This window comes from Equus quagga, chromosome 14, assembly GCF_021613505.1.
Source record: "Equus quagga isolate Etosha38 chromosome 14, UCLA_HA_Equagga_1.0, whole genome shotgun sequence".
In the NCBI taxonomy this organism is placed as follows: domain Eukaryota; kingdom Metazoa; phylum Chordata; class Mammalia; order Perissodactyla; family Equidae; genus Equus; species Equus quagga.
In genome coordinates, this window is record NC_060280.1 from 41,784,204 (window position 1) to 41,918,967 (window position 134,764).

Consider the following 134,764-nt stretch of genomic DNA (forward strand, 5'->3'; position numbering starts at 1 on the left):
ACTTACATTAGGCTGTGGGTTAGGCACTGTGACGCAGATAAAAAATAATCAAGACACCAAGATATGGTTCCCTCTCTGTCTCCCTAAATACGGTCCAACGAAAAGGTTGAATGGAGATAATGCGAGTATAACTCTAGTCAGTGCTCAATGTTTATAAGGAGTAAGTGTGAAACATGGAATTTATTATGCTAGTCTAAATAAAGGAAAAATTGCCTTTGTCTGGAGAATTCAGAGAAATCCCCATGGAGAAGGCAACATTTTTGATGGACTTAAATGAATTTGAAAGATGGAAAAGGAAACAGTGGAAATTCCAGGTGGAAAGAGTTTCCACACAAAGGGGGGTCCAAAAACTAGTGAATCATCTCTAAGGGCTGACAGTTATTTCAGTTTGGTTAGATCACAAGAATCTGAATACAAAGTGGAGAGGAGAATTTCTATGGAAATTGTGGATAAAAGTTAGTCGTGTGGTTGCAAAGACTAGCAAGGTAAATGTTAGTCTTTCATTTAGTTAGAAATTGATGGGGGACATGTTGAAGATATTGAGAGTTTCTGAGAAAGAAGGTATGCTTTAGAAAATGCATCTGTTCTGTGATAATAAAATTTCTTACTGCATTCTGCTTTTTCATGTTTATTTGCCCTCTAGACTGTGAGATCCTCAGGGGCAGATGTCGTATTTATTTGTATTCTTATTTCCAGCACTTGATACATAACAAGTACACAGTATAAGCTTTATAAATGCTGACTAAGGAATAATTGGAACTGTACTTTTCTTAAACAATTTTAAGAATCCTAGAAGTATTGGTTTTAGAATACTCAAATCTGAGCTAATGGGACTAACCCTTGATTTACCTCCGACTGGGCTCTTCCTCTAACCCCCTCTGTGGGACAGCAGGAATTGATAGGAAATGGCAACAGAAGGGATGAAAAGCTCATGGTCCAAAGACAGACTAACCCTCTAATAAATTAACTGCTGCTTTTCTTTAAATGCAGTGTCCTCCCGATATACTGGACCTGGCAACCATACACTTGGATTGTTCCTTGCGCCTGAAAAGTCTTTGTCATTTGTCTCAGAGCCCAGCTCCTCTGAGCCTGTGGGCTGACTTGCTCCTCCAGGGTCCCTCTTGGAAGTTAGAGTTCAACCTTGAAACTCAGACCAATACCTGGAATCCAGCAAGCTTCCTGCCGACAGATGTTCCTCAGGCGGTTCTCCTGGACATCAAAATATTGCAACTTAAAGATTTTGCTCCTGTGTTCTCCCCACCCCACTGTCAGGGCACTTTGCTGAATGCTACATTCTGTCCTCTAGGCTGCCCTTCCTCTCAGCACCTGTCACTCAGTTTCCGTACTCAGGGCCTGTGCCTCCTCTATAGGAAGATTTCATTCTAGGTCTGGTCCCAGACGCCTATAAATAACTGAGCCATACACAAGCAGGTCGCAGTATGCCAAGAATGCAACATTAAAATAATCTATATTTTTAAATGTAAAAATATACAAGGAATACAACACTCCTTTTTATTCTGCCTTCTCAAGCTAGCATAGCAATAGGATTTATCTTTTTAAATTAGAAGTTAATTGGCTTAAAAATGATCAGAAAATGTGTACTTAAGCTAATTTCTTTTTAAAATATGATAAAAGATCTTAGGGAGGTCAGAGATATTTCTCATACTACATATTCTGACGTCTGAGAAAAGTTATCCTCAGCATTGCACAAACTCAGGTGAAACTTAATATTGTTTATTTTTAACATTTCCAATGGTTACTAACTAACAGACTGTCCGTGTTGGAAGAGACTTCAGAGGTCAGCAGGAATTTCCTTTTTGACTGGGATAAGCGCAGTAACCTTTAACCTTTTAAAAAGAAAACTGATTAGCTAAACTAATTCCTTTTCCACACTAAGCTACCATCAATGTATTTGCAAATCTTTAGTGCCTCTATGCCTGTTGCAGCAAACAAAGTTTTTCTTGCCATCATTTTCTGGTAGCCTTTTTTACTACCGAAGCTTTCTCTTAAAAGGAACATCTAATATTTTCCAATAAATAATACTATTGTAATGAATTTCCTATAATAAATTGTCTCTTCCGCAGTGAAGACTGTCCTCTGAGTAATCCTGATGACTTTTATACCAACACTCTGTTCTGACAATACCCCAGGAATTGTTTTGGTCCCTATGTCATCTGTCTCTCCCCCTGAGCGAGCATTCTGACAGTTGTATTTTTGTTTACCCGGAATCTGCTACTCTGCTTTGCACACAACAGTATTTCAATAAGTACTAAAAAAAGAAAAAATATGATAAAGGAATGAATGACAAATAGATGAATAAACAACTACTTGTATCAATACACAACTGAACGTATATCTGAAATTGAGTATAAGTTCAAAATCAGCAAGGCCTTTGCAAAATACCCTGACTTTCCTAGTCTTCCTTTCCTTCTGGTATTTTTAGTAGAAGCAATGTCAGCCAAACACTGCCTCTCCTCTTGGATAGTAAATTCCTACTCATTCTCCTTAGGACAAAGAGGTGACATTTTTTGTGAGGCCTCTCTCTCATTCCTTCAGACAGCACTTTATTCCTCTTCCTATTATTACTTATCACATTGTATTGTCATTTTCTCCTCTGGCATTATCTAGGCCCTAGGTGAAAATTAAATATGAATCTTTATGCATTATTCCAAGGTTATTCACTATGTTTTTATAACTTTGGATTTAAATTTGCTGCCATTGACACATTCTTTAAGCCCATAGATATATTTGATGGCTATACATTTATTTTTCAGTATTATCAGTTTCACAGCATAGGTAATTAAACTTTTAAACTGACATGTTACTTTTTACTCCACCACATCAACAAATACTATTACAATGTAATAACAGAGGTCTGAAGCCTGTGGTAAATAAGTATATTTGGAAGTATATAGCACGGATAATAAATATACTGCTGATTTTTGATAATCGAGTTTACATGAGGTCCAATGGTTTGAATACCAGTTAACAACGGACAGTCTTAAGCCAACTGAGGCAACCATTTATAGGGAAGCAATGAGTATTTTATATTTGAAAGAGTGCATTTGTGTTTTCATTTGTTCTTCGTAGCAGTGCCAATAAACTCAGCAGTTTAAATGTCCAAAACAAAGGTCTTTACCTAAAAATACATGACTAAAGGTAGATACATAGAGACAAAGATAATGTATATAAATAGATATACAATTCTATCTACCTATCTATCTCTAGAATACTATACTGTGAAATGAAGTGGAATCTTATTTGTATCCAATGAGTTTTTTCACTTTTGGTTTGCGCTCTAGTAATCCTTGGGACGCTCATGACCTTGTGGCCTAATAGTTTTTAAGTTCTATTTGGTAGAAACACTTCTATTTATCTTCTCATGTCCCCAGGGTAGTGATCTCAACCAGACCTTCTGCATTATTGGTCAGCCAAATATTGCACTGTCAAGTTTCTGGCATCACCTGACGCTTCAGCCTACACTAGCAGTGATGGAAACTCACACCAACATTTCTTTTCAGAATCTCAAGGCCATAAAATCCCATTAGGCCTCTTTAGCCATGTTTAGAAATCCTGAGTCATTATCCCAAAGATAAGCCTCTCAGTTTGACCATCTTCCGGGGGACCTTCATGGCCATGTTGCTTAGTGTTTCTTCTCCATGACCCACCCAGTTTCTCTGCTTCCCATCTTCCTTCTCAAAATGGTTATGATGCCTTTTGAAACTTGCTATCTGAGGCAAGCATTCTCCACCCCTTACTCTCAACTACACACCAAACTGTTCTGCAATTCCTTGCATAAATTGAATCCCTGCCTACATTAGAAGATGCTACTTTGCCTGCCTCCTTCTAGAGTAAAGGATGGCAAACTTTCTCTGTAAAGGGCCACACAGTAAACATGTTAAGCTTTGTGGGCCATACAGTTTCTGTTACAATTACTCAACTCTGCTGTTGTAACACAAAAACAGCCATAAACAATATATAAATGAATGAGTATAGCTGTGTTTCAGTGAAGCCTTATTTACAAAAACAGGTGGCAGATCAGATTTGGGGGCTATAGTATATCAACTGCTACTCCAGTATAGATGGTTCTCCTCCCACACCCCTTGCTTCACAAAATCAAACAGCTGAGTCAGGAATTTTCTAACTTTCCACTTCATTGATCTCCCATCCTTGTGTCAATAATCTTTTACCCCATCCTTATCACTATCCTCTACCAATTTCTTGGTCATTCCTGAACATATTTGAAGAATCTGGCAATTAATTCACACTATTCCTTTTAACCAAAGGCCTATCTGATGTCTGAAATTTTCCTGGCAACAATTTAATATCCAAATTTCCAAAGGCAACAATTTAATATTGTAACACTTAATTCTTTATCTCAACTCTGATTATTTTTGCTTACAATCCAGTTCATCTACCCTTACTTGTGACCACATCTTGGATGTTTTCATCACATTGAAATGCTCTATGGCAGACTATTAAACTATGACATTCCACTCTCACTTCAACTTCCTTTTCTTCCAATTCCCTCCCTCTTTGATTGCTACCAAAACTTCCATTCAATCCCAAAGCATTACATTTCATTGGTCTTTCTTTCCTATTCATCTTAAATCCTATAATAGTAGTTAGGCACCATTTATTGAGTACTTATTAAGTGTCAGACACTGCACTGAATATTTTACATTCGTTATTTATTGTCAGTTGTCACAATTCTGATCATTATCTTCAGGTGAGGGAAATGTGATTGTGAGAAATTAAATAATTGACGTCACACAACTAAGTGTCAGAGGAGATTTGAACATAGCCCTTTCAAATTCCAAAGCACATTATGCAAGAGAATGCAATTAACTCATTTAAGATAAGTCTAGTCAGAGCTCTTTCACCAGGCTTGCACCGGGCATTATTTTTGGCCCTGGGAATACAAAGTTTAATAAAAAGTGGACTCTTTCCTCAAGAAACTAAAGTTTAGTGGTTGAGGACTGCATGCAATCAAATAAATACAGTGCAACATAGTGTAATAATAAAGGAACGTGCAAGGTAATATGGCAGCAAATGGGAGAGAATTATTAACTTTCTTAAAAGGAATCCTTATAGTTGGATATTAAAGAAAAATTTGAAATTGTCTAGGTGGAAAAAAATTTTAAAGGACGTTCCGGGAAGAAGATACACCATGTGGAAAGGTGTGGAGACACACCTCAGCCCGCAAGGAAGCTGGAAGATGACACTGTCAATTAGGGAGGGGGCAGATCTTCAAGAATCTTGAATGACTTCTATGTAATTTGGATATTTTTCTGTAGGAAATGGAGATACGTTATAGGGTTTAATGATTTGGTATGCATTTTAGAAAGAGAAAGCTCCTAGGATGCTGGAAATGGCAAAGTTTGGGAGCAAGGAGACAAAGGAGGCATCAGAATAGTTGAGGAAAGAGACTGAATGAATGCCTGAACTCATATGGAGTCAGAGAAGAAAGAATGAATTCAAGAAAAATATTCGAGGTTGAATTATGAGAATTTAGAAATATACGCAAGAGTGTGGAAAAGAAAGGAAGAGAAGCATCTTGATGACTCGGATTCCTGTCTGACAAGACTGTTACTGTGGTGATGCCTCCATAGAGGTAAAGGAATTAAGGAGAAGGAACCCATTTTTGTGAGAATTTTGTGCTCAATTTTGGAATGATTAGTTCCAGATAGTAAAGAGAGGGTTTCGAGAGATGGAAGATTCTGAGACTTGAGAGTTAAAATGAGTTTACTGGTGGGAATGAGTGGTCTGAAGACAGATGCCTGGAGCACAAATTGGGAAGAGAAAGCAACAGCAAAAGAGACTGTAAAGGATCCAGATAGAGGAGATCAAAGAGTTGGAAAACAAACGTCACAGAGGTGTCCTCTAAGTCTGGGGAGGAGAACATTTTAAGAGGGATGGAAAAGGAAAAGAAAAAGTTTCAAAAAGAGGAAGAACCAATCGAGCCATTGGATTTGTGGCTTAGGAACAACTTCACTGGAGTTTTGGAGACAGAAATCAATTAACGATTTAGTTGAACAGTTAAAACTATTTTTATTTGTACAACTTTGATAATCAAGTATTAAAATATGTTTATATTGATTTATATCAAAATATCTCTATATATGTAGATCAATGTAAATAATTCTCCTTTTGAGTTTTTTTTTTTTGGATGTGCACTATTTTTAGACTTTGAAGACACTCAAGAACAGATGGCTGCATGTTTAATATGTATTATGATGATTTTTGGTATCAAAATATAATCGAGTGGCTTTATTTTTCTCATTGCAACACTTGTCTTCCAATTTATGAAAAAACAAACAAATGCTTTCCTTATTATTTCTTGTATCTTCTCTCATGCTTCCTATTCCTCTCATATGATTCTACACGCTTATAATTAGTTATTTTCTCAGTAGTGATTAAATACTCATTTGCTCTTACTTTACTCTGCCAAACATATGTCACTAAATTTAGCAAAAAAATCCCATATTTAAAATCTTGTTAAAATTCAAAGAACTGAGTTTAAACTTTTATTGCTTGACTTTTTTGCTTCAAATATATTTATGTTCATAGCAAAAACTAAGAAATGTTAATTAAGGAGTAAATGCTACTTAATTGTCAATTATTAGGGAAAAGTAGTAATTTTACGCTAATAGTAGCCCAAAGTTTTTATTTTTTTAACTTGGCTTTCAGAAAATGGTATAAAAAACCAGAAGCATCTAGAAATACATTTCAGAAGTCATGCACTTTATACTAAAATTGTTTCCAATTCGAAAATGGTGGAAACATTGATGATTATGCCCATTTTAAGTCTCAACAGGTCATAAGGTTCCTTTGCAACCATGCAATAATAAATTACTAATTAATAATGAGAACTTGCTTCTTCAGCAAGTGCTTGCCTGTCTCTGAGATAGGTCAATGCGGAATGAAACTTTTCACCTGGTGTATGGAGCAGGTTTCTGCATTGAGAATACTAACTAAAAGGTTGTTACTTGAAATGACTAAACAGTGATCTCTGGGAAATAAAATGGTTGGCTGATTTCATGCTGTTTCCTTTTGCTTAGGAGGTCACCTAAGGGTGAGAGAGAGATCTCTCTTGAGCAGCATTTATTTTTACAAAAGTCTGAACAAGTTGAATCTGTGGGCAAGTCAACAGCATTTATTGAGAATGAAGAATAAACACAGTGCTGTGGAAAAAAGAGGGAGGATTCCTACCTACATAGAATAAAAATTATAGTACCAACGGCAAAATATATACCCATGAAATTAACTAAAAACATTTAGTTGCAGAAGGGTCCTGTATCAGTAATATTAGGAATATCATTACGTCTCAACCCTCTAGTGAAATCTGATCGACCAATAAATGGTTAAGGAACAAGTTTAATTAACGGACAATATGTTAAACTAATTTTGTAGCTGCAGCCTGAGAATGGAACCTATGAGAAACTCTCTGTAAATGTCCACCTATCTTATTCCCAGTCACTAGAGAATTTTCTTTTCCTATCTCCATCTGGAGTCTCAGTCTTGGAATCCAAGTACACACTTTCAGCATTCTAAGGTCTCTGGGGAGAGCTTTGCTTTTGATACTCACCTCTTCACCCTTCTCATCCTCCACCTCCATTTCACCACAGCAAGTAAGTGGCAGTTGATTAAAAATGGCCCAAATCCCTGCCAGTTCTTCTTTGAGAGGTGGAGTCTCTTCCTCTACCCCTTTAGTTTGGGCTGGTCCAAAACAGACCAATAGAATATGCAGTAGAAACCCTGTGTAAACATTGACTGAATCTTACAAGATCTGCAGCTTATATTTTTGAGCACTTGGACACTCCCTCTTAGAATCCAGCTACCATGCTGTGAGAAGCCCAACCCATGTGGAGAGGCTATGTGAAAGAGAAGCATGACACTCTGGTCAGCAGCCCCATCTCCAGCTGAGTTACAAGACGACAGCCAGCACCAACTGCAGCCATTTGAGTGAACTGTCTTGGAAATTCTAGTTCAGCAGAGCCTCCAGGTGACTGCAGAACCAGCTAACATCTGGTCTAGTGTGGCAGAAGAACCATCCAGCTGAGCCCATTTCAGAATAATGGAAAGCAATGAAAAGTCATTATTTTAAGCCACTAAGTATTGGGTGGTGTGTAACACAGCAATACGTAACTGAAACACTAATTGAATTATTATCTGAATATTTTGCTTATTAAATTTCCTAAGGATGCTTGTTCACTAAAATTTTGAATTGTTGTTTATTTATTTACAAGATTCATTTGATGAGAACGGATGGACTTAGAAATCAATGAGATCTACTTTAAATGAAGACTTTATTCCTTTGGAACTGTATGACTTTGGGCCAGGTATTAAACTTCCCTAAACCTCAGCTTCCCCTCTGCAAAAAAATGATAAATAATATCTCCTTCTTATAGTTGTTGTAAGGACTAAGTACAATGTGTACAAAAAAAAAAAAATCTTATCATAGTGCATGATCCACAGTAGGCACTTAAAAATATCAGTTTTCTTCTCATTTACCCCATCCACATTATAGCCATACATTTATTTATTTTTCTTACTCCTACTCCTAGCTGTACATATGCCCACCTTCTTACCTCTCAAAAGACTGCAAAAGGCAAACATCAAAAACAAACTAATAGCCAAACTAATAAACAAATGATTCTGCTTGATATTTGGAAGTTGCCAGGCCATTCTTCCAAGTTCTAGTTCAGACTGTGGCTCTTGCAACAATTAGTGCAGGTATGCATGAATTCCACTAGAATAAACCTGAACTGCCAATCTTTTCTTAGCACCAAGTGGCTCCCAGAAGGAAGGGATAGTGTGGCTGCCAACTACACTTTTCACCTTCCTCAACGCTAAGAGCTATTCGTTCCTTATTTTCCCCTGTGCTCCATGCCCAATTCATGACTTCACTAGCTATTGAAAATTTCCTTGGTCATTTGATAATCCAAATTATGGTTCTTGATAGTTTCTCCTTTCAAGACTGTATTGATCCTCTGTTCGCCACAATTCCTCTCCTCACAAAACATTCTGCCATACTGCATTTTTTGAAATCCAGTGTAATTATTCATCTCCTTTAGGAAGCTTTCTAAATAAAGTCCATTTCATCATCATCTCTTCCTTTTTTGAATTAAAAAAATTTAGATTTCACAAACTGGGTAGGGGCAGTTAATAAAGGACTGTCTTGTGACATGTCTTCTGTTCTCATGTTATTTATGTAACTATTTCATGAATACTGTTATTTATTTATTTATTTCTGGGGGAAGATTAGCCCTGAGCTAACATCCGCCACTAATCCTCCTCTTTTTGCTGAGGAAGCCTGGCCCTGAGCTAACATCCATGCCCATCTTCCTCTACTTTATATGTGGGACGCCTGCCACAGCATGGCTTGATAAATGGTGTGTAGGTCTGCATCGGTACTTGAACTGGCAAACCCCAGGCCGCTGAAGCAGAGCACATGAACTTAACTGTTATGCCAAGCCGGCCCCCAAATAGTGTTATTCATTCAGCCAGATTGAAAGCTTCCTGAGAGCAAAGTCTAACACTTACCGAATGTGTGATATTGAGCAAGTTACTTAATTTCTTAAACCCTGGAAACTGGGGATTATAAATCCTTTCTCTCCAGGTTATTGAAATGAGACAAACATCTAAAATATGTAATTTAGCACATAATTATGTTCATATAAGCCAGTTAATTTTTATGTGAGGTTTTTGAATATGATGTCTCACAAATGTCTGCCAGGGAATGCATTGAAAGACATGATGTTTGACCGAGTCTTCGATGTGCTCATAATGTGAATTAGAAAATACTGTTACACAGGGCTGACCTGATGCATAGGAAAAGTAAGCAACTGCTATATAGATGATACATGGAATAACAACATCCATCCTTGGTTCAGTGATTGTTTCTTTCAGGAATTTCCTGAAAAAATCACATGCCCCTTGGAGTTGTAAGCTTCAGGTATTAAAAACTTAATTCTGGGGGCTGACCCCATGGCCAAGTGTTTATGTTCGTGCACTCTGCTTCAGTTTCACTGGTTCGGATCCTGGGCACGGACGTGACACCATTCATCAGGCCATGTTGAGGCAGTGTCCCGCATAGCACAGCCAGAAGGACCCACAACTAGAATATGCAACTATGTACTGGGGTGCTTTGGGGAGAAGAAGGAAAAAAGATTGGCAACAGATGTTAGCTCAGGTGCCAATCTTTAAAAAAAAAAATTCTGATTGTTTCAGTGCTAGCACGGGAAATAAAATGACATGAATGAGAATGATGTTTAGTTCTTGGATACAGGCTTACAATAAGGAGCCCAGGAAAATGAGGACAACATGCATGCACTAAAAACATCAACGAGCAGTGGTAAAGAGTAGCAATATGGAACCAATGTGAGAAGAGCGGCAAAAAAGATGGGCTGACTAGTCATTAAAGTCAAAGTTTACCTACTTCACAATTTTTATGACCTCAAGTAGATTTGAGTTTGGAAAGGACCTGACAGTCATGTGGTCCAATCACCCAGTTCATGACGGAGGAGATGTTATTTATATGGAAAAGGATAGATATTCACAGCAAGAGTGTTTTATGTGCTGGTCAAAGCAACTTGTCAGCTGCTCGCATAGCTACTCAGAGCCCCCCTTTATGTAGCCTCTCCACATTTGTGCTCAGTTCCAACCTTGGGAGCACACTATAAGAAAAAGGAAACCAGAATCTAGTGCTTGCTTGTTGAGAGCACATGAGCACATAATTCTCTTTTATGACTCTGTTTTATAGTTTCTGTAGAACCAGGACCATTACTCAAAAATAAAGGAGTTGGCCACCACCTGGTTTTGATTGGACTCACTCAAAAATATGGAGTTCGAACAAGAATAAGTCCCTGGTCTTTACCTCTTTTCGGTTACCTTTCCCTTAACGAATAGGGTGGGACTAAATGTTATATCCCTAGTTACAAAGATTTAAATTCTAGGAGCAAAGAGCACAGTGTGGGTACCATGATGCCATGATGGTTGATGAGGAAAGCAATGCCACTGTGTGTGAGTGATCCAAGGCCCATGTAAAGATCACCAGGGATACCTGTGGATCACACAAGCTAAGTTTACTAAACTTGCTGAGCAAGGGACAGCACAACGTTGACAAGAATATTCACAGGTCTCAAAAGGGAAAATTTAGGGGAAGGTACTTGTAGGATTTTGGGCAGGAAGGATGTAGACACAGTGGTTTTAGATAGTAAGTTAGTTAGTAAGGATGGTCTGGGGCAGAATTTCTAAACAAGTGGGACAGTCAGTGGTCTTCCTTTTGAAACAGATGTAGCAAAAACACCACAATACCAGGGAATCTCCTAATTCTCTAACAAAGAACTAAGCAGGAAACACAGGGATTCAATTTGCAATCAAACCATTATAAATCTCTCTGAGGAAACTTGGCTGTGAAAATGTTCCCAGCTTTGTTATCACAATTGAGTTAAAGAAAAATAACGTCCCAGTCTATTCAAAAAAGATTGCTCAGGTAGAAGTGAATTTTTTTCCTAATTAAGTACATTTGGCCATAGGCACTTGAATAAACATAATACTTGCTGATTTCATAAACTAGTAAAAAAAAAGAACAGTGGTTAGAACTAAGCCCAACACAGACGTAACTGAAATCAGTTACAATTCCAATTCATAGCAGAGGCAAAAATCTATAGGTTATTTCATGAAGATCATAACTTCCCACCATTTGGAGAGAATAATTATTTTTTTTCTCCACGGCCAAATGAACTTGTGTTAAAAGTGCAATAATGACTCAGGTACTCTTTAGGGTTTACAATTCATTCTTGCATGTATTTTTAAAGAGTTGATTCTCACAATAGCCCTGTGGGAAGATGAGATGACCTCTGTGTTAATCAGGAATATTTTAATTTAAAAAAAGTGAACTCAAGCTACTTTAAGAAAAAGAAAAGATAGTTGGTTCACATAACTAGGAAGTTCAGGAGGGGTAGTTGCTTCAGGCATGGCTGAATCCAGGAACTTATAGGGATATAACTCTCTTTCCTTCCCTGCACAGTGCTTTTTTTGTGTGTTTTGCCTTCATGTTTACTCTCCACTGGGTAAGAGTGGCCACTGCAGCAGCCCTTAGCCTATATTGCTGTTTGCATCCAAAAGGTAGAGAACCATTTTTCTCCGACACACACATATCAAATTTCATAGTAAGTCTCTGAGTGGCCTTGCTTGGGTCAGGTTCTCAACTCTGAATCAGTCACTATGGCCAAAGACATGAGACAGTTTGCTTGTCACATGGTTATGCCTGTAGCTGGGGGGAGGGAGTGGTGGTAACTAACACTGCTGCTGCATAGGGAAGGACTGATTTTCCAAGGAAAGACGTACTGAGCAAACAAATAATGTGTGTCCAATACAACCTCCAATGTACAAATGAGGAAATTTAGCGCCAGGGAAATTAAGGAAACTAGCAACACACAACTAGACACCCACAGCCTAAAATTTAATCTCCTTTAGTTGAATTAGAAGGTTCTTCAGAATCTAGCTCCAGATGGTCCCTCCAAGTTACCTGCTTTACTCCATTAGACACACCCTTCAAACAATGAATGTCTTTCAGTTTCTTAAGACCCCACAACTTCCCTCATCTCCAGGCTTTCCACCTCTTTCCTCTTGGTGTACCCTTCTTCATCTCAATTTTAACTTCAACAGGAAGCCTTTATGCCTTTCCTCTAATGTCTTTCACTGTTAGCTGCTACTGCCACAGGTTCTTGGAGTTTCTTTTACTTCCAGAAACATAGCTTTTATGCTATATGTGTTAATTACGAGTCTATCTGGTTGTTAGCCTGCTACACCGTAAGCTCCATGAGGGTAGGTGTTTTCCGTCACTATACCCTATGATCAGCAGTTCCTGGCACACAGTAAGTGCCCCATAAATATCTATTTCACAAGACAGTCATGAGAAGCCAGGTTTTTATTCCTGTACCAGAACTCATTAAATCACACCACACAATTTTACTAAAGTGCAGCAGAGATGAAAAGAATTAAAAGACACAATTGTCAAGATAAATTCACAACCACAGACAGTGCAGGGGTAGCAAAATTCAGCAGTTTCACCCTTGCTATGGATCTCAGTTCCTGGCTGTGCAATGCCCCTACTAAACCTTTGATGATCTCAAGTGTTTCCTTCACATTCCCTAGTAACAAATGACATTCCCCAAGAATAGAGAGAAAAGAAGTGTTTGAGTTCATTGTTGGAATATTTGTAATGCTAAGAAATTCTCTGCTACTCTCTGAGTTTTAAGGAAGCCCAAACTTAAGCAAATGAGGTAGAACCCAATAGTAACCATTTTATGCTGACTGTTATGAAAATCGTGGGTACAGTCCGAGTTAGAAGGAAATAACTTTCCTTTCCTGTAAGAAACTATTTTGTAGCTTTGGAGTCTCCTCTGCTGTAACTCTGCCTCCCATTTTCTTGTCTTCTTTTATAGAAGGGAAAAGGATCCTTCATTCCTTATTGCCTGGGAATGCTCAGTCTTTCTTCCTCTTCGTGGGACAGAAATTCTCTCTCATTCAGGTCATTCTATCTTCTTCCCCTCTGTCTTTCTCAACATATTTCCACTCCTCCAATATGTCCTAAATACACATTTTTTTTTCTATTTCTTCTTTTTAACTAATTACATTCTTTAAAATATGTATTTTGCTGAACTTCACAAATATCTAGGAATCTTCATGGAAACAGCTTCTTTCTACCCTTGTTCTCAATGACAGATAAAGCAAACATTTGACACCTTCTCACTTATATGTAAATCAATACCCTCCCTCAATGCTCCCCGCCACCTCCCCTTACAGCTCTTTTCTTCGTCATTGGTGCACCCCTTACCAAACTGTATTTGTGGTGGACATTGTTGGTGTTTTCTGAGTAGCGTCTCTCTTGCAACTGCTTGTCACCCATCTACATGTTTTTATTGCTTTTTAAAAAGTCAGCTTTACAAGGATATAATTTATATACAATAAAATTTACTAATTTTAAGAGTATAATTCAAAGCGTTTTGAAAAATCTGTAAAATTGTGTAACCACCACCCAAATCACAATATTGAACATTTCCATCACTCCAAAAAGTTAATTCATGCTCCTTTGCATTCAATCTCCTCCTTCCATCTCTGGCAACCATTTATTTTCTTTTTCTCATTACAGTTTTGTCTTTTTAAAAATTTCATATAAAGGAAATGATATAATATATAGTTTCTTTGGTCTAGCTTCTTTCACTTACCATCATCTTTTTGAGATTCATGTGTGTCGGAATTCCTTCCTTTCACATGGTTTTAATAGCCTTGATTTTACATGACTTTGTGACCTAAAAACTGATTGATTGGTCCAGGTATGGGTGGGTCACTGGGGCAAGACCAACCAGAAAGAGTTTCAGTACAGTCTCTCTGATGCCTAAAGTCAGGAAACGTAGAACTCATAAACTGAAGACAGCAATATATCCTTCCGCAGAGAAAGCTTTCCTAAAATGAAAGAACAGATACAAGGGACAAGAAGACTCCTGGCAACATCTGAGTCTCTAGTTCTAGGTCTTTCCAAAGACTAGCTATATTCCTGTCCTTCTTGCAGCTTGGTTGTTTAACATTTGTTTGGATTCCATAAGTCAAGAAAGCAATTTCCCTTTTTTTCATAAGTCAGTTGGAGTTGGCCTTTTTGTCACATAGAATTCAATTATGGCTGATGGTTTTTCGATTATGATAGCCTCTAACATATGCACTCCTTGAAGATAAGGGCCATGACTTATTCATGTTTGCAATTCCCTCACCTGGCCACAGGCATCTAGTTCATTTGTTAAAAAGTTTAGCTAACCTGAGTCAAGCCATATATGGTCATCATTATTTGTTGAGCACATACAAAGTGTGTGACACTGAGTTTAGTGTTAGGGTAGAGATGCCATGTCTGTCTCTCATCTACCTCTCCAATCTCGTCTGAAAACAGTTATACTCTTCTCCAGTCACATTGGCTACTTCTATCAGTGGGTTGTTCAGAGGCTGGGCTATTCTTCCCAACCTTTCTGCCTCTTAACTCACTCTTTCAGAGAAGGCTTCCCTTGCCTTGGAATTGAGACTCAGTCAAATCTCCTATATATAGATCCTCAGAGGACCATGCACTGGTATCTTTAAATAGCATTGGTTACAACTATAGTCGGACATTTATGACTGTGATTGTTTAACTTCTCTCCCCTCCAGTAGTTTAAAAGCTTGAAGAGTGTAGCACTCCTGTTTATTTTCACACATCATTGTATCTCCAAAGCCTAATAAAGTGCCAGGGACAATAGAGACGCAATATATATCGCTGAATGTATGAGTGTTTGAATAAAGTTGGGACTTGCTTTAAGGAGCTTATAATCAAGTTAGGCTATAGACATTTTTTAAATGCATTAAGTCCTCTAATTTTATTTGCTAAATCTGGAAAGTATAGATGAGTCATGGAGACACTTAGCAAATGAGACAATAGAAGAACTGAATCTTATTTGAAAGGTATCAACAAGAATATTAATCTACTTTTGTTGTAGTAGCAAATGTTCTCATTATCTCAGTGGTTTAGAATAGCTAATATTTATTTCATACTCACATTACGTGAGGACTATGATACAACCGTAATTCTAATGAACTGCGTGCAGCTTGTCTTGGCTCAGCTCTGTTCAGCACCACCTGTTTTCTCATTCTGGAATGCAGGTAAAAGGAGTAACCACTATCTGGGATATACTATTTTAATGGTGGAGGGGTGAAGCTAGAGACACTGAACATATTGTGCATAGACATTCTACTCAATTCCATTTGCCAAGGCAAGTCACGTGGTCAAAACCAAAGTCCATGAGAAAGATAACAGATACGTACTCTCCTACCATAAGCATGGGAAGGGGAATTGTAAGAACTAGTAAGAAAAAAAGGATAAATGTGAGAATGCTCTTGTCAACAAATGTTTTGGGGGACTTCAACTTATTTTTTATTAAACTTTCCATTTTGGAATAGTTTTAGATTTATAAAAAAGTAATGAAAATGGTACAAAGAGTTCTTCTACTTCCACATCCAGGATCCCCTACTGTTAACATCTTACATTCACGTGGTACATGTGTCATAACTCATTAGTTATGACCAATATTACATCATTATTAGCTAAAGCCCATACTTTATTCAGATTTCTTTAGATTTTACCCATTATTCATTTTCTGTTCCAGCATCTCACCCAGGACGTCATGTAACATTTAGTCATTGTGTCTCCCTAGGCTCATTTAGGCTGTGACAGTTTCTCAGACTTTTCTTGTTTGTGATGACCTTGACAACTTTGAGGAATACCGGTCAGGTATTTTTTGTATAACATCAGTCGATATTTTACTGATGTTTTCATCGTGAGTAGAACAGAGTTATGGGTTTTGAAGAAGAAGATCACAGAAGTGAAGTGCCATTTTCATCACATCACATCAAGGATACATACTATAAATATAACTAATCACTGTTGATGTTGACCTTGATCACCTGTCTGAGGCAGTATTCGTCATATTTTCTCTTTGTAAAGTTCCTCTTTTTTTTCCCTTTTCCATACTGTACTTTTTGAAAAAATATCACTATGCATAGCCCATACCTAAGAAATAGGGAGTTTTGCTCTATCTCCTTGAGAGTGGAGTATCTACATAAATTATTTGGAATTCTTCATGAGAAATTTGTCTATTTTCCCCCACTTATTTATTTGTTTAATCATTTATCTGTATCACTATGAACTCATGGATATTTATTTTATAAACAGAGTTTTATGAAGAAGCTAGACTCTTAGCTTATTTAGACCAAATGATTCAATCAATATATCAATCAATAAATAAAATGATATTTCTGGATGTACTAATCTTTTGTTTGTTTTATTTTCCTCTTTGTTTGTAAGGAAGGCTGCCTAATAGCATATGAACTTTGAAAGGCCACTGAGTGCTATCCAGGTAGATAGAAAGAACTTAACTAACAATGATTTTTAAAATGCAGGTATATATTTTTCACCTGGTGATGCAGATTTAGCGGCTGGATGTAGGAACCAGTTGTGACTGACAGGAGCAGCAAGAAATAGGAAGATCCTTCTCTCCAACTCTTGCCTTCCAATCTTTCTCTGGTGCTGGAACATGAGTCTCTGAAATGTGGTTTGTGGAGTCTCTTCTCCACCCCAGCATCACAGAGTTGAGTAAAGAAGCAAGGATTTGGAGCTGAGAATCCACAGACAAACGACTGACACTTCTCTCTCCTGAGCCCCTCTGTCCTGCTCTCTGGGCCTGCTGCACAGATGCCATCTTGGAACTTCCCTTTGCACTTCCATGGTTGCACTCCTTGTTTCTTGGGTCAAAAATTTTCCCCCTTTGGAATTAGTCCCTCTTTTTTTGCCAGAACACATCATTCTATAGTTTAGGAGACTATTCCAAAATACCAGATGTTATTACTAGAACGCCAACCTCCAAAGTTCCCTTTCTTCTCTGAGCTCACATGACACCTTGCAGTCTTGGGTCTAGAGCTTCTCTCTTAGGCCTTTGCTACCTCTTCTTCCACATTCATATTACCTCCCATAATCTACCACAGAAAAAAGACCTTAGGAACAACAATTTAAAAAAAGAGGAAAAAAAAAAAAAGGAAGATAGTTATTTTCAAATGTTCAAAGAATTGTCATATGAAAAGGGCCTTAAAACCATGATATATTGCTTCAGAGACCAGTGGATAAAATTATGAGGTCAAATTGGCTCAACATAAAGAAAACCTTTAAACAATTTGCTCAATGCATTCATTCAATAAACAAATATTTATTGAACAACTATTATGTGGTAAGCATTCTTCCTGAATTAGAGATACAACACTGAACAATATGGAAAAGGTTCCTTTCCTTATAGATGTTACATTTCAGATGGAAAAACTAAACAATTAACTAAAGGAAGATAATTTCAGAGACTATTAAGTGCTCTGAAAAGAATAAACAGGTTTCTATGGTCAAGGAAATTGGTAGAGAAGGTGGAAAGGCCATTAGGGAAAGCAAAATTTCTAAAAAATAATAAAAACCACCTTATCAAGTAGTGAGCACTCTGCCATCATAAACAGTCACACTGTGTAATATCATTAACGTTAATTGAGAACTTTCTACCTGCCCAGCATTCTCCTAAGTATTTTACTCATTTAATCCTCAAACAGCAACAATAAAAACAATAAACACAACAATAAACAATAAAACAATAAACAATAAAAACAACAATGAAAAAATAGTATCTTGTGGATACAACTATTGTCCTGATTTCACAGATGAAGAATAAAAGAACAGAAAAGTTAATGAACTTGTCTAAGTTTGCAAGCTAAGAAGCAACAGAGCCAAACTTTGAACTTAGATGGTCAGACTCTAGAGCATGTCTTAATCATGACACTCAGTGGCCACTAAGTCTGTTGACCATAAGTCTGCATGCTGTTCATTCGTTCAACATTCAACATCCTTATCCAATGCCCACTTTGAACCAGCCACAGTGCAAGGCACTGGAAGTAGAGTCCCAAACAAAGCAGCCAAGAGTCCTAGCTCTCACAGAGCTTACAGTCTAAGCTTTAAGGGATGCTACTGGCTGAGTCTTCTGTGAAGCAGACATTGAGATAGAGTTATAAGTTAAAGTTTCATAGAGGTGTAGCACCTGTGCAAGGAAAAAGGAGAAAGCAGGGAGAGCCCAATGCAATGCCAAACTAACAAAACCTCTACCATCCCCACAGGGAATTGTGGAGCAACTATTCCCTATCAGAAGTGTTCTGTGTTCAACAGAAACTTCTAGGTTCTTGTATCACAGCCCATTCACTGACCAAGGGCCACCCTAAGAATGGCGTGACTTCCGCTCAAAGGCTGAGGCTACCCTGATAATGCTAGCAATAGAAGTTGTCAGTTAATCTCACTTTCTGCAAATTCATTCTGGAAGGGAAATTTAAGCTGCACATCTGCATGTCTGCACAGAGGCCTCTCCTGTATTAGGCAAACACCAACCAGATCAGTGTGTCCTAAATGGCAGGAAGTACACTCACTCTCTCCACCAGCTGACGCTTGAGTCTTCTTCCTAAGGGACATTGGTGGCAGCACAGCAGCTCCTCTCTTCCCTTGCGTCTTCCTCCTCTCCCTCACTCCTGGAGTGAGAGTACAGAATTTCAGATCGTGGTTACTTCTGTCTTATAATTTGAATTAAAAACATAAGCGATCTGCAAAGTCCTTTCCAATATTTCTCTGATTCTACGTTAGTAAAAGTTTCTTAATTGATCTTATCTCTATAAAATATCTTAAGATATAAACCCAGAGGAAGTTTCCCTGGACAAAATAAAAGAGTAAAAAGAGCTTCTTTTTTAAAATGAAGTCCAAACTGTGATCTCACTGTCTCAGCCTAGCTCCTGAAAAGATTGATTTATAACTGTTGATTTCTTAGGGTGTGCATGCATCCGGAGTCTACTGAAATAACAGAGATGCGGTCTTATACCTTTTGTGGACATCTGAATGACACACGTTCTAGAAAATCAATGACTGAGTTACTAAGGGACTAGATCTAAAGAGAAATGCTGAATATACATATCCTCTTCCACTCCTATATTAATGACATATACATGAAAAACTGCAGATAAAAATAAAGAAGTCTTGGAAGTATAAGAAAAAAACGCAAAAGATTAGCTTAGTGAGGGGCTGTCACATTTTACATGTCATGCTACAGAGTAAATATGAGGTACTGTAGCTGTCAGATTTTTGTCCAAGGAAGAGATCTTGGGTTTCCAACTGATTGTAGAGAAAGTAAATGGGCTTAGGATAAAATGTAAGGAGAAAAGTCTAAAGTAAACATACAGAGAAACTATAGTACTCTCATTTTCTAAACGAAAATTGGGATGGGGATTCTTATGTGGTTTGAAAACAGGACAGATTATTAGAAATTTGTCTGGTTTGTGAAGATGCAGATTGTTGATATAGCCAATATTTACTGAATAGACTAAGTGTTAGGTGTGGTTATAAATATTCATTTACTATCACAACAGCCTATACGATAGCTTTTATCATCTCCATTTCTCACATAAGGGAGAGAGACAAAAAAAATTAAGTAATTTGCACAGTAAGCAACAGAGCCAGGTCTCTAAATCTGGTGCGGGAGTCAATGCTATAATCCCTACTTTGTATTGCCTCTCCTATAGGACACTGTTAGCACGTGCATGATGGACACAGAGATGAACCATCCAGACCTCCTTCAAGGAAGGACGTGTGCCCTTCTTTCCGGAAGTGCTGTCTGCAGACAGTCTCCTACAAAGGGGCTGTCAGCACAGTCATATCCTTCTAACTCCCTAGCACAGTCATACAGTCATATCCTTTCTGGGGCAACCCACATCCAATGACTATCCGAGGTGGGGCTGTAACGGCACAACTGTTTTGGCCCAGTAGGGAGCAACTTTGATAGGTCATTTTAGCTCTTGGGCTGCCTGTGGGTTTTGTCAGGGCTGTTACCACGTCTGCATCGCAGTTGGACTCCCCGGTGCATTCCTGCTTCCTCTTCTTTCCTACCCCAGGACTTGATCATAAGGGCACTTCCTAATAAAATGCTATCCGCTAAACTCTGTCTCAAAGTCAGCTTCCTGGATACCAACCTATGACAATACGCCTACATGTGAAAGGCTATGGAAAATGAAGGAAATTTTCTCTATTTCCAGATGCCCCATCTACATTAATAGAAAGGAAATAATAATGATTAACATGTCAATAGCTATATGTGCCAGACATTATTCTAAACACTTCCTATATTTTAAATAAGGGTATTTTCCCAGAAAATATGTGAGAGTGGTACTAACAGTATCCCCATTTTACAAAGAGGAAACCAGGTCACACAGAAATTGAGTAACTTGGCTATGGTGGCAGGAACAGATGTAGTCTGGTGAATGGAGATAGGTCTGCTCTATTCTACACAGAACTATGATTTGCTCCCAAAGCTAATTAGAGACAGAGCTGAGGCCAGCCTGGCCCAGAGCTTTTTCCCTTTTCCCAGACTCTTTCAGATCCACAATGCAATGCCATGGGGGTTGTTGAGATGCCCTAGCTCACACATAAAAATGCACTTTGAAGAACAAATTTCAACATCATTTCCCCTTTCTTTTGCCTTCTTAGATTGAAAAATACAAATATTTCATATAAATATACATGTGAAATATACATATATATATATAAATGTTACCAACTTTTAAGTTAATAACCAACAGACCTACAACCAAAAGAGAGATAAACTCATCTTCTAACCTGCCAATTATCTACACCCTCAAATAAATTCTCAAATGAGAAGTCAGTAAGTTTAAAAGAAAAGAATAAAGACAGTCTTTCCCTATCTGCTCCTGAGTAATGCTCTCATACTGAGGCGTTTACTGAAGGTGGCAAATAAGGCCAGAAATTACCATTTGGGAGATGGTACTGACAGGGCAAAGAAAAATTTCACCAAAGTTCTAAGAAACAGTCTGAGAGCGACCTGAACATACTAATTATCACAGGGTTGGGATGTATGGTGATAAATGATATCAACCAAATGTTTTCATAACATTAAAATCATTTATTTAATCATGTAACAAGCATTTATTTAGTAACTACTATAAAGCCACCAAAGCCATCTTCTCCGGATTGTGCAGACATAGCCTCTTACTGGCTATGTCTCTAGCTCCCATTAGACTATAAGCCCTTTGATGCCAAAATCTGTGCTTTATTCACTGTGTATCCTCAGCGCCTTTTGCAAAGTGTCATGCAAAGTAGGCAACAAAATCAATATTCGTATAGTAAATGAATTAACGGATGAGCCTTCCTGAGGATATTGAAAACAAGCAAATATTTTCATTGAAGTACTCTACATTTCAGGCCAACAAGGACCAGAGTGATGACCATAATTAGGCTCAAGGGTACCACTTGCATTGTCCCACAGGCAGCCATATCTTTAAAAAAGAAAGAAAAAAAGAAAATCTTTCCCATAAAAAACAACTGGCAAGCCTTAGGTTAAGTTTTAAAATGCAGACTGCAACTCTCCAGAGAGAAACTATTGCCAAGAAATTAAATTTTAATAAAAACTTAGTTTGCCTTATATTGTATTTGATGTGCCATACACTTTGATTTCTTACACATTGACACTTTAATCAGCTAATCACAAAGATGCTGCACTTCCTTTTATAGTCATATTTTCCCTTTTTCAGTGAGGGTAAGTTTGAAAGAAGCACCACTTCAGATTCAAACAAGATTAAAGACAACACCTAAATTATCAGTTCAAATAGAACATGATGCACGTTGGTGAGAACAAATCTAATTCCTTCAAAGTCAAAACAGAAATATAATGCTCCTGGTGGGTTCAGGAAGAGTCAGAATTGGTAATTAATATTTGCGCAGTGGACTTCATTTTAATTACGGTCTTATTCTACCCAAATGCAGGTGCTGAGAGTGAAGTGGGAATTCCTTCTAGACTCCTACTGGGCAAGGACACTATCCTCTGTTTTCAGGGCCTAGCAATGTCCTGGAAAGCTAAGAGAGGAATAACCACAGCTACACACAGGTATACTCCGCACATCTCCTGGCACAGCTGATCAGCATTTCTGCTAGAAGGTTCTCACACATAGAACAGGTAGGTGACGGTGGGCTGCCCTGCCCAACAGTGCTGAGAACAGCTAACATGGAACCTCAGAGAGATGAAGTGCAGTATCTTTGCAAATGGCCACAAGCCTAGGGCTGCAGCCTTCCTCTGGCTCAACACAGCTTCCTAGCATTGGTAACACATATGTCCTTGGCAGTCTCTTGATAATTCTGCTTCTCTCCTCATACTTCTCCTCTGTAAGTCCTTCTTTGGCCCCTATGACCTTCTCCAAGGTCACTTTCCATCCGGATCTCCTCCCTGCTCTACCCTACCTTTCAGTTTGTGAATTTCATCTAGTCTCTCCCAAGAGTCGTGCTAGTCTGAGACTTAACGTAGAGACTTTAGCAAACAGGTTTTTCCCACTATCAATCAGAATTTGACTCCATGAAGAAACTTTTTGAGTGTTAGCTATCTACACTTGGATTAGTTTCACTCTCAGACTGGTCTCCTATTTGATGTCCTATGGACTCATATTTTTACTAGGAAGTGGTGAGGAAGTAGGAAGTGTAAGTAAAAAACTAAAAGAGCTGTTTCACTATAAACTTTGTAAATTATTGATGCAAACATAAATGTTTTATACTCATGTGGAGTAGAGCCATACTAAAATTGGGAGAGAGATCGTCTCTCCACTGTGCCATGAAGAAATGCAGCCCAGCTTCAAGTCATTGGCTTTGAAGATTCTAGTGAGTGCCAATTTTGTGTCTCCAGGATGCCAGCATATCGGCAGCACCTGTCCTCAATAGTGAGCGCCTGTTGCCTCCAATTTATCCATGGAAAGGGAGCTGGAGCATAAAGAGTTGGGGTAGAATTTGATGGAAGCAATAAGGCAGCTGACCAAATTGATCCATGGCATTTTGAAGTAAAGTATTTGGATGTTATCAGGAGATGGGCTGAGAGCAGGTAAGAATAACATATATTAGGCCACATAAAGGTGACTAGGAGAGATGAGCAAAAAACAATTTAAAGAATCTTAAGTTTGCAGATAACTGAGAGAATAGCAAACAAACAGAATGCAAGCAGGCGTTAAATCACAGTGCAAGTCTGGCCAAAGTGGCTGTGTCCAGGGGTGAAGTGGGATTAAGAATACAAGCCTGAGTCTGATTGCTTGCGCTTGGCTGTTGTTGAGATACGTCTTTTGTAGAATGGACTTGCCAAAGATAAGATGAAATGACAGATAAAATTTAGTCGCCTGGGATATGCTGCCAACAGGAAGAAACAGAGGTACCTTTAGGATGCTCTCCTGATGACTTATGGTCCCACCTGTGCTTGGACATTGGAAATACAGAGGCAACAACTCTGCCCGTGAAGATGGACCTTTTGTAGAAGTATAGGACAAGACATTAGAAGGTTAGCAGGCAACTTCAATTCTCCAGGAAATGTGCATTCACTGCAAAACAACTATTATGGGATGTATTCTGTTCAAAGGGCAAGACGTCTGCATGCATCATAGGAAGCTGAGTGTTGAGGATTTAAATGTGGACTTTGACTTGAGGTCTGAGGATTCTATCTCCTGATTGTACAAAGGGACAAGTGCTCATGGCTGCATCAAAGACATATTAAGTTCCTCTTCACCGACTCTAAGCCTATCACCTCCTCCAATGCTAGCTTGGAGTTCTTAGAGTTAAAAATATTACTATGCTTAGTGCTTCTAATTTTTGTGGCATAAAACCGTGGTAAAAGTAGATAAGACGAATACCAGCAGAAACTGAATGTAATAAAAACCTAATGCTGAACTGTAATACTCCTGGGGAAAACTTATATAAATATCTAATAAAGCTGTACTATAGGAAAGAGAGGCTCCTAAGAGTTAGTGAGAAGAAATGTTCCAAAGAAAATTGAAGGAGACTCCCTCGGTTAAAAATAAAAAGCAGTAGAGGGAAAAGGAAAGGAGATTACAACAACGAGCATAAAAGAAGCCATTTTCTCATTTTCTCTTGAGAGGGTTTTGTCTCTGGACCATAAATTTTGAGAGTGCATAAGGTTAGTGGAAAATAGCTGAAGGCTACCTAGTGGCCAGTGAATTCCCACAAGGCGGGAGGTACAGAGATGATAGAACAAGCCCACGAAGCCAGGAGGGGAGAGAGCTCAGTATGAGTACCAGGAAGATTTCAGTGAGTCCAACAAGATGGATGGGGGCATGGGGGGGAGGGGTTGGGGAAGAACCTCTGAAGGGCCTCCCTTTGTTCCAGCAGTCCTGACTAAGTTACTCCCTCACAGGCCAGGAACATGGCGGCAGGGCTGCAGAGGCAGGGAGAAAAACAGGCGGAGGGTATTTATCACCTTTCTATGTAATCCTCTCAGTTAATCATACAATTTGTGGGTTTTGTTTCAACGTGCTGATGTACCTCTACCCTGCAGGGCCTGATAAATGCATTGTATGAGGGTACTGCCTAGTTTATTCTATTATACCCTACTTTATTATATTACACACTCACTATTAAAACACTAACCAAAGGGAGATTATTTATAAAATTTGCCATCTGCATCCCTCAAATTCTTAAAATGAGGGATAGAAACTACAAGCACAATTCAAATAGTCTCTCTGTGCACTTTAGAAATTTGTGACAAGGAGCTAATATTTTACCCAAATTAATAGGTAAAAGAAACTTCATGCAGTACTGTATTCAGATACGATAACCAACCAAAGATATTGGCAGGATGTCACAGGTTGGGTTCTCTGGGAAGCAGATTCTGAGGAAAAGGTTAGTTTCCAAACACCTATTAGGAAGTGCCCTTGGGATCCACACCTGTGCATCTGTGGAAGGCAGGAGATGGAAATGGGGTGGGGTAGGGAGAAGTGGATCTGCAAAGTAAACTCAACAGCAGCCTCAGTTGACCCCATGGGGAGCTCTGTAGCTACAAGAACCCTTCAGCGTTGACCCAGCTTAGGTCAACATAGCCAGGCCTTTATAGCCTGATGAGGATTAATCATTTCACGTGGGCCATTCTGGGAAGAGCGTGTGTTTGGGCAAGGTGTGTATGTGGCTGGGACAATCTCCGAAGGGGCTGAGAGTTGAAGGTTGTGACTGACGGCACTCTCAGCTGTGGGGGCGTTGAGTCCTTCACTGATGGGGGATCTGCAAAGCACGTCAAATGTCCATGCCCTGGGATGTTTATGTTTATCCAACACTATGCCAGATAATACGGAGAAGACAGATAAAAAAATATTTAAGATATGGTTCTCTCCCTTCAGTAAAAGCGACTATGTAATGCGCACATTCAAATGGAAGTAGAGCATATTTGGGAGTCAGTTCTAACACCTGCAAGTTGTGTGAGCTCAACTCTTCTATGGCTCAAATTTTTATTTGGAAATTATAGATAACAACCGTATTAGTTTTCCATAGCTGCTGTAACAAATTGCTGCAAACTTAGCAACAGAAAAGAATACAAATTTACGATCCCACACTTTTGTAGGTCAAAAATCTGGGTGAGCTTGGCTGGTTTCTGGGCTTTGGATCCCACCAGCTGGAAATCAAAGTGTCAGCAGGGCTGCATTTCTTTCTGGATGTTCTAGGGAAGAATCCATTTCCTTGCTTATTCAGGCTATTGGCAGAATTCAGTTTCTTAAGTTGTAGGACTGGGGTCCCCATTTCTTTGCTGACTGTCAGCTGAGAACCACTCCCATCTTCTAGAAGCCTTCTATGTTCCTTGGCTTGTGGCCCCCTCTTTCTCCATCTTCAAAGCCAATAATGTTGGGTGAAGATGCTTTCAGGCTTTGGATCTCTCCTGTGTCTTCTTCTCTCACATCTCTGACTGACTTTCCTGTCTTCCTCTTCCACTTTTAAGGGCTCATGTGTTTAGATTGGACCCACCCAAATAATCCAGGATAATACCCCTATTTTAAGGTCCAGAACTTTAATTTGAAAAATTCCTTTTGCCATATAACTTCTTCACAGATTCCAGGGATCAGGGTGTAAACATCTTTGGGTGCCACTACTCTGTCTATCACAACAACTCCTAGTGTTGTGTGAGGAGATAATGTTAAATTCCTATTTATCAGACACAGAGTAAACTCTCAATAAACAAAGCCCACACCAGGAGTTTAGAAAAGGCACTGACTAATAAGCACTGGAGTCATCTGTAAAGGCTTCTTGGAGAAGAGGGACTGAGTCTTGAAGGATAGAACTAATTTGGATAAAGGAAAGGACAGAAGAAAAGGCTATCATGCCATGAGAATAATATGAGCAAAAGAATAAATGCATCAAGTTCTCATAGCCAGACGCAGGCTCTGAAATGAATAGACCTGAATACAAGGGCTTACTGTGCTTGTAATGAAGTCCGTTATCCTAAGTAATTGAATAAACCTCTCTGGACCTCAGTTTTCCTTTTTTCTTTTTGATTATCTATTGAATGTCTATTTTCTAGGAGAAAAGCAATGCAAGGCATTTTAGTATCCTTTCTTTGCACTTTCAGTTTCCCCAGTGTGGGGAAACCCACATTGTCTTTACCATATTTTCTAGCTATTCCAAGAGGCTAAGCAAATTCGTCTCTAATCTACTTGCGTCATTCCAAAATACTGGAGTGAGTAACTCCACAAGGTTCATAAGCATACGAAGAGAAGGTCTAGAGCAGTTGTCTCCAACCTTCATTGATGCTTCATTGATGCTTCATTGATGCTTCATTGATGCTTCAACGCATAAGCGAACATTTTGGAGTATGTACTCCCAATATATAAATAATAAGTATGTATATATGTATATGTTCATTATTCATATATAAATTCATTGTTCATATATTGGAAGTACATATTAAGATATTAATGTACAGGGGCCGGCCCCATGGCCGAGTGGTTAAGTTCGCGTGCTCCACTGCTGTGGCCCAGGGTTTGGATCCTGGGCGCAGACATGGCACTACTCGTTAGGTCACATTGAGGTGGCGACCCACATGCCACAACTAGAAGGACCCACAACTAAGATATACAACTATGTATGGCGGTGGGGAGGTTTGGGGAGATAAAGCAGAAAAAAAAAAAGATTGGCAACAGGTGCCAATCTTTAAAAAAAAAGTACATATATGTTAATATATTATATTAAATATTAGTAAACCTAAATTACATTTTAATTATTTTAATTTTAGATAAAAACAATCATTCACAGAAGTGTTAATATATTCCTTTTACATTCCAGTTGATTGTCTTGCATATACCCTAAGGTGCCTTTGGAGCAGAGATCTTAAGTTTAGTTAGGAATGCCAGAGTGTGTACATTCTAACAAATCTGTCCCTGTCACGCTTGCACTGTGTTCATAGCCTCAGATGTCATTCCTCTCTTCTGAATAGTTCAAAGAATTATTCCAACACGTACCTAAAAAGGATATATTTAGTCTCACGGTAAAAGATTGAACTGGGATGCCTTTTACTTGACGAGGCATTAAGAAGTGTGCAGATCAAGAGAACCTTTTCAAACAGCCCAAAGCTGCCGCTCATCAAGCATTCGGTAAAACTCTGGAGATTAAGAAGTCAGGGAAAGTCTGCATTCTACCTGCGGCAATCTCATCTGACTGGAGCAGCTGGGTCCCGGTCGCGAGGAACTGCCAGGTGGCCCAGGCACTTTAGGGAGAAGAGCCCTTGGCAGTCTCCACCTGTGCCTTTTTCCTCTCAAGGAATGTTCTGATAGCTCAAGCTTCTTATCTGAGGAAAAGACTGCATCCTGCCTCCATCGCTCCTGATTCCTCTTTGTCCTCATGGGTTATACCTCTGACTTCAACATTAGTATTGGATCCGCTATGTGAACCCCCCAAGAAGTTCTTACCCTCCCCAGCTTAAAATTTAAAAATTGCCTCATACATGTCTTTCCCCTCCATCACAATACTGGGGTTAGATTTTGTAGAATGTTGTTAGAGAAGTTTAGATTTAATATTTCTTTAAAAAACAAATCATTGAGGATTTTGTTCTGAGAGCTTACAAGACTTTAGGAAGATGGTTTTGTCCGCTGGATTTCAGGAGCACAGAATATGGTGGCCAGGAGGGACTGGAAGTGGGGAGAAGGGCTCAGAACCACACTAGCCAATAATCCAGCCATGGTATGGTGAGATGCTCACATGGTCTCCCCACCCATGTCCTTGTTTGCAATGAGAATAGAGAAAGTTGTATCAGTGGTTTATTTTTATTCTACTTATTTATTTATGGTAGTTACTGCAACGCACATTGGATGAACAAACCGTTAGATGCTATTTAAAAAAGGAAGACTGAGAACCTGATCATGAATACGTTATTTCAGAACTTCTGCTTTTTTGTCATATAATCTATCTGGGGGGTTACAAAGGAGAATTTAAGGTGAAATTAAATTATTAAGTAATACATTATTAAGGAAGTCAGATATTGGCGGGGATTCTGGCACACAGTTGAAAAATAGTATATGTTCTGGTTTTGGTGCTGCTACCAATTGCTGTGTGATTTTTGGCTAAACACTTAGATCAGTAGCTTCCGCAGTTATATATAAAAGAAAGATATTCAATGATATAAACTTCAAGAATCCTCTTAATCTAGAATTCTATATTGTAAAGAATAAATAATGCCTGAATTTTGGGAAAATTCCTTCTCTTTTTTCAAGCATCACCCATCATTCTTCAATTACTGTTGATTTCTTGTATGTACTTACATCTTATTAATGTGCTGCATGTGTGACCCCACCGCCAAGTCTTTTTAAGAGGAAGCAACATGTAATTAAATAATAGGATTTGGTGTTTTAACAGTAACTCAATACAAATAGAATCAACATTTAATAATAATGGTTATTTCTTCATAAAAACACAAAATGATTTCTTTTCCCCTGGAGTTGTAATGTTGCAGTATCATGAAGGAACTAAGAGCTTTCCAAAATAAGGAAGCAAAGTTAGGTGCCATGCCAATAATTAGAGGCAGTCCACGCACATGACACATAGAGGAGCCCTTGATCATCCGCTCTGCTGGAGAGAGGCGTTAATACAGAGAGTTTTGAACAATTATGTTATGTCTGACTCTGAACGAAGCTCACAAAATTAGGCATAAGCATGACTGTGTCTAATGTCCTAAGGATTAACAATGATTCAGATTACATAATGAAATTCCAATTCAGGAGACACAGCAAGGGGCCAGTTTCACCAAACAAACAGTGCTTTGAAGAGAATGAAAATGATCACCTCTGCTTCCAAGGAAAGAAATGGCTTAAAACTGACCAACCTATTTCTTTTCTTAAAGTTATTTTATCGAGGTCACATCGGCTTGTAACATTGCGTAAACATCAGCTGCACATTATTATATATCGGTGTCTGCATAGACTGCATCGTGTTCCCCACCAACAGTCTAGTTTGTACCGGCCACCATACGCATGTGTCCCTTCACTCCCTTCGCCCTCCCTGACTAACCTATCTCTTCAAGTTTATTTTCTCTAGGCAACTAATACTTTGACTTAAATAACGCTTTTGGTGGATTGGAGTAAGCTTGGACTTTAAATACTGGCACCTCCTTTTACTAGCTATGTGACTTTGAGCAAGGCCACAAACTCTTTGAAACTCAATGTGATCATTTGGGACGTTACACTAATAATAGAGTTATATTACCTTGTGTTCTTTTATTTTTTTTATTTTTTTTATTTTTTTTATTTTTGAGGAAGATTAGCTCTGAGCTAACTGCTGCCAGTCCTTCTCTTTTTGCTGAGGAAGCTGGCCCTGAGCTAACATCGTGCCCATCTTCCTCTACTTTAGATGTGGGATGCCTACCACAGCATGGTGTGCCAAGCGGTGCCACGTCCACACCGGGATCCGAACCGGCGAACCCCGGGCCACCGAGAAGCGGAACACGAGAACTTAACTGCTGCACCACCAGGTTGGACCCAAACCCTGTGTTCTTCAAATGAATATGGATATGATACAATAAAATGATTATTGTGGAGTTACTTTGAAAGTATTTAAGTTTATAATGATTTGATAAATTATTACAGATAAAATAAAACAAAATTTAACAATACAAATAAACAAGTAATATTTACAGCATTGACTTCATATTTTAAGTAAATGTGAAATAAACCAAACTTTTTAAAAAAATGACTCTACTTTCAAGGATAATATGATCTACCTGAGCAGACACATAAGGAAGAAGACTTAACATTCTTCCACTAACACCATAGGAGCTTGCGTAAATTTCTAAGACTCTCTGGAGTCCAGTTTCCTCAGCTGTAAGGAGTAGATATTGGCTTAGTGGCGTCCATGTTTTCTGGAAGCCCTAAAGTATGATTTGAGAAAATGATTCGGAAAGTTGACATTTGAAAGTGAGATTAGGTATTAATAAAAGAAAACGTTGCTAGCACATCTTGCAGATACAAGAAGCAAAGTGAACAGTATCTTTAAATCATATCAGTTTCTAAGAATAGTAGATAGAATGATTGGCTAAATAATCTACAGATAAATAACACTCATAGTGACTTGGAAGTTTATGACAATCATGACAACCAAACTCCATATCAGCAATCTAATATGATTTTCTTTTAAAATGTAAAGTACTGTGAGACACCACACAGGACTGCTAAGCTTTCAATTAGACTCTCAACTTTGGTATGTGCGCCTCCAGAAACCCATGAAATGGGCACTGTACTTTGCACGGTGCCACGTGATGCTGTTTTCAGCAACCAGAGCACTAAAATTCTGCAAGTAGATCAGTCCTAGGCTGTCAGGCAGAACAAGGCACAGGTGCTCAATCTCGGGAGCCCAGAATCCTGTGTTTTTCAAAGCAGAACTGTAATAAAAATGATTTCTTAGATGGTATATTGTTTTACAGACATTATCACATGTGATGCTGCCAAGTAGATACAGTAGGCAGAATTCTCCATTGTAGAGATGAGAAAAAGGATGTCAGCGAGGTCACATAGTAAGCGAATAATGAAGCTAGAACTAGACAGACCTCAGATTCTCTACCCTCCAGTCCAGTCTTGTTTTTTTTCACCGTTCTAGATTTGTCAATAATAATCATGGCTGTCGCTTACCAAGCACTTACTAGGCGTCAAGCACCGTGCTGAGCCCTTTAGATACTCCATTTCGTTTAATCAACCCAAAACCCCAGACAGAAGGAGCGGCTATTATCTGCATTTCCCAGGTAAGGAAACTGAAGCTTAGGGAGAAGTGGAAGACCTTGCTCAAGGTCACCTAGCTACGAAGCAGTGGAGCCAAGACCCACAGCTGTCTGCCTGGCTTCAGCCTCTTCTAACCTTCCCCCAAGGCAGCTTATGGATCTCTGGCAGTTACCACTGCAGACGCTTCCCCTTCAAGGAGTGTGCCTTGAACCAAGAAGCAGTTTGACAAAAATCTTAAGGCAGCACAATGAAAAAACCTGCATTATTGCCTTTTTAGGGGTCTCTCTTGGTATCGAATAGCAGAATGTGACAGTATTTTATATGATCCACACATGCTGAGTTTACATTTCATGCCCAGTATTTTGGAGCTGAGCTCCCTCTCAGGCTGTTTTTCCCAATTTCTACTTCACAAATACACTCAAGAAGCATGTATATGGTTATATATATCTGTCCTGGGGCTTCCTCTTGTTTCATATCCTTGAGAGAGTCCTGGACAATGACAAATATTATAAAACCTTCATGCAATTCAGATTGCTCAGCTATATTATCAAGATTTATAGATGTTTTTCAGAATCTAACATACTCTTGAAAAATATTAATTCCATCTTCTACTACCAACATTCATTCTGCTCCTCCTTGCTTTTATCCTCCTTCCTACCTTCTTTCCTTCCTCCTTCTGTTCTTTTCTTCTTTCCTTCCTTCTATCCTCCATATAATAATAATTTAGTGTGAGTGCTCAGTACAAACACGACCCGGGGAACTCACTGTCCAGCTGAAGCAAGAGCTCCTATATATGTTAAACAGTTAACATATAAGTAAAGAGCAACAATGTGTCACAGACTATACATAACATAGATTTTATGTAAATTAACAAAGATCATGATGAACAATTCCCTAAAAAACACCTGAACTGACCCATGAATAGTACCAAAATACATAAAGAGGAAGGGAGAGGCAAAAGAACATTTGTAAATTTCAAAGAGAAATCAATGGGTAATATTAATTCAGTCTCATTTCCCAGCAAATCACCCCTCTCACTTACTAACCAGTAAACACAGACCATGCACGTGCGGTTCTCCAGTTTCCTCTGCAATCTTGTACCCCTGTTTCTTTGCCTCTGCTGCCCCCTCTGCCTGGAATAGTCTCCCAACGTTCCATCCAAACCTCCTGACTTTCTCTAAAAGTCAGCTCAAGGGTAAGTCTGTAAATCCTTCATGAAGCCTTCCTTGTTTCCTCCAGACAGGTTAGGCTTGCCTTGCTCTGCCCCCTCACCACACGCTGGACATAACACCATTGTAGCCATCATCACTTTGCTGTGTCAGTGCCTACTCATGCTGTGTCCACTCCACACTGTGTGCTATTTGTTGTCTAAATCCCAGAACATGAACAGCGTGGAGCGCTGACTAAATCCTCAATATATATTCCAGGAATGAATAAGTTCTGTAAGAACATTTGTGAACTTGGTCTATATAATTCGAATACAAGAATAGTGGCTCTAAGTGTTAAGAACTCCATCTAATTCAGGTTGTTCTCAAAAATACTCTGTGGCTTAACACTGAGTAAAAGAATTACAAAGGAATGATTTGAGAATGCGAGAACCCTCGCCATGGAATGAATTATATGCAATGTAAATATCTAACCGATGGGTAAATATGCACAGAAAGAGATAAACGACGCGTCCATACAGCAACAGTGTCTGAGTCTTCTACAAGTGGTTTATGAATGCAGGCCTCCGAGGAACACCATGAATAAAAGATTAAGCTGTCTGTGTTATAGGTAGGTGGATGGGTGGGCAGTACAGAGAACTGGTAACAAAGACGGAGAATATTCCGATTAGGTATTCAGAAATACCTAAGATGAATAATTCATTTCCCAGTCAGAGTGAACCCCCAAAATGACTGTTGCTAAAGGTGTCATATTTACATGGCATCTTAAACAAATTTTGTGTAATGTTTTTATAACAAAAATGGAGAATTCTCTGGATGGAAAAGGGAGCTCACACAACCTGCCAACCAGCATCTGGAGATTGTGTGGAAGTGAGAAAGAACAAAAAGGTTTTCCAGTTTCACAGTAGGTCACAATCCAGGGGAGCCTGCATTTATAAAATTGAATGTGTAATGGGTGCCCAGAATTCTCACATGAGCTGATTTTCCCAGTCTCCCCTGGAGGTGAAAAGCCTCTTGCTACTCTCTAAGGAGTTAGCAAGAAGAGGGAAAAGGATCATCAGAAGTTAGAGTTGAAGGTTTACGGGGATCATCTTCTTTTGCTGCCCTTATTTTCAGATGAAGAAACCTCTCAGAGTCCAGAAAGGTGAAGAAACTCACCAGGTAGTCAAAGAACTAGAAAATGTCAGAGTTGGAGCTAAAACTCAAGATTTCTGATGCCCAGTCAGGTGCTCTTTCTTCTACACTAGGCTATGTCCAAATCAGGTCAGAAATAAAATACTAAAGCTACAAGGCTTAACACACAGAACAGTTTCTACAAGGGAATAGATTTTGCTCCATGTGTCAATGTCAAGTCTTTGTTTCCTTCTTGTTTACAGGAAGGTAGACACGGACCACAGTCTTCTAGTGACATCTGGTGTCAAAATCAGGGTAATACAAAAATGTAGAAATTATAAAAATAAAGCTCTTTTGCATTTTTGTTTATTAGCATTTTTCTAGGGTAATTAAATCCACAACTTGGAGAATATGTTATAAATTTCAGAGGTAGTCTTTCATAGTTCCCTTCCTCATTAATATGTCTACAAACAAGGCTGAGTATGATAGTAATTCTGTTTTTGTAATAACAGTGAATTATTGCCAATCTTGTGCCACCTGAGCCTAAATTACATAATCGATTCAACAAAGATTTATGAGAACCTACTATGGGACAGAAACAGTTCTAGAGACTGGGGATGCAAAGACAGATATCTACTTTCTCTTTCTTCAGGAACCTCACTGCCTACCCGGGGAAATAAACTCATTACAGGGAACTATAATACAATGGGATAAGGGCTAAAATTAAGATAGGCATAAAATACGCTGAGGGGGGAGTGACTGACTGGGAAGTCAGGAAGGTTTCAGAGAAAATGACACTTTTCTAACTTAATTTTGAAAGAGGTTTAAGAGTCCACCTGACTTAAAAAGCAAAAGATCTCAATTTGTTCTCTCAAACATAACAAAAAGCATCTAGCATCTAAATACATTTTTATTAAATTTCACTCCATGTATAGGGCTGTCACTGATATTTCTTCAGTGTTGATCAACTTGGTCCTTGTAGAGAAAAAGAGTATGCCACCGGTCCTGGTCAATAACACAGGGGTGTTCCTAACATTTTCAATATTTCTTATTTCTACATCTGGTAAGTAGGGGGGACAGACAGAGTTGTCTGACTTTGAAGTATTCAAGTGTTACTTTTTGAGTGCATACTATGTGTCAGATATTCTTCATGGTGCTAGAGACAAAACAGTGAACAAAGTCCACGCCCTCATTGAACTTACATTCTAGGGCACAGGACGGTCAACAAATAAATAGATAAAATGTATAGTAAGTTAGATGGCTATAGATATTATTAGGAAGAATTGATCAGGGATGGGGGATAGATAGTGCTGTGCTGCAGGAGATCATAGCAGCTTTCTTGCTAGGCTTTAAGCCCAGGGAAAAGTAAATTCCAAATGGGTGACTGAAGGGATACATGATCTGCTGATTCTCATAATCATTATATCAGCTTGCTCGTGCTTTAGACTCTCAGGCCTGAGGGGAATATGTTATCGGGCATGAAGGCAAGGGGCTTAGGAATGTGGGGCCCTTGCAGGAACAGAACGCCGCCTGCATACCTTGCTGATTGCCCTTAAGCTACTCCCCAAGGGAATGACCTGGGCTGGACTCACGTGCTTTGGGGGATGAAGAATAGAACCTTTGGACTCTGGCCTGCGTGTCCCTGCAGGCATGAGTTTCTGCTATTGTAATTGCTTGTGATTCTTTACCCGCGAATAAATATGTGGCAATCCGAGGGACCTCACCTCAGTCCTTGAGGCTGGTGGTCCCCTGTCCCATTGAATGATATAGATTGTGTTCTGTCTATTAATTCTGTCTGCCCCTACTGCTGGCTGCCTAGCTAGTCTCAGCAGCAGTGCTGGGAGAGGTATAGTTTTAAATATGATAGTCAAGGGGTGCCTCCCTGAGAAACTGACATTTTAGTGAAGGCCTGAAGGAAGTAATAGGGGGAGACATGGAGGTATTTGGGGAAGATTGCTCCAAGCAGAGGGAACAGTAAGAGTAAAGGCTCTGTGTTGGGAGCATGTGTGGAGTGCAAGAACAACGAGGAGGACAGTGCAACTAATGAATGAGGCCTGGGAAGCATAGAAGAAATTAGGTCTGAAAAAAGAACAAAAGGGGGCCAGGTCATGCAGGGCATATTGGCTATTGTAAGGAGGATGGTGAGCAACTGCTGTAGAGTGTAGGGTACAGGGGTGACGTTACCCAACCTGACCTAGCTGCCAAGTTCAGAACGGACCATAGGAGGGAGGGAAGTGCTGAATCAGAGAGACCAAAAGTAGAGTATCATATTTATCTGGGAAACACATGATGGCCACCTGGAGAAGAGTTAGAAGTGGGAGAGGAATAACCAGATTACTTATACATTTTGAAGGTATTATTAACAGGATTGATCAATGGATCAAATATGTATGAAAAAAAGAAAAATGTCACTTGGGGAGTGACTTTAAGTTGCTTAAGCAATTGGTAAAAGAAGGTGACATTAAATAAGGTAAGGAAATGTGCAGGAAGATTAACTTTGGAGGAGCTGAATATCGAGTCCAACTTAACAATATATTGAATTTGAGATGTCTATTAACTGCACAAGTGAGGATGTCCAGTAGCAATTGAATAGAATCCCAAGTTCAGGGGAAAGAACGCTTGAGCAGCATCCACAGACAGATAATATTTGAAGTCATGAGATTGGCTTTTTCCCCCTCTTTCTTATATTTAGACAAGTTCAAAGTGATATTCATAGCATCTTCTAAATTTTGGCCAAGAGTCAAAAAAACGAATTTAAACTTTGGAACCTGCCATAGACAGGAAGCTGACCCAAACAGCAATTTGGGCAAATACTCGAGAAGCAAAGGGCTGGGAAGGTCAGGAGGAGCTGAATGCATTCTTCAGCCAGTTTATGAACTTGGTACAGTGGGACCTCCAGGCTGACACATTTACAACAGAGATGCACCTGTCCCTCCCATTACTTCCTGAGACTGCTTCTGTACCATGCAGCAATATGCCACCAAGTGGAATAACTTTTCAATTTCTAGGGCACAATGAGTGAGTGTTGATAGGGAAGAGAAGAGATCGAAGGAGAACCCTAGTGAACTCTAGTGGAGAGATGAGAAGGATCAGTAAAGGGAGCTACAGGAAGCAATCAAGGGGAATAGGAGAACTGAGAGAGAAGCTTCCACAAGCCAAGTGAAGAAAGTATTTCAGAGAGTCATCTGCAGCCTTAAAGTTGCTGAGAGGTTAATGAAGACGAAGACTGAGAGTTTCCCTTTGAATTTAGCACTACAGAAGGCATGGGTAACCTTGAAAAGAGCTAGATTTTTTTTTTTAGTGTTGAGATCTTTCAGAGTAGATTCAAGTGAGAACAGAAAGAGAGAAAGGGGACAGAGTGGATACAAGAAATCTCTTTCAAGGAATTTTGATGTATAGGGAAGCAGAGACATCAGATGATAGGTGGAGAATACTTTAAAGAAGGGGGTTATTTTAAAAGAGCAGATATTACAGTATATTAGCAGGCTTATGGGAATGATCTGGTTGAGATGGAAAAATATTGTTTAAGGAAGAGAAAGTCTAATTGCTGAAGTGAAAGAGAGTAAGATCCAGTGCATAAATGTTACCAGATAGGATCATGGCCAGTTCATCCGTAGTAACACGAAGGAAGAGAGAATATACATGTACAGATTGGACAAGGCAGTGGATGTGGTGGTGGCGGGACAGAGCGGTTATCTACTAATTGCTCTGGGGTACAACCAAGGACTTGGGTAGCTGAAGTAGAATGGATGTTCTCTGAAAGAGAGGTCAAGGATTCTGGAATTTTAACCCATTGACATTTGCCTAGATTTACGACAGGAGTGTTGTAAAGACTGACATTAGTACACACATGATAAAATCTTGAAGCAATAAGGAAGAGTAATAAGCAGCATAACCTGATGATATGAACATCACGCTGGGGGAATTTTAAGGAGGACAGAGGGAAAATGATCTGGAAGTGTAACCTAGGAGAAAGAAGAACAACCTCTCTACATCTAGGTCCAGTGAGAGCAGAGGTCTGGGAAACAAACCAGCAACCCCTTGAGAGCACACATTCCCTAACTTTGTTATTGCTCTTTTTGTTCAACAGATATTTATTGGAATGTCAACTATATTCAGGTCGATAAATGAGGACTGCTTAAATAAGATCTCCAGCATTGTTTGATGCTGACGTTTATTTTAATAGGTTTCACCCCATTCACATCTAGGCATCCGGCATGTTCTGGAGACGACGGGCGTTTACATCTCTGTGTTCTAGCCAATTTCCAATTCAGAAAACCATATTGTGCTTCCCTATGTGTCCTTCTGCTATTTCAATGGAAAAAGTTATTCTCGGCTTCCTCTCTAAGGCATTCGGCAGAAAGAACAGTGTCTGCAGGTTTCCACAGTGGGAGGCTCTAATCAAGTGCTGCTTTATATTGTCTCCTAATGGTGACACAGTCTCTTCAAAGTGCTTTCAGAGTCTATAGAGGAAAAGTACCCAACAGATATAAGACCTGCTAGGAACTTAATCATGTACCCTAAGCAGCAGATCACTCAAATATAGTTGGCTGGAGACTTCATTTTAATCTTTTCTTTTATTGGTCACATGTCCCTACCCCTGTGCCCTATGTGTTCTCTCTCCCAGACTCACAAATTGTGTTTTCTTGAATTTGTTCTCGTTTTCAACGCACACAATCCTAGCGATTCTTCTTTGAAAAGAGTCTTTCACTCTGACAGTTGAATTCAATTCATCCTCATGCTTATTATGAGAAAGATCTTGGGTCCTTGGGGGAAACAGAATGAAAAGATGAATGAATTCTGGTCCCTGCAGGCCAAAATCTGGCTGTGAAGAAGGAAGTTTGGTTCACATTGCCTCCTTAATCCTTTGGCTGGGCGAGAACAGAATATTGTGTCAAGCTTCCTCGCATTAGCAATCCCCTGGGGTGGTGCCTGGAAATAGGAATTACTAACAGCCACCTCAGATGCTTCTCATGCACACCAAGCTATCCTCATAAGACACCTATATTTCTCCTCTGGATCTCCCCTTTACTAAGTGTTACTGCATATTTCTTCCTGCTTTAGTGTTTTAGCATGCATATACTAAAACATTTCAGGGCATGCTACTACTTTGCAGAAGTTCTATTTCTCTCTTTGTTTACTATAAAGTCCATTTTACAGTCTTTAACTAGGAATATAAAGTATTCTAAAACCTGCCTGCAACCTATCTTATGACTCTGCATTTTAGGAGACAGTCCTCTTTTGTGGAAAAACAGAGCTTGTGGAGTCAGAGACCTTACTCCAAATCAAGCTATCCTGATGACTAAGTCTTGGTGGTGTGTAGTATGGAGTAACAACATGAGTTGAAAGCAATGGTTGAACAAACTTCAGCATCTTCTTCAGTAAATTAGGACAACTACAGGCCACTTCAAAAAATGTGAAGGTAAATCTTTATTCCAGTCCCTGACACTTAGTGAGCATTAAAAATAATAATAGCTATCATTGCTATGTCATTCTATTTATTCTATTTCTCTATGCTCCAGACAAATGGATCACTAGTGACCCAGAGGTTCTTGCTTATTCCCATCTTGACAAGTGTCAATGGGCTCTCTCCCTACCCTCTATCAAAATCAACTGCTCTTTGTAAGCTGAGCTCAAATGCCCTCCCTTGGAGGCCTTCCCAGATCATCCCACTGCCAAGGGTGATCATTGCTCGCCCTTTATACACAGCTGTTTCTTTCCTACTTGGCAATTATCAAATATTTGTATGCACTGAAATTACTGTTATAAAAATAGTGTGCCTTCTTTTCCTTCACACTATTTATCATAACATGCAATTATTTTCTCTTTGTGTATGTTCTTAATGCTCCACCCCATTGCTGTCTTCCAGACTATCTGCTCCATGAGAGTAGGGACCATCGTCTCTTGTGTTCACCACTGTATGACCCGTATCCTGACTGCCTCTTACATGATTATATCAGGCACTCAATAAATATTTGATAAATAAATTTTGGATTTTAAGGCAGGAATCATGTGTCACATTTTGTATCTGTTTCAAAACTACCACAGGGGCCGGCCCGGTGGCACAGCAGTTAAGTTTGCATGTTCCACTTCTTGGTGGCCCAGGGTTCGCTGGTTCGGATCCCAGGTACGGACATGGCACCGCTTGGCAAAAGCCGTGCTGTGGTAGGCATCCCACGTATAAAGTAGAGGAAGATGGGCATGGATATTAGCTCGGGGCCAGTCTTCCTCAGCAAAAAGAGGAGGATTGGCAGTAGTTAGCCCGGGGCTAATCTTCCTCCAAAAAAAAAAAAAAACTACCACAGAATAAAGTATGTAACAGGCAAGATTATTTTTCTTGATGAATACATACTCCAGTATGGACTACAAATGCCAAATAAAAAACTCTGCAGTTAACAACATAATTGCTTTAATAGAGGCACTGTAGTAGTTTTCTAGGGTTGTTATAACAAAATGCTATAATTGGGTGCCTTAAACAATAGAAATTTATTGTCTCACAGTTCTGGAGGCTAAAAGTCCAAAAGCAAGGTATTGGCAGTGTCAGGTCCTTCTGAGGGCTGTGAGAAAAGGATCTGTGCCATGCCCATTCTAGCTTCTGGTGGTTTGCTGGCAATCGTTGGCATTCCTTGGCATGTAGAAGCATCACCTTGATCTCCACCTTCTTTACAAGGCATTCTCCCTTGTTGAATGTCTATGTCCAAATTTCCCCTTTTTGTAAGGACACTAGTCATATTGGATTGGGATCCACTCTAATTTTAACTTGATTTTCTCTGTAAAGACTCTCTATCCAAATAAGGTCACATTTTGAGGTACTGGGGCTTAGGACTTCAATATATAAATTTGGGGGGAACACATTGACCTATATCAGACACATAGAAATTTGGCTGGAGTATAGAAGTGACACATTTCTAGACTTAGTCCAAAAAAATTTGAGGTGGCTTACAAAAATTCACAAAGTACAAAAGAATGAAAAATAAATAAGAATATAGGAAGATGTATAAAATTAGCATGTTTCCCAACATGTTATGGGGCATGAAATGTTTTACCAATAATAATTCTAAATTGTTTCAGTCAAAGGAAGATATTAAATGTAGGTATATGGGAAGTTCCAGGTCATCCTCAATTCTACCAATGGGAGGAATTTTTCGTTTAAGATCTCCATGAATAATATACTCTTCTTGTGAAGAGAACCACATGTGAAATGGCTCAGGCAGAACAGTGATCAACACACACAGGGAGAAACAGACAGGGGAAACAAGTGCACTGCATATGTACACCTGGGTATGTACAGTGAATTCTGAAAATTGTGGATGTGCATATCTATAGTTAATTTCTTTCTAGTACAAAGAAACATCTGAATGCAGAACAGTGTGGTACAAGAACACAATATGAAGACATGCAGAAGAAGATTTGCAGAATTTAGGCCAAGCAACAAAGAATTCAACCAAACCAGAATAAAGATGAATCTCATATTGCTTACCAAAACAGAATTAAACATTTCCACTAGGCCAGGGCCCCAGGGTGAATGATGTTAGGGTGCACAATCCACATTAAATACCATGTGTGCCCCAAGGGGAGCTGAGCAATACCTGGCTGTGACAGAACCCCATTGTTTGTCACTGGTAATATATTGCCCATAATGACATTTAATTTAATGGTGTTAAAAAGTACATAGCTTTTATTCTTTGCCTTAAAGGGAAGGACTTCTTTAATGAGTCTTTTAAAAAGTCTTCAATTGTGTTTCAAAGTCCTGAGTTATAGAACTTTTGCATATTTAGGGCTGTAACAACCTTACTTTACTTTTGCTGTCAAAAATCCAGTACCTAGAACAAACTCAAAGTAAGCTATAACAATAACAACAACAACAATAATAATAATAGGGGTGTCCCACCTGTTGAAATATGAGCTAGCACAAATATCTATCCTGCTTGCATATCAACCCCAATTCTTTTTCTGTGCAGCGTTTTAATTGAATGATAAAGTTTATCCAGGACGACACAGTCCAGAAAGGGGTCTTTCTGTCAACAACTTACTCCAGCTTTACGTAAAGTCAATAATGAAAATGGGGAGGGAAAAGAAATGTTTATGACCCCAATTTTCTTCAGTTGAAGAGAAGTAAAAAAGTAACTTAAAAAATGGGAAAACTAGTCTGCGCTTCTAAGAACCTTGGAAGAAAATCAGTAAAGCCACAAATATGTGGAGATTAAACAAAACGCTGCCAAACAGTGGTTGGATCAACAAAGAAATCAAAGGAGAAGTAAAAAGATACCTGGAGACAAATCAAAATCAAAATACTACATGCCAAAATCTATGGGATACAGCAAAAGCAGTTCTAAGAGGGAAGTTTATAGCCATACACGCCTACCCCAACAAACAAGAAAAATCTCAAATAAACAATCTAACAGTGCACCTAAAGGAACTGGAAAAAGAAGAACAAAACCGAAAACCTGCAGAAGGAAGGAAATAATAAAAATCAGAGCAGAAATAAATGAACTAGAGACTAAAAAAAAAAAAAAAATAGAAAAAATCAATGAAACTAAGAGCCAGTTCTTTGAAAAGATAAACAAATTGGCAAAAAAAAAAAAAAAAAAGAGAGAGAGAGAAAGCTCAAATAAATAAAATCAGAAATGAAAGAGGAGAAATTACAATGGACACCTCGGAAATACAAAAGATCATAAGAGTACGAAAAGCTATACGCCAACAAATTGGATAATTTGAAAGAAAAGGATAAAGTCTTAGAATTATACAGCCTTCCAAAACTGAATCAAGAAGAAATAGAGCATTTGAATAAACCAATCACCAGCAAGAGATCAAAACAGTAATCAAAAACCTCCCCAAAGATAAAACTCCAGGACCAGATGGCTTCCCTGGTGAATTCTACCAAACATTCAAAGAAGGCTTAATACCTATCCTTCTCAACTCTTCCAAAAAATTGAAGAGGAGGGGAGGCTTCCTAACTCATTCTATGAAGCCAACATTACCCTGATGCCAAAACCAGACAACGATAACACAAAAAAAGAAAATTACAGGCCAATATGACTGATGAACATTGATGCAAAACTCCTCAAAAAAACACTAGCAAATCGAATACAGCAATACGTTTAAAAGATCATAAACCATGATCAAGTGGGATTCATTCCAGGGAAGCAGGGATGGTCCAACATCTGCAAATCAATCAACGTGATACACCACATTAACAAAATGAAGAATAAAGACCCCGGGGCTTCTGAATGAAGGACATAATGCCCAGGCTGTGGATACTGCTTTCCAGTGGAAGTGATATCCAGCTACCTAGGCCTGACAAAAAATAGCAATAATAAGGGCAGATTTCTTTTTTGTTGTGTTACTTGGCTTAACTGTAAAAATTGCAACATTTGCCTGAAATCCTCCCCACTTACGCCTAAGGACAAAGCACACTAATGGTTGCATGTACACCATAGAGAATTTTATTTTATACTTTATTCTGCAACAAAACTAAATTTTGTCATGTATATCTAGCCTCATAGTTTGTTGCTCACTTAACATTTCACTTATTTTCAACTGTCCATGTAAACCGTTTATCACAGTCTCAGATGCATAGCAAATAAGAAATGTTAGTTATTATTACATTATTACTTCTTTTAAATGTATAAAACCACAGCTCTTGATTCCTGGTCTAATGTTCTTTCCATTAAGCAACAAAAATCAGTTGAATAACACATGAGTAATATATGATCATAAGAAAATAATAAGTGCCAAATATCCAGATAGAAAACCAAATGGAATTGGGCAGCTTTCCCAAGAAACAGGAAGAAGAGTATATGAGAGAAAGGAATGCATGCTCTAAGCAGAAGCTAAGCTGTAACAGGATACCTTGGCAATCCATGGTATTTTCTTCTGGAATCTGAAACTATGTTGCAGCTCTCACTTTGTCCTTGTCCAGAGACTGTATCTGTTCGCTGTAATTAGCAGTAGCTGGGAAATACTTAGAATATCTCAAGGACTAAGTCCTTTGTGTGTGTGTGTGTGTGTGTGAGGAAGATTGGCCCTGAGCGAACATCTGTTACCAATCTTCCTCTCTTTGCTTGAGGAAGATGGTCCCTGAGCTATCATTCGTGTCAATTTTCCTCTACTTTGTATACAGGATGCCACCACAGCATGGTTTGATAAGCGGTGTGTAGGTCTGCACCTGGGATCCAAATCTGCAAACCCTAGGCTGCTGAATCAGAGTGTGGAAACTTAACCACTATGCCACCAGGCCGGCCCCATAAATCCTTTTTTTAATGCACAGAAGGGGAAAGAATTATTTTGCAGAGAAACTACTGGTTTTGATTTCATATCAACTTTCTTGTTATTGGGCTTTCCAAAGAGGGCCCTCCCCAGTGGCTTGCCTCCCGAGGGATAAGCTGTTCCCCTATTTATTTAGGTGTGAGATCTGGAAACATCATGTCCACTCAGCGAAGACAATACTGGAGTTTTTCTACCTAATTTGTACTAAAAAACATTTTTAAAGGAAAAAATTTTTTAAAATTCACACAAAAAGACACATAATGAAAAAAAACCTAGTCTAAATTTAACCCCAACATGTATTTTGACTGGTTAGCATAATTTTTCAGTCTTTCTGAATGTCACCTTGAAACTCTCACTCTCAGGTCTTTGTCACCCTGCCCCCAACAACTCCCTCCTCTCCTTTTGCTTGCTTGCTTTGAAGGGGAAGAGCTAGAACAGAAGAATCGACCAAGTTCTTAGGAGATAGGGCAGGAAGCAATCAACCATATTATAAAGCCTACATCAGCGTCATCCCAAACGATCATGTCAGAGCCACAGGTGGGTAGGCCAGTCTTGAGAAAGAGGGTGATTTTCCCGCCACTTCTGAAGGGTAAAGAGGTCTTTCTCCCACAGAGCTGTCCTAACTAGTAACCTCATACCCTGCAAGGAGCTTATTTGCATACTATTGGCCAGTGGCTCAAAAAACATCTTGTTTTCTTCAGCTCCTGGCAGAAGAAAAGCTGGAAACTCATCAGGAGTTTCTTAACCAAGATGCAATCCATATTGGAAATGGACACAATCATAAAACAGACATTTCTAAAGAAAATAACAAAGTATTCCAGTGCAGGAGGGCATTGAGTACCCTAATATAAATCAGAAAAGTGTAAAATAGTTCAGAAACAGCCTTTTCTAAGCCCTCAAGTGGTTGCTTAATAAACTCCTACTCCAGCAACATAGAAGTCCCTATAAACCTAAATAAAGAGCTTGCATTAGAGATATCTTTGACAAAAGACCCTTTTGTAATACCCACTGGACTTGGGATAAGGTCTAAAATCCTGAATTAATAGATGAGCAGTGTTAAATTCATTAAGCCAGGAGGCCATTAGACCGGGGTGGCTCTAATACTGTGGTGGCCTCCACGTAAGCAAACCAAAATCTAAGCCTGTAAATGCCTCAAGGTTACAAAATCAAAATGCTAAGGACAATCCATCACAAACAGCCAACCAGGCCTCAAGCTCTAGCTAATGCGTAATTTCCTTACTTTTCCTCCACCTTTTCTCTATAAAGCCTCTCCCCGTGCTCCTGACAGTGGAGTGTTCCTAACCACTCCAGTTTGGTGTTGCTCAATTTGAATCAATTTTTGCTCAAATGAACTTTTGAAGTTTTTAATATGTTTCAGTTTATCTTTTAATAGTTCTGATGTCAGAAGAGGGAACCAACAGGGACCCCCCCAATACGGCCCCCAGGAGCAATGAGCAGCCAGGCAAAGGTGCCTGCGGGTCCCCTTGAGCTCACTGCTTTCCTCCCACATCTGGAGGTGATGGGTAGGTCCTTCTGCATCCTAGCTCCACGGAATTTGTGTTATGAGCTTTCAGACTTTATCTGAGCATTTCTTTTTCTGGACTTGGTCGGGAAACTGGCCAGAGTCGGACTGGGTCTGCCTTGGGAACTGGACTGGGTCTGGGGTCAAACTGGGTGCAACTTAAGCTGAACTGGGTCCAGCACGAGGCCTCAGGTGAATAAAATTTTGTTTTAAGGCTGAACAAGCAGGTTAACTTTACCAAAGATAATCTTGAATTACAGTGGCCAGAATGGAGAACTTTTAACCTGGATAAGCTCATCCAATTATGAGGTGTCCTAGAGGAAAAGGGGTCTCAGCTGAGTACACACTGTAAACGGTAGAGAGAGGATTATTTTTTCTCCTCTACAGTTTCTGGTGACCAGGATGGGACCGGCTGGGACACCCTGCTTTTTCCAGAGCCTGCAGACGGGATCCTGGGAAAACTGGCAGGAGCCTGCAGAGGGTGAGAATTCTTACCAAAGTCAGCTTTCTGAGCTCTCTATCTGTGGTGCCTGGTCAAGAGGAGAAGGTAGTGCTTCACATTGTCCCTTCCTTTGCAAATTTAGATTGTGACAAATAGACATGGCAAGCAGTAGGATATATTGGAGTATATGAGGAAGCCATTCGGTATAAACCTAATTCGGCCTAATCTTGTTTTTCCAAAAGGGGCTGACATGGCCTTTGAGGATGCATTGTAATCTGCTTAAATATTTGCTATGTCCTGACGACAAGAACAAATGCCTTTAAAATAAAGGTACAACTTCCCCCCACATGGGCATTTCCTTAAGGATAAGCATCTTTCCTTAGGCTAGGAACTGATTTCTGTGCTCACCTGTGACCACCCAGCTCAAGACAACAGAACTGCCAGCCTGCTGTGATCACCAAGACAGCAGACCTACTACCTGCTGTGTCCATCAATTGCTGTGCCAACAGAGCAGTCTCATGACTGTTGTAAAAGAAACATTTCAATCATATGTGAAACATCCTCTTTGAGGGTGTATAACCACTCTGTACACCCCACTTCTTTTGTGCCCTTTCTTTCTTCGGCAAGAAGGGCCCCTGGCCATGGTCCTCACATTTTGGCTCAGAATAAACTCACCCAAATTTTCATTTATAGATTGGTTATGGATTATTTTCATAGACAATTGGCAGGCAAAAAAAAAAAAGTAAGAATTAAGTCTTTGAATTGTGACTTGTGAATTTGCTTTTGAGTACCCATTGGTTGTCGATCCTTTCTCTCCCAGGACTATCCATTGCCTTCTTGTTTGTTTCATTCTGTGTCCTGAGAACTTGGTTTGGTAACTGTCAGGTTGGGGGAGTCCCTAAAATACGGCTAGACAGAAACGTGAGTGCACCCCATTCATGGCTGGATATGTTTGGATGGAACTGTAGTTTGTACACCATTTGCCACTAGGGTCCTACCACTGTTGCCAGCTCTCAGGGGAATTGTCTTGGACTTTTTTTTCTTTGGGCTATCTTTGAGAGTGACTGGATTTGGGGAACATAGCATCTTTTGCACCTCTTTGGGGATGCTTCTTGCACCCATAGGGCTGTTCACTACGGCCAGGAATATTTACTGTTTGTCCCAGCTGAAACCTGACAAGATAATTGAAAGGACTTTTTAAATTTTTAAATTTTATTGAGGTCATAATAGTTTATAACATTGTGAAATTTCAGTTGTACATTATTACTCGTCAGCCACGACATAAATGTGCCCCTTTACCACCCCCAACCCCCTTCCCCTCTGGTAAGCACTAATCTGTTCCCTTTGTCCATGTGTTTATCTTCCACATATGAGTGAAATCATATGGTGTTTGTCTTTCTCTGCCTGGCTTATTTTGCTTAACATAATACCCTCAAGGTCCATCCATGTTGTTGCAAATGGGATGGTTTTGTCTTTTATCATGACTGAGAAGTATTTCACTGTATATATACACCACATCATCCATTCATTAGTCAATAGGCCCCTGGGTTGCTTCCACATCTTGGCTATTGTGAGTAATGCTACAATGAACATAGGGGTGCATAAGTTTCTTTGAATTTTTAGTCTCAAGTTCTTTGTATAAATACCCAGTAGTGGGACACCTAGGTCATATGGTATTTCTATTTTTAACTTTTTGAGAAATCTTCCAACTGTTTTCCATAGTGGCTGCACCAGTTTGCATTCCCACCAGCAGTGTATGAGCATTCTCTTTTCTCCACAGCCTCTCCAAGACTTGTTCTGTTTTCTTTCTTTTTTTTTTTTTTTTGAGGAAGATCAGCCCTGAGCTAACATCCACTGCCAATCCTCCTCTTTCTTGCTGCTAGGCCACCAGGCTGGCCCCCAACACTTCTTGTTTTTTGTCTTGGCAATTATAGCGATTCTAACAAGTGTCAGGTGATATCTCATTATAATTTTGATTTGCATTTCCCTAATGATTAGAGACGTTGAACATCTTTTCATGTGCCTATTGGCCATCTGTATATCTTCTTTGGAAAATGTCTGTTCATATCCGCTGCCTATTTTTTGATCAGGTTGTTTGCTTTTTTGTTGAGTTGTATGAGTTCTTTATATATTTTGGATATTAACCCCTTGTTGGATGTATGATTTGCAAATACTTTCTCCCAGTTAGTAGGTTGTCTTTTTGTTTTGTTCCTGGTTTCCCTTGCCTTGCAGAAGCTCTTTAGTCTGACGAAGCCCCATTTGTTTATTTTTTTCTTTTGTTTCTCTTGCCTGAGGAGACGTGATATTAGAAAAATCCTTCTAAGACTGACATCAAAGAGTGTACTGCCTATATTTTCTTTTAGGAGTTTTATGGTTTCACATCTTACGTTCAAGTCTTTAATCTATTTTGGCTTAATTTTTGTGTATGGTGAAAGATAATGGTCTACTTTCATTCTTTTGCATGTGGCTGTCCAGTTTTCCCAACACCATTTATTGAAGAGACTTTCCTTTCTCCATTGTATGTTCTTAGCTCTGAAATGCCTTTTTTAAAAGTTGCTCTGTTGTCAGAAGTTGGCCAAATTGGAAACCGACATTGAGAGCCTGACAAGAACTTTTTTTAAAGCCTTCTCCACTAAGCTAAATAAAATTATGTACCCAGAGGGAAAGAAAAACATGCCGGAGACAAACAGTGCTACATCTAGAACACAGGAATCTTTGATTTCCATCTTAGTTGAAGATCTTCTCCCTGATACAAAGAAGCAAACGGAAGGTAATGTAGTTGGACGGATGGGTCAGCCTTCATAGCATCTAGGTTGCAACCCCATTCTCTGAGCAATTAAAAACAACTGCATTTGCCTTACAAACTGAGTCTTTACAAGAACAGAATTGTGGATCTAGAAACAATTCAAAGCCCACCTATCCTTTTTACCAAGCCCAAACGCTCCTCTATTCATCTCAGAAGACTTGTGGTTATTGTAAAATTCTGAATTTAGGATCAAAAGTCCTTCTCGGAGGGACTTGCTTTCTTTCCTTCTACCTGTGAGACATAAATGTTCTACCTGGTCTTCTCTAGGATCTGAGGGCCATCTTGAAATGCAGACTTCAGGGAGGTAATTCTTACCAGAAGGAAAAAGAAAAAATGGGGAAAGCCTATTTGGAAATAGTTCCAACTGTTCTTTCATAAACTAATGAGTTTTGTATTATGGTGCCTAATTTATGTCTAAAATCTTAGAACTGTACCTATAAGGTCTCTGTCTGTGTCTGTCTGTATCTTTATGTACATGTATGTATGTATGTTATAAATGTGTGATATTTTTTCCTGCCTCCAGGTGGCATTACCAAAATTAATTTATAAAGAGCTTTACTTAACTGGCTTAAGACAAAACATTTATATAAATCAAGTATACTCTTAGAAATATAGACACTAACCTAAATGTGTTTTAGAACTGCAGATAATTCCTAACCTTGAGTCAGTCTAATGTGGAAGAAAAGCTGTCAACAGTGATTTCATGCCCCTCGTGCTGTAACAGATGTATAGATGGAGTACTATGGCGACACAAAAGATGGAATGAAAACTCTTCTTGTGGAAGTCCAGAAAGAGAGAACTGCAGTGGTGATATTTGAGAGGAACCTTAACATGTGACTAGAGCACTTCCAGAAAGTTAATTGATAATGGGCACTTGAGGCACATGAGACAGATTTCACAAAAGCCTGATGCCAGAAAACAGACAGGAAGGTTCCAGAAACCATTTGAAGTTCAATGTAACAAGTTTTTGTGATCAATGATGGCAGCAGGGAATGGGGGAGTAGTGCTGAATGGGAGGTGAGTCTGGAAAGCTTAATTATTCAGGATTCTGTGTGGCAAGTATAAAAGAAACTAACTCTAATTAGTTTAAGCAAAAAGGAGGGTCGGCAAGAGAGTCAGGCATTTATTACAAAGACACAAGAGTGTCTCACAGAACCCAAAGGTAGGAATCACACTGGATCTCAAGAAAACACTGAAACCAAGGATCTTGAAGGTCAGGAATTAAGGGAGTACATAGTCCATTTCTAACACTATCTCTGCTCCTCTCTGGACACTTGCTTTATTCTGCTTCCTGATTAATCCTACTTTCTCTGTTACTGTATCCATGTGGTAGGCAGAAACTGATGGGCTACCTATGTAACACTTCCAGCCACTTCAACCTCCAACTCAACACCTCAGCAAAAAGACTTTCCTCTGAGCTGAATCGGGTATCTATTCTGCATTAACTGTGCCCAGGGACCTTAGGTTTTCAAGGTAGACGTCCACTACAACAGTAGATTTGTATAAGGTTTTGGGAAAATGTGCACATGTTGATGAAGAATTTAAACATTATTTTGTAGGGAAAAAAAGAGTAAAGGCAAAGATTTTCAAGCAAGAGACGGATATGATTGTACTTATTTTTTAGGAAGACACTAGTGGTAGTTGGATATGAGTAAAAGAGAGAACAGAAACCAGGTCTACTTTGTTTCTATTGCATCTGCTGCAACTGGCAGAGTTCCTGATGCATAGGAGACACTCAATAAATATTTCATAAGTGAATGGATAAAGAATGACTTAGGTTTTCATCCTGAACAGCAATGGAGAATGGTGTCATTTATTCAGATAGGACAGATAGAGAAGTCTGGCAGGAGGTGGGGGTGGTGATGCAGAGATGGAGAGTAAATTTGTTGGGGGGTGATGTGTTGGCTAATCTTGTGTGTCAACTTGACTGGGTTAAGGATGCCCAGATAGCAGGTAAAACATTATTTCTGGATATGTCGGTGTCTCTGGAAGAGATTAGCATATGATTCAGTAGACTGAGGAAAGAGATCAACCCTCACCAATGTGATTGGGGCCTTAATAGAACAAAAAGATGAAGGAAAAAATGAACTCTGTCTCTCTCTTCTTGAGCTGGGACGTTCACCTTTTCCTGTCTCTGACATCGGAGCAGCTGGTTCTCTGGCCTTCTGACATGGGGACTGACACCAGAGCCATCCCTCACATGCCCCTTCTCAGGCCTTCAAACTTGGAGTGAATTATATCACCAGCTTGCCTGGTTCTCCAACTTGCAGACAGCAAATTGTGGGACTTCTTGGACTCCATTACCATATGAATCAATTGCTATAATTAATCTCCTCTTATAGATATCTCTACATATTCTATTGGTTCTGTTTCTCTGCAGAACCTTGACTAATACAGTTGGGTATTAACCCAACTTCTCTTTGACCATGTGAAGTGGGAGCAGCCTAATAAACTTTCAGGTGGAGATCTCAATTAAGCCATTAGATATTTAATTGTGGATCTCAGAAGTGAAGTCTAGGTTGACAACAAACATGAAAAAATGGAGAATTCCATCAAGGTAAGTGATATTTGGTGACACTAGCTTGTGTAACAAATAAATCTACTGGGTTAAAAAAAATAAAAGTTTGTTTTTCACTTCTATAAAGTCCAATTGGGCATTCTTGATTGCTGGTCTCTCCACCAAGCAATGATTCAGGAGTCAATGTTCTTTCCATCTTGAGGCTATACTATCCCCCAGGGCCTCTGATTCCTCTGCTAGAGCACACGCATTCAGCTAAATGATTAAGATGAAGAGAGAGAGAGTGGAGGATGGTGTAGGAGGCTTTTAAGAGCTAGGCTTGGCAATAACACACATCACTTACTCTCATATTTTATTAGCTTTTTCACAGTATTGCTCTTTCATTACTCAGCTTCAAGGGAGACTGAAATCTGTAGTCTAGCTATGTGGTAGGAAACAGGGAAATGTGTTTGGTGAGACTCTAACCAGTTTCTGCCAGAGTATAGATGGTACTTAGAGTTTGAAATCACTTCAATAGATACTATAGAAAGAAGAGAGCACAGGGCCAAGGCAGAGCCTTGAGACACTCCAACATTTATAGGGCTGGTCAAAGAGGAACTGATAAAGGAGACTGAGGAGGAATGCCAGTCAGTTTGAGAGGAGTGGTGACGTCTAGAAGAGGAAGTGTTAATTGGAGAATTAGCAGTTAACTTTGCTGAACTCTCTGAGTATCTACACTGTGACCCCTTTTTAAAAAAATGTCCCTAAGGGCAGGTTTTACATAGAAAAGACCATTGAGATGTTTACTTTGATTTTTATAATCAATATTTGGTTGATTGAAATTAGAAATTTAAAAAAACTTCGTTCTTCCTTAGCTTAATTTCAGTATATATCTCTTATTCTATTTGTAAATCTAATAAATTTTAACAATAATTATGGGACCTTTTATAATTTTAGTTTTATTTTACGTACTTGGTTAACTAAATACTGTTAAACATTTTAAATAGAATTTATATATTTAATGTATTCTATTAACTTTTATGCACTTCAATTTTCTGTCTAACAAATCTTCTCAAGTACTTTAAATTAATTCTTCTAAGTCTAGTAAATTTAATTTATAATTATGGGGAATCAACTTTTTTTACATATTCCAGTAAAACTTCATATAACTATAGAAAGTAATTTCAATTTAAAATCCAAAAGATGAACTCAATTACTCAATTATACAGCTTATGTTAGAATCAAGGCTAATCAAATAGGCCAAATTCTCTCAAATATTACACATGAGATTTTTGAAATACTAAATATGCCTGAATTTCTTATAATTAATGGGTTCAATTACCTATACATTTCTATGTTTAAATCTAAACACTCTAGAGGTAAAAATATACTTCTCACAAAGGAAACATTGGTGTCATCACAAAGTCTTCAAGGATAGTCTCTTAGAGGTTTGGAATTTACATATTTAAATGAGATACTGACTAGGGATACTGCCATCTGCACTTATGAGGTCCTATTTACAGTCACTATAACAGCCCACTAAATGGACTTGTGAACACCTTAACCTACATAGGTTACATGTTTGGGTTTGGATTTTACCTAATTCTTCTCACAAGATTCTGCAATGCCACTCAGGTGGTTATATCACCAAATTTAATTTTCTTTTGTTCTTATGTTATTTAAGATATCTTCCTACATAGGTTTAAATATCTCTGATCTCACTGGAAATCTACAATTTTGTCACGTTTTTCCTATTTCGTAGAAACAAATGTCCTTGGAAAACTTAACTGACAGCAGTGTTCTGTTTGAGCTCTCAAGTTTTCTTCCATCTGAGTTAACAGGGAAATTCCAAGATTTCTTGGTGAAGACTGTTTTAAATAATTTCAGCCTAACAAGTTGAGATTACATACACTCTCTCCAATGCTGGTTAGCCAAAATAATAAATATTTTTTCTGATTTAGATATAGTCAATTCTAGCCAGGCACAGGTGAGGATCATAATGGCTATTATCTAGTAAGCATCTGCTTTGTACCATGACATTACAGTTCCAAGAGTCAGAAATCTCAGTTTAAGCAAAAAAAGATATTATTTTGGTGTTTCTGTGACCCAGCCCAGTACCTGGTCCGTGGTGATAATTTTAAGAAATGCTTTTCAAACTGCATGAAAAACTTAGATGAATACGTATTCGTAAAGGACAAAAGTGCTTTCTCCCATTACTGAATTAAAGTTAAATACTTTTGTACCTTATTGTTCTATTCTTTAAAAGTTTTGGAGCTAGGTCGTAATTATTCATCACCTAATAGTTGCTATGCAATTTGTTCATTTAAAAGTAATTATTATATAACTCTTACGTGCCAAGTGCTCTGTGAGGCGCAACCCTTCCTCTCTGGGAGCATTTAGTCTAGTGATTCTTTGAGAGCTGATGGCCAGTGGCGGTGTATTACCTCTCCTTGATTTAATATTTCTATTCTGAATCTATTATTTCCTGCACTGAGAGAGGAAGTGGAAAGTCATGTCACACTTTAACTAATCTACTGACCCACAAAGTAGTGCTACCCATTTTTTGTGTATGGATGGGCATATGGCACTGTGAAATATTTCAGGGTGCTCTCCAAACAAGAGCTACTGAGGTTAATGTGAATCATTAGGTATGGACAAGGGGCCCACAGTGCTCTCCTGAACACAAGCTGTTGTATTCTTTTGCGCTCACAATCTCTGCTTTCTGGTATTGTTATTTATATTTCTATTTAGGCCCTGTCTTCCCAATTGGATTAAAGTTCTTCAATAACAGTAATCATCTCTTATACCTCATAATTGCTTCATTACTTAGTGTAATACCATTCATTCATTCAAAAGGATGTTTCTATATGCTAGGCACTGTGGTAACTCTAGAAAATAGACGGGAACAAGATATGGTCCCTAGTGCCATGGAGCTTAAAAACTGGAAGGAGATAAAATAGTAAAATGTGTAACAAAAGGCTAACAAAATTAAATTAGAGATCAGTGTATTAGTACCAAATGTCTATGAATATCAAGAAGACTTCTCAACATAGGTATTTTTAAGCAGAATCTTTAAAGAAAGAGAACAAATTCTGCATATGAAAGTGGAAATTGGATATCCCCCTAGAGGAGTACATTTGCCTTTGGATACTTCCAAACAAAGCATTATTAAACAAGTGTTATCTTCATTTTTCATTTGGAGTTTATAAATCATGATGAATGTGTCAAGGAAGCGAGAGGTGCAGGGTTGGGGAGAATGCTGTATGAAACCAGTGTTCTTGAAATCTCAAACAGCCACCCAGGCAAGGGCCAGGTGTGTCAGAGTTTTCATTTTTCACTAGGTGACATGATGCATAGTGCATTGCCAAGCAAATAGCTTTCCTTTTCAACATCAAAGTTGGTTTTCAGTTGATTCATTCATTAATATTTATCAAATAGTTATTCTATGCCAGGAATTATGGGTAAAATATGTGTAAAATAAAGTCCCTGACCTCAAAAAAGATCATAATATCTGGGAAGATACACAAGTGAACACAGTTACCAGATAGTATGATAAATGTTATAATCAAGAGAAACAAAAGAGTGTCCAACTGGGTTTGGCATTCTTCTTCTTCAAGTCCTAATGTGAAGAGTCACCTGCAATCTGTCCTCAATAAAGAAGGAAGGATAGTATGGTCTAGTGCTTGTTAAAGCAAACACATGCTAATTTTTTGGGGGGAAGTTAATCAGCTTCACTAAACCTTAGTTTCCTCAGCTATAAACGGGAAATAATAACAAAAGTGACAACAGAAAAATTTGGTCTGGCTTGTATAACCACCTGTTGGAGATTTTAAATGCTTTTGAGGGAAATCCTGTTAATTAAATGAAATAATTCATGTAAAGCACATAGCAGTGTCTACCACGTATGATGTGCTCATAATATTAGTTATTGTTAATTAGTTATTAATTACTTATAAAGGTATGTCTTCCCCACTAAATCATAAGCTTCACGAGTGGAGGAGGAATCCTTTCTCTAAGATCTGACAGACGTTCATTCATTCTCTGATCATTGTTAGATAGTTCTAATATTGTTCAAAAATCCCTTCTTGTGCTTAAGAAATATAATTTGTCTCATTTATGCTCACATCTGACTTTCAAAACATCTCCATTAATGGAAGGTACTTAATAATGTCATTAGATGATCCTATATTTTACAAACAAGCAGATGTATTCAAGTAGGTTGAATACTTGACTCCCAAGGGTACACAGTTTAGACAGGACCAAAGTTGAAGTCCAAGACTTCTGACCCCAGGCCCAGGACTCCTCCCAACACTACCGGCAAAAGCCCTGAGCAGACACACCCCGTGATCAGTAACCCCAGGCAGTACAGAGGTTGAGAGGAAGGCAGACCCTGGATGATGTCTTAGCTTTGTGATTCTAGGGGTTTACTTCACTGAATTCAATTTCAGTTTTCCTATGTGTAAAACAGGAAGAGTGTTGGTACCAGCCATGAAAGGTTCCAGTGATGGTTAAATGAGTTAACGTAGATAAAGTGCCTCATTTATAATAAGTGCTCAATAAATATTATTCTTTTGCCATACCTGGTTAGACTTGACAGTAGGAACATTAGGAGACATTTAATAAATATAGGATATTGTTAGAAAGGGATTAGGAAGCTCCCTCCTTTCCTGTCCTGGGTCGCCAAGGGGTTGGTTCACGGTTGACAGATTGATTTTCCCACACCTCTTCACTTTGCTCAGAAATTCTTTATCCAAGTACCCATGAGTCTCTACAGTCTAGCCCCGTCTCTCCTTACTCTCTCCCAAAACAAACTATATACTATTCCTTGAACATACCCTAGTTTTCTGTCTTTGTCTACACCTTTGGCTCTCCCACAATTTATTCTCATCTCCACTGGTTCATGGTTCTGTTAAATACAACGTTTCCATGAGGCACTCCTGGCGGAGTCCGTGCACCAAGTCTCACTCGTGGATTGCAAGAACACAGTTGATTTTATAAAGCATGTGGTTATTCTCTCCTTCTAGACATTATTGTTCTTTTTTTTAAGAGTTTATAACAGGGATAAAATGATGTGCAATTGACTCTTCAGGTTAATTCAACATAGACTCATTTCATGCTTACCAAGTGCAGCTGCGATATGCAAGTGGACAAACTCTCTGCCTTCAGCAAGTTCCAATATTATTTCTTTAAAAATGGTTTTGTTATGTAAAGGAGAGAATAACTCCCTAAAAGTTTACTCATATCCATGATGTTAAGACAAAGAACACGGGTGGCAATTCACATGGACGACAGCCGCTCCTTGACCATCTGAAACAGTGCCAGAACTGACCACCACGTTTTTCTACTCGACTCACTATAGTGCTACAAAGTTTTTATCTCATAGGATTTCCGAGGTGAAAAAAACTCTCGAGAGATGACCTAGTCTAGTCTACCAACTAGCCTGGAGCCAGGCCCATGTGGCTTTTCCTAGGCAGACAAAAGAGGAGCGTTCTATTGAATTACACGGGAAAGCCTTAGTTTTCTTTCTGCTTATCAGATTTTGGTCAGGGATTGGAGAAAGGAGAGTAGCTGCCTCCTTCCTTTTTCTCCCCTTCCTTCCTCTTTCCTTCCTTCCTTTTTTTCTTTTCATTTTTAAATAAGCAAGAGCTAGACATTTTCAACATAAACTTTTTCTTAAGCGCCTCCCCCAAGGGGCCGGGTTTTCTTCGGGGGACTGCCTTTGCCTCCCTCTCGCCGGGATTGGCTCAGAGTAAGCTAGAAATGCTTTCGTGGGGAGAAACTAGACCCGGGGCTGGAGTGGATCCCAGCCTGCAGTAGCGATCAGCGCGGCGGGTGGGAGGAAGCCTTGGCCCGGCTGCGGGGCCGCAGCGGAGGCGCAGGTCCGGGAGGCCCCGGCGGCCCCGCGCCGACATGTGGAACCCCCTCCACGAGCCCGACTCGACCTTTGTCGCTTGGCGCCGCCCGCGCTGGCTGTGCGCCTGGGCGCTGCTGCTGGCCGCCGGCCTCTTCATCCTCGGCTTCCTCTTCGGTAGGGGCGCGCTCGCTGCACACAGCCGGAGCCCACCCCGCAGTTTCGCGGATCGCGGGACTCGCGGGCCGCCTGCCGGGTGGGCTCTTGTTACTTGTCTCCCCCGGGGGCGGTGACTTGGTGGAGGCACACCAGGATGAGCCCCCGCGTGTTAGGCGGAGGGTCCTGGGAGCAGTGCACAGTTGGGTTCTGGAAAAGCTATTGTAGGACAGGCTCATCTAGGGTAGGGAGTAGAACCGAGCGAGAGACGCTGAAACTGAACTTGAGAGGTTCCACTCGCTGAAGCCCTGCGAGAAATCGGTACGCTTTAGGACGAGGGCCTATGTCTGGGGCCGTTGAACCAGGTGGTCCAAGGAGCTTTGCAGGAAGTGACTCTTAGCTGTTTGGAGGCTTTAATCCTGTGCCTGAGGCTGCTTTATGTATACAGGAGGTAGAAGTCAGGGCGTCGTTGCCTGGGAGCCCTTTTCTCTCCTGGTTCTTTCGTCTTTGGGAGTAAGTAATAGAGGAACGTTTGGGAACTGGCTGATATTGTCAGCGCTCTAAACAGATCTTCCCCAGCAGCTCTTTTGCGTTGTCTCCTGTGTCCTCATTTGCAGACCCAACCCAACTCTGAAAAACCAGGGAGCAGCACAGGCAAGCTCAGACTCTTTTAAATTCTAATTTTGACTCTACCACTTCTTCATGGCCTTGAACGCGTTACTGAATCTCTCTTAGCCTGTTTCCCAATCTTTACGATGACAGTATCTGCAATTTATTGGAAATAGTAAATGAAATAGCATCTAAAGCTCCTAGCACGGTATTTGGGTATCGACACGTTTCTTTATTCCTTCTTGGTGAGGAGATGCTCTTCATTGGACCTTAAAGCACAGGACTAGCCTAAGATATTGCCACTTGGTTCACCCCTGCTCTGAATTCTGGGTCCCCTTTCTGGTATTTAGAAGAACAGGGCAGAGCCAGCTGGGTTGACTCGAATTCAGTCTCTTGCTGTGTGACCTTGGGATCATTAAAAAACTTTTGAGCCACTCTCTGCTCATAACTGACATGATATTAGTACCTATCTAAGGTTGTTGTGGGGCTTAAACGAGATAAGTGCTCAATAAGGACACATTTCAAATTGAATTTCAATTTTCTCAACTGTAAAAATGGGGAATAGACTTGGCAAGGCTGGCACAGGGATTAAAATCTTCTGTGTCTCTTAAAGGCATTTAAGTGGCCGACACAGAATAGGTTCTTTATTAATGGTGGCTTGTTTTTTTTCCCCAGGATTCTCTAATCTCCCCTCCCCAACAGGCCTCCTACCTCTTCCTCCTGTTCACTTCTCAGATCTCAATTCAAGCATCTCAGCCTCAGTGGGTCCTTGCCTGATCCCACAGTCTAATCCAAGTCCCTTTGTCTTATGTGCAGGTGGAACTGTATTTCCACTTGTTTTCAATCATTTATTTCACTATGCCTGTGTGTATGTGATTAATAACTAGAAGACTCCATGAATGCTAGCTGGGTGTGGATTTGGGCAACCATTTTATGTCTAGATTATATCATTTCTCTAAATAAACCCTCTAAATAAATGATGCCCCATTTCCTTCAGATTAAAAACCAACTACAAGGGCTAATGGTGCCATGTGATCTGGCTACCCATTGCCTCTGGCTTCTATGGGTGCTGGATGTCTTGCAGAGATGTTGGGTGAATTGCAGTTTCACTGTAGCTTTCCAAGGTTGAACTTCCCAAGCCTGCTCCAACTGGAAACAAAATCTCGGCACATTTTGTTTTGGTTTCAGAACCAGAACAAATTAGAAGTCTGCATTTCCGTTAAGTCTTTGGAATAATTTGTGTACTTGAAATATATTCATAATTTATTCATTATAAACATTTACTGAACACTTATTGTGGGTCAGCAGAGGAGCAGACACTGGGGATAGAAGCTTTAAGGGGAAAGAAGGTAGATCTCCTTTTTGCCTTCACCTTCAAGAGATCTTGTTTATCCCCATTAGTTGAAACAGATTTAATTTTAGTGCTGATGTCCTCATAAAACATTTCTTAGAATAACAGCAATTGGCTTTTTAAAAATGTTGTAATTGATTTGTAATTTAATAGTCTGTTTGCATGACTTTTTCCCAGTGGAAGTAGGCATGAGAAATTACACTTCAGAAAATCTCAGTTAATGCTGGAACTCGTTGATAATTTGTGTTTTATATATGATAGATACAATAATAAGAAAATAAGGTTCTGTCTATGAGCTTATATCTCATTTCTATATTTGTATGTATTTTTCAGGATGGTTTATAAAGTCCCCCAATGAAGCTACTAACGTTGTTCCACAACATAATGTGAAGAAGGCATTTTTGGATGAGTTGAAAGCTGAGAACATCAAGAAGTTCTTATAGTAAGCATATACCTGAGAGTTTATATGGACAATTTGTCGGAAAATTTTGTTATTCTGTTTAGATGTTTTGACCTAATATTTTATCCATAGGCACTGCCTCTATTTTTTAGAAAAAAAAGTTATTTGTTGAAGATCTATCGCATTTCATCTGGCGAGAATTATACTTCAGCTGAACTTCACCACTATAGATGTTTTCGAGAAGGGGTCAGCAAATTTTTTCAGCCTGTGTAGGCCAGCGGATCTCTCTCACAACTACTCAGCTTGGCTATAGTAGCACAACAGAAGCCATAGAAAATACATAAGAGAATAAGTGTGTCAGTGCAGATAAAACTGGCTTTATGGGCACTGAAATTTGAATGTCATATACTTGATCTGTCACAAAATATTATTCTTTTGTTTTTTTCCACCTATTTAAATGTAACAACCGTTTTTAATTGGGCTGTACAAAAACAGGACATGAGCTAGACTTGGTCTGTGGAATGTAGTTTGCGAATTCCTGTTTCGGAGGAAGCCAGTATATCTTAGTCAAAAGAAGAGATTTGGACTTTGAAGTCGAGACAGATGAGTTTAAATTCCATCTTTGCCCGCTGATGGTAAAGTAACTCTGAGTGAATGCTTAATCTGCCTGAGCTCTCATTTCCACATCTGTACGATGGGGATGATGATATTGTGATGAGGACAAAATTAGAAAGCATATATGACACAGTTTAAAAACAAGCTCCCTATTTCCTGAAATAGCCATCTGTAGTGTAGAGCAAAAGAGGTAAATGAGTAAATTTAAAAAGTATTTGCAAAGCAACTAAAAGCAAAACGCTTGTTGAGAATTATTATATACAGTTGATTAGAATACTTAGCTTTTTCAAAGCATCAAGTCCCTTTTCTGTTTTTTTTTAACAAATTGGCTTAGTGTATGTGTCCAAAAATACTTGAAGTCCCTGATGGTGATTGAAAGATTCCTTAGTGAATACAAGCTATAATTTTATGTAAAAGACAGTTATAGATAGATACATAAATAGACACACACATAATCACACACATATTCCTATATTAATTGCAATAGAATTAAAACTATGAATAAAAATTTGCTAGGGAACCTCCCCATCTTTGGAAATGCCGTTTCAAGTGAGAGACCCTGAAGTTTAAACTTTGTGGAAATCTCTGCCTCTTGCACTTATTTCACTATAATTAAGTATAATAGATATAATAAAAGTGGAGATCTGGCAAGATAGAATCCTCATTCCTAGACAGAGCTGTTTTCCTTGCTTTCTTCTTCCTTTCCCAGCTGTAACTTGGACTATCAACCAAGGAGAACAATGAATGCCTTCCTTTATTTCTCTTTCTGGACCCTTGAGCAAGATTGAAACAGTCAGCTTCTTGCTTATTCTCCATGGTTCTGACCAAGCTCCTCTAACTGTTCAGAACTCAAGGATGTTCACCGTTATGACGTGAAACAGAGATTAAGAGAAGCCTCACTCACCTCTCCAAGGACCACAGAATGTCTAGAAGCCTCCTGGACTCTCCAGATTTCCAATTTGCTATTTGTTCATCAGAGAGCTTTCAATCTAAATATACCCATGGGTCAGGGGTCATTAAATCCTTGGATCTTCCGTATTGTCCCCTTCGTCACCCTTTGCTCTGCTACTAAAGATCCTCAATGCTTCTAAGTCGCCTGCCTCTCAGTAGTGGACGGGAGGATTAAGGAGGGGCTGCCTTTGCTGTCTTCCTTGGGATGTGGGGTCCACCTATGTTTCCCTTTCTGTTTTGGAAACACCTAGTTGAATTCTCAGATCTGTTCACTATTTTGCAACTTTTTAGAAGGATTTTACTTCTCCACTCTGTTCTGAAAGACAGGATTATTTCAGAAAAGTGTTTTAGACCTCTGGTCTCAGAATTTCACTGATCTGGATTTGAATGCCAGTCCACTTTTTGCCGGCTGCCTTTAAGTCACCTAACTCCTGCAAGCATTGTTCCACCCTTTGTAAACCAGAGGCAATGTGTTAAAACAGGAATACTAATAACTCCCTTTATTAATTGAGACAATGTGATGATATTTGGAACATATTTTAATTTTTCTTGCCAAGTTTTTAATACAAGTTATTGACTATTTTGGATAATTTGTAAATTTTTCTTTTTCTAATTTGACATTCTTGTAGGATCAACAAATTACTTGTGACACACTTCTTTTTTTTTTTTTGAGGAAGATTAGCCCTGAGCTAACTATTGCCAATCCTCCTCTTTTTGCTGAGGGATACTGGCCCTGAGCTAACATCCATGCCGGTCTTCCTCCACGCTATATGTGGGATGCCTACTACAGCATGGCGTGCCAAGTGGTGCCATGTCTGCACCCAGGATCTGAACCCTTGAGCCCCGGGCCCCCGAAGCAGAATGTGGGCACTTAATTGCTGTGCCGCCGGCTGGCCCCTGTGACACACTTCTTAACTGATTAAAACACAACAAATTAAGAACTGCTGTTAATATCAGTTATCTAATAGAGCCTCAAATCTTTGCGAAGTAGTGAGATAGCAATATTCTCCCTGTGTACAGAAGAGAAATTTAAGACATGACCAGGATTACACAACAAGTTAGTGGCAAAACCTGTAACATACCACCTATGTGATTTTAGGCCAGTTAATTTATTTATCCTTGGAAACAGATCTTTTTTCCTACTCATCTTTTTCAGGATCAGCTTTGCTGCAAATGAGTGAGTCCTAGCCCTGATCATGGCACTCTGTTACATCCTAGTTGATAATGACAAAACTGTTAAAAGGAATTTCACTTATAATAACAGAGTCTGATAATGATCTCCTTTTTTTCCTTTCTTTGGTGAGCAGGTTCAAGACTCCCATAGCAACTCTTTTTGTGTGTAGGGACAGAGATATAGCTGTTATTTCAGGAAATATGCGTTATCTACACCCACTTTACTGTGTTACAGTTTGTGATCTGTGTAATATGGAAGAAAATGGTAACATGTTGGCTATTTTTCTGTTTTCTCTGCAGGTATGCATTGATGAAAGGATAGATAGACTGCTTAGCTGCCTCTTAAAATTGTGTTCTTTTTGTTACTGTATTTTGCAAATACACATTAAAAATCTTATATAAGATGTTAAGCCCCTAAAAATGTACTGAATAAGGATTTTAATGCTATCTTTGTAAATACAATTTAAATAATTTTAACATAATTATAAAATTAAATTAATCACAGGAATTTCATTTTTTAAAAAAATTGAGTTATTTTCTTTGGTAGGTAGTTTTCCAAATCAAAAATTAGATACACAATAAAATTAAACATTTAAAATTGGGATCATCTTAGTCATGTTGCCTGTTAGTTTTCCTAAAATCAATGTAAGGATGGAAGTGTGTTGATTTTAGAAAAACCTATGTATTTAGAATCAGAAATTCATGAAATTCAAGAAGTTTATGAGCTGGAAATAAATAATTGTCTTCTCATGGTACATGCTCCTCTGTCAGGTGAGTCATTTTTCTTTAAGGAGTTTAAATTGAAAATAACCAATGAGCTGAATCTTCAGGGAAAAAACAAATTTTCAGGACAAAGAAATTTAAAACAAACAAACAAAAGAACAGTGTCTACATACTAAATGAGAAATTACTCTACTCATGAAAATATTTCTGGTAGCCAAAATTTTGGCACATAGTTTATTTGTTAAAGATGGTTCTGGTCAGAGTATTTCTCATCGATTCGAAGTGTATCACTATGCATGAAGGTTGGAGTACAAGAGATCCAGTCTGAACTTGTATAAATATGTTCAGATTATTCCTTAATGAAGATACTTTATGAATGATTGCTAATCAAAAGGTTTCTCGCTTGGCTATAACTTTCAGTACTTAAAAATGGATGCAATTATTATTCTTGACATGTTGCTGCTTGGTCATTTGAATGAAAATATTTTTCATCTCAAATATATTTTACACAGTGAAATAAACAGATAATTCCATGAAAGTTCCAAGATGCATGGGTCTTAGAAAAGAATATGACACTTTCCTCATCTGCTATATAGGGAGACATGCACAAGATTGCACATAACAATTCTCCAGAAAAAGATCAGTTTTTCTCTTGACTGAGTACAAATTAGAGCATGAAAACTTCAAAAAATGCTTTGAAAATCTGTTTGATGCAATAAGAGTACCACTTTGCTCTTTTGTGTATCACATCTCAAAGAATTTTTTATAGTGTAAATCTGCCTTAATTGGTTGTTGATTTAGGATAAAGGCTGACTAAACATGAATTTCTAACCACTTTCAATTTTTGTCCACCAGTAATTTTACACGGATACCACATTTAGCAGGAACAGAACAAAACTTTCAGCTTGCGAAGCAAATTCAGTCCCAGTGGAAAGAATTTGGCCTGGATTCTGTTGAGTTAGCCCATTATGACGTCCTGTTGTCCTATCCAAATGAGACTCATCCCAACTACGTATCAATAATTGATGAAGAAGGAAATGAGGTAAAAAAGATAAGAAAATAAACTCCTCTCATCTGTTCTTTTCAAATATCTTCTATGAAAGAAGGCCCTGTACCATCTTCAATTATTGATAAAATGACTATTGAAACTTGTGAATGATGCTTTTAATTTCTCATTATCAGTATCAACTACTTTCTTATGATGTTCGAATTTAAGGTGATGTTGGAAAGATTCTGAGAAATTAATGTTTGATGACAGTTGCTATTTTCTATTTTTTAGTACTGCACTCATATAAAGTATATTAGTAAACTTCCAAGCAACTAAAATGCTTTTTTTTAATAGGTAATAGTAACCAGTGTTTACTAAGCATCTTGTAGGTACTTGAAATGGTGCTAAATGCCATCATATTATCTTTTTTTTAATTGAAGTAACATTGGTTTATAACATTACATAGGTTTCAGATGTACAGCATTATAACTTAATATCTGTGTATACTACAACCTGCTCACCACCAAAAGTGTAGTTTCCATGCATCGTCATATGTTTGAATCCTCTCACTCATTTCGCCTGCTCCCCCTCCCCCTTCCCTGCTGATAACCACCAATCTGTCGTCTGCTTCTAAAGTTTCTTTTCTGTTTTGCTTGTTCATTTGTGTTGTTTTGTTTTGTTTTTTATATTCCACATATGAGTGAAATCATAAGGTATTTGTCTTTCTCCATCTTAGTTCATTTAGCGTAATACAGTCTAGGTCTATAAAATAGATACGTTTTTGATAGGTTAAGATCATAAAAGGTACTGCATAGGTTTGAAATTTCTAGGAAATTCAGAGACACGGTGTGCAGTTTGAGCCAGCAGGTTTTTATTGGTACTTAATGCTTATGCCTTATGTGATCGTGGGTTCAGCTCTGTGCTCAGAACTGGAATGTGGGCATTTGGAGGGGAAGAGAGTTTGGAGAGAAAGTTTATGGAATGATATCTAGCCTGAAGAATTTGCAATCATGTTTGCAAGTTAGGGCGCTTGAGAAAGAGAAGATAATACAAGTAATTGAGACATTTCCTATCGTGATATATATTCAGTATAAAAGCTCATAAAATATAACTCAAATATTCATCCCTATTTAGCATATATTACTTTTAGAGCTATTATATCTGACTAAAATAGCCCCTTTCAATCTAGATAGCTTCTTCAGTCCTCTTGTTAGTTGGGCCTCTGAATTGCGTACAAGTTCAAATATGTCTGGCTTGATCAGTGAACTAAAAATGTCAGGTGACTTAAATATATATAGATTTAAAAAAATTTTCAGAGTATGTCAATGACCTCCTTATTGACTAATGAATCGGTCTCTTCTTAGTAGTTAATATGTTTTACAGTCAGTGATGTAATAAATACTTTTTAAAAAGGTATGAGACATGTCAGTATACAGCATATGGTCCCATAACATTGATTAAATAAGCGGTAGCATATCTATATCATTAAGTACTAAGGAGTCTTTAAAAGGATGTTTAGAAGAATTATTTAATGACATAATAAAATATCGATTATATTAAAAATATACATATGCTTAAACCTCTGTTTTGATCTGTCAGATTTGGGGAATGTCTATGTACAATGAGGAAAATAACAAGCTTTCACTTCTTTTTTCTGTCTTCACCTCCCAATTTTGACTGTACCCTTACTTTTATTATTCCTTTTCATTATTTGTTTTTGCTATTATAAGCATTTATTAAATTCTTAAAGTCTGTCACATAATATAAATATATCATGATATAAATATATCACGCTTCATTTTGGAGATTTCCCTGAATGATTTTAGCTGCCTCTTTTGGGTTCCTAGACCAATTTCCAATGTGTGTGTTTTCCCCACACGTCTAACAAGCAGTTCTTGGACACCAGCTGGGTGTCCTACAATTCGACTCAGTTCTGACACTGTTTACCCAGAGATAGTGCCAGATTCCACAGGTTGAGTGCTCAGTTCCACAAGACTACACCGCCCCCCTCAGATGCCAGTCCCAAGCCCGGGTTTATTACCTGTACTCTGACCAACTGGCTATAAATCAGAGGTTCCCACAGCCCCTTCCTTGCGTTTGATTAATTTGCTAGAGTTGCTCACAGAACTCAGAAATATTTTACTTACTAGATTGTCAGTTTATTACAGAGGATACTAAAAGATACGAATCAACAGCCAAATGAAGCGATACACAGGGCAAGGTATGTGGGAAGGGGCAAGAAGCTTCCAGGTGTACCACTCTCCCTGTATCTCCACGTGTTCACCCACCTGGAAGCTCTCTGAACCCTGTTCTTTTAGGTTTTTATGGAGGCTTCATTACGTAGGCACGATTGATTAAATTATTGGCCGTTGGCACTTGATTCAACCTCCAGCCCCTCTCCCCTCCCCAGGGTGGGACTGAAAGTTCCAACCCTCTAATCACACAGTTGGTTCTCTTGGCAACCAGCCCCCATCCTTAGGTCCAAAAGTCACCTTATTAACATAACAAGAAACACCTTTATTCTCCTCACTTATGAAATTCCAAGTCTTTTAGGAGCTCAGTGCCAGAAGTGGGGACAAAGACCAAATATGTAAAGAAATCATAATATCGTAATATTAATAATAAATCATAATAGCACACCGCCTAAAGCTTTTTAATGTTTTTGAAGTTATATCATTAGTTCATTTTCATATTTATTTTTATCCAAGTTATACCTGCACAAGAAGACTCACCTAGTTCTCCAAAATGCCTTGATTCCTCCCTATTTCCCCCTTCCTTGAGGCAAGCACTATTGAACCATGAGTTGATTCTTTTGATATTTACCTCTTTCTTTAAGTAATGTGCTTATATTGCTTGTGTTTCAGATTCAGACATTATCTTTTGACATGGTGACAATTCAGCTCCATTTTCATCCCTCCATGACAACTTACAGATGCTCTCTTACTGTCTCCCCAACTCTCAGTGTAGTATAATTATTGTGACTAAGTATTCACTAACTATTCACAGCTGAGCTATGTGGTTGAGCGTAAACTTTTAGTCTCCTGCACAATACAGACAAGTTCCTTCTCCCACAGGCAACAAGTATGGTTAGTGTTTTGTAGATTCTACCAGAAATATTTTAAATATATAAAGACATGATACTTTATCTTTGTTTATGTAAAGATAACATACCATATGGATTGAACTATACATTGCCTTTTTATGTCACAAAAACTTGTCAGTGCAAGTAATCAATAATCAATCTATAAGTCAAAATTGGAGTGAGTTTCTTATATGAACCAATTTGAGGACCGTGGCCTGGGAGAGCAACCTCCACTAGGGAAGGAAGCACTCCAAAGAAGTGAGGTGTACGGCGTTGTTATATTCTGTTTGGAATGAGAAACATACATCACATATGACAAGGGTATCTTTTTTTACTACAGTCACAAGATCTTTTGCTAGCACAGCAAGTCAGTGGTCACGAGATGTACACAGGAGGTCAATTTGACGCTTAGTTTCTGGGAAGAAATGCTTATCTTTAAAGAAATGCTTGTATGGGAGGAGGCATACATTCCCATCTTTAAAGGCAGCATTCTTTGCTGTGGGACACTTTGTAAATGTTTAATGCATGCCTGACAGGCCATGTCAGGCCATCCTGGAGAAGCAAGGTCATGGCTTCCTCAAATACCTCAATATATTTAACCTTTCTTATCGCTTTTCATTTATTCATCAAAGTAAATAGAAATTTGCAAACCGAAATTTTCTTAGTTATACTCAGAATACATAATTTGAGGCTGTATTAGTGAAGCTTGGAAAGTGAGCAATGTTTAGTGATATATAGTCTACCTTTGATAAAGTCACCCCAAAAAGTCATTTCTTTGACCTTAAAAAACTTTTCCGAGTGTTAGAATAACTCATAAACTTGCTGTAAAATCCACTTGCTCAGTGGTGCTGTAACATTGAAGATTACCGTAAAGGCAAATCAAGTGAGACCAGCTTCAGTACTCCCTTGGCTGGAAGACTTGCTGATGTACTGACTTTGTTTCTAGAAGGATTTTTATTGCACTTTAGTATAGTTTCTCTTATAATCTTCCCCAGTGATTCAGATGCGTTTGTATCCTGCGTGCATCACAGAAAAATTATGGGGAATATGGAAGATGTGGGGATTTTTGGAGGCTAGGAGATTTGGTTTCATTTTATCAGCCTCAGGACAGGTAGAATATTGGGGCTTTAGCGAGTACAGTTTAGTGTCAGCCCAGATTCACTCCCCATCTCCCATCACCTTTGTTCTACTGCACCGGCCAGGACCTGTAGCATAAGGTTGCAAAGAAGTGGTAATAGCAAGTATCCTTAACTCAGAGGGAATTTTTTTTTTTTGAGGAAGACTAGCCCTGAGCTAACATCTGCCAATCCTCCTCTTTTTGCTGAGGAAGACTGGCCCTGAGCTAACATCTGTGCCCATCTTCCTCTACTTTATATTTGGGATGCCTGCCACAGCATGGCTTTTGCCAAGCGGTGCCATGTCCCTACCTGGGATCCAAACTGGTGAACCCTGGGGCGCCAAAGCGGAACATGCGCACTTAACCTCTGCACCACTGGGCTGGCCCCAAGATATTATCTGTGATTCGGTGTTTTTAGGTCTTTTCAGTGTGAATGTTATTGAGTGTATCTAGCTACTGTCAGATACAGATTCCCCCCAAAGTGTGATTTTTTACTGAAGTGAATTTCATATTTAATTTGTTTCTAAGTAAATGATCTTAACATTGTTATAAGTGACTAAGATTACTGTACAAGGTTACTTCTTATTTGGGGATTAAAATTTTCCTCCTAAATCAAAAGCTGGTGCTTATACCTCTCACGGCCTATAGTTTATTCATCTCACGAAGTCCTCATAGCTTGCGGCACAGTGCTGGCTATGCGATATGTCTTCTCAGAGTACTGAGGGATTGATTAACCCTCGACTGACAAAAGAGATAATACTCATTTTCCCTTGTTTGGTTGTAGTAATCAAACTTTACCTGGGTTTACTTTTGATTATTGTATTTTGTGTCTCTAGATTTCCAACACCTCCCTGTTTGAACCGCCTCCTCCAGGATATGAAAATATTTCAGATGTTGTGCCACCTTTCAGTGCTTTCTCGCCACAAGGAATGCCTGAGGTAAAAATGCAGTAAGAGAAAGGAATACTTATTCTTTTTTGTTCACAGTGTTTTTTAAGATAAAATTTACTACAGTGAGATGCACAAATCCAAAATATACGTTTAACGGCGTTTGACAAATGAATATACCCATGGAATCCAGCCCCCTTCAATGTAGAGAATATTACCATTACTTTGGAAAGTTCCCGTGTGTCCTTTCTCAGTCAACTCCACACGCCCCCGAGGCAATCATTCTTCTGATTTTTTTGCCGCCATGGTTCAGTTTTTTCCTATTCTAGAGATTCATATAAATGGAATTAATAGCACATAATCGTTTGTGTCTGACTTCTTTTACTCAGCATAGACTCTGTGAGATTCACAGGTAGCATTTATCAGTTGCTTATTCCTTTTTATTGCCAGATAATTTCTATTGTATGAAAATACTAAATATTTTACTACCATTGTATAGCACTGATGAATTTCCAAAGAGTTTGAATAACAGTATTCATTGCCCTTTTCGTATGAAGAGCTTGAGTGTCATTCTAGAAAACTTTCTGCGGTTTACTCAGTAAAGCAGTGTGCACAATTATCATCAGAAATTTTATGACTGATCCCCAGCTTCCTGCACAGTACTTTGCTTTTTATAAGAAAGCTAAGTTTGAAAGAGCTGGATATAATTTATTAGTATCTTTTTAAAAATTCTCTCTTCTAGTGTGATGGTGAACATTAAGTACACTCAGTTTTGGACTTGTTCAGTTTGAAGTGCCTGGGATATATTCACAAGAAGTTGCTAGTTGACAGTTGGGTATAACGCTCAACAGAGAGTTCAGGGTTTGGGCTGTCATTGGAAACATCCTAAGTAAAATATTTGCATGTAGCATTGAATTGATATTTAAAAATCCATCTTCACTAGTCAGTTAGGATTTATTATAAGATCATAAGGATGATTTAATATTAGGCAATGCCATATTTTTAATAAGTAAGGTAAAAATCATACTATTTCAGCGATTTTCAAATTTATTTGATTCATTAACTTATTTATAAATTAAAAACTCTCACAAACTTAGAATAGAAGAATATTTTCCATTGGTTGTATTAAATTTACTCCAAATGGACACTTTGACATCTTAATGATATAATATTGGATATATAATGTTGGAAAAATCTCCCTAAAAATTGGCACATAAAAAGATTGCTTGCAATCATTGTAATTATTTCATAATTGTCATGAAATAGGAATAAGGGATATAAGAACTGAAAATGAAGAGATGTTATATTTTACATCTCAGGTGTACTGAGGTCACTTAAATTTGTCCCTCAGGTTCAGGCACACTGCCATATGGGTCCCTGTGAGGTCCCTCATTTATTTTCTTTTCCCTTCATCTCTTATCTCTATTCTTCAATCTCATTCCTTTTTTCTATCCCTCTCCCATCCCACACCCACCCTAATGTATTTACATCCTCAGCAATGTATGTATTGAAAATACATGGCTTTGTTTAGTGTTCGATATATTTTAAATTCACATAAATAGTATACTTTAGGTCTTACTTGATTTCTTATTATTTTCAATTAATGGTCTTTTAAAAATCTATCCATGTTGCTTTATGTCAGGATAGTTCATTACTTTTCATTCTTGCATATTATTCTGTCTTATGTGCACACACATGTAGCTCTTAGTGGCAAACATATGGTTTGTCTCTAACACTCTACAGTGTTGGAGTGCGTATGTCCATACATGCCCCCATAGGGGCTTACAAGGTGTTTTTTGTGTGCAATAAACCATGTACGGGATTGCTGCATTGTAGGGCATACTTAATTTTGCAAGGTCCAGCGTGTAGCACTTTATACTCCCACCAACGACACATGAATGTTCCTTTCTCCTCATATTTTCATCAACACTTGAAATGACATCACTTTATAAGTTTTGCCCACTTAATTGTTTCATTGTTGTTCTGATTCACCCTTCTCTGATGACATATGAGGTTGCTCATCTCTAAATATATTTATTAGCTACTCTGATTTTTCACTCTGTGAAATCGTTAACTGTAGGCTTTTTCTTTTCTTGTTGAATTTCCATCCTTTTCTTAAGTTGTAAGGGTTTCTTAAATATTTTGGTTATTCATTCAACATCAGTTTTAGATATTACAAATAGCTTCTCCTAATTTTTCACCTATTTTTTCATATTATCTATGCTTCCCTTTATTTAAAAAAATCTTAAATTTTGATACTGTCCAATTGTTGTTTTTATGTTTTTTCACTTTGGGTCTTCAAATTAACTTCCTCCTTCTTCATTATTGATAGTGATATGTCTGTATAACCAGAATATACAAAAAAGCTAATTAGTAAATTTTATTTTTAAAAATAGCATTAATATTACCAGATTAGAATTAAGTAAATTTGGACAAATAGTATATAAAAGCAGAAAATATAACAAAGAAATTTAATTTAAAATATCCATAAAATATAAAATACACTTTAAAAATCTTAAAAGTTAAATAAGTGTGAACTAGTTGAAGAACCCTATGAAATTTATTGAACAGGGAAGATATTGTGTATAAAGAAGCAGATTATGTTTCTGGATGGGAAGACAGAATGTTATAAGGAGAAAATTATACCCAGATTAATTTGTGAGTTTATTGTATAATCAGTTAAAGTCCCCCAAGTAATTTTTGGACTTTGACAAAATTATTCTACTCATAAGAGAATCATAGAGATTATTAACTCATTTCTTTCAAGTAGACTTCAACTCTTGCAGATTAATGGAAAGATGGAAGGAGCATGTGATTCTGCATGGGGTCACTGTTTGTGTTCAAATATTGGATGAGTTTGCTGGCTAGTGTGCTTCACTGGATCACCTGTAACCCAACCAGTGAAGTGTTAATTCTTTTTAAAATTATGAATGTCTGTATGTGTGTTTAGGATATTTCACGATAAGTAATCTTTGGATCTACGTCTGAATCCTCTTGAGCGTAAAATACTGGGCTCTGGTTTAGGCTATTTGAAATTAGCAGTTTGACAGTGTCCTTAAAATATAGTCTAACTTAGTGGTTCTCAGAGTTCAGCATGCATCACAGTAATCTAGAGGGTTGTAAAACACAGATTCTGGTTCCCGCCCCCTGAGTTTCAGTAGGTCGTGGGTGAAGCCTGAGAATTTGTTTCCAATAAGGTCTTAGGTGATGTTGGTTCTGAGGGCTGAAGAACTGTGCTTTGAGAACCACTGGCATAACACCTCCCAATTGTGTCTCTATTAACAAGAGCAAGAAGATGGAAGCTTGAAAGAAACAGAAAATTCTAGGCTAACAGTGCAAGATTGTATTTATTCCCAGTCATAGAACAATGGTACAGTGTAGATTTTACAAGAAGGTCATTGTCTGAAAACAAAGCTTTTCTCTAACTAACAGTGACAACTTGCATTTGTGAAGTGCCAAGAGGGCCTATCTATCACACTTGTTTTCATTTTCAAAGTTTGCTGTCATTTTTTAAACTGATGTCTTCTCCAATCCCTTCTCCATCATAGTTGTTTTGTGTTGATTGTAGATTTATCAAAAGATAGCCACAGTTTACAGACATTTAAAGAAGTAGTCTACCCAAAGTTGGTGATATTCAATAGGGATAAATTTCAAATGGGACACTTACACTAAAACAAAATTCACCGAAATCCAATTGATTAATGACTCTCTATTCACAGTTAGAATAAGAGTGAGCTCCAGAGAAGGCTAATAGTTGTAAATCAGACATATGGTGCTATCACTAATGTTGCATTAATATTGCGTTGGTTTTAGGAAGAAATACAAGAGCTAAGAGGAATCCTTTTAATGAAGCAAAGATTCAAAGGTCACTTTCTCAATAGACTTTCCTCTTTTTATTTAAAATTGCACCCACCTGAGTACTAGTTCACTGTTTGCCTGCTCTATTTAAACTTTTTTTGAATTTTTGTACAGCACAAGTTAATATGCTATACAGTTTACTCAGTTATTAGTTTATTGTTTATTATCTTATCTCTTGGCTCTCCATGTGAATGTAACTTCCTTCAACGACAGTGACTTGCTGTGTGCCTAATGCCTGGAACACTGCTGAGCACATAATGATACATCTTCAACAAGTTTGTCAAGTGAATCTTAGAGTCAACTTGGAAACAACTTGATTTTAGCATCTGTTGTAAATTCGTTGTGCACATGCTATGAGAAACGTAGTCAAAGAGGAAAACAATGGCAAAATAAAATTGTAGGATATTAGAAATCGTGCAGGACAGGGGTTTCAAACTAGGGTGTGGACCGACTTTTCAAAGGCAAACATGGGATTGTTAAAGAAATCAGTTGCATCATCAATTTCTCAGTGTACTTTTTTCGTGGAATTGAGAACTAGCCTGTGGTGAGGCCTTGCTGATACTCCGTCCCCACCTCCTATTTATGGTCATTTTTCTCATATTTTATGACTCAAAGGCACCTCCTACCTATCCTAAAACAATATGAAACATATCTCAGAGTTGTAGAAAATCTCTAGAGCTCCAAACAAAGAGATGATACTGAAAGATTCTAATAGCTGGGTCACAAATGATTTGGCGAGTCAAATGGTTTGCAATTGAACAAAATTAAAGATGAGGCTAATTGAGTTTCCAACTGATATCATTAGAATTAACTTGGATAATAAGTCAGTGTGTGATTTTGGGGGTTGTAACTTGGAAGAAGTTTAAATAATTTGGTGAAAATTCCATAATAAAACTTCTTTCGTTCCCTTCCCATGTTTTCTCAGAACTTATGTCCACGAATAAGACGTGAATAGAACTGATGCTGAATCCTGGCTCATTCTAGCAATAACTTATTCATCCACAGATTCATGACCTAATGTTTTAACATCCCATGACACTCAAAGATGTATTTCAAGTAAAATTTTATGCTTAGGTATTATTTATAAAAATTTGTAATGATGTTGTTAGACTCAATTTGGTACTACAAATAATTATAATAATAACTTACTCCTGAAGAATTTTTGTAACACATACAACCTGTTACAGGAAATAAATATTTTTAAAAATTCAATTTATATAGAGTGTATTCTTAATTAAGGGAAGTTTGGCAGTGATTAATAAAAGACTTTCAAGCATACCCAGATTCTAGGTAACAGAAACTGAAATGGGATTTAGTGTGCTAGATGTTAATTAAGGAGTGTTCTCCTGGGATCAATATCTGTGGCAGGGAGGGGAAGGAAGCTGGATAACACAGAGAGAGAAGTCACCCTCACTGCCAGCTTAAGGACAGCCTCAGCCGACCCAGTGGGCAGCTCTGGAGTGAGGATAGTCCTTCAGAGTTGTCCTGGTGTGAACTAAGATGTTCAGATCTTTCTACTCCCACATCGATCAGTCACTGAGTGTGTGGCATCCTAAGAGGCATGACCTTGAGCAAGGTGGCTGTCTGTAGCTGACCTTGAGCAAGGGGACTGAAAGCTGTCTGCAGAAAGCCTTCCCTGCAGCTGGAGCAAGAACACCTTCGTTGAAGGGGAATCTAAGGGGACTCTGGGCAGCATATCCCAGTGTCCAGTACGAATATATTTTACTTTAGAGTAAAATGCTTTGGGGGAAGGGATATAAAGTACAAGTTCAAGGAGGAAAAAGAATGATAAAATTCTGACTGAAGAAAAGAGAGTGTTCCTATACTTTTTAAATGGATGGTGTTGAAATGTATACCAGTGTAGTATTTAAATTCCTTTGGGTACATATAAAAAGTGAGATGAGGGCCAGCCCCGGTGGCCTAGTGATTAAGTTAGCTCTCTCTGCTTCGGCAGCCTGGGTTCGGTTCCCGGGCACAGACCTGCACCACTCATCTGTCACTGGTCATGCTGTGGTGGCAGCTCACATACAAAAAGAGGAAGATTGGCTGCAGATGTTAGCTCAGGGTGAATTTTCCTCAGCAAAAAAAAAAAAAAAAAGTGAGGTCAAATTGCTTCTAAAATTGTTTCTGTTTAAATTGCATTCTTTGCTGCTACTTAAGGTATGATAAACAATTTTAGATGTCAGGTTAAAAATATATGAGGGGGTATGTTGCTTTTCAAAATTAATTTAGGGAGAAGGTGAGCAAAAAATATGTTTGAAGAACACTGATCTAACCTAACAGGCCATTTTACAAATGAGAATATTGAGACTCAGAGGTGTTGTAAGACTTGCACATAATCATACAAATTATATGAAACCAGACCCATAAAGCAGTGATATTATGTGACCTTCCTTACGTGGTGCTTGTCAAGACTGAATAAGCTACTGTTTGTGAATGTCCTTTGAAGAGAATAAGGCTCCTATCTGGGGCTTCTTAACCTAGGGTGCCTGAACCCCTTCCAATTGTATGCAGCAATGTGTATATTTACATGCAGTTTCTGGGGAACACTTCTGTAGTCTTACAGCCATTCTAGAGGAGACAAATGTGAACAAAACTTACTATGTATGTAATTCATGTCTCAAACCCAGCTAATTGCCTTCGCAATTCACGTTCATTTCTTCCTTGAATCTCTTATCTGAAGCTCATGCACTTCTGACCATCTTGCTTACTCTGCCTCTTCCCTCTTTCAAAGATGTGGAACAGACCAGAGAAATCTCTGTGTTAAATCTTGCTTGTACTAAATCATTCCTGATCTCAACAGGGTGATCTAGTGTATGTTAACTATGCCCGAACTGAAGACTTCTTTAAACTGGAGCGGGACATGAAAATCAATTGCTCTGGAAAGATTGTGATTGCCAGATACGGGAAAATTTTCCGTGGAAATAAGGTAAAACTCATCTCTTTTTCCTTGTCCCCGAATAGCAAAAGTTGTAGTGTATCTTCCATGTGTAGAGCCAGATCCTTAAAGCTTTCTGAGGACGTGATTCTCTCATATTCTGTAACGTGCCTACCTTCTGGGGAGAGCACATTGGCTAGCGTATAGACGGGGGTTCCAAATTGGATCGCTGGAATTCAGCCAGTGTAGAAGTTCAGGGAGAACAGAGATTTTTTCTATACCTACAAATTATGCTATGGTCTACAAAAAAGCATGCCTTGGATTTGTTGTTAACCTTCAGTGTCTTTGTTTTGAATATTATCTTTGAAAATAATTCCTAAATTAAATTTTAATGTGAATTATTATAGATAAGAGAAACCAATTTATAGACAGCAATTTTTAAAGTTACTATCACTTGATTGTTAATTTTTTTTTCTTCTTTGGTGGGAAATTAAATTTCAAATATATTTCCTTTCAGCCAAAGAAGAAATGGGAATCTGGCCTGTAAAATCTACTTCCTTATTGTGCTTCTAGATAAGCAAGTTCTCGCTGATACTAATGTGAACATTTTCCAAATCTGCTGCTCTGCGGGCTGACCCAGCCCTGGAAATTCCTTTTTAGAGCTTGTAGTAGGAAAGAGAAAAAGCCAGTTCTATGTGAGATGTCCTTTGTTGTAGGTCTAATGATAAAAGATTGAAGATAAAAACTTTGGTTACTTATTTAAATGTAATTTTGAAAATTGATATTATAAAATTTTTAACAACCACCTTGAAATAAGAAAAACATTGTGTTTTCTAGGTTAAGAATGCCCAGCTGGCAGGAGCCAAAGGAGTCATTCTGTACTCAGACCCTGCTGATTACTTTGCACCTGGAGTCAAGTCCTATCCAGACGGTTGGAATCTTCCTGGCGGCGGTGTCCAGCGTGGAAATATCTTAAATCTTAATGGTGCAGGGGATCCTCTCACACCTGGTTACCCAGCAAATGGTGAGTGGCCTTAATCATCAGAGGAAACTTAACAACATCTGTAAGTGATTTTATTAAAGGATTTCCTTTGATATAACAAGCTATGTCTTTTTCTTATTCTCTTTGCATCTAAGAAGTAAATTAAAAAGTTTCAAACTTTGAAAATTGTTGGTTCAGGTCTCTTATCCCTTATTTGGAATCCTTGGGCCTGATGGGTTTTGGAATTCAGACATTTTCAGATATTTAAGAGTAATATGGTGCATTTACCCTATATTGCATAACACTCACATAGGAGGCTGGGACAATACATAATACAGGAAGCAAGTATATAAATATTTTTGTAGCAAAATGTGTGAATAGAGGCTGACCCTGTGGCGTGGTGGTTAAGTTTGGTGCACTCTGCTTTGGAGGCCTGGGTTCGTGGGTTCAGATCCCAGGCACAGACATACACTACTTGTTAGCCATGCTGTGGGGGCGACCCACATATAAAGTGGAGTATTGGCACAGATGTTAGCTCAGGGCTAATCTTCCTCAAGCAAAAAAAGAGGATTGGCAACAGATGTTAGCTCAGGGCTAATCTTCCTCAGCAAAAACAAAAACAAACAAAATGTATGAATAATTATACTAAGCAGAGGTAAATAAGTATAAATAGCCTTGTGTCTGTTCAAGTCAGATTTTGCTCTCAGATGAGTTTATATCAGATCAGGTTTTGTTGCCAAGTAAATTCTCCCCAATTTATGGTTTTCACAGTTTTTGGATTTCTCGGTTGTCGATAAGGGATAGTAGGACAGAAGTTCTGTAAAAGCCCCTGAAATGACACATTTCGAAAATAGAGTCTAGAAAATGCTTAGTGCATCATTGCTATATAAAGACAATAGTGATAACTTTCAAGGAGTTTTTCCTAAATGCTAGCTTTTTACATGTATTAACAACTCTATAAGCTTCATAGAATTATTATCTCTATTTAACAGAGGAAGAAAGCAGGACTAGAAGTCAGCAATCTCCTTAAGATCATCACACCACTAAATGAAGAGTTGGGATCCAAATTCAGACAGTCTGGTTCCAGAGTCCTCATGCTTGTCTTATGCTGAAATGCCCCCCGTAAAACAGTAGATCATTAACGAAGGGAGCTAATTTATTTTGAATGTAGTTGGCTATTTGGTGACATTTACAAAAATCTATGATCATTTAGTTTGTGTGGTTTAAAACTAACTAAGGTGTATAACTTGGCTAGAATAGGTTGCCAAAGTATCTGTGGCATTTCCAGATTTATTCTTCATTTGGTTTTTCTATCAAATTTTAGACTGCTCTAAAGCTTATGTATTTTGGCTTTGTAAGTCTTCTTGGAACATAGTACGTTGTCATAGATTGTTACTTTTTTTGGAGGAAGATCAGCCCTGAGCTAACATCTGCTGCCAGTCCTCCTCTTTTTGCTGTGGAATATCATCCCTGAGCTAGATCTATACCCATTGTCCTCTGTTTTGTATGTGGGAGACCTGCCACAGCTTGATAAGTGGTGCGTAGGTCTGCGCCTGGGATGTGAACCTGCGAACCCTGGACTGCTGAAGTGGAGCATGCGGACCTAACTGCCGCACCACCTGGCCGGTCCCTGTCATAGATTATTCTTTTTTTTTTTTTTTTAAGATTTCATTTTTTCCTTTTTATCCCCAAAGCCCCCCGGTACATAGTTGTATATTCTTCGTTGTGGGTCCTTCTAGTTGTGGCATGTGGGATGCTGCCTCAGCATGGTTTGATGAGCAGTGCCATGTCCACACCCAGGATTTGAACCAATAAAACACTGGGCCGCCTGCAGCGGAGCTGCGAACTTAACCACTCGGCCACAGAGCCAGCCCCCATAGATTATTCTTTTAAGCAATATATATTATCCTATAATAAAATCTCATAAATCTACCTGAACTTTACTTACTGTACCTTTTTATTTCCAAGTTTTAAAAAAAATGCAACTTTTCCCAAGCTCTGTTAGTTATAAAAAGTTAAAAATATGTACATAAATTGAGATTAACTGGAATATTTCTGTTGATTATCCTCAGATTGAGTGATGGCATTTTAGCGGAGAAAGTCATGTTATCCCAATGGGGCTCACATTTATTGAATTTCATTTTGTGGCCTATTCTTTTTCTTTTCCTTTTAATTTTCCTTTGTATTAGTTCTAACATACAAAAATAGAGATAATTATCTGCATTCTGTCACTCTCGTTTCATCTCTTCATCCTCCCTTTTTTGGTTATTACTCTAGAGAATTTTAAAACAAATCCTACACAACATATCATTATGTCATTTTACCCATAAGAGGAATAAACTTTATGGGCTGGCCCAGTGGCACAGCGGTTAAGTATGCATGTTCCACTTCGGCTGCCCAGGGTTCACCGGGTGCGGACATGGCACCGCTTGGCAAGCCATGCTGTGGTAGGCGTCCCACATACAAAGTAGAGGAAGATGGGTGTGGATGTTAGCTCAGGGCCAGTCTTCATCAGCAAAAAGAGGAGGATTGGCAGCAGTTAGCTCAGGGCTAATCTTCCTCAAAAGAAAAGAAGAACAAACTTTTGCAGTCACCTAAAGTTCTTATTAGATAATTTAAAAATTTGGAGAAAAAATGGAAAAATGCTCCTATTTTTCTTAAATCTGAAGAAATTGCAGAATATGTGTTTTTATTTTGAGGTAGAGTTTACATGTATCTCATGTACATGTAAAATGCACAGATCTTAAGAGTTCAGTTCAGTCATTTTTTTTTTTTCTATAGATTGGCACCTGAGCTAACATCTGTTGCCAATCTTCTTTTGTTTTTCTTTCTTCTTCTATTCCCCATAGTACCCCAGTACGTAGTGGTATATTCTAGTCATAGGTCCCTTTGATTGTGCTATGTGGGATGCTGCCTCAACATGGCTTGATGGCGGTGCCATGTCTGTGCCTAGGATCCAAACTGGTGAAACCCTGGGCCACCGAAGTAGAGCACGCAAACTTAACCACTCAGCCACGGGGCCGGCCCCAATATATTTTCTAAATTGTATACTTCTTTGCCACTCAAAATAAGATATAGGGCATTTCCGTGACTCCAGAATGCTCTCTTGTGCCCTTTTCTGGTCAATTTTCACTGCAGCCCCCAGAAGCAACCATTTTCTGATATCTGTCACCATTGACTAGTTTGCCTGTTTTCAAATTTCCTATAAAGAGAATCAGACGTATATATTATTTTGTGCCTTGTTGCTTTCACTTGGTACAATGATTTGAGATTTATCCATGTTATTGTGTGTATTGGTAGTTTGTTCTTTTATCTTTAAAAAAATTTTTTTTGAGGAAAATTAGCCCTGAGCTAACATCTGCTTTCAATCCTCCTCTTTTTGCTGAGGAAGACTGGCCCTGAGCTAACATATGTGCCCATCTTCCTCTATTTTATATGTGGGATGCCTGCTACGGCAGCATGGCTTGACGAGTGGTACACTGGTCCGCACCCGGGATCCGAACTGGCAAACCCCTGGTCGCTGAAGCAGAACGTGCAAACTTACCCGCTGCGCCACCGGGCCCACCCGAGTAGTTTCTTCTTTTTAATTGCTGAATATAATTCTACTGTGGGACTATGCCACAGATTCTTTGGTCTCCTGTTGACACACACCTGGACCATGGCCACTGTTTGGCTACCCGAATTCAGCTGCTGTGAGCAATTTTGTAGGGTCTTTTTGTGGGCATATGTTACCGTCTTTCTTGGGTCGATACCTGGGAGTGAGATTGCTGTGCTCTAGTGCATAATTCTGTCTAACGTTACTTTTCAAAAAGGTCATCCAGTGACTGTATAATTTTACACTCTCATAAGGAATGTATGTGAGTTTCAGTTGCTGCACATTCTTGCCAACATTTCAAATTATCTGTGTTTTTTATTTTAATAGTTCTGGTAGATGCAATATTAAGAATGTGTTTAATGTGATTTTCAGAGAACCTTTGAAAGGGACTGAATTTTTATTAGTACATTCAACTTTTTTCAGAATATGCTTATAGACGTGGAATCGCAGAGGCTGTTGGTCTTCCAAGTATTCCTGTTCATCCAATTGGATACGATGACGCACAGAAGCTCCTGGAGTAAGTTTGTAAGAAACAAACAGATGGCTCCTTGGGTAATTCTCCTTACTGGCAATCTTCACCTTTTACGCTTTTGTCTCTATTATTTGATACTGAAATTCTCTGAGATGGGTGGAGGATATAATTTTATCACCATTTTATAGAGCAGCGGTTCTATCCCGGAATTTACTTTATGTATTAGTATCCAGTGTGTAACAGCCATGAAAACGAGCCTTTCGGATCTCCAACTGCAGGGAGCGTAATTGATCAATTGCTTCAGCCACTGGGCTTTAAAATCCATCACTGTGTGTGTGTCAAGGCCATGCTTCCACAGATGCTCCCAGTCGGCGACTGAGTGCAGCAGGGTCCATTACTGGGAGGCACAGGACTCCTCTGATGGGAGACTTTGGCTCAGGACTCCCTGACAGCCTTGCTCAACTAGATGCTGCCACCTGACACTCTTTTCTTCCATCCTTTTCTTCTTTACCCCGTATCAGACCTGCATGGCAGTCTCATGGCTTTCCCAGCCTTCCCTGCCTCCCTTGTTCTTTCCTTCACAGACCTTTCTCCCAGTAAATCACTTACTCTTCTAGTCCTCTTATTGTCTGCTTCTTGGAGGACCTGGAATAACACTGTGAGTGCAACTCCCATTTCATTTTCATCTCTATTCCCCTTGCCCCTCTGCTTTCCTTATTGAAAGAGTTGTTATTGTTTAACCTGACATTGGAACTCTTTCTCCTCTCCTGCCCACTTTCTCCCCTCTACATGTCCCTTCTTCTCCATTATCCTTCAGGAGGAGAGAGCACGGGCTTCTCTGAAAGTGGAATTGCTAGAGACCAAAGCATCTGGCCAGTTAGTCCCTTTTCTTCTTTGAGTTCAAGGCATTCTTAATCGTTTTATTCTAGTATTGATAAGAAAACTTCTTAGGATGGGCAGTGCTCTCATTTTTACAGGTGAAGAGATTGACATCCAAGTTGGAGCGATCTGTCCAATTTAAGGACAGATTAAGGAATAGCACCCGGTCTTTTTTTCTTCAGGCTCTCAACTTTACCATATGGGCTAAAATTCAAGATCAGGCACAACTTTTGAGGGTGCCATGGACTACGCATTTGTCTAAACATACTTATAAAAGTAACTTCTAAAGATTCGTGATATTTAAGGGATGAAAGTGATTTTAGCGATGTTTGTAATAGTGGAAAACTATAAACAACACAAATCTTCAATAATTGATAAGTAGTCAAGTATATTACCAGCTATGATAGGCATGAAGCCATTAAAATATATGTTGTACAAGAATATTTAATGATGTGGATATGTGCTTATGCTATACTGTTAAGTGAAAAGGGAAGATTTTAAAATAATGCATAAAGTATATTCCCAATGATGTAAAAAGAAATACATTTACACAGTTCAAAATTCAAAGGTGTATACAATAAAAAGTTTCCCTCTTACCCATTTCCACCCCAGAGACAATCAATATTATTAGTTTACAATATAGTTTTGTAGAAATATTTTATGTATAATCAAGCATATGTATGTTCTTCTTCACTTGCCTTCACAACTTTTTTTTGCGAAAAAAATGTTTTACTTTTTTGTAAGTTTGCATACTTAATACTCTGCTATTTTGACTATTGGTTACACTTTTTTACCAATGTAAAAGGTCCCTTAATGTTACTTGATGCTTCTTATGTGAAATTTTATTGTAAATAGATAAATAAATTTTATAATATCTTACTTGAGATGTTTATTAGCCAAACTCCCTAGTGAGGTAGGAAAAAAGAAAGTAAGCATGTACTCTCTGATAGAGCATTTTGAAACAGAAGATTATATTTAGTTTCCCACGAGAAGATAATCTTAGTGATTGCTTCAGTATTGGGTGTGCGGTACATTCTAGGTCAAGTTGAGCTGCTCTCGTGTCCTCACGTAGGTAGGCAGGGAACAAGCTCGTATGTGCGGGCACAGAGAGAAGGAAGAGATTGCAGAGCATGCTCCACTGCAAAGCCTAGGGTGCATGGGGCGCGTGAGCCGAAAGAGAGCCGTAAAAGACACATCAATGTTTTCCACTCTCTTAAGTTCATCTGGAACCACCTTCTTCTATCTGCTGCTATTTAGCAAAGGTACGTTTGCTTTCCATGCTCAAATCAAGAAAAAGTCCATCCATGCTCTATCATCCATAAACAGTATCATCTATCTTCTCAGTCACCTGGTGAGAGAACCAGGGCTACTGGCATGCACTCGCTGATCCACCTGCATCTTTCTACCTTTCTGAATTGAAAAAATATAGCATGAAGTTTTTAGGGGCTGCTGGTTGAAGTGAAGACCGTTTCCTTGCTCTTCCTCTCTCCCTAAGAGATGTGTGTGAAAGTACTTTGCAAGGATGACTATATACATATTTTGAGTGTCTTTGTCAGGGGGAGAAATCACATAAGGGAATATCCCGAAGAGTTTGACGTCAAGCTGTATCTTCAGAGCATCCTCTGGAGAGCACTTTATACAGGGTTCACTACTGTCAACTGGTAACACAGAGTCTGAGATTTTATCAGATATTTGAAGCTGCATGACCATGGGCATTTGCCTAATCTCTTGAAGCCTCATGCTCTTCATCTGTGAAGTGGGGAGACTTCTGGAGCCACCTTCCTAAGAGTTGTGGTAAGGATTAAATGGCACATCATATGCAAAGCACTTTGCATTGTCTCTGACTCAGAGAAGTCGTTAGGAACAGACACTCAAGAAAACGAGTTCATTGATGTTTTAACTTGTAACTTCACAGTTTTCCTTCAGCTAATAATACTTTTTGTGTTCACAGAAAAATGGGTGGATCAGCACCACCGGAGAGCAGCTGGAAGGGAAGTCTCCCGGTGCCCTACAATGTTGGACCTGGCTTTATTGGAAACTTCTCTACACGGTTAAGAGACTGTTTTTATTGTAACTTGTTTTGGGGGAAGGAAATCTTTAAAAAAAAAAACAAAACAATTACAGGGGCCGGCTCCGTGGCCGACTGGTTAAGTTTGCGCGCTCCGCTGCGGCCGCCCAGGGTTCGGATCCTGGGCACGGACATGGCATCGCTCGTCAGGCCACGTTGAGGCGGCGTCCCACATCCCACAACTAGAAGGACATGCAACTAAGATATACAACTGTGTACAGGCGGGGTTGGGGGAAATAAAGCAGAAAAAAAAAAAAGATTGGCAATAGTTGTTAGCCCAGGGGCCAATCTTTGAAAAAAAAAAAAGGAAGATTGGCAACAGTTGTTAGCCCAGGTGCCAATCTTTAAAAAAAAAATTACAGAGAATGACTGAAAGAAGTAAAATCTATCTAGTACCAGCAGGAAAGGAACCCACAGGTTGAACTTACATCGTTACCGTTGGACAGTTGGCCCATGTAATTTTTGCCAGTGTACATTTAGAAATCTTTTAAACAATGATGTAAGATTTAAAATTGCAGGTAGTAGGGGCTGGGCCAGTGGTGCAGCAGTTAAGTTTGCACGTTCCAATTTGGCAGCCTGGGGTTCCCCGGTTCGGATCCCGGGTGCAGACACGGCACCGCTTGGCAAGCCATGCTGTGGTAGGTGTCCCACATATAAAGTAGAGGAAGATGGGCACAGATGTTAGCTCAGAGCCAGTCTTCCTCAGCAAAAAGAGGAGGAGGATTGGCCGCAGATGTTAGCTCAGGGCTAATCTTCCTCAAAAAACAAATAAACAAACAATAATTGTCGGTAGTAATCTGTTAACCAGTATTTTTAAAATATGTCCTTTATTTTTGCATTAGGAAAGTCAAGATGCACATCCATTCCAACAATAAAGTGACAAGAATTTACAATGTGATTGGCACTCTCAGAGGAGCAGTGGAACCAGGTAAATCAATCGTTTGCTCAGCAAGTATTGACAGAGCAAGTCTTCTGTGCCAAGAACTGCTCTGAGCTCTGGGAATGTAGGGTGAACTGAGCAAAGCAACTCTTTGCCCTAATGGAACGTACATACACAAAATACATAAATATGAAGTAATTTTGTATTGTGGTGCTTGTTGTGGAGAAAAGTGAATGTTGGAGTTAGTGATAGACCGTATGTGCTTCAGTTAAAGGATCATGGGAGGAAGGGCAGAGGAATTGTTTTTGAGGTGTTTTCTCTGAGTTTTCCAGATTTGTTCACCACATATTTCACATGGGGAAATATCTTCATGATAACTACAAACATCTCTGTGAAAGATAGCACTCTTATGATGTACGCCTGAAACTAAGAAGATATTGTATGCCAAAGATTCTTCAATAAAAAAATAAAAGATAGGACCAGTCCCAGTGGCCTAGTGGTTGAGTCTAGCTCACTCTACTTTGGCAGCCTGGATTTGGTTCCCCGGCCTGCGCCACTTGTCTGTGGCCATGCTGTGGTGGTGGCTCACATACAAAAAGAGGAAGATTGGCAGCAGATGTTAGCTCTGGGTGAATCTTCCTCAGCAATAAATAAATAAATAAATAAAAATAAAAGTGCTCAGAAAATTAAAGTAATAAATCTTTACACGGTTTTGTTTTCCACTGAAGTTGATGAAATATATAAACACATGATTTCCACAGGATTTCAGATGACCTGCTGATTCATACATATTATAATTGGTCTTCACTATGTTCCATTTCCTTAGGAATTATGTAGTTATATGTTTCTTACCTAAACAGATAGAATTAAATTGCATATTTTTCTTACAAGCAGTCAGTGATTTTTTTCAGGGACCAAGAATGTTGCTATGCTTCCAGTGACTACTCAATGGTATATAACTGGCTATTGAATCTTACAGAGTACCTATTTTGTGCCAGCTCTCTCCTAGGCATTGGGGATGAAGGGATAAAAAGACACGGACCTGGAACAAAGAGGGCACAGTGTGGGAAGGGAGCCATACATTTAAGTGTGGTAGGTGCTTTATCAGATATGAAAAGATGGCCCTGAGAGTTGGGTAGGGGAGCAATGCCCTCCCTCTCTGGAAAATAAGAAAGGTTCATAGAAGGGAAAAATCTTTGAGCTGTACCTTGAAAATTGAATAGAAGGAGTAGAAATTGGAGAACTTAGCACGTGGCCACTGTGTTCTCTTGGAAAAAACTGGAAACAAAGTTGTAAGTAGGTAACAAGAATACTAGAGAATTATATAAAGAGGTGAAGAGGATAATTTTATACTTACTTATCATTACATCTATACTTATTACTATAATACATTGATGTGTACATGTGCTTGTCACATTGATATCTTCTTCATATGTCAAAATCAGAGCAAAATAATTTGTTTACTCAAGTCTTTGGGAGCCTTGCTATCTTTCTTTGAGTGATGAGAGCTCTGTGTTTAGATGCTATCAAGTCATTTGCAACTTACCCTGTTATTGACCTGAAATGACAAATAATTTTGCAATGATGCTTTTTAGACAGATATGTTATTCTTGGAGGTCACCGTGACGCATGGGTGTTTGGTGGCATTGACCCTCAGAGTGGAGCAGCTGTTGTTCATGAAATTGTGAGGAGTTTTGGAACACTGAAAAAAGAAGGTAATATCACCAAAATGTAAAAAAGACCGACTTCTCTGAGTCCCAGTATAGTCCTCTGTGAAGTACCACCTTCTCATGGGTTTGTGTGAAAAGTCCACTGAGAGGATTCATGCAAACCTTATCATCTTAGTAGCAAAGAGTACTCGGGGGTACTTAACACAGAGTGGCTTTCAGTAAATAGTAGCTATGTTACTTATTTTGATAAGTCAATTGTGTTGTTTATTTTTGCATTTATTTATGTAATAATGTTTAATTATTGATATTTATATAGAAAATTATAATCTGAAATAAAGGAATTATACTGTTAGTGATTTTTCTTGGCAACTGAGAAGATGGAGATGGGTTTCTTCACCGGAGAGGACACACCAAAATTAGGTCAGAAACCAAAGCATCCTGGCCAAACTACGAGCAGAGGTTCCTTAGGCTCTTCCAGCCTCGCTCCTCAGGTCACGTGTCCTGAGGAAGTGAGGAGATCGAAGCTTACTCAGGACAATGCTGGTCTTGCTTCCTGGTAGGATTCTATCAAAAGTTTGATGTCTGCGTTCTCACACCCCGAGTCTTGGTTTGCCCTCGCAGAATTTAGGTTTGTACTCTTAGCACCATTGCTTGTCATTTTAGAATCTTCATATGAAAACCAAGACAAAATTTAGTTCAAATGGTTGCTTTTTAAAATAATCCTTACACATTGAGAGCAAAAGTTCCTTTCTGTTAACTGACCCTGCAAGCAAGGTGTCTGGGGGCTGTAAATGTGACCCACATTTTTTTAGCAACAATAAAAATGATGGTAAAAATATGTTAAGTTTTCATGGTACTCATTTTCTCATCGAAACGATATTTTCACTTGTGTTCTCTATTTTAAACTCATAGCAACCAGGGAGAAGCTTACCTAGTTCTTTCTGTTCTCATTTTACAAATAAGTTATCCAACGTTTCTAGAATCAAATAATTCACCCAAGATTATATAGCTAGTGTGTAGCAGAGTCAGAGAACCACAGCTTAAAAATCAAATTTCTGGCTACCAGGCCACAAAACTGTGACGTCTCTCTTTAAAATAAAAGGTAAAGGTGGTATTCTTTTTTCCACACAGCTGTCTTATATTTTAAGAAAACAGAACTATGGAGACCTGAATTTACATAGCTCATGAATTAGGTAGTGCTTAAGATTATTGCAAAAAATTTCATGATTTTGCAAGAAGATTCCCTGTGGGAAATACAAAGATCACAGAAACAATGATAGAATATGCCGAAAGAATGCAATGATGAGGAATGACAATAGGAAATCTGACAAAAATAGAACGCTGGACTCAGCTGTAGGCATGCACATTCTTGATAAGCACAAATGAAATACCTACTAAAATAATGGCTCCTTACAATTTTTGGAGCACATTTTAAGTGCTGTATTTGTAAATATTATTCCATTTAATCCTCCCAACAATCGAGTTGGTATCTTCATCACCTCTGGGATTCCTGGTGTACAGATGAAGAAAAGGAAGCTTAGTTAGTCTCAATAACTTTCTCTCAGTCATGCTGCTAGTAAGTGAAAGAACCCTGATTTGAAATAAGATCTTTCTTTAACTCCAGGGTCCGTGTTTATAACGCCAAGCCATATCACCTCCCTATTGAATTATGTGGTTTTCAGCAGCGACAGACATTGCTCTTGCTAACTGAGCTTCTGTTGACTAATGCCGGAAGAGAATGGAGTGAAATCACACAAGCAGCTGACACTGGACAATCGTTCGTGTGATGCCCCAACAACACCGAAGTGTTGTAAAGGCTGTTCTCTCAGTTGTGTCTGCTCTCAGAACACAGACCGCATCCAGCACTTGTTTCTTTCACTCTTGGCAGCTGCAGAGCATAGCCGGCTTCCTGCACATGTCCAATCATTATAAACCTATTAGAATATTTTACGGTCTCACGGAATTCTTACTTTGTCTACATTTTTCCTTTTTACGACACAAATGTGCTATTTTGTATTGACAAATCAGTTTTAAAATCTTGCAAAAGGGAATGATATAACTAAAGATTCTCACCACAATTCACCCTTCCTGAACAGTCAATGACATTTTTGTTTTATTTTTCTGTTGGGCTTGGCCGTGTCTTGGATGTGTTACGCGTTTTCCCAGCGTTTATCTGTACGCACATTTGTTTTAGGGTGGAGGCCTAGGAGGACAATTCTGTTTGCAAGCTGGGATGCGGAAGAGTTTGGTCTTCTTGGTTCTACTGAGTGGGCAGAGGTTAGTTAATAAGTTGCTACAATATGGATTTTCATAATAATAAAGCAATTAGGACTTAATTGTAAAAATAACAAATGAATCCAGTGACAAAATATTCAGATTGTTTTCCAGAAAATCTGAAACAACGTCTTCTTGTTCAAAAATCAACAATAAAAATCTTTGTCACTAAAGAACTATTTTGTTTGAACTTTAAAAGCCACTTCATATCAATTATCAAAATAACTTATCTTCACTTTCTGGGAGGTGATAGTAGTAAATAAGTAAATTCACTAGAAACCAAACATCAAAATAAGTATCGTGTTCCTGTTCCCCTTTTGAAATTAGGTCCCAAAGCTACCCACATTGCAATACCCCCTTGAACGTGTACAGTGAGCTATACTTTTCACGTGTATCTTCCTTATATCATAATGCCCTACTCTCAACTAAATCACGTGAAAGTGAGGTAGAAAGTCCCACCACAGAATATTTCATAGACTCCTTGGAGAGTAACTTTACCTGCATGTATTTATTGTTGGCTTTGTGGAATAGGAGCATTAGCTGTGAAGTAAATATATGCAAAGTTAACATTTACTCCTTTAACTTCCAGTCATGCTGTACATATTTATTTGGCTCCTTTTATATACTTCAAGAACTATGAGAAGCCCTGGAAACTTCACTTTTCTTTGGAAAAAAAATAGTAGTGCTCCTATAGACGAGAAAGATTTATGTTAGTGTCAGAGCCTAAATATTTTGAGAGTGTGGTTTCTCTCTTTCAAATTATTTTTGTCACAGAAAGTTGCATGTTTTTTTCCTTTTTCTTTCTTACAGTCAGGATTCTTAGAAAATTGCATGTTTTGGAGACTCAGAATCCACTTGATGTCTCAAAACAACTTGGCTATTCTGTTTTAAAATTGTGCAATGATCAATCTTGACCAGTAGGTGGTGGCATAACACAGGAAAACAACTTCATGTTTAAGGGCATAGAGACATGACTTGACTTCACGTATTTTTAATCCATAAATTTGAAATAGCTCATTCCCTGTGAATCAGGCAAGGTTTGCTCCTTAAATAATGAGATGTTCCCTGGAAGACTTCCACCAAAAGGGTCTCAGATCATTCACATTTGCTAAGAGACTTTCTTGAAAGATAAACTATAGTATGTTTAAGAAATCAACTCCTTTTCCGTTTACCATATTAAGAATGTGGACAGTTTCATCTTGAATTTTAGTCTTAAAAATGTTTTGCTTGTTATTTCTTACCAAAAATCCTCATTGCAATTCTTTTAAACAAACTCTTTTTTGAGAATCTTATATATCAAATTTGTGGTGGACTTAGGCCGGCTTAATTCAGAAATCGGCATACAGTAAGTGTAGATGTGCATTTTTTTTAGGGGGAAGTTATGGCTCTCTGTTTATGGTTTCCTTTCTTTTTTAAATAGGAGAATTCCAGACTCCTTCAAGAGCGTGGCGTGGCCTATATTAATGCTGATTCTTCTATAGAAGGTGACTATCATTGGTCTCAAAGGGAAAGATGTGCTGGGGGAGCAGCAGCAGTTAATACATCACGTACTGACAAGGAAGGCAGATCCATTCCCATGTGGTTAGGGACTCTGCTGCTGGTTTGTCGGTGCTGCCCTGACTCACGGCAGCTGTGAGCCCTAGAGTGCTAATTTGGGAGAGCAGCGCTCCTTGACTTGTTTCATCTGACAGATTACCTTGTCTATGGTAGGAATTTAGTAAATATTTGTTAAATGAATAAGTAAATTATAGAACTAAGGATTTGTATGATTTTAGAATAGGGTAGCAAAACAAGCATTATTTAAATTTAACCCAGTTTCATCATAATATCATGCATACAAATTTTGAAAAAATGCTGATGTCCAAGATTTCATCTTTCACTGAGTATTTTTCTTCTTAAATTTTGTTATTCAATTCAGCAACTATGTACTGAGCACCTCTCTCTGCAGTGTACTTTCCAGTATTTCAAAGGAATCAGCAGTTAGTAAAGAACAGGCTGGTACTCGAGACTTCATGGCTCAGTATAGATGATAAAATATATCTGTTTAGGATTCTGATATATGCAGGGACTGTAAGGGTGTAATCGGATGGTCTGGGAGTTCAGAGGAGAGAATGACAGCAACTTCAGGAAAGCCTTGAGAAGTGCGATAGACATTTGAGACAGGTCTTTAAGAATGGATTTGCTTTCAATAAGCAGAGATTCGAACTAAAGGACATTCCCAGGTCTATTTCCAAGATCAAACAGTCCATTGCCACTATACTCCAGACCCACTAGTCTTTCTATTCTTGACCATGTGCAACTTCCCAGCCATTGCAACTGCTGTTCTCTGAGCTCAGATTGCTGTGCAACACGCTGTCTGTTCCCTTCTTATACTTACAGTCTCCCCTGAAATGGGACTTTTTTCAGGGAAGCCATATCTTTGTAGCACTCATGTTTGCCGTTATTAAGTTATTTGTTTTACAAACTGCCTCGTACCAGATGATATTCTTCAGCAAGGAACAGACAGGATCTTGCTTGATAACTCCTTAATTCCTAATGCCTCATTAAATAAATATTTGTTGCATGCATGCAACAAATCAGTGAATAAATGAGTGAAGGGTAGGCTTCTAGGATCTTTTCTTTAGTGTATTAGTAAATTTGCCACATCAACCGTAATCGACACGTTTCATTTTACTGGAGACACGGTGGCATTTACATTTTCTTTTGTGCACGTGTCTGACCTTCATTGTCCCCTAAGTTAGTCCCACAGTACATTTCAATCCTTGACTCCTTCTCTCAGATTCATGGCTAAGGGCCTGGCCTCCTGATTCCCAGCACTGCCACTTCCTAGTTGTGACCTCAGGTTGTTACTTAGTTTCTATGTCTCAATTTTCTCACCTCTAAGTAGAGTTACTAAGAACTCATATCTCAGAGGTTCTCGTAAGGGCAAAAGAGGTTCATATTTGCAACCATCCCAGACCTCTGCCTGGCACGGAGTAAATGTTTGAAAATGTTAGCTTGGGTTATTATCACCCTTATTTAAAAACACGTTAAATGAAAGACCTTTGCCACACACAATAAATACTCCAGACATTCTTTGAAACTAGAATAATGTTCTCTTTATTGCTAGTTTTTTTTTAAGATTTGATTTTTAATGTATGTTTTTAAATCATTGGATTTTGCTGATCATGTCATCCCCCGCCTTAAAATGCTGCATTGTCTCCCCATCATTTCAGAATCAACAGCAAATGACACACACGTTACTCTATCATTGGGACACCACTTATCTCAATCTGTTTTATACTTAAAATTTTATTAAATGTTCATTTCTCAAGTAATTCCATCAACGATCTCTTGGCTTTCTCATGTTAAAATGCAAAATTTACAAATAAAGTACCAACAGTGTAGCAGGTGCTGTCTTAAGTGCTTTACATGTAAAAATTTATTTAACACTCACAATGACTCTGTGAGGTGAGTACTTTTATTATATCTGTTGTATAAAGATGGAAATTGAGATTCAGAGGGATAACGTAACTTTCTCAAGGTCACACGCCTGGTAAAGGATTGAGCTGAGAGTCAGATCAAGCTGCTCTGTTCCCACGTTCTCCTTCTAACCACCACGTTCTATTGCCTCTCACTGCGTTATACAGATTTTTGATATCATATTACAGCTAAATGGCTCTGCAACTTGCTTTTTTCATTCAGCAGCACATTAGATCTACTTCACTTGAAACTAAGACTTCTACAATGTATTCAGTAGAGCAAGTTATATATCAGTTCTCGAGCTGATGGTCAGATTGCTTCAGTTTGTTACAGTAAATATCCTTTCTATTTCCATGCCTTTTTCTTTATAATGTGAAGGTGGAGTAGTAAGCTACAAGAATCATTGTTTGGTCAGGGGATATGTGCCTTAAATTGTAATAGATGCTGCCAAATGACCTCCCCTGCCCCTCTAATTTACACTCCTACCAGCACTTCCATTTTAAAAATTGCGTTGGCTATTTGTGCGTATTTATTCTTCCAGATGAGTTTTAGAATCAGTTTTTCAAGTTCCATGAACACTTCTGCTGCGGTGTGTACTTATTTTTTTATTTATTTATTTTTTTGGTGAGGAGGATTGACCCTGAGCTAACATCTGTGCCAATCCTCCTCTATTATGTATGTGGGATGCCACCACAGAGTGGCGTGATGAGTGGTGCACAGGTCTGTGCCTGGGATCCAAACTCGTGAACGCTGAGCCGCCAAAGCAGAGCATGCAAACCCAATCACTACGCCACCGGGCCAGCCTGTGTACTTATTTTTAAAGCCTTAACTTTTGCTGTTCCCAGTCATGGATTTCAAGCTTTGGGATAAGAGCTGCTTGCCATTCTCTGAGTGCATCATGTACTTTTACATGTCTGGGCATTTCTACAAGCTACTCCTTAATGAAGTTGCTTTAACCTCCCCTCCCCAGGCCCCCATCCTGATTTAGCCTCCCCTCCCTCTGCTCCCACAGCTTCCCAAGGGCCCTGTCCTGGCTGGTTCACTTGACTCCCAAACTCATCAAGCAGAGAGTTCCTGAGGAATGCAGACACCATCTCTGCTCTCTATTCAGGACTAGCCAGAGAGTGCCTGGCTTACAAATTCATTTTTACAACAAATGTTTTTTGGGCGAATGCTACATGCCTGAGCAGTTCTAAGCCCAGAGGATAGGGCAGCAAATAAAAGAGAACACCTGTTAGCATGGAACTTATAGTCTAGAAGAAGGATGGACAATAAAAAACCCAAATATTTAACATGTTACATAAGTAAGTAACAAGGGAGAAATAAACCAAGGTTGAGAGAAAAAGAGATTGGCCCGAGTAGAGGGGGAGACTGTGCTCTTTTAGGTGTTAGGGAAAAACCCAGAAAACATGACATGAGTCCAGAGGTCTAAGGGAAGTGGGAGAATAAGTCATGCGGAAATAATGCAGAACACTGTTCCAGGCTGAGGGAACAGAATGTGCAAAGACCTGAGAAGGAGTCTGCTTCAGCAAAGTGGGAGGTGAAGATTTGGAGAGATGAACCAGGGTTGTTTCATGTATGACGCTGAAAGCCACAGTGAGGATGACGGATTTTATTTAGTGATGAGTTGGAGAGTTTTGATCAGACTTAGGTTTTAAAAGGATCATCCTGGCTAAGGAGTTAGAAATGGTCTTTGAATGAAAGCATCAAATAAAGAAATGAAATAAACAATCTATCCTCTCCTTATCTTTCAGGAAACTACACTCTGAGAGTTGATTGTACCCCACTGCTGTACAGCTTGGTATACAACCTGACAAAAGAGGTAAAAAGAATTAAATATAATTTAAGAAAATCTAAGTTCTACAAATGATGCTTTCTTGAGGTACCATTGTTATGTTAAACATCTGTGTTGTTTTATAACTCGTCTCTTTTTACACAGCAAATGTCCACTGCAAAAACATTATATCTAATGAACTGTTTACACACATTACTGATTTTGCACACCACTCTGACCCAGCCTTTGGGTGGCAATGTGTCTACCATCCCCATTTTGAGAACCGGGAAACTGAGCTCAGAAAACGTTAGCCGCCAAAGTCACACAACTTGTACAATAGCTGAACAAGGACTTCGTCCTGTGGTTTAACTCCTTAAAATTGTTTTTGTTTTTGAGGAAAATTAGCCCTGAGCTAACTACTGCCAATCCTCCTCTTTTTGCCGAGGAAGACTGGCCCTGAGCTCACATCCATGTCCATCTTCCTCCACTTTATATGTGGGACTCCTGCCACAGCATGGCTTGACAAGTGGTGCGTAGGTCTGCACCCGAATCCAAACCAGGGAACCCCAGGCCGTCAAAGCGGAACTTGCACACTTAACCTCTGTGACACTGGACCAGCCCCTTAACTCCTTAATTTTAAAACTGATTTATAGTCTTTAATATAATGGTATCAACTACTTCAGGATACAGGAAGAGTTAAAGTTTCTAATTGAGAAAGAAGATGTGTAAAAACACCAGGGCTGACTCATGGGGGTGAATCAATTTAGGGCAGAGGCTAGATGAGACCATGTCCCCCACTTCCCGACTTCCTGCCTTGGGCTCCAATCCACTGAGCCCCACTGGGCCGGGCTGACAGCTAAAGTCATCTTAATTCTGACAGCAGCACAAGATACTGAACCTGTCAGAGAGGCGGTGCCTGAATTCTTATAGGACTGACAGGCAGCTATTTAGTTCTTCTGTCCCAGAAATCCACTGTCCTAAAGTTAGTCCTGATGAAGGAGTTTTCCTGTGCCAGACTTTTGTTGTTTACTGCTAATTAACTGATTTGAACTGGAAAGGACAAAAAGACTTGCCTATTTAATATGATTACCAATTGAAATGTAGTTACCAAGAAAAATACAACCATTTCCCTCAGATATAGATATTTTAAATAAAACCTAAATATCAGTAAGCTTTGGTTTCAAAAGCATGGAATTTAATTTTATTTATTTTTTATTTTATTTTATTTTTTTTGAGGAAGATTAGCCCTGAGCTAACATCTGCTGCCAATCCTCCTCTTTTTGTTGAGGGAGACTGGCCCTGAGCTAACATCTGTGCCCATCTTCCTCTACTTTATATGTGGGATGCCTGCCACAGCATGGTGTGCCAAGCAGTGCCATGTCCACACTCGGGATCCGAACTGGAGAACCCTGGGCTGCCAAAGTGGAACGTGTGCACTTAACCATTGTGCCACCGGGTCAGCCCTGAATTTAATTTTATAACTTAACTTCTCCAATAGTAATAAAAAAAATTAATTTGAAAAAAATTTATCCATGTCGCTACTTAAGGGCTCCATCATTTGCCTGCAATGTTATCAATTTCTATGAAATGTATAATAATTTAAATATCTGATGCAGGGTGTTTCAGAGAGTTCCCACCACTCATGTAATTTAAGGTAAATGCTAAGGAAGCTTGGTGATTATATTTGCTTACTAGCTGTGTTGGTGGCATCATGGGACAGTTGCAATAACACTGCTCTCTAGGTCAGGTTTGAAATTATGTGATGCTTGACAATTTTCGGTTTTGTTTTATTCTGTTTGGGGAGAATGATTTGCAGCTTTTCAAATTTTATTGAGAAACTGAGAATTCAGCAATATATTTCTACGTTATTCCAAATTTGCATTCGTTAGAATAAATGAGTGATGTGGTCCCTTTTATCAAAATTTGGTGTAGATTTATAGCTTGATTGAAATTATTTTGTTGCTTTATTTATTCATATTGTACAAGTTGAGATGTCGACATAACTTCTGACCCTCTCCTTGCACTTATGCAGATTCATTTGTGTTCCCATGGACCTTTGCACATACCCCTATTATAGCACCTACCCCACTGAATTCCACATTTGTAGTCACAGTTCCCGCTTACTGAACTTTGTATCCCTGACATCTACAAAAAGCCTTAAACAGTGTAGGTACTCTATGAACTTTTTTGAACTGAATTCATTGAAAAATAGAACATAGGTCTTTTATTAAATATAAAATGAAAACGTTGTATACCAAATAGTGTTCAGTTACCTATGAGTTGGAACATTAATTAAAGTTTAGTTTGCTAAATGTCTTTTTTTTTGCTTGAGGAAGATTAGCCCTGAGCTAACATCTGTGCCAATTTTCCTCTATTTTGTGTGTTGGTCACCACCACAGCATGGCTGACGAGTGGTGTAGGTCTGTGCCCGGGATCCAAACCTGTGAAATCAGGAAACCAGGCCACAGAAGTGGACCATGCCAAACTCAACCACTGTGCCACAGGGCCAGCCCCTTGCTAAATGTTTTTGGCATAACATCTAATGCTCTGAGTCTAGAATTCAATAATAGATCATATTTTACTCTCTTAGTTTTCTCATTTGTAAAACCAGAAAATATATTGAAAACCCAGTGTTTAGCACAATTACAATAAATACACAACTAATTAAGTAAAATATTAATGCATTTTTTATTATGTATTATTTAATGACTTTGGCAACCTTACTGGCAAGAAGCAATATTAAAAGAAATATCTTCCCTTAACCAGCTTGCTTCTCTTCATTTTGTTTTTTATGAGAGGAGGAGAAATATATGTTTTTGACAGTAGCTTCCCTCAATTTAGAAAAAAAGGCCAAAAAAATCTTATTATATGACCCATTCATCTGAATACGACATCTTGGTGGTAATTTGGTGTAGCCTTCTTTTCTCTACACTCCATGTATTTTTAATAATAGCTACACTTATACATAATAGCATGAGCATTTTCCTGTGTTGTCAGAAACATTATTGTAATTCTTACTGACTGCTAATGTGTGAGTTGCATCCCTTGGTTTGCTGAATATAGTTTAGCTATTCATTTCCTGGTTAATGGACATTTTCATTTAAAGATATCTGATTTATAAGTATTCTCTCTCTCTCTCTCGTTTTTTTTTAACTTGTGTAGCTCCAAAGCCCTGATGACGGCTTTGAAGGCAAATCTCTTTATGAGAGCTGGAATGAGAAAAGTCCTTCACCGGAGCTCAGCGGCGTGCCCAGGTAAACGGACAAATGAAACTTTCTGCTGAATTCAGTATGGGATTGTGTTGAAAATAAAAGGGTATTTTCTTTCAATCATTAATAATAAGCATTTAATTTCTCAAAACTCTCTAACATCTGATAAAGGAAAGGCAATGTTTTACTATATGCTTTGAAGTTAAATGTGTAGGCCATCAAAAAATGGTTCTCTTTTGGGGCCAGCCCTGTGGCTGAGTGGTTAAAGTTCTCTGTGCTCTGCTTTGGCGGCCCACGTTCATGGGTTCAGATCCTGGGTGCGGATCTGCTCCACTCACCTGCCATCCTGTGGAGGTGTCGCAACTACAAAGTGGAGGAATATTGGCATGGATGTTAGCTGAGGGCTAATCTTCCTCAAGCAAAAAAAAAAAAAAAAAAAACAAGAGGAGGATTAGTAACAAATGTTAGCTCAGGGTGAATCTTCCTCATGAAAAAAAGTTCTCTTTTGAATAGGAAATAAATGCACATGGTACATAAGTCAAAGGTTATAATGGTGGAAAGTAATTCCCCCTCACATTTCTGACCCTAGTCACTATATAAATTTTCTTTTTTTCTGAACATCATACAGTTAACAAATATTTTGCTTACTTAAGAAAAATATAGACATCATTTCAGTATTGGTTTTACCTTCGCAAGCTAGGGAAGAGAAATAAATATCTCGGTAATCTGAGATTATAGGTGTCAACAGTATGAATAATTTAAATTTTTAAGGACAGGATTTGCCTCTGAATTATGTGAAAAAGTTTTGCTTCTTTTAACTTTCTTGTGTACAACAAATATAGATGAGAAAGTAAGTTAATGAAAGGAAAATATTTTCCAGCTTCATGAATCTTTTAAAAAAGGTCACGTATAATTGTGATATTGTGATTTATAATAAGAAATATATATTTCATCTCCATCCCCATTTCTGGCATGGAGCCTCTAAAATTCTTGGAATTTTCCAGAGTGGGGAGAACAGTAAAGGTGTTTCCTGCTTTGTGAATGAGGTGACTTTTGGATGCATCTAAGGATGGGAGCTGGTTGCCAGGACAACCAACCAGGTGATTAGAGGGGTGGAACTTTCAGTCCCACCCTGAACCTCCAGGGAGGGGAGAAGGCCTGAGGGTTGAATCAGTTGCCAATGGCCACTGATTTAATTGATCAAAACTCTGTAATGACACCTCCATAAAAACCCAAAAGGACAGGGTTCAGAGAGCTTCCAGGTTGGCGAACACATGGAGAGGCAGGGAGAGCAGCTGGCACACCTGGAGTGAGCATGGAAGCTCTGCTCCCTTTCCCCATACCTTGCCCTGTGCATCTCTTCCATCGGGCTGTTCCTTAGTTATATCCTTGTATAATGAACCAGTGGCCTAGTAAGGAAAATATCCCTCTGAGTTCTGTGAACTGCTCCAGCAGGTTAATCAAACCCAAGGAGGGGGTTGTGAAAACCTCTGCTTTATAACCAGTTGGTCAGAAGCACAGATGACACTCTTGTGATTGGCTTCTGGTGGTAAGGGTGGCAGTCTTGTAGGATTGGACCCTTGACCTGTCAAATTTGACACTGTCTCTAGGTAAATAGTGTCAGAATTGAGTTGAACTGTAGGACATGCAACTGGTGTTCCAGAGAACTGCTTGTTGTTATTGTGGGGAAATACCTCCCAACCCACCCCACCCCACCCCAGAATGTTGCATTTGGGTCCAGGAACCCAAAGAACAATGGTCACCTCTACCCAAAATAATCTTAAGGAAGTAGATATTTTGTGATCAGAATTGATATTCCTTCAATTTTTTTTTGCTGCTTGTCTAAGATGATACATCTAAAAATTAAATATTTATAGTAGTAAGAATGGAGTTTAGTTTATCTTTAATCTGTACTCAGTGAAGAAATTACTCAAATAATCCTCTATTTTATCCCTAAAAGGATTAGCAAATTGGGATCCGGTAATGATTTTGAGGTGTTCTTCCAAAGGCTTGGAATTGCTTCAGGCAGAGCACGGTATACCAAAAATTGGGTAAGTCTATCAGTAAGTTCGTCAAGATTATTTATAAATATATTTTAGCTGAACAAATAATTTTGAATAAAAAAATGTGGCTTCAGCAGTAGAGGAATGCAGGAATTTGAAACAGAAGGGAGAAATCTCAAGGGGTGAGGTGGTGCTGCTACGACATGGGAGGGTTCCTGCATCTGGAGTCCTGAGCCTGATAACTTGAATTTCCGTGTATTCCCTTAAACTTATTTTCTGTTCCATTTGGTGACATTGCATTCACCCAGTTACTTAAACTAGAAGTGTAAGAATTGTCTTGACTCCTCTCTACCCATTGTCATTCAAAATTAATCAATATCAAGACCTGCAAATGTTTGGATTTTTCTCTCATTATATCTCCAGTCGTTAGATATGAAAGTTATAATAACAGATGACACAACAAACAATGGACACCTACACAGGTCGTGATTCTTTTCCTCTTGTTGTTGCTGATGGTGATAATGACAATTTTATGGTTTTTATTTTTATCAAAGTAACATAGGTACATGGTTCATAAAATTCATGTGGTTCTGTTTATAGTGAAAAACAGTGGTCCCTTTTCCCACTTCTATGCTTGTCCCACCCCTGATTCTGTTCAGCAGATTAAAATTCTTTCAACTTGTAATTGGTTTCTTCTGATATCTGTCTGCCTGTTTATAAATAATATGCTTATGCTGCTATTTCTTTGTTTTTCATTTTTATGTCGTATCCATCTACTTCTTACCAGGGAAGAGGCATTCGGTTCTGTTAAATAGCTTCTCCCAACTCTCAAATACCTTCCCTCATGGCATTTTCTCAGTATGTGGTTGTTCTACGCTTGTTGATTAGAACACCTTTTGTTTTCCTCCGTGTATAAGTAACTAATTCACCCCAAACTCTTAGTATACTCAAACACATCAGGTGATCTGGCAGATTTCATTTTCCCCTTTATGGGGTGTCTGGATTCTCTGGTTGTTCTCTCTGCCTGTGGCACAGCTCTTGCCTGTGAAGTTTGCCTTCACTGAGAAATCTGAGCCAAGCTTCATTTCTCTCCTGTTTGGGATCTTCTGTTTTCTGAATTTTGTGTCTTCCTTTTTCTTGTTTACTCTCTACTTTTTTGGGGCTGCATCCTTCAGGAACTTCTTGAGAAGAATGAAGGAAAGCTAAAGACTTTGCATGTCTGAAAATGTCATTTGCACTACACACAATGCTCTGATAGTTTGGTGAGGCACAAAATTGTGGTTGAAAATCTTGTACCTTCAGAATTTTGAACTCATTACTTTGTTATCTTTCAGCTTTCAGTATTGCTGTTGAGAAATTTAATTCCTGATCCCTTGTCTCTTTTTTTTTAAAGAAAGATTTTAGTATCTTCTCTTTATGACCATGTTGTCCCTGGTGTACACTTGAGCCTTAGCCATTTTTTCATACATGACTGGCCACAAAGTAGGCCCTTTGTTCTGGAAACCTGTATTATGCAGTTGGAAGAAATATTTTTTCTTGATTTCTTCCCTCGTTCCTCCTTTTTGAACTATTACTAGTTTGTTTAGCATCTGGGGCTTATTTTCTGATGTGTTTCTCTTTTGTTTTAATCTATGTCTTTTTCTACTTTCTGGAATGTTTTTTCTCAGCTCTGTCATTCTTTTTTCATTAATTGAAATCTTTTTTAAGTTTTCCTCCATTTCCCTGCAGTACCTCCTTACCCTGGGTTGATTTTGTTTTAGTTTGTGTGCTTTGTCTGTGTGTTTCAAGTTAAAGGCTTTCTTGCGATGCCTGGTCATCTTTGGCAATCTGTTCTATTTAGGAATGAGATCATAAAAAGTTGACTGAAGCCCTGTATGCATGGGTGGCACATGCTATATGGGAAGCTTCATGGGATAGTGATCAAGAATGCCTGTTCTAGTTGCTTCATTGGGAGGCAACCAACATTAAGAATCTGTAGGTCTTTTCTCTTGGACTAATTATTCTCCCCAGACAGGAAATCTTCAATCTCCTACCATTGGGGCAGGAAGTTAGGCAGGATCAGATGGGGGTGGTGATGAGGGTAGATGTTAATATTATCTACATTTTACTTATGAGAAAACTACAGCAAAGAAAAGTTAATAACCTTTGGGTTAATAACCACCTAAAGTTATTTTGTGATAAATCTGGAAGCCTGGATTCAAACTCTGGCAGCTAATTCCAGAGGCCCAGTCTCTTCAACATACCACTATGTAAAGTGTTCTTTTATATCAATAAAAAAAGTAAGCAGCTAAAAGAATGGGCAAAAGGCGTAAATCAGCAATTTATAAGTTTGAAAAGTCCTTCATTCATGCGTTTTTGGGTTTATTCTTGGTTTCTTATATCTGAGCATTCCTTCTCTTTCCTTTGTGAGATTTTGGATCACTACTGAGCCCCTCTCTGCTCAGACTCTTCACTCTTGAGCACACTGCATGTCAGAAAATTATTCATTCATGGAATTTCAGTCGTTAAACGATTTGCAGCATCGCCCTATGTAACATTGTATAATGTTTATTTATTTGCCTCTAACAATTTTCTGTCTTATATTGTTTTTACTCAAATGCAACCTTATCTTGCCTCTGTTTCAGAAACATTTCCACATCTTCTGTATTCTTAAAGGCAAGACTCTTAAGTCTTTCCAAGATAATTTTTGTGATATCATTTAGGTTATATACTCATATTTTTTAATTAGTAAAAATCTTGGTGGGTTTTAATATTATAGTATTAACCCTTTAGTAAGTGGTTTATTGAGGTACTTAAATACTTCCCTGTATTCACTACTGACGAAAACAGTCTTACTAATATTAACAGTAAATACCATACTATGCATTTTATTATAAGCTATGTTATAAGAGATATATTTTATTTCTTTTCTAGGCAACAAACACATTCAGCAGCTATCCGCTGTATCACAGTGTCTATGAAACATATGAATTGGTGGAAAAGTTTTATGATCCCACTTTTAAGTATCACCTTGCTGTGGCCCAGGTTCGAGGAGGGATGGTATTAGAACTAGCCAATTCCATAGTGCTCCCTTTTGACTGTCGAGATTATGCTGTAGTTTTAAGAAAGTATGCTGACAAAATCTACAATATTTCAATGAAGCATCCACAAGAAATGAAAACATACAGTGTGTCTTTTGGTATGCTGCACTTCTTTCAAAATTAATTATCTGTGTGTTTCTATTGATCTCTAAAATGTAATGACCTACCTTAGGTCCATTTATTATTTATTGCTATTCCATATGATCAAATATTTTGCTTACCTCTGTAGATGCATTTTCCATTTCGTTGATGCTGATCTTGTAATATACAAAATATATATACCGTGTAAAATACAAAAGAGATCATCTGCTTATATTGTTCCCTTTGCTTAAACTATAGAATGATGCCATTACATCATTTCTATTTCAGATTCACTTTTTTCTGCAGTGGAGAATTTTACAGAAATTGCTTCTGAGTTCAGTGAGAGACTCCAAGACTTGGACAAAAACAAGTATGTTCTACATATATAAGTTATGCATACAATAGATAGAATGAAAAAGAAATACTAGTTGACAACTTGGTTGCTGAAATATCTTTGGAAAGTTTTTGCTGCTTTCCGTCTCCACTCTATCACATCCTCTACAGGGCTGCCATAGCTCATTATTTCTGACATTCTGAGTGGCAGCTGTGCTGCTGAGAAATGCCGGTGCCTCCTTTACTACCAACTGATTAGTTAGAAAATGCCCACCTCAGCACTGAAGGTCCTCCGCTGTGTGACCCCAGCTTTTTCCAGTTTCATCTCTTGTTTGTTCAGTATCTGTACATCATACTTCAATGAGACTCTCTTATTCCAGAACGCACCTTCTTTCTCTCTCATTTTAATGTCATTACTCCCCAAAAAGTTCCACATTTCCACTCCCACCTGGCAGAATTCTATTTATCCAGAAAAGAAATATTGTAAAGTCATTATTTTTTTCAAATCTTAAGCCTTTAGGATTAATTCTGTGTGAAATCACAAAAGTAAAGCATAATTTGAACAAAATTTTAAGATAGGAAAAAATAATGTGAGAATATTAGAGAAAATTTTTTAAAAAATAGAATTTTAGGATGAACATGTGCTGTATATTGAACATTATGAAGATAAAATATCAAAACCTTGGGGACTATTAAAAAGAAAACCACAGGCCCAAAATGGCATCACTTGTGCTAAAGCTCATGAGTCCAAACCTAGACTTAATACCTGATCTCACGGCAGTTTCAACTTCTAGAAATGTCTCAACGGACCAGTCTGGAATTTTCTGGTCAAGCACCAGTAAGGTGATCTGTCACATGGGCCCTCTCCATGCCCCGGAAGAAGAAGAACAGTCTGCATGATAAAGACCCCTACCTTTCTAGGAGAAGTCCTGGCCTAAAAATAATCCTTTCTCTTCTAATAGCTCCCTTGCCCCACCCTTCTTCCTATAAAAACCTTCCATCATCAGTAGAGGCCCTTCTACTTGCTCGATGGGATGCTGCCTAATTCAGGAGATAGGGATGTATTCGTAATGATGGATACATCAAAAATCAATGAGGAGGGGGCCGGCCCCATGGCCAAGTGGTTAAGTTCGCGTGCTCCCTTTCAGCGGCCCAGGGGTTCTTCGAATCCTGGCTCTAGACATGGCACAGCTCTTCAAGCCATGCTGAGGAGGCATCCCACATGCTACAACTAGAAGGACCCATAACTGAAAATATGCAACTATGTACCTGGGGGCTTTGGGGTGAAAAAGGAAAAATAAAATCTTTAAAAAAAAATCAATGGGGAAAGAAAGGTATTCAACAATAATATTGTAGAAGCTCTTTTAGCAACTGATAAAATGAATTCAGAATCTCACTTCACATTATATGCAAATATAAGCAACAAGTGTGGAAGAATTCTTCAATAAAAAAATTGGAATCTCTTGGAAGTGAGATTCCAAGTTTAGAAGCAACAGGGAAATGATAATGCAATCATTATGAGAGTATTAAAGTGGTTAATAATATGCAAACTAATAATCAAAACCAAAGATTAAAGACTGGGAAACATCTTTTCCAGAAAAATATGGGCAAGTGGTAATATAAACATTATAGAAATATTTTTTGAAAATTGATGAGAAAATCCAAAAGAACAAAGTTGGAAATATTGGCAGTGGACAAGATAAAGAATTCAAAAGGAAGATACCACCTGTACAGAAAGAGATAGAAAAAACATTCAGATTCACTAATTCAAAACTACAAATGAAAATAATGTTAAACTATTTTCATACTGGTAAATAAGTGAAAAGCAATAAGGTATATTGGAGTATACATGGTGAAGCCATTTGGTTTAAAACTAATTCAGCCTGACCTTGTTTTTCTAAAAGGGCCTGTCCTGGCCTGTTGAGCAAGATTGTACATCTGCTTTAACATTTACAATGTCCCAACCACAAGAATTATGCCTTTAAAGGTAGGGATGTAACTTCCGCCCATGTCAGCATTTCTTTAAGGATAAACATGCCTTCCTGGAAATTAAGGATTAATTACCATCCTGCTGTGCTTACCTTGTGACCACTGACCTGCTGCCCACTGATCTGCTGTGCCAGCTAAGCATCTTGTGACAGTTGTACAAGGGACATTCCAATCAGATGTGATGTATGCGCCTTGTTCCAAGACCATATGTAACCACTCTGTACACCCCACTTCTTTGGTGCCCTTCCTTCCTCGGAGAAGGAAGGCCCCAGGCTAGTCCTCAGGTTTGGCTCATAATAAACTCACCCCGATTTTGATTCATAGATTGATTATGGATTATTTGTGTCAACAATATCAAGTTAGTAATGATTTAAAACCTGGTTGTACACGTTGCTGCAGGCAGTACACTGAAGTAGATGGTCTCATGTTTTTCTGATGGCATTGTGAATTGTTTTAACCTTTTGAAAAGCATAAATACATATTGCTCAAGTTTTCAAAAGCCATCTGAGTTCTTACACTTTGCCATAGTATTTCCATTTCTTGAATTTTTTTCTTCATGAAAGAGTCTCAAGTTTGGAAGGAAAAAAAAAAGGCTTTTCAGAGAAAGATATGAATTATATCAAATAATTCAAAACAATCTTAATACCTCTGAAGAGAAAAATTACTAAAATAGTTGATAGCCACAAATTTGAACACTTTTAAGCATTAAAATTGATGATTATAAAGAAAATATAGTATCTACAATAAAATGTGAAGTAAACAAAAAGGATATAAAATTGTAAATATAGTTTGATTACATTTTATTGAACATAGAATAGAGAAAAGCTTACAATAAACCAGTTAGCATAATAATTAGGTTATCCTGAGGTGAATATGGAGATTTCTTTTCTTACACGTTACAATCCTTTCCAAACTTTTTAAGTGGGTAAAAAAATTCAACAGCAATAAATAAATTTTAAGGAGATCCCAAACACCATATAATCTATGAAGCTGATTTTCTATCCTTAAAAAAATGATGTTTCCTCCCTCTGGCAAACTGCCTCATGGCTTGGTGTGGTTTTCTAGGACACTGGGCTTTCACTTCCTTGAGTCTTTCCGTATTTGTCATATCCTCTCTAAATGATAGTTAAGGTACAGTTTGTGTCTCTAAATTATGTTTTCAAATCCCAAAACACCTAGAACAGCACATTGCACATGATAATGGTAAATTCTAGCTAACATAAATTAAACTGGATGTTGAATTTCTCAACCAAAACTTTGAAATCTGAGGAAGAGATACTTTTTTTAAAAAATTTTTTATTTTTCCTTCTTCTCCCCAAATCCCCCAGTACATAGTTGTGTATTTTAGTTGTGGGTCCTTCTAGTTGTGGCATGTGGGACGCTGCCTCAACATGGCCTAATGAGCGGTGCCATGTCCACGCCCAGGATCCGAACCCTGGGCCACCGAAGCAGAGCTCGTGGACTTAACCACTTGACCATGGGGCCGGCCCCCTGTGCTGAATTTTTAATTTGCTGAGTAGTGTACATGTTTTCATGAAGTGACAACTGTATTCATTTCCTTTTTTAGCCCAATGTTATTGAGAATTATGAATGATCAACTGATGTTTCTGGAACGAGCATTTATTGATCCTCTAGGATTACCAGACAGGCCTTTCTATAGGTAAGGAAAAAAATAGGACTCTTTATTATAATATCATTTTTTTAAATTTTTTGTACTGTGGAAAAAATATACTTGGGTTTTAGCAAGCAGATAGAAAATTTCAAAATATACGTAGTAAATGATAAATATATTATTTCTTCCTATAATGTAATATGACTGCTGCCTATCTTTCTTTTTAGTATCTTTTTTTAATTTCTGATTATAAGAGAATACATGTTCCTTGTAGGAAATTTAGAAGAGCCAGGAAGTCACAAGTAGAAAATAAAAATCTTCCCCGATTCTATCAGTCAGATATAAAATCACGTTTATATTTTGGTATATATAATTTTAGACCCTCTTTCATGTTAAATATATTGGTGTTTATGTATATACATAAGACATAATAAATATATGTATATTAAATACAATATGTATAATATATAATAATATTTATTTACTCATTCCACTACTGTTAACATTTAGGTTTTCTTCTAATTTTTGACAATTGTAATTATTTCTGATAAACACCAGCTGTTCCCAGGTTGAGCTTACTAAGAACTGCAGAATGAAATAGATCATTGACCAGCCAGCAGTGGCTCCATCTTTCTATTTGGGGATTATCAAAGGATGGGAATTGGGAGTGAGGGCATCATCCAAACCGTGACTGATTTGCTAATGGCAGCATGACTGTCCTCTTTCTTTATCTCTTTACTTTGCACCTGTCCTTTCCTTCCAGGGCTATTACATGAACAGGTTTAGAACCTTCAATAAAACAGCACCTTCTGCCTGGGGCATGCTGAACATCACAAAATTGTTTTTAATGATTCTTTATGCTTTAAGCTAGGCATTCTAACATGACTTCTTTTGGTTTTTTTTGCTGAGGGGGATTCGCCCTGAGCTAACATCTGTGCCAATCTTCCTCCATTTTGTACGTGGGTCCTGGCCACTGACAAGTGGTGTAGGTTCTTGATGGGGAACTGAACCCAGGCCACCAAAGTGGAACACATCAAACTTAACCATTAGGCCACGAGGCCAGTCCCATGACTTCTTTTTTAAATAGGAGAAAAAACACAATAGTAGGTTGGCTGGTGACAAACAGGACTTTAATAGTCACAGTTGTGCTGCATCCCCAGGGATAGTGGTATATTGAAAAGTCAGCACTTCTTCGCCATGTGCATTCAGACTGATCACTGAATCTCCCAGGCCTCTATTCCCTCCTCCTTGAAATGCTAATATCAACTGTGTAGAGTTTACTTTTAAGGATTAGAAAATTTACACTTGCATTCTTTAATACCAAGCATGATCCCTAGTGGCGACAAGTTGTTGTGGCTATTGTTATTTTTGTTGCTCTGAATCACTTTAAGTCATCCGTTTAAAGTCAAAATATAATCACTTGACACATATTTCATAGAGTAGTTTTTGAAGATGATTGAACTTGGGAGTTTAGTTGACAAGTGGCTTATTCAAATCATAAAATTAGACTTATGCAATCCAAGAACTGTAGAGTGCTCCTGTTTTTCTTTTGTATATATCATTTGGGCAACTAATAGACAGCAAACTATCTTTATCAACAGGCATATCATCTATGCTCCAAGCAGCCACAACAAGTATGCAGGGGAGTCATTCCCAGGGATCTATGATGCTCTGTTTGATATTGAAAGCAAATTGGATCCTTCCAAGGCCTGGGAAGAAGTGAAGAGACAGATTTCGATTGCAGCCTTCACCGTGCAGGCTGCAGCAGGGACTCTGAGAGAAGTAGCCTAACCGAGTTCTTCCAAGACCTTGTATTGAATTGGTGTGGTATATCACTCAGAAAGAATCGTGATGGATGTATTGATAAGCTAAAAAATAAAGTTGTATGTATGTATATGTATATCTTAGCATTCTTTTTTCTTCTTATGAATCAAAAAAGACAGACGGATGATTTTTATTCTCTTATTATAGAAGCTTATTCTGAAGTTAAACTCAGTGTTAAAATTAAGGAGACCAGCCTAATATTTTAAAATTCTTATGTGGCATTGTAAGAGAATCAAGTCTAATTCAGCACTACCCCAAAACATGTCATGCACACATGAAAACGTTAGTTTGTTATAGAACACACGGGAAAATGCACAGGGCCGCTCCTAACTAGAGGCCTTAGGCCCTACCTAGCGACCCAGGGCTGACAGGATCACTATCTTAGCACACTAGTTGGCCAATTCTGGTCTAATCACACTGCAAGTAAATGTAGTCACTCTCAACCATAAGAAATAATTACTCTTTTAAAAATTAGCAAATATTTCATTTATACCAAAAGATATATATAACATATATGTACAGTGAAAGATATAGTTCTACCTAGACTTATATTGGGATTATGTTCTGATAATCCCATCGTAAATTGAAAATATCGTTGAGTGAAAAATGCATTTAATACACCTAAGCTACCGAACATTTTAGCTTAGCCTTGCCTACCTGAAATATGCTCAGAACACTTACATTAGCCTACAGTTGGGCAAAATCATCTAACACAAAGCCTGTTAATGAAGTGTTGAATATCTCATGTAATTTATTGAATACTGTACTGAAAGTGACAAACAGAATGATTGGGAGTGTATCAGTCGTTTACCCTTGTGAGCTGTGGCTGACTGGGCTCACTGCCACTGTCCAGCACACGAGAGAGTATCGGACCACAGATCACTAGGCTGGGAAAAGATCAAAATTCAAAATTTGAAATATAGTTTCTATTGGATCCATATTGCTTTCACACCATCATAAAGTTGAAAAATTGTAAGTTGAATTATCGTAAGTCGGGGACCATCTGTAATAAAGAAATGAACATTTGTAACCCTCCCCCAATAACCAGATTAATAAAGGATCTTTACCGGTATCTTTGGGTCCCCCATGTAATGCTGACCATGTGTCTTCCTCTTCTTCCAGAAATCCTCACTGTCTTGAATTTTATGGTAATTTTTTCTGTTATTTATAATTTTACCACCCATGGCTTATCCCTGAAATGTTTTTGGCTTTGTGTATTTTTCGAAATTTTTATAAATAAAATTATACCATGTGTATTTTTCTAGGACTTGATTTTTCCACTCCCCTTTGAAGGTCTGTCTGTGTATCATTAAAATCTAATTTATGTTGAATACAAAAATATATTTGTTTTAATCAAATAAATATAAAATATTTATAATGTAATCAAATAATTTCAATTCAATTCAATTTCTGTTCAACCCAAAATATATTTAAATGCCAAAATAAATTCCAGATGAAATGAAGAGTGGAATATGAAGAATACAACCATAAAATCAGAAGGCAATGAGGGTGTGGTTTAATAAGTCCAGATAAATTAGGACCTACTAAACCTAAAAATTAGAAAAATCACAAAGTAAATGATCTACAAACAAAATGAAAACAGTGTACTGGAAAAAATATTTACAATGAATACAACAAAGTGTTTTCATAACTAACTTAAAGGTTCTTTTAAATGAATAAGTTGAAAATTAATAATTGATCTCCACCTACCTCACTTGTGTGTGTGTGTGTTCAGGTTAGGGAAAAAAAAAACAAAAGCAATAAGGATAAGGACACAAAAACGAAAACAAGCCACAAAGAAGTACATTACGAAAATTCCTACTGTTAAAACCTTTACCCTTCTTGAAGTTCAGCCGCAGTCTTAAGATAAAAATAAATCTATTGCTCAGGAAAAGCACAAAAACAGAGCAATATAGTGGCAAGTTTAGATGCAGAGGTGAAAAGATTGTTAAATGAGAGTAAATTATGAGGATGTGAGGAGCAGATCACAGAGAAAAGTTAATCTCTATAATGTATGGAGCCAGAGTTGAAAGGACCCCTATGCTAAGTAGATGCCTCTCAGTCTGACTCATCAGTTTTGAATGGTTCTTGGTGGTTCTTGCGTTTCATAGTTATAGGAGGGTTAGACAGTGCTTTCGAGAAGTTCGTTAGCCCCCTACAAACTTTAGACCTATAAATTCACTGTGCTTGGTGATTTGGGATTTTTTTCTAAGTCACCATGATTAATTTGTGCTTTAGAATACTGACCTAGTGATACGAAGCCTTTTTACGGTTTTGTACCCATAACTCAGTGCATCGTCTTTCAAACTCTTCTTTGTTTTGTGAAATATTTTTAACTTTAAAAAAGTTCACAAACAGAAAAAGCAGTTCTTTATAATAAAACATATACAAACCAAGTGTTTATAAACTTCTCAATCTAAAGCACAATTTTCTGACAGAATTCAGTTTTTTGTTTACATCAGAAAATATTTTTCATTGCCTTATAAAAAAAAGTTCTCCACTTAAAAAAATATTCATGATCAGTGACAAATAAAAACGGCAAGCAATAGGATATATTGGAGAATATGAGGAAGCCATTTGGTATAAACCTAATTCGGCCTGACCTTGTCTTTCCAAAAGGGCCTGACCATGGCCCTTGAGCATGCATTGTATATCTGCTTTAGAGATTCCCTATGGCAAGAGCAAAGGCCCTTGAGATAAAGGTGCAACTTCCCTCCCCCTCCCAACGTTGGCGTCTCCTTAAGGATTAAGCATCTTTCCTTAGGCTAGAAACTGATTGCTGCGCTCACCTGTGACCACCCAGCTCGAGACAATAGACTTGCCTCCTGCTACACCCACCAAGATAGCAGACCCACTGCGTGCTGTGTCCATCAAGCGGTGTGCAGACAGGGCAATCTTGTGACTATTGTGGGAAGGACATGTCAATCATATGTGAAACACCTTGTTTGGGGGTATATAACCACTCTGTGCACCCCACTTCTTCAGTGCCCTTTCTTCCTTCAGGAAGAAAGGCCCCGGGCCGTGGTCCTCAGGCTCAGAATAAACTCACCCAAATTTTCATTTACAGATTGGTTATGGATTATTTTCATCAACAATCAGCATAGAGTATTCAGGTGGAACACAGAGGATTTTTAGGGCAGTGAAACTACTCTGTATGGTACTTATCTGTATGATTATAATGATAAATACATTTCATTATAAATTTATCCAAATCACAGAATGTACAACACCAAGAGTAAACTCTAAGGTAAACTATGGACTCTGGGTGATAATGTGTCATTGTAGGTTCAACAATTATAACAAATATACCTCTCTGGTTGGGAAGTTGATACAGGGGTAGGCTACGCATGCATGGGGACAGGGGTATGCTGGAAATCTCTGTAACTTCCCCTTAATTTTGCTGTGAACATCAAACTGCTCTAAAAAGTAAAGTGTATTTTAAAAAACACTCATGCAAAATGTCCTATTGTAGTTAATATATTTAAGGTTTAGAATGAAGGGTCATTGAAAGGAAAACATGAAGTCACCTTGTGTGGGCTAACCTCAGATAATGGCCTTAGACAAACTGATCTAATTAACTATGGCCAGCAGGTAGTCACAGGTGGTTCCTTAAACAGATTAGGCAATTATGTAAATCCAATCTAAATGATTTGAACTTGTGTTTACAGCTATGCTAATCTAATCTTCTGTTAAGAGTGTAGTACAGTATCTTAAGAAAAGTGTCTGGTCTTTGGAAATTCTACAAAAGAGCTGAAAAGTAAAACACAGTCCTCCACGTTATCCAGAAAATAAAGACCCTCACTGGTGGTCATTAGGATGCCAGTTTACAGCCGTCAGTGAGTCCTGTCTTATAGAGCAATTAGCCTGGCTAACTTCGACAACTTTTCCACTAAAAGTGTCATCATGATGATTCGGGCTTGGTGAGTCAAGGAGTTGAAAGAAAGATTTCTTGGACTCTCAAGATCTAGCAGTAGTGCTCTTTTATTCAGAGAATAACATGGGGACAGGACCCATGGGCAGTAAAGAGCTGCAGGCATGGTTTAAGGGTAGGGCTGAATTTATTTATTTATTTATTTATTTCTTGAGGAAGATTAGCCCTGAGCTAACTGCTGCCAATCCTCCTCATTTTGCTGAGGAAAACTGGCCCTACCCTTACACTGTATCATATTAACATAAATACATACATTGATATATATTTTATATGTGTACACATATATATATAAAGTATTTGGTTTAAAATTATTCCCCAAGATATATGAGTCTAAAAAACAGACTTTATTTTTACATAAAGAAGACATTACAAAAGTCATAAAATATTGAAGGCAAGAAAAAAACTAGCATTGGTTATTTCACCATTTGTTATATATACAATTGTTTAAAAACACAATTGAGTGTCTAGGTGCACATTTTTTAGTGAGAAAGTTACACGGTGCAGTTCATTGGGTATTCCATTTAATGTTTTATTTTTGGACATTACCAGATAAACAATGGCTAGAGACTTAATTAGCAATTATAAATTTAAAAAGTAGAATAAGAAAAGAAATTTTAAAAATTGTTATATTAATGCTTGTAGAATGAAAAACATTTAAAAAACTAATTGCTTCAGGGGCCGGCCCAGTGGCACAGCAGTTAAGTTTGCATGTTTGGCTTCTCAGCAGCTGGGGTTCGCCAGTTCGGATCCTGGGTGCGGACATGTCACCACTTGGCAAGCCATGCTGTGGTAGGTGTCCCACGTATAAAGAAGAGGAAGATGGGCATGGATGCTAGCTCAGGGCCAGTCTTCCTCAACAAAAAGAGGAGGATTGGCAGTAGTTAGCTCAGGGCTAATCTTCCTCAAAAAACAAAAATAAACAAACAAACAAACAAATAGTAATTGCTTCAGTTAAAATGTCTTTTTGATTAACTTGTGCAAGGTCTACTTTCCTGCATCTTACCCCAAAACAAGTCTAAGTTCTGCCAGAGTGTGACCCCCAAGTGTTTTCTATACGCTATAAACCTAATCAGCCATTTTTATACCTTTCTGTGTAACCTAATCAGCCATTTCCTCTTCCTTTTGGAGATAGTAGCCAATCGCAAGAAGGAGGTGTGGCCTTAGGTGAGTCTAATCATTTAAAAAAGCTCATTTGTCCAGGGACTACTTCTTCTCCAGGGTAGACTGAATTTGTAGCTGCCAGGCTTCAGAGGGCACAGAATTCCCACTGACTCTGAGATCCACAGATCTTCCAGTCCTTCCAGAGGTGTGACCACTCATAGAAGACTCCAGTGAGTATGGAATTATAGCAAATATCTTCATGCCTACCTTCTCTTATACACTTTACCCCTTGGCCTGCTTGGGCCTCATCCAAGCAAACAAGTAGCTTTCCTGGTAATTTAAAACGACATCAATATTTAAAATATCTGTAACTAGAATATTTGTAATATATTGATATTTACTACATTAAGTCATTTGATTATTATTATTCTGTCACCTTATGTGTAACTAGGTCTTTTAGGTCTTAAAAGAGATTTCTGCAGTTTTATGCAATTGTGGAACCAAGACAGCACCTAAAATGTTCAACATAATGTATTCATGTGATAGTCTCTATACACATCAACAAAGAAGTTAAATGTGTTAATTAATTAGAAAAACCTTGTTGTAAAGATCCTATTTGCTATCTCTTTAAAAAAGCCTTCAGTCTGCAGGTCAGATTTGAAAAGTGTTCAAAATAGATCCAACCAACTGGTAAAGATGCCCAAGAATGGCATTGGTCATCATGGGGAAATATCAGAAGTAAAGATGAATCAGTTATGCTCCCATTAACTGCATCCTTTGCTTTTCCAGTGTAGACAGGAAATCCCTGTGTATATTCTCATTTTTTTTGTTTTAATAAACAACTGATTAATTGTTGCTAATTATCACTGTAGCGTGAGCATTCACTAGCTCAAAGTGTGAAGCTGTTCTCATGGTCTGAACTGTCTCTGGAAAAAATCATTTTCCTGAACTAGGAATAACAAAAAATTTTTACATTTTATTTCATTAAAGCAGGAGTTTTGTTATTAACCATAGAAGCAGAAATTCAACTGTTTAAAGTTGCAGGAGTTCAAAGTTTAAGCCAATACTGATTAAGTTAAACAAGCTTAGATTAAACCTAATCAATTTTATTTGTCTTTAGAATTAAGTACCTCTGTCAGTTTGGAGTCAGGATGCCCAGACCGTTACCATAGAGACCAAGAATATGCATGTGTGTGTTACAGGCATGGAGTCACGGAGAGAGAGAGAGATTGAGATTCTGTATGGGCTTCTGGACCAATCAGCTAATAAAAGAATAAAAAGAAACTCTAGAATTGTCTTAACTTTTAACCTCTGCTCCAGCCTTTAAGCTTGTCCAAGTAATTTAGATATGATTGACAAAATTGTTTATTTTAAACAAAAAAGATGGCGATGAATCTCTTGTCTCATTTTCTCCTACCTTTGTACCGTAGCATAAACCCAACCTGTCTATATTCACCATGTCTAGGTTTGTACCCGGGGTAAGTGAACAAGGAGACTAGCTGGGGTTCAAGCAGACAAGACTTTGTCCAAAGGTGCTTTTTTCTTTTCCTCTTTAGGGCAGAAGAATGACTTTCTCTCTCTTCTTTTTTAATTAATTTAATTTTCAATTTTTAGAAACATGGATTCAGACACCTTGCAAGCCTTCCAGAATGAACTCATCTGCTCCATCTGTTTGAACTACTTCGTAGACCCCGTCACCATAGACTGTGGGCACAGCTTTTGCAGTCCCTGCTTGTGCCTCTGCTGGGAGGAAGCCCAAACTCCACTGTGCTGCCCTGAGTGCAGGGGAATATCAGAGAAGCCAGAGTTCAGAACCAATATTGTACTCAAGAGGCTGGCTTCCCTTGCCAGACAGGCCCAAGCTGCCCACGTCAACAGCTCTGAGGAGGAGATATGTGTGGCTCACAGAGAAGCAAAGGGGCTCTTCTGTGAGGTTGACAAGAACCTGCTCTGTGGGTCGTGCTCTGAAGCCCCAGAGCATGAGGCTCACAGCCACAGTCCAGTACAATGGGCTGCTGAGGAATACAGGGTAGGTGATGCCTCTAAAGTAATTTGGAATCTAGAGGCTTCTAAATTAGAGAGAAAGATGAGGATGATGATAATGAAATTGATGCCAACAGAGATGGTGGAGGTGGTGATTTTTCACTGTAAATCCCAAGACATAAGTGTATCCTTTCAATGTTGTTTACCAGTTTTGACACTATAATGATAGTTGTGCTGAGCCTTTACCAAGGGAGTTTCCGTAGGAACATTGTCGAAATGTGTGGAATTGGTGCAATTGTGAGGCAAGTGGCTAGCACCAGGAACATTGGCTTCTGATGCAAGCTTGACACCTTCAGTCAGGTTATGTAAAAGTCTGAATGCCAATTTCTCAGGAAGTGGAATATATTATGTGTAGTGTAACACCAACTCTCTATTGTATGTTTCTGTTACCTCTGATATGCCAAATATTAGAATCAAATTAGATTAAGGTGAAAAAACCTGACCATCCCATTCTAACTCAAGATTGTTGTTTTGTCAGCTGCTACCTTTTTCTGTAAATAAAGAGATGAAGTGTTCAATGTCATCATCTATGTTGCTAAAGCTCACGGTTATTTTGCAGGAGAAACTTCTAAAGAGAATGGGCTCTTTATGGAAAATGACTCAAGAAATACAAAACAATCTGAATCAAGAAGCTAGCAAAACCCAGATATTAGAGGTGAGAATGAAAATGTTCTGTTTTCATGCCGATTGACACAATGGTGGCTTAGACTTTTAGCTAAGTTCAAGTTACCAGTTAAAGGATAGTGGTTTCTTCCCAGGAAAAAATAGTGATTTTAAATGATATGTCAGTAATCACAAATATACCGGTCAATACAAGCTGGTACAAAGAATGCTAATATATCAGCTATCCAGGGTATGAAAGTCTTAATCCAACTTTGAAGGTTTGGATAAACCTTCTCAGATACTGAGTGTGAGACAACACTGCACTAAGTTTGGCTGTGAAGGAGAGGAGAGGAATAGAGTGTACCTAGAGGAAAGATAGAAAACTTAAAAAAATTTGTATAATATGGTGTACACCTAAATATTTTTAAATATGTAGAAAAATCAGGCAAAGGAGCAAGAGAGAAAGAAGATTCAGGTAAGAGAGGAAATAGTTGATGGAGCATGGCAAGGAGAGAGTCTGAGACCCTTTAGAGGGCTTGATTTAAACAGGCAAAGAGGTTGGGTACATAGAGAAAGGACGGGCAGAAAGGACTAGCAGATATTCAAGAAGCTTTGAGGTGTGAGGCAGAAAGTTTACCAAGTACTTTCCTGATGATGCTAAGGAAATAATATTTGAAGTTTGAAGATTTCTGTTGAGAGTGTGGATATGTAATCTTTTTAATCCGCTATCTCTGCAGGTCTATGTAGCCTTAAGGAAAGTGATGATCAAAGTTCAATATCATAAGATGCATCTATTTCTCCATGAGGAGGAGCAACTCCATCTGGACACACTAGAGAAAGAAGCAGAGGAGATTTTCCAGCAACTCAAGGAAAGTGAACTCAGAATAACCCAAGAGAAAGAACGCCTGAAAGAAATGTACAGAGACCTGACTGAGACGTGCCACAAGCCTAACGTGGAGCTGCTCCAGGTGAGAAGGAAGGATCCATCCTCAGAGACAGGAATCCTTTTCTGGACAATGTTGCCATGACATTGAAATGTTACCTGCATACACCGTTCCCCTCAGCTAAGTGATAATGCTCCTTGACTCCTATCATTACGTTTGTCCAATCACTTATTTCCTCATATGTTGGTAATCTCTGGGAGACTTTTACTTTTTGGTAGCTAGCATAGGACAAAATTATTTTAGTATAATCAGGAGTACAATCCACACAGACAGATTATCCCAAATCAGCAAAACTCTGTGACCAGAGGAAGGTTAACTTTGTTGAGGTAATTCTCAATTTGTGTTCTCCTCATCCATTGCCATTCTGAGTTATCTCAAACAAAATCAACTTGCTGAAGATGCTGAGGTTTTGCACCTTGCCCAGGCAAAATTTGTAGAATCTGGTAATCAATTTGCATGTACGCTATAGTTATTTTTTCATACAGTTCTCTGTTTTGCTTTAATTGTTATCATAAATGGGCAGATCTCTCCTTGGGAATAAGACTGGGCAATGAGTGACATTGGAAGCCTAGATCTTGTTGCATCACTACACAGCCTCTTCCTGCTCTCCTTTCTTCCTTGATGCATTCTGTTTTAGTTTAGGTTCTGTTATTAAGATAGCCTCTGATTGTTCCTTAGAGGGGAATAAGAAAAAGGATATTATTAAAAAACAAACAAGAATACTGGAGAAGATGCAAAAGTTCAGAACTATCACAATTAATATTATCTTTATGTTTTTTCCTTGCAGGACGTAGGAAATTTACTGGAAAGGTGAGTTTACAGTAACGATTTCTGATTTCTGAGAAAGTTGTTCTCTTGTTGGTGAAGTGAACGTATGTTTTGAGATATTAACATCATCATCCTCTGTGGCTATTTTCAATTTTGTTTCAAAAGAGGCCCCAAGGCCTTCTCATCTTTGGTCTCAGAAGCTTCCTTCTTATGTGGCTGAATTCAAATATACCATCTGACATTCTGGGTTTTGTTTCACCCACTCCCTCCTGTCCCCTCTAGTCTCACCACAAATAAACCTTACTGAAGGGGTTTTTCTAAGGTATCACAGAGGAGGCATCTACCTGGAGAGTTATAAGGTGTAAAAGATGAGAAAGAGGGAGATTCATTAAAAATGGGAAAAGTGAGATGTGATTTTGTTCCCAGGAGTAGGCATAACGCAGCCTGTTCCATCATGGCATGCCCCAACTCTAGGCAGGACCTCAGAAGGAATGGCTTCCTGGTGACTGCTGGGAAGTTAGACCCCCAGGAGCAGGCTAGAATTGAATTCTCTTGCTTGGCAGAAAAGAGCAAAGCTATCTGGCTCAGTGGACTCTTCCTTTTTAGACACTGAGTGTATCATTAGTGACTGTTGCGGACTGAAGTCCCAAAGGTTTTGCCTGAATTTTCTGCTCTCTCTAAGATACCAAGGATCTTTGCATTACCTGAAGTGGAGTAGAGGGAGGGAATTATCCTTAATAATTTTAGCGATGGAATAATATTTGAGAAGAATGGGAAGTTGGAATTTGATATGATTTAAATTCAGGAAAAAACTAAGGTAACATTTCTTATATCCCCAAGACTGTAGAATATAATGTATACCCAATTAACCAAAAATGGGAGAATTCTGATCAAATACCTTGAATTAAAAACCGCCTCTTTTGTAACGGTTGTGTGATTAATCTTTGGCCTGGAAGTGTAACTGATGCCATTCTTTGTAGGACTGAATTGGCGCAGATGCAAAAGCCTCAACCCGTGAACCCAGAACTCACTTCATTGCGCATCACTGGAATCCTAGACATGCTGAACAGCTTCAGAGGTGAGAGTCAGCCCTGTGGCAATCAGGCCTCAATTTCTTAAGTGGTTCTTGAGAATCAGACTTCTTCCACTTTAATATTTTTTTTCTGACATGAAAGTAGTACATGACTTTCCATTTTTCTCCCTGTAGAGTCATATTACAATGATCAAGACTGAACTTCGCCACTTAGAGTTTACTGAAAATGCAAAGTAAGATACGTATTTTTAGTTACATCTGACTCAGGCAGAGCAAGAGAAGAGCAATCAGGTTGGTCTGGTGCTTATGAAGAGACAGAATCTTTAGTTGTCAGAGCAGTAATCAATATTGTATATTTATTCAGTTTACTCCACTTTTGAAAGTTTATTACAAGTACGTTTAGAATATTTATTTTAAAAAATCAGAAAGTTTTGACAAAAAAAGACCAAAATTGTCATAAGCAGAATAATTTTAAGGCTATTAGATCAATCTCAAAACAACTGAAAGGCAAGGATTTGTGAACATGGCCCAATCACATTAGGCCCATACTGGAGAGCGAGTCTAGACAGGAAAGGGCTGAAACTGGGATTAGACTGAATCTGGGATCTGAACAGATAATATAAAGCCGGAACAGTCTTTTAAGAAACTTCTAAACTATGCATATAAGGATTTCCATCAAATTTTTTGACATTTGAAAATGTAACAGGTACAGCTTATAAGCCAATAAATACGCACATAATAGCCAAGTGCTGTCTATTTATTAAATCGTATTGAAGACAAACAACATGAGAAAAGTCTTCTACATTAAAGAAAAGTTTTAGGCAGGTCTTGAAATAAACTATCCAGAGAGTGACATGAAATCACTGCTTTAAACAGTTCATGATATGTTTGGATTTTTTTTTTCTTTTTCTGTATGATTTGAAGGAATTTTGTGTGCTGTTGGGGTTAGTAATAACCCTTGCACTTCAGAGATGAGGCAGTATGAACTCTTTTTAACTTTATTGGAGGAGGGGCAAATAAAGACTCATTGTGTAGAGAGCCTCTGCCCCTCTGGACAAGGAAATCCCATTCGCTCACCTGATTTTTGCCTCTTTCTGTAGTGGACAACGTTCTGAATCAGGAAATGACCAGTCACTATATGAGCCTTTCTGAGGATGCGATTTTTGGAGACGACCATCATGGCGGGTCCAGAGAGCCCCAGAGGGCGGAGAGTTTTGCGGCATGGGGAGCTCAGGCCTTCACCTCTGGGAGGCATTACTGGGAGGTGGATGTGACACACTCCTCAAGTTGGATTCTGGGAGTCTGTAAAGATTCCTTGACAAGCAATAGCAATATTATTGACGCTGAGGAAACATTTCTTCTATTTTCTTTCAAGATGAGCAATCATTACTGTCTCTCCACCAACTCACCGCTGTTAATTCAGTATGTGAAAAGGCCTCTGGGTAGGATTGGAGTGTTTCTGGATTATGACAATGGCACTGTGAGTTTCTATGATGTTTGCAACGGTTCCCTCATATATAGCTTCCTCCCTTCCTCCTTCTCTTCCCCTATGAAGCCTTTCCTTTGCTTTGGTTCCCACTAAGTCAGATTTCACGACCATTTATCTGATGAACTTGTATGTGTGAGGAAACTCCTGTCCTGAAACCTTTTCACATGAGGCAACCAGACCGTTTTGGAGTACATTGTAACTTAAGGGAACATAATTATTGTATGTTTATGAAATGATGTAACCATGTTGAATGTATAAATTTGTTTACTAAACTTTCTTTTAATAAAAATTGTTTATTATGGAGCATTTCCTAGAATATAATGAATGGCTTTTTCTTCTTTTTTTAGTAACAATTTTATTAAGAAAGAAGGTACATACCATAAAAGTCACCTCTTTAAAGTATATAATTCGGTGGTTTTTAGTAAGATCCAAAGAGTTGTGCATATCATAACTATTGAATTCCAGTATACTTCCATTACCGCCCCCAAGAAACCAATACCCATTAACATTTACTCCCCATTCACGCTCCCCTATCCCTAACTCTTAATCTTTCAGTCTTTATGGATTTATCTTAGTTATTATTATATACATTTCATATAAATGGAATCACACAATGTGTGGGTTTTTGTGTCTGTTTTTTTTTTTTTCACTTAGCATAATGTTCACTCACATTGTAAGCGATGCATTTGACTTGCATATTTGACCCAGACTGTGGGTAGAATAAAGTGGTGTATATCTCAGCTTAGTTAAATGACAGAAATGGTGCTTAGCTTTCTTTTCAAGTCTGACCTAGGTGGGTAGATCCAAGTGTCTGACAGATTTATCATTTCTCTGAACCCTAGTCATTCATCACATCTCAGCCCAAACAACAGTTTTTCATGGAACTCTTCCCTGACTCCATAGACCAGGTTAGTTCCTCTGATTACACATTCTCTGTACGTATTGTACTATCTCATCATAATATTCAACAAACTTTCATCAAATTGGTAGATACTTATTACTACTAGACTGAAAATTATAAGAGAGTAAGGACTGTATTTGTCTTATTTACTGCTATATTCCCACTTCTCCAATGCAGTCCTTAGAACAAAATAGACAATAAATATAAAGTGAATGAATGAATAAATAAATGAAAGAGTTAATATAAACAATTATTCCAGCATTGATAAAGTTTCCCCAAATGCACCTAACATAACAAGACAGAAAATATTAATGGATGATGTCAACAAAAGACAAGAAATAGATTGATTTCCAGATTCACAGCCTAAGAAAATTTCATCACTTTGACATTTAAAATAACTATAGTATAATTTTATTTTATAGTGTTGATTTTGAGATTTCCCTAGAAAGGGAAAGATGGAAGATGAAAATCCTACATCAAGTGATAGGAAAACGGGAAACAAGACTTCAAGTGATGGAGAGTATCAGAATTTAAACTGATATATATATTAAATTACTTACTAAGCATAAAAGCGTATCAACTTCCTTATGCAGTGGAAAGAACAAAATCAATTTAAATTTGAAAGAATAATTCAGATGATAGAGAATACGGAATTCTATAATACAATGCTATACTTATGTTTCCTAAAAAATTCTTTTTTTTTTAATTTTTATTTTTTTCGGATGTATGTCATATTTCAAATTCTGGATACATTACATCACATCATGTTCACCACCCGAACACTAATTATAGTGCATCCCCTCACATGTGACCCTAATCACCCCTTTTGCCCTCCCCCTTCCCCCCTTCTCCAATGGTAACCACCAGTCCAATCTCCAATGCTACGTGTTTTGTTTTGTTTTGTTTTTTGTCGTTTCTGTCTTCTACTTATGAGTGAGATTATATGGTATTTTAAAAAAATTCTTAAGAAAGAAAAACTACTTTGGGATATAGTCATGGGATAAATGATGACTGAAATGTGAACAATTGCATAATCTGTAATGTGCTCAATTCCATGAAACTGGGGGTTCATTTCTCATGGGCACTTAGTGCAAGAGACAACCTCTCATGGAACCAGTTAGGGTACAAGCAAATCTGCTCTAACAAAGACCCCCAAATTTAAATGAGTTGGAAGATGTGTTCCTCTCATGTCTGTCCTTACATGGGAGGTGGTCAAGAGGAAAACTGACATATTCAACAACTGGCTTTTACCCATGTGTGTATGAAATTAAAATTTGTTGCCATGTCCCATGCAGTAGGAAAGCTGAAAAAAATATCTGGGGCAAGGGGAACTGTCTTTAAGGAAATGACTTGGTGTTCTCTGCAGCAGTTCTCTTACATTCTTAGTGGTTCAAGCTTAGGCATATGGCACACTACGCTGAGATATATATCTTGGAATTCTGGATACACAGGAAAAGAAGATTTATTTTTATTATTTGGTTCAGAAAAAAACATGAAATGACTGGCACAATAGAAGAAACCCCAAGAAGTTGTAATCAATGAAAAATGAGACCCTTAACAAAAGAGATGCTGTTGCTCAAGGTTAGGACTAGGTCTCAGTATTCAAGAATGAGTAAACTCTGCTTTTCGTCATTGTCATGGTGCCAAGTGTTTACCTGTTCAAGGCCTGGCTAACTGCTGGTTATGTGGCAAGGAGTTTCTTAATTGTTTTTTAATCTCTTAAATGGATGACAAAGACAGAAAACATTCTCCAAATTTTCACAAGACTTATCAGAAATGTTCCATCATTCTTTCACTGTGTACCACACGGATTCTGTAGTTGACTTTCTCTCTTCCTCCCACATATTTCCTGTGACACTTTATTAACTAAGACAGAACATTTATCACTGGCTTCTTTCTGACTTGCTGCCTCTTTCCAAGAGATCTCAGATTGAATAGTTTTATCCGCTGAGGCTTCAATCCAGTCCTCCTTTCCATTTTTGCCTGTGGTTCCTGATCTTTTCTACTGATGTGAAAATTTTTCTAAGTAACAGCAAATATACCCTAAGTTCGATAATTTTATTTTTTCTTCTTTTTCAAAGAAAAGTTTATAGCTAGCATTCTTGTTAATTACCTTAGATTTACTTGTACATACAAGCAGAATTAGCTACTTTAAGGACTTTCAGTATTTGCCTTTGATTTTGGAAGATGGGGAGAGTTTGTGTGTTTATTTGGTAAATTTTCTCACCATTACATCAAGAGTATCTTGTTCTAATGATACTCCTGGAGATAGTTATTGCATTCACTCTCTCCACCTTTCAGGTTTGATTACTTATATTAGAGTTAATATCATCTGGGACTTACTTGTAATTGCAATAAAATCAAGGTGGGGCTGTGAGGAACCTTCTTAATCATTACATTCAAAATCTGCTACTTCCCTGGTTCTCATCCTTAAAATAAGTTATTTACTCATTTACCTGGTCGCTTTTTTTTTTCAGTATTGCAAGAAGTTTTATTCGTTCATAGAATAAAAAGTAAAAATTGACATGAAAGACAACCTGGAAAGAAAAAGATCTTACAAAATGGAGACACACAGCATTAACTAACATTTCCTGTATTTCTCTGCTGGTTTTAGGAGGCATGTGGGAAGGTCATTTTGTTCTTGGATTCAAGATTGGGACAGAGATCAGATTGTTTTTTGCTGAATTAAGAGAATTCTAATGAAACATCTCTCTTGGGAGACTTGGCTAAAAATTGTGATGTAGGGGCCGGCCCAGTGGAGCAGCGGTTAAGTGCACATGTTCGGTTTCTTGGTAGCCCCCGGTTCGTCGGATGGGATCCCAGGTGCAGACATGGCACCGCTTGGCACATCATGCTGAGGTAGGCATCCCACATATAAAGTAGACGAAGATGGGCACGGATGTTAGCTCAGGGCCAGGCTTCCTCAGCAAAAAGAGGACGACTGGCAGTAGTTAGCTCAGGGCTAATCTTCCTCAAAAAAAAAAAAAATGTGATGTAGCCTTTTTTCTTTAAAATTGTAATAGTGCAACTGTATCTTCCACAATTAACAGATGAGTTGGTGCTGCTGCTCATGCCCAGGCTAGATTCGTCAGGCAGAGCTTGTTCTCTTGTTCCTATATTTCTGGAAAAGAGAAAGACAATTATGACTAGGATCTAAGAACTTTTTATGGGGGGAGGTAATTCTGAACTTTCAGGTTATAATTCTTGAGACTTGATTGCTTTTCCCTCCCAGTGGTAGATATCATTCTGGAACTAATTAGTCCAAACACTTAACATTACCTGAGATTTTAAGAAACATGAAGTTCATAGGAGCCATAAAACTTTGTGCTTTAAAATCTGCAGGGGCTCAAGGATTATGTTGTTTGGGAGATCAGGTGTTCAACTGCAGCAGGCGTCATGGAGTGGAGCATGTGAGACTTAGCATTAGGTTGTAGTAGTCTGTTAACAGGTCTGGACAAGGAATCATGTCAGTCCAGATGGTTCTGACGAAGGCTCTCTACTTGTTATGTGAAGGAGGATAATCATTACAGACTCTAGACAAGCTCCTGACCGTCATTCGATCATATGCAAATGCCTCAGAAGAGATTAAGAATGGTCCTGGGTTATGAATCCTCAGCTGCCTCTTTCTCCATGCTGCTGAAGGTTCTCTCATAAATTACTTTCTTACCTATTTCTCTTCTGAAACAATCAGACTCTTCTTTTTCACTCATAAACCACATTGAAGGCCAAATTTAAGTCTCCTGGCAATGTTTCCAATAAACTTTTTCAGAACTAGCACAGAAAATGAACAGTTAACTCACGGGAACTCATATAGTGAGACAAAATATTTATTTAGCATTTTGTAATGCTTTCTGTAAGTTCTTTCTGTAAGTGGTCCTACATATTGAACCTGTGATAATGGCATACAGCCTGATGTCTTTGTCTCCTCAGTGATGATAGTCTTGGCCATGAGATTGTAAATCTATAACCCTTTTACCAAAATTTCTTTCTTCTTGAGTATTGTAATGGACACTTCTAAAATTCGCCATTTTCTGTAGGCACAGAAAAATACCCACCTTTGTAGACATGAGAAAAAAGTGTTTGGAAACACAATGGGCAAATAATAGTAGGTAGAAAGGAATATAATGCAAATCAATAGATAAATACTAATTCCTATTAAAAAAATACAGGCAAACTTGATGAGGGGATTCATAAGGGAATAATCCCAAGGTCGATCCACAATCACACGAGTAATGGAAAATGCAATTGAAGGCACTTGCGGTGTTTCCATTTTCACCTGTTCATTGGCTAAATAAAAATATTTAAGTATTACATGTAAATAAAAAATGTTGATAATGTCTAGGGTTAACTACAGTGTGAAATAAAGAGCATTCTCATACACTGTTGGTGATAGCATCAATTGGCATGCCACTTTTGAATGTAACTTGACACATCTCCTGTGCAGCAGTTCTCACTGCCTTTTAAACTATTTTTAATAAACACTAAATAACACAAGGAAGCATATAAAACATATTCACTAAAGCATTTTTTATAATTTCCAATTATTGGAAATCCTATGAAAGTCTGTTAAATATCTTCCTTATTGAGGAATTATTCACCTAGCACCATATCCGTTTTCCTTGAACCCATAATTAAATCATCCAGGACAACAGATGTTTGACCTTGTACCTTTCATTCTCCCACACCACCGACAATAATCATTCATATTTTGATCTCAGAAAAGAGTGGGTAGGATTTGATCAAGATAAAGAGATTTAAATGGCTGTCCTGAGGGTAAGATGATAGTAGAGTCTAGGTTATTATGATGAAAGGGCAGAAATTATCAAGGGAATGAAGGATGTATTCTAATATAGTCAGATGTGGGGGAAAAAATGAGAGAGCCCTTGAAACTCAGACATGAATTTGTCATGTGGGCATTATTTGTGTAAAAATCAATTACAAGACTGAACCAGCACTAGGAGGTGTTTGTAGGGGGTATTTCTTGAGATTAGGAAGGGAGTTAATCTAACCAGATCTAGGAAGGTACATACTTCTACTGGTCCTCCTTACTGCAGAATCCTAATCAAGTCGGAGCTTTAAGCATCTTGATATAAAGGCGTTTTCCAAATCAAGTTTGTTCTATTCAGAAGCATTTGGAGTTGGCTGGACTGTGGAGACCTGGAAATTTCAGCTTCTGTCCTGAGAACCCAGAGAACACAGAACCACTTCCTCCGAGTGTTGATGAGACCAGGTATAGAAACCTCAAGCAAGTACAGAGTGCAAGAAAATGAATTCATATTTCTTTCACTTAGAAATTTTGAAAAGAGAATTAGCTCAACCATCAGCTGTCTTGCTTTTTTTGCAACCCAAATGGTAATACGTTTAAACAATTAAAAAATATTCAATTACTTTGTTTTCTCTTAAACTATATAAATAACATTAATCTTCACTATTTCTTAGAATTTTGTAAATTAGTGGAATTCTTTCCATTATTTTGTAACTCCATGTGTGTAGAAAGAGACTGAATTTCTGGAGGGGGAGTCCTTGGAGAACCTTTCTGTAGAATGCGAAAAATGAGTTCTCTTCAGAGACTTCAGATTGCAGCCTAAATCTTTGACAATGGCCAATAACCATCTAAAAATTGGTGATGGCTGTGGAAAGATGACACTCGTGACACTCTGAAGTATCATAAGTGAGGATTTCTGAACTAACTCTCGTCTAGAAGTCAGGATGCTGATTACCTCTGGTCATTGATTTTAAAACAGGATATGTTAAATGAAACTGATTGTCATTTAAATTTGGGAGTTACGTATTTTCAAATGTGAATGATAGTATACATGATACGATTGTGGAATATATTGCTCTTCCATTTCAAACAGTGGGTATCCTTTGTATTAAGATTTTTTAAATTCAAGAGTGTTGACACTGAAGAGAAATTATTTTTTATTAGAGATGGATGGGGGAAGGTTATATAGAATCGTAAAAAGTATTGAAAGTAATTTTGGTTTGTGAAGATAGCGATATTTTATTTGCTTCCATATGTAAGCTTCTGATGACAGATACACTGTCTTCTTTATCTTGATATCTACCCAAAAAGACAGTCTCTGTTGTTCTGTATATGATTCTAAATAATATGCTTATTCTGACACTTCTAAATTAATGTCTATTGACTTTAGGAGAAGTGAAAATTTAGTTAACTCCTTCATCCCTCCCTCATACATTTATTCACTTCTTTCCCTCATCTTCCTAATATAGTTGCATTATAATTTTTGTACATTATTTTGTCAATTATTATCACTATATAAAATGAAAATCATCGGTGAGTCATGAGTTGTACTGTAATTACATTTCCTTTTTCTTATAACATTTTTATTTCCCCTGGAGTTTATAAATTTCACTACCATGATTTTCTCTAAACCTATCACAAACTCCTCTCCAATCACTGTGCACTGAAAACCTCTTCTCAAGATTTGAAACATATCTGTTAATTCCCCAGTTTCATCTAGAGTTTGTTTTACCCCGTTCAGGTTTAGAGGTGATAACTGCTGGCCACCGTTGCTGCTGGGCTTTGGGTACCTCATCCCTGAGTTGGTTCCCTCCCGCTTGCTAATAATCTTGTTAGTATCCCTTTCGTTAAAATCTCTTGGACCATCTGCATTCGATTTTGCTTCCTACCTTTTCTGATTGACACTATCTGTTTTCCATCTTTTAAAATTGTAATTCTACTTTCCAAGTTATGTTTTTCTAATCTTCTACTGTTTTCATTTCTACTCTATTTTTAAAAATAGAAAATCTTTTTTATTCTCTAAATGTTCCTTTCAAGAGTTTCTTGTAATTTTCTAATTTTTTTTTTTACCATCTCTATAATTTTGGCACCTTATATAAGCTCTCTTATTTCCCTTATCCATGTGGCGATATAATAATGGTAAACACACTTCAGAGAGTTGGGAAGATGAAAATGAAATAATAATTGTAAAGCACTTGGAATAATGCCTGGCTCGTGAAAGTGCCACATGACAACTACAGCACATTTCCACTCCTCTACATACATTGTGAAACTTTGTAGAATTACTGGAAAGAGAGCAATTCTTTCTCCCTAGAATTGTATTTCATATTTTAATATTTTTTCTGACACATTCATTATTATTTATTCTGGAGTTATTATAATAATTTTGAATTTCTCCCCTCTTCTGGTGAATTTTTTAACTTAATTCCTCAAGGCTATATCTTTTTTCACTCTACTGAGAACTTCAAATCATTTCCAGACTATTCTTCACAATATTCAGAAGCTTATCCTCAGTTCACCTTCCCTTTTTCCCTTAGGTCTAATGTTCTCTTTCCCTTTTTCTGAGTATATATTAGTTTTTTCTGAAGGGTTCATGTTACATTCCTCTTTTACCCTCCATTCAGGCAAGATATCATTTTATTTAATTTTTTAGCAAGTTGGATTTTCTGGGGCTTAGTATTAAGAGGGAAGAGTTTCTTAAAGGGACTATCGAAGGAGTTATGATGAGAATTTGAGGTCATATGTCTGACATGATCTGAAGATAATGTACAAGAGATAGTGGATTAAAGAAGTCAGAATGGGTAACTGGTTGTATAAATGGAGAAGAAGAAGTAGAGGAAATCAGATCTGCCTTTTCTTTAGGTTCTAGTAAGTGCCAGGAATCTTGGAAGGAAATTCTTAAGGAGGTAAAACTTTCACTTAAGCTTGAAGATGAGTACCAGTTAACCCAATAAAGATTGTAAATGCTCTAGAACGCTCATTATACACTGGTCATTTGAAAGCAGAAGCAGTATGTTCATTAGAAAGCATTCATTCCCATGCATATGTCCAGAAGATGGTATAAAACACTAATTTTTTCAGGTTCAAATTATTCATAAAATTTCAAGAGCTGGATACATTTTGTTTTCTTTTTACAGGGTGGGGGAGGAGCCTCTTGGTTTGTCACATTTCTATTTCCAGATCCTTAATTGTACCTTCATGTAGAAGGAGGCCACTCTCAGTGTACTATGGGGCGAGAGCCCTTTCCTTTTAGCCATTTCTCTTTTCATTTTAATCATTTTGCTACACTTCTCTGGATCATTTCTCTATCCTAAGCTTCTTGAGTGAATGACTTATTTTTCTTGTTCAGTTCCATTTAGGATAAGCCCTGGCAAAACTGGGTGGAAGGCAGGCTAGAAAGATGAGGGGGGATTTTGAATAGTGCCAATGAAGCATTTGAAAGCCAAACACAAAATCCAACTCAGAAGTCGGGGCAATTTTCATTCTATTTTTAAGGGTAAGTTAAAAGATAGAAGTGACTTGTTCCGGGTGGAGTGTGATTATCTCAGTTATTTCACAGAAGGAAAGTAATTTTCCTTCCCATTCTCTACATAAACATAGAATCACACACACTGCAGGACTTCCAGAAATAACTCTCCTGCTGAATCTTGAGAGAGAAGAAGTTTGAACTCTTGCCGTGGTGTCTGCATAACTGGGACCTAATAGGCGCCCCAAAGACCTAGAAATGGTGTTGTCTAAAATCCAAGACGACTGGTCCGAAGAAAACATTGTGAGGCTACTGGAACCCATGGAGAGCAATCTTCCATCCTTTGATAGCCACATGTTCAAAGCAACCCAGTCACACATGGACTGGGAGGAAATAGCTTTCAAAGACTTTTCTGGAGAAATGTGCAAACTCAAATGGTTAGAGATTTCTTACAGCTTGAGAAAATTTTATGCTTTGAAAGAATTAGTCCTGGTAGCTATTGAATGTGTCAAAAATCTCCACAGAAGCAAAAATGCAATAAACATCCTGACTTCCCCACTGACTGCTTACTGCCACTTCTTCCAGGAGAAGTGGCCCCAATTCTCTCCAAGATACCCTGACCTAGGCAACCAGGAGCTGGGTAAGCTCCTGTCTGAGAAATGCAAGGAGCTCCCAGAGCAGAGGAAGCTGAAATATATTCAAGATTTCCAAAAGGAGAAACAGGAGTTTGAGGAGAAACTGGCTCGATTCAGGGAAAAGCACTCTGATCTAGTCCAGAAATCCAAGAAATCTGATGTTCCCAAGTGAAGCCCAAGCAAAGCCCAAAAGAAGGTTCAGGGAAATGGGAAAAAAGTGAAGTTTCTTCCAAAGTGAAGAAAACTATTTTTCCCAGAAGATGAAATTCCACGGAGAGCCCAAGAAGCCCCCCATGCACGGATACCCGAAGTTCTACGAGGATTTGTGGTCCAGTAGGGAGCTGCAGGACCTGCCCCTGAGGGAGTGCATGGTGGAGATTGGCAGACGCTGGCAGCACATCCCGCAGAGCCAGAAGGAGCACTATAAGAAGCAGGCTGAGGAGCTGCAGAAACAGTACAAGGTGGACCTGGATTGCTGGCTCCAGAGTCTGTCTCCTGAAGAATATGCTGCATACAGAGAAGCCACCTATACTAAGCGTAAGAACCTGGGCATGAGGGGAGGCTCGAACCCCAAGACGAGATGGACAGATCTGCAGTCCCCATCTGCAAGGAGTCCTCAAGAAGGACTTGGAGAGGAGCAGGAGCTGAAGTCTCCTGAGATAGAATCATCAGACTATTGGGGGCAGTTCTCATGCCTCATGGGGATAGAAGACAATAAGGAAGATGGGGAAGAGGAGGAAGGCAAGAACTGTTCAGACTCCAGCAGTGAGGAGGAAGATGGAGAGTGTGAGTCTGAGGGCAGTGACTCCAGCTCATATTCCTCAGAGGACTCCTCTGACTCAGACTCCAACTGAGTTTTATTCACACCCTACAGGGTGGGGCAGAGAACTTCCCAGCAAAAGTTCAGGGCATCTATGTCAAAGGGAAGGGACTTTCCTCCCTGCCTCTTTTTCTTCCTTCCTTCTTTCCTTCCTTCACCTTCCTCCCACCCCAACATAGAGTCAGACAGATAGCAAGGAAGAGAACTTGCAGTACTCACTATATCAGGTCCATAAACATGGGAGGATAGCTGTGGGAATAACTGTAAATATGAGCCTGTATTGTCCCCGACCCTACACCTCCAATACAGCCCCTGACACCCTCATGGAACTCCATGCAATTAAGGTTCTTGGAAAAAACATCATGATGATTGGGTTGTGGGAGACACCATGCATTAGACTGAATACTTCTGAAGTGAAAAATTTTGTTCTCATCCTCTGGCGTGATCTATTCCTGTTCTGTGGAGTGCTCCTTATGGACCCCTGCGCCAGAACTGCAATGGGAGTATTTGATGGGAAGTAGGGTAGGTGCCTTTAAGAAAATTATCAAACTCTTATCTCTCTTCTTCACCCCCGGAGGCAAGGATTAGGCCATTCTCAAGGTGGGAATGGGTAGATTCATGTGGCAACTGTATCTCCATGTGTATATTTATGCTCCAAGCTGCCAACGAGGTATTTCTTTCTGATTTTAAAAAAATAAAAATTTTAAAAACTCATCTGTTTCATTTGAATGAGTTCCTTCACTAGTTTTCCAGGCAGAGTCTGAATTTATTTTCAACAGAAGCCCCGACTTCTTCCTGCTGCTAAATTCGCATATTTCCCACATCTATCTTTCACTGATCTATGAATTTATGCAACAGTGCCAGACTGATTTCATTCTCGAAGTTTACTCATACGTTTGGAAATTTAAGACTAGCGCCCTCTCATTATTCTTTTGTTTTCCTGAAAGTTCCTGGCTTTTTTCATTTTCGTTTTCATGAACATTCACATCTACTGAGTAGTTGTCTCTTTTGTATACAAAAAACATTGTTTTTTTGTGTTAATTTTGTTACTAGAAATCTTAGTGATTTATTTTACTGCTTATAAGCATGTTTCTAGGTAAACAATTATAACATCAGAAATCACAATACTTATACTTTTTATACCTTAAATTTCTCTTTCTAAATGTGTTGTGCCATATGCCTGAAACAATGTTAATAGTGATGGTATGTTCTTGTCCTGGTTGTGACTTTAAAGATAATGCTTCAGAGCGTTAAAGCAGGGTTTCCAATTGCTAAAATAATGCTGATTTGTATGAAGCTTAAATCATTTTAACATAGTAAATAAATGTCTATTTACTTATGCTATTATAGGTTTTTAGTCCATGTTGGACATTAGTTTGTTTATCAAATCCTTTTTGTCATCTATCAATCTGATTTTTCCTTAGGTATAATAATATAAGGCAACTGTGTGAATGGGTTACCTAATAAACTCTGTTACATTCCAGAAATAAATCCACTTATTTATGCTTTACTGATAATATGAGAAATTCAGGCAAATTATCTCAGCCTTTTCTATGACAGGAAAATCACATTTATGCAAGGCTTCTGGATACATATAATTCACACTTGCCTATTTTTGTTTTAGATGGCCTGGATTTTAATTGTGTGTTCCCGAATAACACGACCCAAGGGAAAACAGGGAAATTACTTAAAGTCTAAGCACATCTTTCACTCCCTTCCCTAGATAATTTTCTTTAACTGTAGTTAGAGGAGAAGAAACAGAGAGGAAAAACTCCCAGAACCATTCCAGAGACAGACTGGATGGCATTAGCACTTACTCTTTGTCACATAGCAGAAAATTAGAGAAAAGGTAAATGGCAGATATGCACAGAGTCATCCCGGCCTTATAATGTGCAGATATCATGAAAGGCCAGAAGAAGGGCAGATCGTCTTTTACCAGGGATGCTTAAGCTGAGTCTTCAAGAAGCTGACAAGTCAAAGAGAGGATGGCAGAGTAATTGGTTCGTATACTTAGAACATCTACTGAATCTTTCCAGTGTCTGTAAATAATGCTGTTCTTCATGGAGAAATGGAGGCATCTTCTATCAATACTCAATGATGATTTCTCCTCCCCTTACATTCACATAATCCTACAATGACATTGGGTTAGTTAGAATATAAATGCATTTATCCATCTTTTATTGAATCTCACTGATTCTTCTTTGTTTCATGGCACATCAATCTGTTATACTTCAGGCTTAGCCTTGCTAGTTCTCAGAACACATAAAACGTTCTTTCATTTATTTCCCACTACGCTCAAAATTCTTTTATCCAACCAGTTCCACCCTCTTAATAAATTCTCCATGAAGTGTGCATTGAGAGTCAGGAAGAAAAATTAATTTTTGGCTCCTCTCTTCCAACCCACATGTTAAGAAAGCAGCCCAGCTGGTGCTTAAAAGATGGACTTGGGAATTAAATAGGCTGATTTGGAATCTACTATTTAATCCTACTCCTGAGATTTATGACATCCTCTATTCTTGCCCCCTCCTGCATACTCCTTACTTCTCTGCTTTATTATTCTACAAAGTACTATCATACTCTAAGACATCATATGTTTTACTTATTTCCTTGTCGACTCTATTTCTTCCTTGAATTAGATTTTAAGCTGCATTAGCAGAGAGATTTTGTCTGTCCTGTTTACTGCTACATTTCCATTAACTAGAGTATGCAAAGTATAAGTACAAATACACATGATATAGCTGATTCGATCCCTTTCTATTCCTCATCTTATTTCTCTCATTTGATTTTTCACGTATGACATCATATCGTATATTTTTATTTATTTGATTGCTGTATCTTCCACTGAAATGTAGGCTTGATGATGGTCCTATTGGATCACCAGCAGTAGGAGGAGTAGTTACACTTAGGATAAACTCATTAGATGTTACCAGATGAATGCTTAAATCTCAATAAACAAAGAAATGTCTATTATGGTGGTATTTATGTTTTAGATGTTTCATTTACAGAGTGCTTTTTAGATTCACTTTGTGAGGCTAAATCTAACGGCAATGATAAGTATAAAAATTAGGAAGAATTCTTGAGAGATAATAGGGGCTTGAATTAAGGAAGCAGAAATTAGGAATGTGAGGGACAAGATGCACCTGAGAGATGCAGGGACTGGTATGATGTGGGAATTGAAGAAGAGACACTGTCTAGACTAAATCTCAGTTTTCCAGTACAGAGAAGGAGGTAGGCAGCAGTGCCAATGCCTGAGAGCAAGAAGTCAAGGTGAGAACACTGCAAGGCGGAAGCCTAGTGGATTCTTTTGGACATGGGGTACTTAATGTGTTTTGAGTTTATGTGAAAACCCTGACTAGTGTCCAGATGGCTTTATGGATCTGCAACTTAGAAAAGAAAATAGAACAGGAAATAAGAACCTAAGAGTCCTAATAGTAAAGTTGCTTCTTAAAATCAGGATGCGTGTAATAAAAGAAGAGGAATGAAAACAGAATATTTACTGAAGTGAAAAAATTTCCTTTTATTTTGGTTTATTGAATATAACTTTCTTTGTGGTGTGATTTTCTGGTAATATCTACTGTTGACTAAAGAGGAGAATGTTTGAAAGAGGCTCATAAAATGCAAATTGAGCTGAGATGGCAAAACTTAAAGTAATGTTGGCCTGAACTTGTTGGAAATTTTCTAAAATGTCTTTCTTATCGTAATCTTGATGATTTTCTGTTAATTCTTGTTATATAGACTCTATGATAGTTAGAGCTTTCAAATATCAAGCATTTGCCAACTATGCATGCGTATTGATTTTACTAATGAGAGTAGCTCGGTGTGCCATGGAAAGGTGTGCAGAGCAACTAGGAAATTATATAAGGCTCTACTGAAGACGCAGCAAAATCTACTGAATATACAATTTCCTGTACAGCAGGGAGAACCAGCCTGTGTTTACCACAGAAACTAAGAGAGAGGTC

General features: G+C 38.3%; 2 protein-coding genes and 1 pseudogene across 2 annotated transcripts; all 3 read left to right on the plus strand.

Annotated features, from left to right (window-relative positions):
- The first annotated feature begins 57,246 nt into the window (after nt 1-57,246).
- On the plus strand, nt 57,247-109,578 carry FOLH1B (Putative N-acetylated-alpha-linked acidic dipeptidase). The gene is made up of 19 exons (XM_046684674.1): nt 57,247-57,508; nt 59,781-59,889; nt 64,165-64,351; nt 69,333-69,434; nt 76,045-76,170; nt 76,957-77,143; nt 81,120-81,213; nt 83,999-84,097; nt 84,958-85,043; nt 86,591-86,710; nt 88,860-88,942; nt 90,360-90,423; nt 94,156-94,223; nt 97,338-97,429; nt 99,345-99,435; nt 102,301-102,565; nt 102,837-102,918; nt 106,438-106,530; nt 108,084-109,578. The coding sequence occupies exons 1-19, from the start codon at nt 57,391-57,393 to the stop codon at nt 108,271-108,273; spliced, it is 2,256 nt and encodes a 751-aa protein (XP_046540630.1). The 5' UTR covers nt 57,247-57,390; the 3' UTR covers nt 108,274-109,578.
- A 5,378-nt stretch (nt 109,579-114,956) lies between these two features.
- Nucleotides 114,957-120,311, plus strand: LOC124225560 (tripartite motif-containing protein 64-like). The gene is made up of 6 exons (XM_046638236.1): nt 114,957-115,367; nt 115,941-116,036; nt 116,722-116,952; nt 117,716-117,738; nt 118,677-118,774; nt 119,830-120,311. Exons 1-6 carry the CDS (start codon nt 114,957-114,959, stop codon nt 120,309-120,311), a joined length of 1,341 nt encoding a protein of 446 aa, XP_046494192.1.
- Nucleotides 120,312-129,602: 9,291 nt separating this feature from the next.
- Nucleotides 129,603-130,839, plus strand: LOC124225561 (upstream-binding factor 1-like protein 1; annotated as a pseudogene).
- Nucleotides 130,840-134,764: the final 3,925 nt, after the last annotated feature.

Coding starts and splice junctions, on each gene's coding strand:
- LOC124225560 (XM_046638236.1), top strand. CDS start 114,957: ATGGATTCAGACACCTTGCAAGCCTTCCAGAATGAACTCATCTGCTCC. Junction 116,037..116,721: donor GCAAAACCCAGATATTAGAG/GTGAGAATGAAA, acceptor CTATCTCTGCAG/GTCTATGTAGCCTTAAGGAA. Junction 117,739..118,676: donor GTAGGAAATTTACTGGAAAG/GTGAGTTTACAG, acceptor CATTCTTTGTAG/GACTGAATTGGCGCAGATGC.
- FOLH1B (XM_046684674.1), top strand. CDS start 57,391: ATGTGGAACCCCCTCCACGAGCCCGACTCGACCTTTGTCGCTTGGCGC. Junction 84,098..84,957: donor ATTGGAAACTTCTCTACACG/GTTAAGAGACTG, acceptor TTTTTGCATTAG/GAAAGTCAAGATGCACATCC. Junction 102,919..106,437: donor CAAGACTTGGACAAAAACAA/GTATGTTCTACA, acceptor TTCCTTTTTTAG/CCCAATGTTATTGAGAATTA.